We start from the raw sequence: 140595 nt of genomic DNA, 5'->3' as shown, positions 1-140595 counted from the left end.
CCTCACACGGGAGGGTAGTAATTCCCTCCTACATGATATGGTCAGTAGTCCGAGAAGAACATAGAAAAAGACACTGGGGGGAGGGGGGGGCAGAAGCCCTATATAAAGATCTCATCAGGAACATAATAGCGCGAAACTTAGACACTACCGTTAGACAAGTAACTCAACAATGTGATCTTTGTCTCCAGACTAATCCTAAAGTTGTAAAAGGGCCGAAACTTGAAAAAATCGGAAAGGGGAATGGTCCGGGACAACATTGGCAGATTGATTTCTCAGAACTCCCTAGAAAAGGGGGGTATCGATACTTACTAGTACTTACGGATACCTTTTCAGGCTGGCCAGAAGCTTTCCCGTGCGGAACTGCTAAAGCCTGGGAAGTAACCAAAATACTGCTCCAGGAAATAGTACCTAGGTTTGGAGTCGCAGCAGTAATGTCATCGGATAGAGGACCACATTTTGTGTCCAGAATAGTACAAGCAATTAGCCACCATCTAGGGATAGAGTGGCAATTACATACCTCTTACCGACCACAATCAAGTGGCCAGGTGGAGAAAATGAATCACCCAATCAAACAACAGATTGTCAAGTTGGGTCAGGAAACTAATCTAACTTTACCATTAGCTCTTATACGAATACGAACCAGACCAAGAGCAAGAGAAGGGCTTAGTCCATTCGAAATTCTATATGGACGACCCTATGGGGTACAAAAGGGAACGTCTTCACAAATTGGTGAAGAAATAATGACCTCCTATATGGTGGCACTAAACAAACAATTAAAAAGAATTGAAAAACATGCAATGGGAACACGTCGTAGGGGTCTGGATGGGCCTGTTCACGATATACAACCAGGGGACTATGTATATGTTAAGTCTCTTACAGAAAAAACTCTGGAACCACAGTGGGCCGGAGCTTTTCAAGTCCTCCTCTCCACCTACACGGCAATTAAGGTAAAGGGACAGAACTCCTGGATACACCATACTCGGATCAAGAGAGCCTCTGCAACCTTGTGGAAAGTAACTCCAGACAACAACGAAGACTTGAGACTTAAACTCGTTCGAACGGATAAGGGCGGGAACAATGTGGGTAACAAGTAAGTGAGCCAAAAGCAGTAGTGAACCGGAGGGACACCACAGCAAACGATACCGGACAAAGAAACCGGGACCGGCCAGTAACTAATCTCGCCCAAATCTGTCACCGGTGCAGTTTATATCTTATTTGTCATTTTATTATAGGAAATATAAAACCCATTTTAGCAGGTCACCGAAGGCAGTACATTATCTACAGAAGTAGCTGTACTAATCCACTAGACCAACTAAATCCTAAAATGACCAATTGTTTAATTGGAATTGTGATTGGGCTTACAATATTTTCCTGCATCTTACCACTAACTTGTAATCAAAAGGACACCAAATGGCCGTGGTCTCACGCCTCCCTTGGGTTTACAGGAAGCATGGGACCACCTTTTAAACGGTCGGGCTTAAACTTGGCCACTGTGGTTATGCACAAAATGGAAATGTACTCAGGGCATGAGTGGGGCTGGGACAGAGGCAACAGGGATCCTTAATACTATGGTGCGCCCCGTTGTGATCTTATTGATTAGCTTAGGAATTTTATTAATATTAACTATTGTGCTGTACCTATGGGTTTGGAGAATGTTTAAGAAAGTAACACTGTCATAGTTCAGGCCCGATCAGGACCAGACTACGCAGTCTCTCTCTCACTCCTCCCACCCTCCGAGAGAACAGGGGGAGATAATATAAGGAAAAACGGCTTGAGGTTTGAGATAAGGACAGGGAGAAATCCTTAAAGTTACCATCACGGGCAAAACAGACTCCTCTTGGGGAAAACTATTCATTTATTACTACAAACAGCAAGATAATGAGACAGAGAACAAGATAACCTCCCTCCACCCCTCCCTCTTCCCAAGCTTAACATTATCTCTACTACCTTCCCCCCCCCCGAGTGGCACAGGAGGGGGAAGAGGGAATGGGGATTGCGGTCAGTTCATCACGCGTTGTTTTACACCGCTGCTTCATGGTTGGGGGAAGAACTCGCATTCCTCCCCTGCTCTGTTGTGGGGTCCCACCCGTACGCCACAGTCCTTCCTGAAACTGCTCCGGCATGGGTCATCTCTTCCACGGGGTGCAGTCTCTCCAGAACAGCTGTCCCAGCGGGCCCTCCATGGGCCACAGCTGCCTTCAGGCATCCACCTCCCCCAGTACGGGATCCTTCACGGGCTCCAAGTGGATCTCTGCCCCTCCGTGGACCTCCATGGGCTGCAGGGGGACAACCTGCTCCACCATTGTCGTCACCACAGGCTGCAGGGGAATCTTGGCCAGGAGCCACATTACTCCTCCCACTCCTTCTGAACTGACCTTGGCATCTGCAGCCGTTCCTCACAACAGGCTGGCAGATGTCTCTCAGGATCCTTTTTACATCTTATTCACTTCTCCTTTCCTCTCCACTTCCTGCAGCCGGGCCGGACCAATTCGGGCCCAGTCAGCCGCTTGGCAAGAGGCCAGAGGGTGAGGCCTGCAAGGCCCATAAGGCCTGCGCCTCCCCCTCTGTGCCTCTGCCCCCCGCTCAGCTGCTTCACATCTCTCCCTTTTTTTTTTTCTTCTGTTTTCCCCTATTTAAATACGTTATCACAGAGGCGTTATCACGGGACATTCTGCTACCAATTGGCTCGGCCTTGGCCAGCAGTGGGTCCGCCCTAGGCCCAGCCAAGTCCACTGAACAAAGGGGAGCGACTTCTAGCACTTTCCTACAGAAGCTACCACCTTAGGCCCCCCCGTCACTAAACAAAACCATGTATGATGCTTCATATCATTCAGGGAAACTGTTTAAGTAAAAGAATTTACTTAGTGTGATAAAAAGGGGGGATTGATATAGGGGACAATAAGTTAATCACAACTATATATGTATGCTCTTAAAGAATTGTTGTAGTTCAGCCCCGATCGGGACCAGACTACGCAGTCTCTCTCTCACTCCCTCCCCCCCCCCCGCCCCAAGAGAACAGGGGGAGATTTGGTAAACAAAAGAAAACCAGGAAAAAAACCAAACACGTGGGTTGAGATTGAACAAAAAATTTAACAGTAATGACAGAAGAAAACAAAACAGTGATGGAATACAAATATAGTATAATGGCTTACAACAAATCTCCACACCTAGTTTCTTCCACGTAGCAGGAGGCTCCTTTCACCACCCTCCTCACTTACATACTGAGCCCCAGCAGTTAGCTAATTAGTTAACTATCCCAGCCATAGGGGCTACCAGCTTCAGTACTCCACCCAGCTCAGGTAAATATTAACTCTATCCTAGCCAGAACCAGACAAGAATACAGTTATAAAACATAGTCACGTACCCATATAGCTTAGAGAAACAATTAATGGAAGAGGAAGTCTGTTTTTTTTTCTTTTCCTGATGAAGGACTCATTTGTAAGGAGTGAGAAACAGTCCCTACTGCTCAGTGGGAAAAAATCTTTAAAATCCTGAACCTTTTGTTACATGGTGACCAGCTCTGAATACCCTTGCTGCTCCTCACCGGCTCTTGCTACCACACATACAGGTTCCAAACTCTGGGGCTCCGGGCTTTCCTAGACCACCAGGACAGGGTGGTAAAGATCTACAGGCGTAAAAAAAATCTACAGGCCAGGAAGCATTGGGGCTCCGGGATTTCCTAGACCACCAGGACTCCGACGTTTAACACCAGCTCGAGCTGTCCGCCTAGTGTTAAACCACAGCTTAAAAATGGTGAATGTCAGACAGCTGCTCCCACACCAGAAGTGTCAGCTCTGGAATGTCTTGCTGCTTCTCACCAGCTCTAGGCACCACATCTACAGGCTCACAAACATTGGGGATCCGGCATTTCCTGGGACACCAGGACTCCGACGTCTACCATCACCTCAACTCAGCAGTCCCTTTTGAAAAAAATCTTAAAAATCACAAACGTCAGAAGATTGCTCCCACACCAGAAGTGACATTTCTGAAAGCTCTTGCTTCTCCTGCCCGGCTCTTGCCACCGCATCTACAGGCTCACAAATATTGGGACTGCGAGATTTCCTAGAACACCAGCACTCCAACGTTTACCACGGTGTACTTATGGCCGCCCAGTGAAAACACTCTTATATATCATGAACGTTGGACGATAGATCCCACACCAGAAGTGCCAGCTCTGAAAACCCCTCAGTGGCTCTTGCCACCGCATCTACAAGCCCAGCAACACTGGGGCTCCGTTCTTTCCTAGACAATCAGGACTCTGACTTTTGCCACCATGTACACCAGTAAACTTTCAGAGGTGGCACTTTTGGTGTTAAAGCAATCGTCTGAGTTCGTGATTTTTAAGATTTATTTCTCACTGTGCAGCAGCTCTAGGTGATGGTAAGTGTCAGAGTCCTGGTGGTGGAGGAAAGCCCAGAGACTCAATGTTTCTGAGCCTGTGGATGTGGTGGGAAGAGTCGGTGAGGAGCAGCAAGAACTTTTAGAGCAGGCACTTCCGGTGTTGGAGTAATTGTCTGACTTCCTTCTGCGCGGCTGGTTCCAAGTTGACGGTAAGTGCCAGCGTGCTAGCTGTGTAGGACAGTGAAGAGGCTCGACGTGTGTATGTGTCCATAGATCTGCTAGAAAGCACACATGAAGAGCAGTAAGGGCTTTCAGAGCAGCCGGTTCTCGTCTTGGACAGTCGCCAGACATCCGCACTTTTAGTGCCTCAGAACCCCGGACAGCTTGCAAAACACGGCTGTAACTGTCCCAGCGCAAGCTGTTCAGGAAAGCACAGAAATGCGATGTTCGCGTGCTTTTAGCACTGCTCGCAAGAAGCCTCCGGAGCAGGCACTTCTCATGCGGCAACAACCGTGCCTTCTACGATCTTTCCTAGCCTCTTTTCCTCCGGGCAGCCGGCTTTAGCTGATGTGAAGTGTTGGTGGGCAAATCATCCAGAGAAGTGTCGCAATGCTTCTGGGCTGTTAGCAAGAGCGAGTGAAGAGCAGCAAGCGCTTTCCTTGCTGACCCTTTTCAAGTGGGAGATTAGCTGGACATTTGCTGGTTTAGTGCCTTGTTTCTTCTGCGCAGCTTGCACAAAGCTCATTGCGGCTTTCGCGGTTCGAGTTGTGCATCGCCGGAGCTCTGCGGGAAAGAGCGAGAGAAGAGCCGCGAAAGCTCCGAGTGCGGCCAGCTCGCGTGTGGCGGCGATGATCCGCTGTTCGTCGTTTGGAGGGCAACTTCCTTCTGTGTGGCTGCTTCCAAGTTGACGGTAACTGCCAGCGTGCTAGCTGTGTAGGATAGTGAAGAGGCTCGACGTGTGTGTCCGTAGATCTGCTAGAAAGCGCACGTGAAGAGCAGTAAGGGCTTTCAGAGCAGCCGGTTCTCGTGTTGGACAGTAGCCAGACATCCGCACTTTTAGTGCCTCACCACCCCGGACAGCTTGGAAAGCATGATGCTCATCTGTCTTTGACGTTTCATCAGACCAGAACTGGTTTCCAGCAGCAGGTCTGGGTGAGGCACAGGGGTTCAGGAGGGAGAGGACAGACACAAGGCAGAGCCTGGTACCGTGGGCTGGGTTTGGTGTCCCAGGGGTTGTGTGTGTGTTGGAGGGGGCACTTGATCCGGCCTCACAAAGAGCGGAACTCGCAGTTGCGTTGGTAGGTGCTTGGAGTGAGGGCTCTCATCCTAAACTGCTACATTGAGCCCTTCTCACGAGAAATACAAGGAAGGGAGATGGTGTCAGTACAGCAGCGTGTGCAACTGCAGTAATGACCTCCGAATCATGGTGCCTGGCCTCTCGAGAGGACCAATGTCTTCAAAGGGCATCTCTCCACCCAAGAGCTGTTGTAACGCGCTGGGGCTGATCCTGCTGCTTTGCACCTTGGGCACCACAGCAGCTTCTGGCCGCTCCAGAGAGGCTGAGCGGTGGCCCGGGTCCGGCCGGGAGACAATTAGGGGACTAACGCAAGGTGCGTTTGCTGCAGCCCGTGCCAACAGCGGTAACGCCCATACGGCGGCAGTGAGTCATCTCTGGAGCTCTGAGGGCTGTCAGAGAACCCGTAACCAAATACGTGGTGCCTTTTTAGCAGTGGCTGTTCCTGATGAAACAGATTTCGGATATGAAAGGCAAACTGTCACTGTCTCCAGCCTATTCAGAGCATCAGTTCTGCTCTAAAGAGCTCTTGTAAAACTTCTCTTATCAGCTTCTGTTTAAATATGTAAAAACCCTGCTAGAAAGCCCCAATGAACTACTTCATCGCTAAGACCTCTCTAGAGCTGCCAATTTTGTAGCAACTGTTTTAGCAACCAGAAATGCATTTTGCGTTTTACAGTATTCCTTATACAGGAGCCAGCCAGAAACCATCCAAACAATTCAGAGCTGGGTCTCTCTCTTCTAATTCTTGGTTCAGATTACATGTACCGATTTCAAGACAGGCTTCTGCGTCTGCATTTCATGTGGGAATGGCTCTGGAAGGTGCGTGCAAGCAATAAATATATTGCACATGCAGTGATTAACGAGCTTATGAAAGGAACATTTCCTCTGGAAGCAAACTTCCTAGTCCAGGGCAGCAAAAATTGTGAACAGTTGTCTATTTTACCATTTTTACGGTAGAAGAGCCATGTTCTTGAGAGTGACGGAGGTAAGACGATGGGTTGTGGTGTCTGGAGAGCGCCCTGATTTAAACATGCCGATCTCCTTTTTACCGAGTAACTCACGTGGCTGCATGCGAGGGAGATACAGAGCCGCTGGGAGAGGCAGCACTGTTCTGTTTGCGGCTGTAAAGCGCGTGCCCCGCTGGCTGCTGCACGCCCGGGGCTCCAACTCCACAGGGCTGTAACGTGCACGGATGGACTGTCCTGTCCCTCGAGCAGGATGCAGATTCCGTGCACTGTAATGGGGCTCTGAGGCAGCAGATAAACTCCCTGTTATTCATAAACCCTCCTGATTCCATTCTAGCACAAAAAAAAAAAAGTTAAGGAACTACTCTTTTTTTTAAGAGTACAGTGAAATTGTGTCTGATGCCTCAAACAACTGCCAACGCTGAGGCATAAGAAATAGTTTCATTCTTACAGCTCTGGACAGGAGCTCCAGGTTTGGCCGTTAGCAGTGGTGACCTCAGCTGCCTTTGAGACCTGATACCATCTTTTAGAATCACAGAATGGTTTGGGTCAGAACGGACCGTTAAAGCCCACCCAGTCCAACCCCCCTGCCAGGAGCAGGGACATCTCCAACCAGATCAGGTTGCTCAGAGCCCTGTCCAACCTGGCCTTGAACGTTTCCAGGGATGGTTTCTGTAAACACTGGGAGAGGACTTGCTATTTTCTGTATCTGCTCTGAGTTTTTTCCAGGCAGCATCTGCTGCTGCCAGTGTGTGATGTTAAATCCTGCAAAGGCCCTTTGCTAAAAGGAAACTTCAGCTTTTTTGGGGGGGCACCAGCCCCATCTGAACCTCAAGGGCTGCTTGGGAAGGGACCTTGGCAGCGTGCATGGTTGCTCACCGTCCCAGCCTCTTCCTCTCCCCGCGGCAAGAGGTTCCCCGGGGTGAGCGTGTGCACACGCTGCCCATGGGTCCCTCCCGTGAGCCGGCGAGGGGCTGACCGGCCGAGCGGCGGATGTGGGGTTTAGTGATTCAGATGATGACAGGAAACCAGAAACTGGCTAACGAGCCCCGGAGGAACTGGCTCCAGCGGCGGTGGCTGCAGCCGTGAGATGCAGGAGGAGATGGGACGGCGGGGGGAGAGCGGCTGAGGCTGCAGGTACGGTGGGAGAGGGAGGGACGGGGAGAGGAAGGTGCCTGGGGGTGCGTGAGGGTTGTGTGAAGGCTTTGGGGGCAGGCGGGGTGTCCCACGGGTTTTGGGGAGCCCCCAGATCCCAGGCCAGACCTTGGTGACCCTTTGGAAGGCGGTTCAAGGTCATCCCTGTAAACCCCCTCTGAAAAGCAATGCGCTGGATGTGCTGCCTCGCTGCTGCTCGTGGCCATTGCTGGACAAGCTCAGAGGTTTGGGAATTACCAAAAATCTCTTCTCAGCAGCATTTAGAACTTTCTGCACCCAAGATGAGTCTGTCCCATACGACCTGGACTGCCTGTTTTACGATACTGGTCTTCACATCTCCCCGCTCCATCTGCTGATGTCAGCATGGCTATTTTCTTAAATTCCGTTATTTCTGCTGAAATATTCTGAAAGGCTTGGGCTGAGCTGAGCTGCCCTTGTCCCAGATCTGTTCGGTCTGGCCTCTGGCTCCTGGGACCACTGGCACTTTCCCCTCCAAAGCCCAGTCCTACGAAATGGCTGGCTTGAACCACACTTTCTGGGTTTTCCGTCGGTTGTGGGGCTGATCGGTGCCCTGTACGTGGATGTGTGTATTTTACTGCATGTAAGTGCTGGAAATCGCGAATCCTGGATGGAAGGAGCTCTGTCTTTGCATCAGATCTCTCTTGTGATCAGTGTTCAGTGTAATGCGGGCCGTGAGGTAGACATGTTGGCAAAACAGGATAATTATGGGATAATCTGGTGTGATACCAGCTTATTTTCATTGCTCTGGACTACGTGGGAGTACTCGGTCACGTACTCCGCGGGTCCTAACGTGCATCCCCCGCACCCTGCAGCAGCGGCGAAGGATGCTGCCTGGCTTTGATGCCGCCTGAAACGGGGGAAGTTAAGGACAAATACAAAATATTTCTGTCCCTTACCTCGTTGTGCTGGCATGCGTGTTGTGATTAGGATTTTGCGCTGTATTTTCCACCTGAGGTTTTTTAAAAGCATTTTACAAAGTGGTAATCTGTTTGAAAGCTGATTTATCAATTCCAGTTTTCCCTCTTGTCCTATGTTCTCCCAAAATGCGTCTACCGCTCCCCTGGTCTAAAATAACGCGTGGTCTGCTTGAGTAGCTGTACAAAACCAGACTTTATCTCTATGGCAGCAGCTTTCTTGAGAAAACTTAAACTGGCATAAAATCTGGTGGGAAACGGGGCGTGCAGAGCTCTGGAAAGGAGCTGTTCTGGAGGCTCAATGCCCGTCATTGCAGTGGTTCCGACCACAGGAGCTTCCTGAGCTTCCTGAGACTTTTTAATTTCTAAATTGATGAGACTTTTGCAGCAATCGGTGCCGCATAGACGAACACGAAACACACGAAAGTGTTGTTTCTTGCCTTAGAAATGTTAGAGACACTGAGTCAAGCTGAACATTGCGTCTGTTCAACAAGCCTGTGTGCTGAATTTCGTATGGCGAGGTTTTATATAAAACTCTCCGCTTGATATTTCATGCCGGTGACTCATCCAATCAGTCTGAATTAGTGATTAGTCTTAATTTATTGCAAACTAGTGCAGACCACAAAACGTTCTGGAGGGGCAAATAGGTTGACTGTATGACCGAAACCTGCTATTTCGGTCTTTATCTTGCAGTGTCAACTTGGGGGGTGGGCTTGATGTCCCCAAAGGGCCAAAGTGACTTCATCTGAAATGACCGTACAGAAACCCAGCCATTTTGGCTGATGCCGCATCAACACATTCCTCACTCCCCTGGTTTTTTGGCAAAAAGTTTAAGTATGTTTTAAGTGCTCTTAAAGGGGTTTTAAGTGAGCTTTTTTTCCTCTCCTGCTGCTGTTGGAAAGCTCTTCCAGACTTCCCGTCCATTAGGAATTTTATTTCTAACCTGTGCGTGTCCACCCGCTCCTTTCAAAAGCCAGTGTTGTCTGATTTAAATTTAAACAGCTTTTCCCACCTGGCTGTTTCTCCCTCGGTCAGATTGACAGTGAATGTCCACGTACTCTCATTCTCCGCTTTGGTAGATGAAAAAGCGAGAGACCTTTCCGTCTTCCCCGACAAAACCACCTCTCCTTCCCTTGGCTGTTTACAGCGAGCCCTGGTTAGTGGGTTTAATCCTTAATTTAGGACTAGAAACCTGCACCAGCAGCTGGGAATAAAAGACCTGGCAACAGAGACTGGATGGTCTTTTGCAAGTTGGTTAATTCTTCCTATTTAAAAAAAAATAAAGGTTTGTTTCTTTGCTAAAAATATCAGAGGCCATGAAAAAAGCAGCTGCTGTGCGGGAAGGCGTGAGTCCCGCTCGCAGGAGAGGTGCTGCACTGCAGAGATCGCACCTTTCTCCAGCGTCCGAGCTGGAATCGCCCCGCAGTCGTTTATTGGAAGCGGCTGCTCCGAGGGCATCTGGTGGGGCCGCGGTGCTCGGGCGGCACTCGCTGCGGGAGGCACGCGCCATGGCCGCGCCGGCTTCCTCCTGCAAGGAGAAACTTCAGTCGGTGCGAAAAGGGGAAAAAAAAAGTATAAAAGGAGAACAGGGAAGTGTGTAATGAGAACGGGGTATTTCGGCACTCTCTGAATTTTACTCCTGAAGAGCTGAAACTGGGTGGGAGCCTGATTTCTCCCTGTGTTTGAATTCGGCATCTGGAAAGCAAGGTTGAGGGGCAGGTCATGTACTCTGCGGCCTTCTGGCGTGTCTGGTCCTCATCGCGGTGGCTTGATCCTGTTTGTTCCCCTTGCCATCTCCCCAGGGCGGAGAGCAGGGAAAGCACGCTCAGCCTTCCAAATACTTTATTTCTGTCCCGCCAGCCGTGCGTAACTGCCTCCAGCCTTCTGCTTGTCATGAATCTGCTCATCACCGCCTTCCGTCAGCCTCTTACGAGAGCAGGTTTTGTACCAAAAGAGAGGATTTCTGTGGAAATCCCTTGGTGAACGCAAGTAAGAACCTGCAGGCTGGTGTTGTGCTTGTGACTGGGTGGGGGCTCTCACTGGGGGATGCCGTGATGGGGATGGGGCGTGCGGTGCCCGGTTTGCTGCGCCACTGCAGGAACAGAGCTGACTCTAGGAGGGAGATGGTGGCCTGTCCTACAATGGTGCAAACTAGCTCAGTGTTGTCAGGCGCCTTCAGGTTTTTTTGGTTTTGTTTTTTTTTTAAATAAATAAAGAAGGGGAGGTGAACCAAAAACACCTCCACAGACCAGCAACATTACAGCCCTTTGTATAATGAATTTTCGTCACTGGCTTCCCTTAGCTGCTTCTTGCAGATGCTTTAGAGATCATCCGACACTCATGGTTTCCGTGGGGGATGTTAAGCCAAGGAAAAATGATGTGAGAAGCCGCGTGGTTCTGACCAGGCTCCATCCCCAGTGTCCCGGCTGCAGCTGGGGGTGCTGGTCCTGCACCTCCGGGGTGGGCCCCTGGGGGTCTGGGCACGCTGTTAACTTAAAACCACCCATCCCAGCTCCTTCAGAGAGTGCTGCAAGAAACTCTGCGGGGAAAAGCCCCCAAGGGGCCCATAAAGAGCAAAGCCATAGTGGGATGAGTGCCGAGAGTTGCCGTGACCTTGTGAGCCTGGGCGACCTCGAGGGGAGCAGAGATAAGCCCAGTTTGCTCACAAGCGGAGAGGAGGGTCTCCAAGTTGTCGTCCTGCTGGGTGTGGGGTCAATTTGGGCAGCCAGGCCATGTTGGGTGCCACCAAGCACTCCGATGGGACTCCAATTCCAAACCGAACTGCAAACCCTCCACCGGCATCCGCAGCCGCGGGGGTGGGAGGATGCTGCGAGGGGAGACCTTCGGGTTTTGTCCCGTGTGAACAGGGCACTGGGGTGCCTTGCCGTTTGGGCAGGGAAATGTTATTTATTCCACTTTACTCAAGTGGAGGTGGACGGTGCTGAGCAGGGCAGAACCAAGCTGCTGTTTTCTGTCTTCTGTTATTGATATTTGTTCAATTATTTTAAATAATTTAATTTATTTATTCTTTTTTTACGTGTGTGTGTGTGTGTGTGTGTGTGTATTCCCCAGACCATCCACATCAGTACAACGCAGGTTTGAGTCGTAGCAATGGAGATTCAGGTTGGGTGGTAAGAAAGCCTCCTCCCCGGCAAAGCAACCATGCTTTGCAAGTCGAAGCATCTCCATCGCTAGGAGCCAAAGCAGCAGCTTATTAAAAACAAAAATAAATTAAAATTAATCTGTAAGTAAAGAAAATCTGGCCCTGGGGAGTAGTGATGGGCTACACTGTCTGTCCCAGGCCCAGCAGGCTGTTTTCTGTGATATTTATAGGATGTTTTCTGTTTTAAAGGAAGAAATTGAAGCCAAATCATGCCGATTATTGCAAAATGTTAGCTGCTGTTTGCGGAGGAGCCTGTCACAGAAGGGAGGGGAAGAGCTGGTGTCTGAGCCAGCTCAATGCAGGAAAAAGTGTGGGGAATTTAAGTAATTCTGTGCTGCAGGGAAATAACTGGAGCAGCTCGTACAGAGGTCTTGGCGCCTCTGAATATTTCAAAGTGCCTCCTTCTCAGCCCTCTCTGCTGAATATTAAAAACAACAGTGTCTGATGATGATGGCAACGTGGGTTATGGGACTGGGAATGAGAAAATTCAAGTGGGTTTTTCCTCTTTGTGCTGGTGTCCTGAGGGAAATCACGTCAGCCTCATCTTCCCTGCGGTGAAACGGGGTTCGGCTCTGGGGTGGACGCCAGAGTGAGCTGGGCCGTCCCGAGCTGAACGTCTGTGTGCGGCCCCTCGGCCCGGAGCAGCTCGGAGAAGGGGCATTGCCTCCGCCACCCCACGGTAACGTAACCCTAATGTCTCTGCCACACCTTCAGCAAACGCCGGGCTCTTTGGGGATGTGAAGGAGGAGAGCACGTGGCTCTTTGGGGGGTGAAAGCTGTCCGAGCCATGGCCCCGCGTGCCCCCGGTGCTCAGGGGTTCCCCTCGCCGCTGTGTTTCAGGCTGGATGCAGCCGGGCCATGGCACAGCTGGAGCTGCTGTGGGCGGCCGCCGCGCTGATGCTGCTCGGGGCTGTCATCAGCCTCTGCGTCAAGTGCCAGCTCTCCGGTAAGGTCCTGCCCGCGTGCTTTGGGGTCCTGCCCACGGCCCAGGGATGGGCTGGAGGGTGTCATGCTGGGCAGACCCCATCCTCTTGGGATGTCCCCTGCGGGTGGGTTTGGTTCTGCTCGGCCACATGCCGGCTCAGGGAGCTTCGCCCTCGTGGGGACATTGCCAGCGGCTTGAGCTGGGGAAGGACCCCCCTGACCCTGGAGCACCTCTTCCCAGGGGTGGGTGCGATGCCGTGGGTGCAGACCCGTCTCTGTGGTCACTGTGGTGGGTGGCTCTGGGACCCCCCACCTGGCAGGACCATCTCGGGATGCAGGAACCCTGCAGAGGCGGGAGGAGCTGGGGGATCCATTCCTAAATACATCAAGCACACAGAGTGGGGTGAGCACCCACACCGGTGGGGTTTGAGCCCACCTCTGAGCACTGGGTGGGTTACCCTTGGGGAGAGAGGCTGGGGTTTGGGGACAGGAATGGCTGGCTTGCTTGCTTTGCAGTGTCTGAGACAAACACTACAAATTAAACGTGGTTTTAAAAAAATTAATCCAAATCCTGCCGCAACTGCTGCTTGCTGCCTCCGCTGTCCTCTCACGCTCCCAGCTGAAGAAGTTTTGTGAAAGTGTTTCATTGGTACTTCTGATCTTTAACTCCCAAATCACCCTTTTCTAAGAGCTTTTCCTCTTTCCTTGTCTTCCAGCTATCAAGCGAGCGAGGCAGCCAAGCGAGCGGGGGAGCCCGTAAGTTGCCTTTCACGATTGCGCTTCTCCCCGAAACAGCTCACCCGGGGGCGAGACCCGCTCCGTGCCTTGCAGCTGAGATCCAGATTTGTGTAAAATAAAATAATCCCAGAATGGGGCCTGTGGGGCAGCATGTCCCAGCCCGGGGTGCTGCCAAAGGGGTAATGCCTTTATAAAGAATAATCCAAAATTAAACTGAAGCTCTGTCTGTGAATCCCTGACTAGTTGGGAAGAGGTCTGGAAGAATAGGAAAGGAAAGTCTTTATCCTGGCCCGTCGGGCACCAAGATGAGGTAGAGAGGTTGGTGGCTTCATAAAGAAGACGTTGCCCTTGGCCGGGGCTGGTGGGACCCCCTGCCAGAGCAACCACCGACCTGCGGCATAAGCAGTGAAGGAAATGCATCGAACGCACACACACGCCCTCTTATTTCCTTCAGCAACAGACAAACCACAGCTAAATGATAGAAAGAAGAAAGAAAGAAAAATAAAAAGCTGGCTTGTAACCTCCGATATAGGAATACACGTGATGCAAAGGGGCTCTGGAGGCCTCCGCGGGGTTGGAGTGTTTGCGTTGGCCCCGCTTGCCCAGGACTGGGGAAAGGCTTTGGTCGGAGACTGATGGAAAAGCCAGCGCAGGCTCCGTCCTCTGTGGGCTCGTACTGAGTTGTCCGGACTTCTTGAAATTCCTACCTGGACTAGGTGGTCTGACCTCAGACGTGTGCTGCTGTGTGCTCTTCTTGGAGGTCTGGTTTGGGCCTGTTTGGGCTTTTTGCACGGCAAGTGGCTTAGCTCTGTATATTTGCAGACTTTGCAATGAGGTCCTTTGCCTGACGCCTCATCTCCCTGCCAGCCCTGTGCTGTGAATGCCGGCTTGGGACGGGGGGGCTGACCCCAATGAGTGGAGGTGGGGGGCAGGGAGAGGGACACTTCGGGGTCCCAAAATTCGAGTTAATAAGTGCTGTATGCATCTGGAGTTGGAGAGCTGTTAGATCCTCTTGTGCTCTGAAGAGCAGCTCTCCTGCTAACTGCAAGGTAAAGAGGTTATTGGGCACGGATGTTGTTCTTATCATGGATCACGTATGTTATTTTTTTCAGGGGGATGTTGGGAGGGGCAGGGACAGCAGCCGAGGTGAAGCAGTGGAGTTTGAAGCCATTTCATGGGTGAACAACCTGGTTTTTCTGGGTGAAAATGCTCTTCTGGCCTTATCTGCTGCATAAAGTGCCAGAATAGGAGTTACCCTAAATGAAGTCTTCCTCAGCCCTGGCTCCTTCCCTTAGCTGGCACTGGCTGCTCTGCTGATGCCCCGTAAGCCCCTCTTGACTTTAAGGGGACAAAGAAGAGCCTGAGAAGCTGCTCCCAGCTTCCGTGGGTCCCTCATGACATGCAGAGCAGTGCCCCTCGGCATTTCACCAAGCCCAGTGCGGGGACTGTGCTCTCCTCCCTCTGCTCACCAAACAGGGAGGCCTCTTGGCTCTGTTTTCCTTGTCATGGACCCCGAAATTCAGCTGAGGTTGTACCTCTCTTCTTTCCAGGCTCGAAAGCCAGCAGAGGTTTGAGGTGATTCGATCCCATTCCAGTGAGTACAAATGTTGCACGGAATCTTGCGTTGTGGGATGGGGGTCACATGTGCACGGAACGAGGGGAAAGTAAAAATAAAAGGGTCACCTCGAAGCCAGGCGGTGAAATCTTAGACTGAGATTGTCAAAGCCACCTTAGATGCTTCTAGCAATGCGAATTCTGAGCTCTAGGGAAAATCCCTTGGCGTTGAAAATAAATCACCAAAGCAATGCCATTGAAATGCAACTACGTGGGCTCTTCAAACCGCTCTGTTCGTCCTGAGAAAACGACAGTGTGGGTGAACCCAAATCGATGGGAGTGACTCACTTATCATCACCCTCTTACTGCTTCCTGCGGCACGTTGGGTTATGGGCTGACCTTTTGATTCTTATCCTGACACGAGGTGCTGACGAGCTCTGCGCTAAATGTCACCGGGCTCTGCGGGGTGGCTCCTTTCCCCGGGACCTTGCTGGCCCTGAGCCCCACAAACCCCCTACGAGCCTTTGCTTCAGCCCAGCCCTACCAGAGCTTATGACCCACGGGTGCTGAGCACGGGAAAGGCCCCCGCATCACGCAGGTTTCGGGGAGAATGGGCAATAAGGCGGTGGTTGGGATTGTAGCTTCCTCCCATGCAGTTTTACTGGCACTGCGGGCTGCACAGCCGCCAGCTTTTGCTGTATTTGTTTCCCATTCTGGCCACTGTCTACTTCCAAGGAAGGATTTGGAAGATGTTTCAGGATGCTTTAGTAAAGTGTTTGTCAGTACTGGGGAGTCCTCTCTGGGAATGCTCTGTGCTCACTGAAATACCTGCGGCTGCCGTAATCATTAACATCTCGTTTTCTTCTTGGTGCTAGCTACAACCCGAAGGCTGGAACAAAATCAGGAACGTGAAAAATTTTCAATAGCAAGGTAGGTTAAAAAAAACCCCAAAACCTAGCTGTAGAGTCAAAGTTGGATGACGCTCGCCCAAAATAGGTGCGTATCCAGGATCTGGGATTGGTTTCTGGACCTGTGGTCCAGATGTGGCTTGGGTTATACTTAATTTATTGATGGTCAGTAACGGGTTTAGGCTTTTTCTGGATTTTCTTCAGCCTGACTGCATTCTACTGGCAACCATTTAAATGTAACCCAAGGAAATGAGCTGTGGCTGTCCATAATGGGTACACCATGGAAAAGAAATGGCCATTCTTTGCTAATAAGCAGTGTGACACCAGAAATCCCCTTCTCCTGATCACCAAAACCCCCAAGAACTACATGGCTGCAGTATTCAGGTGTGGTTCTTCCCACCTTGAGATCTGACCCCAAACTCTTCATCTCCCCTTGCTCGACGTGCATCCTCTTCCAGCCCCACAGGGAGGTTTTGTGGCTGGTCCTTCTGGCCGAGTCGTGGCTGTGGTTTGTGACCCCTGCTACAGTTTGCTCAGGCCTGGGATTTTAGCTCCTTTTTCTCTCTTTCAGGAAAACCACCAAGGAGCTCGGTGCCTCCTACCATGCTGGATACGGTAAGCGTCTCCCTGGGACGGGCGCTGGTTCAATGCTCCCTCCGTCCACACGGCCACGGGGCAAGCACCTACCACAAAATTCATAAATTGGGACGTTGCGAATCTCTGCTCCTTTCTGTAGGTGCCTGCTGGGAGCTCCCACCAGTTTTGGGAGGTCAGAGCCTCCAAGAGGCTTGTTGCTCACTGCTGGGACCCTGGGCAGGGCATGCAGGGGTTTATCCTGGAAACCAGCTGGGCGATGATAAAATTCACTCCTGTTTATTAGCACAGACCCACATGAGTGGCTGGTCTGGATCTGAGTTTAAAATGCAGTGCACGTCCTGCTACAGCTGACAGATTATTTGAAATATCGCCCCGTCCATCCCACCACCCTGGGATGTCCCCCGGCCCCGAGCAGAGAGCTGAGCGGGGCAGAGCTGCTGATGCCGAGAGGCTCGGTGGCTCCATCACCCAACGGCTGCCATCGCTCAGCCCGCGCCCGAGCGTAACCTGCCCCTCTGCTCTTCCCCAGGGAGCAGGACCGAGCCCAGGTACCAGAACTTCCTGACAGGTAAAGGCTGCAGCCGCGCGCCCGGGGGTGCGGGGAAAGAAGGATGCCGAGGTGATGGGAGGCAGCGGGGAGCACGCAGGCAGCCGACACGGCAGCTGGCGGAGCTCCGGCTTGGTTAATTTAGTGATTGCTTTGTAAGACGTGCGCTGATCTGATTAACGGTCAGAGTGGAGGGGGCCAGATGCTTGCAAGCCCCTCGCTCTTTCCCGGGGCAGCGTGAGCTGGCGCTTGCCCCAAGAGGGCTGGTGGTGGTGGGGCTGTGCTCCCCTTCCCCAAACGCGGGAGGATGTTCCCCATCTCCCTGACAGCTGGCACAGTCTGTCCATGAGAAGCGGTGAGCCTTGGTTTTCTCAGGGCCTGGGGGGAGATCCAGCTGCCTCCCCTTGCTTCAGCCTCCCCGCTCTGCTCCTGTGCGGGCTCCGGGCCCATGCCAGGGCTTTCTGGCTGCTGGGGACATCTGCTACAGCCGTGCTGTGGGCCGGCAGTTTGGGTTTCTGGTGCGCTGACGGCAAACCCTTTGTGCTTGCAGAGGACTGCCTGCAAGGGGACGCTACCTACGTGTGAGTAGCTGGTGCTAGCGCGATCGAGCAGAGCTGTACTGGTCCCAGCACGGCCCTGGCTCTCTTGTAGCTCCGACCAGGAGCTAATGGTGGGTGCTGTTCTCACAGGGAGCCCGTATCTCTAGATTATTACAACTGCGCCCAGTTCTCCACACCACCCAACGGTAAGGTCTCCATGTGAGCGAGGTGGGCTTCTTCTCCGGCTGTCCTGTGGCTCCAGGGAGCCCATGAGACTTTTCTTACCTAGATCTGGGCGTTATTGCCCTATGCACATGTTGAAGCAAGCACGGGTCCAGGAGATATGTTCATTAAGGGGGGTAGCGGAGCCGTGGCGCTCGAGGGATGCCCAGGACCAGTCAGCCCATCCGTTGGCTGGACAGCCCAAAAGCCCATGGCTCCAGTCTGTTCTCACTCCGTTTCATCTCCGGGCAGCAGCAAATTATCCGTCACTGCAGGAGCGCTCCAGGTAGCGAGGCCATTTTCCTGTCTGTAGCCCAGTCTGGTTTGGGGGAGCGGGGGTGCAGCCCCTCAGGGTCCTGCCCAGACGCGTGGGAAAGGGCATGGCCCCCTCCAGAAGCCCTCTGCCAGAGGGACACCTTCAGATATTTTCTGTGCTTGGTTTATAGGCTGGTGAATGAAGGGGGATGAAATACACCACTCCATCCAAGCGCATCTGTTCAAGGGAAATAGCGCGTCTGTGAAACATTTTCGCCTCCCTGGGTACTTGGCGTTTCTCTGCGCTGACTCAGACATCCATCTATTTTTGTCTAAAATGGATTTCAAAACATACATCCCATTTTTTATGTAAAGAGCTTAGGGGGAGGGGGGAAAAAAAACAGAAAAATATCTTGTTTATTGAAAAAATTACATTTTTAAAAAAGGAATGAAAAAAAGGAAAAGAGAAACCTGAACATAGTACCATGAATGTTTTTGTATCCCTTCTTAGTTTTAATGCTTTTTCAGTGGGCAGCAGCGGTCCTCGCGCTGTCTGCAAACTTCTCCAGCTCAGGTGCTGCAACCACGCCAACTGTGGGTGTCCGTGGCGTTTTTGGCATCAGTGGATGCAGGCTTTGAGGTTAGCGATGTAGGCACTCAGGTGGTTCAGCTGCTCACAGTCCCATCCAGAGAGAAGTCACCAGCAACAGAACAAAGAGCTTGGGGTCATTTTCTTTTTTTTTTTTTTTTTTTTTTTTTTTAATTCTTTTAAGCAGATTTTGGTTGTAGGTGCTAACAGATTTGTGTACTGGGCTCAGACAGGTGTTGTGCTTGGAGTGGGGCTCAGTTCCTTCCTAGAAACCGAGAATAATCCCAAGAAGACACCCCAGTCACAAGCGTAATGCTCACTGGGAAGGAATACTGCTTCCCAACTACGACCCTGGGCTCGGTGCCTGCAGCTTCACCCCTCGTGGGCGCCAGCCCTCCTTCCCTTTGCCTTGGGGGCTGCGGTAGGGCTGGTAGCTATGATTATTGGCTTTTATTCCTGTCCATAACAAAAATCAGGGTGCCTCAAGACTGGCTTTGGCCACTCACCTTCGGGTGGCTCGGAGACAGTGCCGTGGCGGAGAAGCTCGGCCAGTGCTCTGCGGGGTCGGCGGTGACAGTGTTCCCGTGGGGCAACGGTCACCTGGTTCGACTGCGCTGGGGATGCCTGGGCCCTGGGTCAGCCCCCAGGCTGTCATTAGGAATAACCATTTTTTAGCTAAAGTGCATTTTGTTATGGGAAACAGCCCTCTCCTGCAGGTGCTGAGGGATCTTCCCAGGTCACCTATGCTTCCTTAAGCCCTTTGATGTCCTTTTTCTCCTCTCTGCCAGAGAAAGAGGAGGATTCCCACTCCTATCAAAATGTCATCATTGGAGTGTCTCACGGCTCCGACCCAGGTAGGTGTGTTGCTGTCGTGGTCTGTGTGTGTTGGACAAAGGTATCTGGAGGTGCGGAGAGGGATGGCAGCCTGCTCAGCCGAGGGAAACTCCCCTCATCCACAGGCTCAGCTCTTCCGATCAGCTCCGTGCTGGCAGGAAAACGCGTGTGGTGATAGCTCACTGGCCGAGAGTTCGCCTCCGAGCTGAGCCCTTTGATCACGAGATCTCTGTGGCAATTCAGGAGCCGCATTCCTTCTCTAGGTCATCCAGTGTTGTTGCAGCCAAGACTGACCGTGGTTTTAGCCCCCAGCTCAGGTTTCCCACCGCGCCCAGCCCCAGAAGGCTGCAGCCAGCGAGCTGCTGGAGGATGGCGCTGGACCGCAGCATCTGCTTGAGGTCTTCCAGCTCCTGTCCCGGGATGTTGCAATCGAAACAGGAAGTCAAGTTGGTTTCCTTCAGCGACTTAACACAATGCTTTCTGTGCTGCTAAAGCCTGCCCCGTTCCTGCCTGGCTTTCTACAGAGCCATCAGAGGAGGCAGGAGCAGCGGTGACCGGTCTGATCCCCAACCACGTTCACAGATTTCCAGGCACGTGGTCAGGGCTGGAAAAGCGATGAGGCAGCATCAGCAGACTGGCGGCAGGGTGGCAGCCAGCTGGCTGGAAACTCAGCCATGTGCACGGGGCAGTCGAGGTGCGGTGGCAGGAGGGGGGTTTCACAAAGGTCCATTTTTAGTCCACTTGCTGTTCAGCATCATCCTCTCCCAACTCTTCTTGGCCACAGATGATGCTGTAGACTATGAGAACAGCGCGGTGATACACGTATGGAAACGGCAGCAAGTGGAAGGTATGTTCTCACCAATTGTTTCCTATTTAGAGATGGGGCTTGTGGCCGTGGTGCCTGTCATGCTAGACCAGTATCAGCCATGCTTAACGCAATGCAGCCATCGCCCCTGTCCTCAGTTATTTTTTCCCCAGTCGTCCATGATAAACATCTAAGGCAATGTGCAAATTGCTACACGCACGTGTAATTCCGTGCTGCTGTGACGGGCTGTGGCGTTTCTTGTACTCAAAAGGCCACCAAGGAGGTGGCTGTGCCTAAACCTTGACCACAAGACATTACAGAAGAATGTCGCTCTTCGTGTCTTGTACCCTCTTACATTTTGAAGTTGCCCTGGTGCAAGCTCAGCCTTGTAATCCCCTCCGACAGAGAAACGCGGAGCACACGCGTCCAGTGTGTCGGCCTGCACCCCTCCCGCGGTCCCCGGGGTGCACATTTCCAAAGCTAACCTTTAAACAGTGGTTTGATCGAACGTGCGGCTTCCTGTGCAGCGCAGAGGGTGGTCTGGCCTGGGAGATAGTGGTGAAGGCACACACAGATCTCTGTGAGCTTTGTCTCTGGTGTGGCAGTTGCCTGAGCAGACCGGCTTTTGTTACCCTGTTTGCGTGCCCTCTAGATTAAAGCTGAGTCCATCTCTCTTGGCTCTGAAAAGCTGTCCGTGCTGGCCGCTCGCAGAGCGTTTGCCAATTTGCTGTGAGTATTTTTGAAGCCCCTTCAAGGAGACCTTGACGCTGTGATCTGCGGCTCCTTAGCCCAAGCGTGTAAAACGTGTCGGCGCTGAAGGCTCATACTGGCAGGACGCAGCGTGTCTATGGCGTGTAGGGGTTTTTAGATCAGGCCGCTCACTGATCAGTGCTCTCCATCCTCGCTCGCAGCTCTGCAGAGAGAAAGCCTGGATGACGAGCCAGACTATGTCAACGCAGACCCTGCGTCAGGCCCTGCGTCAGGCCTTCTGTCAAAGCTAAGGTAAAGAGAGCGCAAACGGCTGATGTATTTATTTAGGGGTGGGAGGATGGTGTTTATGCCAAGGAGAGCTCACCTGGAGCTTTGCACCTTGCTGGGGGGGCCAGCCGGTGCCCAGCAGCCCAGCCATGTGCCACGTCTCTGGTGCCAAGCTGACTGATGCTGACTGTGGAGACAAATTTGTCAAAGTCTCAGCCCCAGCGCCGCCCTCCTCCAACAGGAACTTAAAACCTCCTCAGAGCCATGTTGGGCGGCACTGCTACGTTCGGCGGCCAGAAACCCCAAAACCCCTCCGGTCCGTGCAGCTCGGAGGCTGAGCAGCGTAAGGGATTCCCTGCGCTCAGCTGAGCCCTGCCTGCTCCGCTGCGACCACATATCCTGCCCCGTTAGCAGCAGCAGCCTGATGCTGATGATAATTACTCAAGGCAGTTAAAGTGAAAAAAAAAGAAGAAAATCTGCGGAGAGCTGCAGGAAGGTTGCATGACGCTGAACGGGTGGGTGATATGATGGTGTCAGTAAATGTGTGGTCATGTATGGAAGAAAAGCAGCCCCAGAGAGACCAAAGGCAGCAACAGGTTCTGCGTTACCTGCATGGCTCAAAATGGGCTCCGGAGACCTTGCGGAGCCTCTTCTCAGCAGATTTGAGTGTACGTGCATCGGTGGGAAAGGGAAAGAGGAAAATAAACCACCGCTGTGCTGGTATATAGGTCTGTGGTGTCTCCACATGCTGGTTGGAGCGTGTAGAGCTGGTCACCCTGCTCCAGGCTGGTCTAGAACTCCAGCTGGGAGAGGGACTGGGACCAGTATCGCTCTCCTTGTCGGGTTTTGACTCTCTGAGCACCCGCAGAACCCAGCGGGATCGTCCTTATGCCGCGTGCTGGCAGCTCCAGTTACTGGGTTTTATATTCCCCAACCTGTGCATTGGTGGCGGGCAGACCCCCAAAATCCGATTTTTCTGAAGCTGTGCAAAGTATTTAAGGTTTGTCCCCGCTGTGCAAGGCAGAGTCACCCTATTCTCCACGTTACGGTATTTGTTTTGAATTTCAGCAGCCCATCCCAGACTGTGCTGGAGGGGAAGCTGCACCAAAGGCAGGTTGTGCTTTTTGGTGAAGGATTCGGTGTGTGTCACCCGTGGCGTGCAAGCTGCTTTGCAACAGCACATGCGTGTGGTCTGGCTGGTGGCAAATACAGCTCAGGCTGCCGGATGCCTCTTCCCCTGTCCAGGGATATCCGCTGCTCCCCACAGCCCCACGCCAGCCTCTGCTGGGGTGCAGCTGAACACGGGAGCCCCGGCCCGAGAAACCTGCCGCAGCTGTACCTCGCTGCCAGGTAGAAGCTGAAGCTGAAGCAAACCAAGCTAATATCATAAAAATGGACGGTTTCAGATGGGCTTGCAGAGAAACTTGCTTTTTTACAGAGAAACTTTTCAGCAGGCGTTCATTCTGTTAGCTAAGCATCTGGAGGAAAGGAAGCCAGATTATCCATGAAAAAATGAAAAGTGCTATAATGGTAACTTTTATAAGCAATTCTGCATTTACTCCTTTTCCAGAGAGAAATTTGGAGGAGGAGGGGATTCCATTTCTGTGTTGGTCGCAGCGTGGCCCTGCTTTTTGCTTTGATAGCGGCTCCGTGGCACTGGGCGCACCAGGCTGCTGTTTGCTGTTTGTAATGGGGAGGGTGCCCACAGCCTTCCGAGCTCTGAGAGCAGCAACCAGGGCTGAGAGATGCCCAAAACGTTTAGCAGAGCTGCTGTAATGAGTGCACCTGATTTGGTGCTGAGCAATGATCAAAGCAGCACACGGGCTACCATAAATCCACCCCCCAAAGTGATAAATGATGCTGCGAAGGTAGAAGAGGGGAGGAATCCTGTGAAGCACTGGTGGTACAGATTTTCTGGGAAAACCTCCACACGTAAGCCCTAGCAAAATGCTCTCACGGTGTGTGTAAATAGCTTCTGGCAGCTCTGTAAGTAAATTAAAATGGCCAATGAACTTTTTGCCATTATAATGGTCCCTCTGTTATACCTTTGCTAGCAGATTAACGCTATAAAATCCCTATGTCCAACGAAAGTCAGCAGAAATTCTCCACCAAGGGAGGATGAATTCAGAATCGGGCTCCTGGCATGGCTGTGCCCTCTGCTCTGCGCAGGGACCATCATCTGGGAGCGTGGCTGGGGCTTAGACGTGGACATTTTGTGGTGTACCTCACTGCTTGTCCCTGTAAAGAAAACGTAACAGGCAGCAGAGTAAAGAAGTTGAAAGCAGGGATTAGAAGTTAGTGGACTCACTATTTTTTTTTCCTCTTTTATTTCAAGTAGTCTGTATGAAGTCTGAAGAAGTCCTGTGCCGAGCTTAAGAGCACAACCAGCGAGCGTGCACAGAGGGAGAGGGGAGATTGCGATCCCTTGGTGAAACCTCTTCTCCAGATTGTGCCCAAGATCATGTGGAAGGGGTGCCGCTGAAAGGATTAAGTGCTCTGCTTCAAGTCCCACGGAAGTCCAACTGCAAACCTGCAACTGGAGAAACCACGGGCAAGCCGAGAGCTCGTTATCCCCTCTCATTTCCCTGCACGTCTGCGAGAGGGAGGATGGCCAGCCCGTGCAATGTTTTCTCCTGTCAAGCAGGAATCTTTAACATGCTGAGCAGTAATGCAGCCAGCTGCTTAATTTGTCAGGGTGACTCATGCACGATGGTATTAAGACACAGGGATTACGTTCTAATTTAGTTCCTATCCCCTCTTACAGAAGTGGTTTCCTACAGGAGAGGAACTGGCAAGGCAGTGGTTGCTGTTACAACAGCAGTGGTTCTCTGGAGCTAAATGAGATACCAACCCATTCACAAACGCTAAGGAGGATTAAATCCCTGCTTTATCCACAGCTTGTAATTCACAGTATCTGTCTGTGGCAGTTTTCCTTGGGTTTTGGTAATGATTAGTAGACCCTGCAACAACTGAGAAGGTCGGAGCCACAGCTGCCAGCCTCAGAAACCGCACCAGTCCTTCAGTATCGCCACAGGAACATCAGCCCTGAAACATAACCCGTGTCTCTTGAGCCCCGATGCACAGGTTTGGCACCATTGTAGCACTTATTTATTAAAACTGAAAAGCATCCAAGGAAAATGTGGTGTTTTATTATGGTTTGCTATGATGCAGACGTGGTCTGTGTGGCTGGGTGAGATGGGCTGAGATAGGAGCACCTGAGGTGACATGGGATGGTATGTGGGATCTGATGAGGAGAAAACGTAGCGCCTTAAAGCCTTCTGCCTCAAAATGGGTTCAGAAAACTGTGCTTCAAGGAGGGACGCAGCCCATGCTCACGTCTCCGGGACCGGTAAGAGTGAGCAGACTAGGAGCCTAGGGCAAGCAAGCCCGGGAGAAGGGGATGGCAGGTGCTTCCTCCCGCAAACACGTGACTGTGGGTGGCCACCGTTGGTGTAGCTGAAACAGTGGGTGGTTTGGTGTTTGGCTGATTTACTTTTAGCTCCTACAAATGCATTTTTTCCTGCTTCCGTAGGACTTTTACAACAGAGAAAATCTAGTGCCCTTCACGGATGTACATGTGCAGAGAGCCACATTTGCTTTCTGCTTGCCCCAGCTCCTCCCAGCCCAGCTCCTGCTCACACCCTCTGGTTTCCTGATGTGCAAGTGCTCTGCAAAAAGCTTGCACGCGCTGGGGACACCAGCGTCCCAGTGAGCTGGGAGCAGACAGGGTGACAGCCACAGCCTGTGCTGGCTCTGCACGGGCTCAGACAGGCAAGGAAAGGAGGAGGAGAGGCCTTTGTTAGTCAAACAGTGTGCCTAGCCCTTGCAGGGCCACAAAACTGTCACCCTTGGTTCATCCTTGGTAACTCAGCACCTGGAGGAGTTCCCGCTTTCCATGAAGTGCTGCAGACTGGATTTTTTTTTGCTGGAGGAGAAGGGTGAGCTCCCTTTTCAGTTACACCTACTGGTGATTCATCTCATCACCATTAAATGATTAGGAGATTAGCAGCAGTGAAAGATCCTTGGCACGCTGTAGTAGAGCCAGCTAGAGAGCTTCCAGAAAGTTCTAGCTGGTAGGTGAGTGTGCGGCCAAAACACGAACACACAGGATTTACTGCTCCCCTCGCTAAGTGGGGAGGCAAATTAGACCAATTACATTTTCCTGGTGTAAGGTTCCTCCACTGCCAAAACGTGAGTGTGAAAGCTGTGGAGCCGAAGCACGAGGCAGGATCTTCCCTCCTCTTGCTGGGTGTCTGAGCAAAGCCTCCCCTTGCAGCTCCGGAACAGCCAGCTGTAGAGAGGGCTAAATCCCTTCTCAGCCTTTAAAGCTTCAGAAGAACTTCCCAGCCAGCCATCTCATTATGCTGGAAGATATCCAGGGACTATTACGGGAACTTCCATCAATGTTATTAGTTTTGTTCTGAAACACCGTGTGTTTCTTCTTTGCAAAGAGTGTGTTCACTGACACACTGTCCTTCCAGGACTCGTTTTTAGGTGTGCAAGGATTTTTGATGCTCAGCCAAAATTGCCAGATCCTGTGTCGTCTGAGCTAATGCAAGGAGAAATGACATCTCCTCTGGGCCCATGTATCTCTTTCCTCGCATTAGGTAGGCAGCCAAGTGAGCAATTCACTTCCTGTTTTCAATTTAAGACGCATTAGAAAAGTAGTTTTGGCATGGCTGGTGCAGCTCTCAAATGGAGCTGGGGAGCCGTAGCTAGCTGCTGGAAAGCAGGAGCTCTGCACTCTGGGAGGGTGAGCAACCCTTTGGTAGAACAGGCTCCTTTGGCGGCCTCTGGGATCGGTACTATTCCTCCTCTCAGGAAAAGTACGATTATGTCTCCCCAGTGCTGTAGAGGATTAGCCCAGGAAAGAATCAGCTCCAAGAAAAGCAGCTACTGAATACATTCAAGAAGCAAAGCACTTCAAGCAGGTAGGAACAGAAACTGTCACCCTCCGTGTTCCTCACCCTTCCACTGCACCAACACAGCAAACCAGATGCCGCGCGGGTAGGTACGCCCAGTGGGGTAAGGACCAGCGTTATGAGGCCCCCTAATACAATACGTGCTATTTTATGAAACTTCCACAGTAACCCCTCTTCCTTCCCCGTTCAGCAATGAACATATTTCACTAGAAAGCAAAGACAGAGCAGGCTGGCTGTGATGTACAGCCAAAGAAAAATTAACCTACTCTAAATTAAAATGTGCCTCATTTAAGCTTTCAGGGACAACAGCTGTGATGCTGCATCTGTAGAGGACTCAGCAGCTTAAGCCCCTTAATCCTGAGTTGTTAGTTGTGTATTTAACAGTGTTTGTGCTAGTAGTGACAGTTCACTGGCTGGGAATCAAAAGGTGAGTTTGATTAAAATCTGTCGCAGGAAGAATGTACTTTGAGTATCCGTTATTCTATGAGCTGTGTGCTTTATTCCATTTGGGAGCAAGCTCAAATGTGCTTGCACTTTAGCTGTCGATTGACTTGCTCTCCTGCCCTTTGAATTCAAAAGGCTCATCTTCAGGCCCTGGCAGAGGAGCTGCAGCAAGCTTTGACGGGGCAATTTACGATGCTGCTAGCTCTTGCTGCTGAAACCCATCACCTCTGTGGCTGAGTCAGAGAAACAGCGGTGTAACCAGCCCCTGCTTCAGTGCAGGGGCCAGTCTTCAGACTGCAGCCAGCTTACGATGCCAGTGAAGATCAATTTGGCCCCGAAACAGCTGTGGTGTGGGCAACTGAAAACTTGAGGTGGAAAGTGTCAAGAGAAGGGGCAGGGTGAAGTGCAGGCACCAGTAACCTCTACCATGTTTTGCTTGCTATAACCAGAACACACTTCGTTATATTAAGACGGCTCTGCTTGGAGACACACGTCTCACATCTGATATGGAGGTGGGCAAATTCAATTTATATCTGCTTTCACTCTGCACTTCACACTTTATTGCTCATCCGCACTGGCAAGGTGGTTTCCAAAACTGAACAGACAGGAAAGCATGACGCTGTAGCTTTCGGGATGCTGAAACTGTAGTAAAATGACATTACCTCATCTGGACAAGCAAAACCAGAAAAGGCAACTCAAATGCAGAGCATCCCAGAACTTGGTAAATTTTTGAAAGAAATATCCAAAATAAATAGCTGGCACCATTAAGAAATGCATCTCGTTTCTCCTGTATATGTTTGGTGAAAATATCTTCTTTGCACATAAACAGCACCCAGGAGTGGCACCTGCTCAGCATGCCTCAATTATAACTTAATTAAATGCCTTATTTTGTGCAAAAGCTTTTCCTTCTTCATCTTTGTAAGATGACCACCAGGCTTGAAGTGTAAGCACTGACAATGGGATTCAACTTTTGCTTCTGCTGCCGTTAGGTCTCGGTAGCGTGGAGATAAGAGTTTTGCTGAGTGCCCTAGACAGACCCGATTGCTCTGTCACAGTCCTCTCTTCTGCCTCAGTTACACAGCAGGTAAGTTCTCGCGTTAAAGTACATTTTAAAGCTTTATTGGTCTAAATAAAAAAGTACAAAAGATTTTTACACTAGAACCTGGTTATTTTTCTGCAATTTTGCAAAACCAAGGGAACAGGCTCTTTGCATGCAGAACTTGGGACAGGCCAGGCCTTCACCTTCCAGAACGCAGGCTTCCGCTCAGTGAAGCATCTAACTCGCTGCAGGGGCTGCGGTCTTCTGACACAGCCTGGCCAGCAGTCCAGCCATTTGTAAAAGAGAGTTCACACCTTCTGCTATCTTCATATGAGTGTACCCGATTTCCTGGTGATAAAGACATTGTAAAATCTTCTGTTTTCTCTCCCAGTGTATGTGTAGTATAACTAATGATGAAATAGAACATCTTTACTGCTACGCGACCAACTTCAGAGTCACTCAAACTTAAGAGAAGCTTATCTTCTCTTCCTTTGTGTAAGAAGTAAGGCGCATATATTTGCGGCCAGGTTTTAAATCTGAAGAGCAATTCCATTACACCAGTTTACCGTCTGTCAGCAGGCTGTGAATATAACTTAATATTTTGCTACCTAATGGACTAGAATCAAGTGTGTGCTTGAAGAAAGTTCTCAAGGAGTTATTTTAGGCTTTGATGTAAATAATACATTCAGCCAGCATTATGTTTGTTACTAATGCTAGTTATCACTAAAGTGACTTCTGGCATTTCTATGGGTGGTTAGATTTAAATTGCAAGTGGCTGTTCTTACTGACAAACTGATGATGCAGAGTGGGAAAGAAAGCAGAATAAGGAGTTAAGAAAGACTTTTTCGCACTAATATATTGCAAGTCTCTAACAGCCCTGGGGCTGCCCCTGTATTGGGGATCACATCCTCTTCTTAAAAAAGCCCAAAAGACCCCACCAGGAGCTAGGTTAGTACTAACCTTGATAAATTCCAGTTTCAGATATTCTGGCATTTGAAAGGTTTTACACACACGGAAGATGTTGCCAATCACATCTTCTGGAGAGTATCCAAGTCGCCACAGGTGGGCAAGAATCTGTGCAGGCAAGAATAATCCCTCATTTATCTGCAAAACTTACCAGGTGAGTCAAGTACATTCACTTTTGGAACAGCTGTATATAACAACTGGAACTGCATGTACTGCTTCTAAAATGATTTAACCTCAGTTGTTTAGCAAGTAATTTCAATACAGCTTGCTTTTTTGCTTGTTGGCTTATTCATCTGAACAAACCCCTGCATATAAAGGATTTAATTCATCAATTCATCTACATGGTATTGGCCTTATCTTAAAAAAAAAAACCCACACTGTGAATTATTCAAAACAAACAAGAATTCTGTAGAGGAAAAGCATCTGTCTACTCAGACACAACACATGTAAACCAACCTTGTATGCTTCATCGATATTTGCATTTATGCAGTGCTGTATCATTTCTTTCACAAGCAGAGGATGAGGCTCGTCACATACCTGTATCAAAGAAATATTACACTTCAAAACACTAGAACAGTCTGCATTAAACCCCTGGTATTTTCACCAAGCTTCTATACAGCTGAAGCACTGATCAGACACATTCTCTAATACAGATTAAATATTAAGTAATAAGACTTTTCTGATAACATAGCCATCCTGCCATGGCAGACTCAATAGCATGAAATAAGAACACCCAAGTAATAGATTAAAAAGTTACCACTGTGAAATTTCCCAGCAATTATGCTTTGAGAGAGCTGGAAAGCAACATTCTCATATGTCCCATTAGGGACTGCAAGCCAGCTCTTCCTTTTCTAGAGGCACATGCACTTTTTTATGGCCTAATGCTGTGACTGCTACATACCCGTTGCTGTCTGCAAACCAGCAAAGCGCTTTCAAAGGCTTAGATATCCGACTGAAGGTCTCACACAGCTGTAGTGCTAAACTTCTAGCATCCCTGTTTTGCACTATTACTCACCTTAAAGACATTTTCACTGTTTATAAAGCCAAATCCAGAATATGTGGACTGTAAGTTGTTTAATGCCTGTGAAAGAAAAAATAAGACTTCATTTCTTTTCTGAAGTACTGTACTTCTCACCTCCTCCTCAGGACGAAATACACTTTTCAGAAAATTATGCCAAATAAGAAGTTTTCAATTAAGCAACAGAGTAAACTGCAAATGTACGCAGACTGTTTCCTCCCACAAGTCTGGTATCCAGTTCCCACCAATTCACTTTTAAGGAGCAGATCCCCATTAAAACCTCACAAAATCAAATACTTTAGTTACTCTTGTGCCATAGGTCACATCCCCTTTGTTTCACCTCTCCAAAGATAAATCCTGGAGAGCCACAATTCACAAGTTTTTTTGCTTTAAATGGAAGCCTTTGTTTCATTGCCTTTCTTCTTCTACCTGTCTCATATCTCCTTGGGCTGTGAAGATAATGGCTTCTAGTCCATCATCTGTATATGGCACATCCTCTTTCTCAACAATTTTCAGTAGTCTTGCAAGGATTTGTGAATCCGTCAGCTTGGTGTAACGTAGCACTGCACACCGGGATTGAACAGGTTCTAAGGACAGAGATGTGTGATTAGCATTTCCCTCTTTTCTCAAAAAAAAAAAAAAAAAATTGTTTTCATCTTGGAAGAAGCTACCTCAGTTTCCAACTCTTAATTTGTCTTCTTTTAAAGAAAAAGAACATGTCAGCTCCAGACAGTATATGGCATCTCCTTAAGCATATACAATTGTTACAGACCTTCACCTGAGCCCCAGGGTGCTACTTGAGTTTTCCCAGAGATGTGCAAATATCTATGAAGCTCAGCTTCTTCTGTTCTCCTGATTTTCTGAATGTATAGGTTTATCATGCTATTTTTAACGGCTAAACAAAAGTCTAAAGGTCTACAATGTGTTAGCCTGTAGGCAAACTTAAAGGTTATGTTTCAAAAAGGACAACAAAAGGGGTTCAATACCCAGTAAACAATACATCAAACGTCTCCAACTGTAGCAGAGTTGGATGGAGATTAAGCCCCAAGTATGAGAAATCTGCTTCTGCAGTCATGCATGGCACTAGCCATCAAAACCAGCTGTTCAGAGGGTTCAGCAGCTACACAAATGTATTCTTCTTTCATTAGCTGGATGTACAGGTGGTTTGATTTTTCAGAAGTACCGTGGTTTCTTGCAACAAGGGAGTCCAAGGTATTTCTGAAAATTGCCTGGAAAGTTAGCCAACAGTATGGAGAACATATGACAAAAATGCCCAGGGACTAGCAGCACTTCACCTATTATTTTGTCAGAGGCATTGCATGCAAGTGCGAAGCGCGTTGTTTTGGAATAAATTTCCATTGTTCTTCTCAATGCTTGCTGTGCTCCATCTGTCATGCTGAGGGAGAAAAGGAGTTAGGTCAGATTTTGCCCTTCACTCACTTATAGGTGCAGGCTAATAGCTATTTTTAGACAAGCTTCAGAGTTTACTGATATTAGACAGTGCTTTGTAAATTACTTGATATTCTGGCTTGATAAACTAAGCAGCTTTTTTCAGTCATGTGAATAAATCATCCCACAATGCAGGTAGTCACTGAGACCTCCATAAAACTAACATACAAAATTAAATCACTAATACTCTGAAGAATACTGCTAAGGATGCTACTCCTTATATAGAGATGGAGTACAACGTCCGGTTTTCCGTGAAATTGTCTACGTAAGCCAGACTCTTTTCAAAGAGAGAGAACAAGTAAAGTGGAAGATGCTATTTTACATCCAGCTAAATCCCAAAGTCTTTCACCCCAATGTTTAGCATCTTCTTTGAAGCAATGATCTCTGCTTGATATGAGTAATCTCATAAGAACAGTGTTCAATGTGTATTTATTTCCTACCAAATTACTTTTGATACCCTGACAGAAACAGCGAAGACCATCCAAGACAGCAGCTCTGCACACAGGACAGATACAATGCATTTCACATAGCAGTTGAGGTCAATTAAAAAACCACCTACCTGTCTGCTTCATCAAGGATGATTATTTTATGCCGGCCTTTTGGAAGCGTGACCTTTTGCTGGGCAAACATTTTGATTTTGTTTCTCACAACATCAATGCCTCTGGAACAATAATTTAAGTGATTCGTGATCAGTTGGGTGAAGTTACATAACAGATTTTATCCAGCAGCCACAGTGGCTGACGCTCTCCTGAGCTCCCTATTCTCCTGCTGTTTGTTCCTGCCCCTTCAGCTGTGCCCGTGTCACTGTTGTGAAGCCATGTTGTAAGCCAGGCTGCCTAACTGATTCAGATTTCAATACCAGTACTCCTCCTTTTTGAAAAAATAATTTATCAGTGTATATATATCAGTAACCTCACTTACAGTACCGCCATGAAAGGACTTATGTTTGGCAAAAGGTAGAGGTAATAAATGAACAAGGGCAGAAGCATTTAAGATCGCTTTGCTGTTTTGCCAGTGCTTCACACAGCTACGTCCACAGACCCAGCTTAACTCAGAGAGTTTAAGAAAAAACAGCGGAATAGCCTGCATTATTTTAGCACAACACGGACACTTGCCTAGACAGAGTTGTAATAAAGACTTACTTTTAAAAATAAAGGATTTTACTTTTTTTTTGTTCTATTTAGAAAATGAATGTTGTGATTCTATAGCTCTTCTATAACTGATCTTAACAAAGGCAGGTTATATTGTACTCATAAACAACCCTCCAGGAAATGTCCTCAGAATACTTCAGGATGGGTCTGCCACAGAACTTGGGAAATATAATTAGTCCTTAGTGCCTCATCCTTGGGGTAGAGTCAGCGTCCTCCACAGACCTAACACCCTTATCCTACATTTTAATCCCCAACTGCCCCTATAGCCCTAATTTCTACCACTTCACCTTTTTTTCCTAAGCACTGGAGTTTCACTGTAAACAACTTGTTCACTTTTCATTCTTAGGAGGATCTTAATGAATGCTGGAAGCTTAACTCTTTAAAGTAAATTAAAGTATCTATCAAGTTTGTAAAACATCAAGTAATAATATCTATGTTGATAGGTGGACACCAATGATTGTCTAATTGGAAAAAGCACACTGAAGTAAGTATTAGAGGCCTTACTATAGCATTAAGCCTATCGAGCTGGCCTGAGTTGAACAACAGTTAAAAGCAGGTACTTGCTTCTTCATTAAAAGTTTGATGAGGTTTATTCATTCTCACCTGTCATTTGAAGCATTCAGCTCCAAAACAGCATCCTTTAACGCAGGACCAAGCAGAGCACGAGCCAAGCAGAGGATACTGGTGGTTTTACCTGTTCCTGGGGGACCCTAGAAATGCAACAATGGAGCGATTGCTGCTAAGTTTAACGCCATTTTCTAAGCTGTGCTCTCTACAACGCTCCCCAGTCATGAAAAACAGCTGCAACAGAGGAGCTGCAGAGAGAAGATCAGACTAAAGGCTGCTGGTGTTCAGGGGGTTGGACTAGATGACCTTTGAAGGTCCCTTCCAACCCTAACCATTCTATGATTCTATCCTGCCTCCAAACAGAGGAGCGAAAGGCTGCAGGGAGAAGCACAAGACATGCCTCAGTAGGCACCTAAGGGCCAGGTCAGTTTTTACCAGAAAGCTGTTTATTTCTTGTCTATTCTCCCCAGAACACTGCTGTGTGACTATACAGTCAACATCTCTCTTACCAATACATTCAGGCACAATGCAAATCTATACTGGGAGGCTGTTGTAGCTGGATTTCAGAAGCCAGGACCGACGTGGTGATACAGTACAACACAGTAATACTTACAGCAATAATAATATTTGGTACATTCCCCTCTTTTGCAAAGACCTGAGAAAGAATAATAATTAAAAGTTATACGAGTAGGAACAAATAGTTTCCAATTCTACAGCTACCATTTCTTATTTTCCCTCCTGCTTTCATTTTTTGAACCTTGCTGCTTTCTCTTTTTTTTTAAATTGAATTGTTAGAAGTCAGTCCCTAGAATAATAAGGAAAAACTTAAAAAGCACTTGGTCCCACAGCTCTTTAGTATTCTTGCCTTCCTTTTGCATCTGTTTTAATTGTATGCTTGCTAGTATAAGCTTTCTGTTAACAAATACTGTGTTTACAAACTAATTTGTAAAGGAAAATATTTTTCTTCCAGAGGAGTGTTATGTTTCTTTCTGTTGTTATATGTATTATATTTATTCATTGAAACAGTATTATTGTAACAGCTACAAATTTTCTAAGTTGTATCAAAACACGGCCAATTTAAACAACAGCCCAATTTAAGAAGGCATATTTCCTTAGAACACGACTCAAACATGCCCTAAAACATGTAATTTCTTAAGTAAATCAGAAAGGTTTTTTCCAAGTACTTGAATATAGATGTAAAAATACAAAAGTGCTTTTATTGGTCTGTGGATCTATGTAGAATTCTGTTTTTTGACCTAACCCCTGAAAAAAACAGAGGGACAGCTACGCACCTCCAGCCTGCTCACTGTATCTTCATTTCCAACTATTTCACACAGTTTCACGGGTCTGTATTTTTCCACCCTGCAAAAGTAAAAACCCCACACACTTCAGCACGACCAATAACACTTTTAATAGTGCTTTTACACTGAGAGGAAAGGATGATTAGGACAACAAGGGACAAAGATGACCGGATGTGTCCTCCGTGCAGACGCTGCGGAGTCCCTCGACAGGGACATCTTGCTTTCTCCCCCCGGGCTGCCCCGTTCCCTCTCTCACCCCACAGGCCCCAGCCCGGCCTGGGCAGGTTACAGGGTGCTGACAGAGCCCTCTCCGCTGCCAGGACCCCCAACTTCCCAGTCACACCCAGCTCCCGCAGCCCGGGGGACGGGGCCGCACGACCTCCCCCACCCAGAGGCGCCGTGCGGATACAGGGCCCACAGAGTAGCGCGAGCCCCCGCCTTCCCGCCAACGGCGCGCCCCGCCCTCCCGCTCTTTCCATAGGCTATGCCACGGCAAGCCCCGCCTCCCGCCCCGCTCTGCACCAATGGCCGCGCGCCCTCGGCCCTTCCTCCCTCCCCCGGCTCCATCTCGCAGGCGCTCAATGGCCGCCCGGGCTGTCTCGCCCTCAGCCGCCGCTGACCCGCGCGGGCCGCGCCGCCTCCGTCGCTCACCAGGGCAGCTCGTAATGGCCGCCGCCGGCGGGAGCGGACCCCGAGGGGTCGGCGGATCCCCGCTTCTCGCCCCCGGCGGGCCCGGCCTTCTCGTCCTCCGCGACCTCCATTTCCATCCCGGCGGCGCTTGGCCTGGCCCGGCCCCTGCTCTCCCCGCCGCCTCCGTGAGGGGAGGGCCGCGCTGCCGGGCCCGCCTCGCGGGGCGGGACGGGACGGGACGGGACGGGCAAGGCCGGCGGGGTGGGTCCGCGGGGGTGGGCACCGCAGGTGTTCTCCGGCCTCGGTACCCCTGTGAGGCCGTTGGGAGGCGGGGGCTGGCGGTTACGCGTGGGGGCTGATCCCAGCACGGCTGGGCGGGCTTGTGCTGGGCTAGTTTGGAGGCTGGCTGCTCTTCCCGCCCTGCTGACTGGTTACATGCTAAGATAATTAATAAAAACAGTAGTATGTTTGCACTTCAGGCCTCTAAGCCTTTGTTTCTTCTTCCAGCTACCTTTATTTCCCCATATAAAATGAAAACAATGAAAGACACCTTGCAAAATACTGTAAGTAGTTATGTTATAACGGAGGGGTGTGGTTCTGCTGCTACCGTTAGAATTTGGGTATAGGTGCTAGTTTGAAACTTCAGTAGTTACTCGGGCCTTGGCGCATCTTTAAGTTCTGTTTATGCGCCACATAATCAACGATGTTTGTGTTAGGTCAGCGAGCAGAGGATGGCCTCTGATTCCTTGGGAAATGTTTCTCATTTGAGATTGGTGGGAGGCAGAAGCTTGGAACTGATCATATTTGAAGCCCTATCTGAGTGGTGATGCTCTTCTAAGGGAGCAACTTCCTGCCGCTTTTCATAACGTTTGCCTTCCAATGTTATTGTCAGCGCCTGTTACTTGGCATTTTGAAGTTGGCATGTGAATGCTGGCAGATGAGTGCGGTTCCTTCAGCCTGTGGAACTGGTTCAGCCTATGGCCTGGCAGTGATGGGGTTTGCCGAGTTTCTCGTAAGGCTCTAAAACACTGGAGGGTGAAGTTTCCATTACGCAAAGTGCAGTCTAAAATCTGAGTTTTCATGTGGGCGAGGTGGTCAGTGCTTTCATCTTGTTTTGCGTATTTTTTTATTAATAGCTGTACGTGGTTTCTAGTGGTTTTAGGATAAGTGTTATGTACGGGTGAAATTGTAAGTGGTCTGCAGGCTTTACATGGCTGGCTGAATTAACTGTGGATTAACTTTGTCTCCAATGTAGACAAAGTAGAAAATTAAATAATGACATAATTATGTGTCATATGAGGGTGAGACAGTTGGAATTTTTCTTCATTATTCAGACTGTTCATAGCACACATACTGGATTAACACATTGTTCCTGTAATACCTCAAACTCACTGTGTTACTCACTGTGTTGTCTTTGGATTTAATTTACTGCGGTACTCAGCAGAACCAAACATGAGACAGTGAAATACTACAGCTGCATACAGTGCTGCTGGTCATAACAGTCTGTCACTAAAGCACACTAAACATGCTTTGGTTTCTTGCCAAATTAAACAGTTATGCTCTTAGGAAGTACCAGCCTCTAGATAAGATAAAATTTTTCTGGCGAACATTAATTCTCCCACTATGTGCACAGGATTGCTGCTGATAAGCACCCAGAGGACAGTAAGGAAGGCTATTCACAAGAATTGTTGCAGAGAGCCTGATGACAGATTTTGTGATATGTTTCTGCGAACCAGTTGCAATGTGTGTTTCTCTGGAGCACGGCCTTCTAGAGCGCTGCAGCCCCTGTGTAGGTAGTAACTCCTCAGTGTTGCTTATCCACAGTGGTTCTGCAGTTTACCGAACACAGAGTAAGTATTTATTGAAAGCACAACAATATTTATAAGGATGTGTGGCAGGTGGATAGGCAGACCTGAGCCTAAACAAGTTTTAAAACACATCTGTCCCAAAATGAGAACTGTTTTTATTGTGTTCTGTGTATTGAGATCACAGGATGCATCCAGGGTAAAATGAATTCCAAATTCAGTGCTGAAATGGCAGAACTCCTCTGATGTGTTATCAACGGTGCCTGAATACACATGCGTGCAGTAGATGCACTGTATCATCCTGAAAGGAGAATAACCCTGAATTTAAGATTATTCTTTCTGACCCATCTCCCTCCCACCCCAAAAGATACATAGAGAAAGGTTACTAAGTATTTGTAATCAGTATGGAGTACAGATAAAGGCTTTTTGCTAATTATGTAGTTAGCAAGGGGAATGCTCCTCTTGGGTGTATTTATATGGGAACTACTACTCGTAATGGAGATCGCCATCAGAGAAATGGTGACCTTGTGGTCATCCCAGGAGCAAGGAAGTCCCAGCTGCAGGTGTTTGATGTAGGGAATGGTTCCTTTAAAGACCATATGGTGGCTCTTCTCAGTTTATTTCCAGTCAAGGGCTCGTGCTTTAGTTCCTGCAGGGAAACCAAAGCCCAGTGTAACAGATTTCGTCAGAGGGTTGGGTAAATGCAGAAGTTGTGGCAAAAGAATTACTGTTTTGCATGCTATGGTGGTGAAACTGGGGATAGCTTGTTTTGAATTTGAGCAAGAAGTTGAAATTAGTGAAGACATTAGAAGTGAGGCAGTAGTTGAAGACAGCAAAGAGCAACAGTGACAAAATGATGATGGGGGATGTGAGGTGTAAAATCCAGAAGGCAGTAGAAATAAAGGGTAAGAGAAGAAACAAACTTTAGGCAGTCATTAGTGAAAATAGGTATCTGTACTGCGTATTCAGTACAGATAAGTAATAAAAAAATTCTTGCATACAGTGGTTTTGGGAAGGAGGGCAGAACTGTTCAGTATTCACGGTCGTTTTGCTTTTGGGTTAAATCTGTGAGTTCTGCTTACTGCTATTGTAAGGGCTAACACTAATACCTGTTATCCAGCAGGTCTAAAAGGCCAGGGGCTGAGACCTTAAACTGCAGCATTAGGAAAAGTGCAAAGTTCCTTCGGCTGTCCATTCCCCGTCCCCACCTGCCCTGCAGTCTCAGTTAAAGCTGTCACCTCCTATTGCAGCGTGCTGTTGTTCAGCAGCCACAACTAGGTCACGTAGCACAGATGGTCTTGCTGCCAGGGAAATGCGGAGTCTGCAGTCCCCTCTGAGGCTCTTCCCTGTTCGCTCGCTCTCCATTTCACACAGTCAGGTTGGAGACAGAGGAATGAATTCTGATGCTACTGACCATTTTCTCCTGTGCTCAGTGAGGCTGAAAGCATAAAGCAAAGCTGGTACAAACACTAGGAGTGAAAGTCATGGTGGGATGGTTGGAAGGGAGGCTGGACTGGTGCTTTGCAAAATAGGGCATCACCGAATTAGAGGGTTTCACGGGCTTGGCGTGTCTGCACCCAGACTGACAGGGGCCCTGATTCCTGTAGAGCTGCTGCTCTGGAGCTCTAACAGCAAAACCAGGGGTGACATTGTCAGTATACATAGGGTGTTAATTTGTTCTTCCTCTTGTAGCATCAAAGCACCCTCCATTCTTCATGTGTTTATCCACAGCCTGTCCCTGGGAGGTACAGTTGTGCTGATCTGAGGTGATGTTACGTGTACCATTTAAAAGAGACTCTGATGTTGTAAATATTTAGAATTCTTTTCTATAAGCACCTGAAAATACTTTAAAAAGTGGATTTAGATCACCACAGTTTTAAACCAGCAAAGCTTTATTATTATTTTTGTGCATGTTGAGGAAGAAATTATAACTTGTTCAGCACTTTACAGTAGGTGATAAGATAGGTGATACAGGGATTCAGGAATAGTGACCTGCTAGTCCTGCTCTTTGGATGCTGAAGTCTATCGATGTAATGAAAATTTCCTTTCTTTCTTTTCTTTTCTTTTTTTTTTTTTTTTTTTTTTTTTTTAAAGCGCATAATAGAGAACGAGGGGTGTCTAGTACAAGCCCAGACGTGTGGTTACAGCTTTAGTCAGCAGAGGGAGCATGGACACCTGTATTAAAGCCACCTAGGGTCACCCGTGACAGCCGAGAGAATAGACTTTCTCCTAGAATTCTTCTTTTGTCTGAAAAAAAAAGGTAAATTCTTTAAGCATATATTTTCCTAGATGCCAAAATGCAGCTATTGGCTACTAGCACTGTTGATAGAGCTGAAAATGTAGGAGAGGGGAGTGGTCCTTTGTGCTTGCCATGCTTTTCTCCTTGCGGCAGTCATCCCGTGAGCACTCAGCTGCTGGCTCCTGCAGCTTGGGGCTGGCGTGGGGCAGTACCTTTTCTCTTCCATATCAGGATCTCGTGTCACCACTAGTGAACGTAGTGGGGTTCTGTTTGCACAAACGCCTGCCTCCGGGGAGGACACAGACTCCCCCTTTTCACTGAGGAAGCTGAGAAAGCGATTTTGTGCGTCACTTCTGTTGCCAAACGTAGATGTCGCAGAGCACCCTGCAGCAGCGAGTGCCTTGCTGAGACTCTTTGCATAAAAGGAAGGATCTTGATGATGAAGAAGAAAGAACCTGATGGCTCTTTGAGCCTTCTGCTTGAAGACCACCCCGAGCTAGTGCAAAACCAGAGGAATGATTTGAGGGCTGTGTCAGTTAAGCTCTGAATGGTAACATCCAATAGAAAAGGTGGACTGGCTTCATTGATGGTTGTCAGAAACTTGAAAAGAAATTTGCAATGAAGTTGATACAAAGTGGGGTCTATTCCTTTTTTTAATAGCTACGCTATTGCTTGACTTTTGGCTAGACACAATGCAGCTATGATAGAGCACGATACTTCTGTTTAGTGCATCTGACGTTTGTACTCTCTTGTGTTTGCTCCTTACGTCAGCAGTCTGGTAATATTCTCCACTGACTGTCCCTAATTGGTACTGCATGACATTATGCAATCCATTTCAGTTCTATGTGGTCTCCAATGCTGGGCAAAATTTCCTCAGTGTCCTTGCTTGGCTGAATGAAACAAAATAAATCTCAAAAAAAATTTAATTTCTGTGTGTAAAAGGTGAAAATGCAATAATATTGTTTGTCAGGAGCCTAGGAATTTTCAGGCTGTAGCGCTCTGGATTCCTCCAAGTCTGCAGAGCATGGATTTAAAAATACCAGAAGGAAGAGCTGCAGTATTCCAAACTGGGAAGTTACTACAGCATAAAGGAGGAATTTAGCAAAAGATTAAGGTAAGAATTGAGTCTGGCTTGCCTGTAGGATGCTAATGATAGAATATGTGAGAAAAATCTGACAAAAATTAGTGAGGTTGTTATCTTCAGACCTCTGTGTGCATGGGTGAATTTTACTCCAAGTATTTGGTGTGGTTTTGCCTAGATATGCAACGAAAAATGGGACTGTACTCTTAAGATTTTTTTTTTTTTTTAGTGGCTGTGTATAAATTTGGAATTTAAATGATGACTTGGTGTATTCTATTAAGGCTAGAGCATAATATCAATATATGCCCTCAGACTTTGATTGTCCCAAGAGAAAATGGCTTGTGAGCCTTTCCTTACTCTGAGAAAATGAAAGGGAACAGTCCTGAATTACTAGGTGATTCTGCTTTATGGGGTTAAAGTCTAGCGAAACCCAGGTGCTGCACTGGCTGTCACTGGCAGCAGTCCAGCGTGGTGCCAGGTCAGCCCTAGAGCTCCTGCAGCATCTTTCAAATGAGATGTGGCAGGACCCTGCTCTGGAGGTCAATCCTTGGATATTAACCCCACAATCCAGGCACCGTTCTGCCTGAGCTAGCTCCCTAAATTTAGGGCTGCCTCCCTAAATTTTCCTTGCCTTAAGTAGTTTCTGTATATCCTCTGGTTAAAGACGTTTGTTGTCCATTGTGCTAGTGTTACTGTATTGAAGTTATCACAGAAGTCTGAGAAATAGGGGTGAGGAGAGAAAAAGTTGGAGCATTGCCCAGTGTGTAGTCACTGCCCTGAAAATACCCATTTTCCTGGCAGCCAGGTTGCTGCTCTTCTCCTGAGCCATTGTAAGGTGGTGGTCCGCTGAAACGCAACCCCAACAGCAAAGGGCAGTGAGTTCCAACGTCGAGAGAGCTCCATTTAAGCAGCAGAGTGATTTGTCACTTCATTGATACTGCATTTAAGTGCTATGTAAGAATACAGAATATTTCAAACAAGATCAGTCTGTCTGTCTGGTATCCAGTAAACCTTGCTTTAATGGTGTGCCAAAATAACAGAGCTAATCTAATCAATTACAGTTGAACATTAGCTTATATACCCCTTCTTTTGTAGTTTTTTTACCTGCACTTCCTCAAAGCAGCTTTAACTACAGCAGAAAGGGAAAATTCTTGTACCAGTCTCCTTTGTTTCATGCATCCAAATGCTTAATCAGCTTCCTTGGTTGTTGGTGTAGCTTTCATACCACAAGTCTCAGGATAAAAAGTTTCCATCAAAATTGGCTTGGAGGGGCCTGAAACCCCTTCTGACATACGGATTGTGTATTATCTTTTTGTTTAGTAGATTGGTGGGCTGTCTTTAGGATATAGCCAGATACTTAGATATGCTTATGCAGGTTCTAGGTCCGATTTTGTAAAATGCTTTTGGGCTTTCCCTGGGTAAGTGTAAGGCCAGTATAATCGCTGTCATTCTTACAGAGGCCAGACAGATGCTGTGAAACAGCACACCTAGCATAAGTGTTTGTGCTGTGAGGATTTTGCTCACCTTTTATTTAAATGTTTCATTTCTTAAAAGCTTTATTTTTTTTTTTTTAGTAGAGCTTTTAAAGATATTTGAATTTTTAAGACGTCTGTTTAAATTGGCTTCTGGTTAGAGCACTTTAACTATTTTGCTATCCTGGGAGTTTTTAAACTGTTGTTTGTTGTTGGTGGTTTTTTTTTAATCTCTGTTGTAGATATTTGTAACTTAAGTTTTGTGGAGGGGGGAATTGAGGCGCATACGTTGGTAAGGGAGAAACTGTCAGTAACTGAGAAGCAGAGAAGTGTCCTGGCTCTGAAAGCTGAGGTTTCTGATACCAACTCAGAATTTGCCTGCCTGAATTTCTGTTTCCAGTGGGCTTTGCACATTTGCAAGCTGGATGCATTTGTGTGGGATTTTAAAAATCAGCTAGCTAATGAGAAATGAATGTGTTCCTAGTCTGATGGTAGTGCAGGAGAAAACTCCCACGGACTTGAGTAAAACCAGGATTTAATTTAGGGATGGTCTTTAGGGAGTTTTGTTGCTTTTAAAATTTATTTCTGCCACAGTAATCTTAGGTGATGCTTGCACTGATAGAGAATTATGTCTTCTTCCCCACACCCCCCATACCATAAAGAGCACCTTAAATATTAATTTATTTTTTTATCTAATCCCAACACATGCCATTATTAATCCGTATGTGTTACTGCCACCCAGAAAAGCTTTGCATATGAAATGTTGGCATTATTAAATGAATGTTGGCTGCTGCATCCCAAGGCGCATTCTTCTGCCTCTCCTAATGCGTGGGGTTTTTTTATTGTCTTGTTTTTCCCCTTCCTTTCATTCTGACTGCCCTGCTATGACTTGTTTCTCATTTGCTCAGCCTTGCAGGGGAGATATTCTGAGGGCTAATATTCATTAGACAGTAATTAAAACAATGAAGAATGGATGTTAATGTAAAATGCTGCATTTATTCTGTAATTTTCAAGAGATAAATCTTTTCCTGTATGTGTCCTCTTTTAGGAAGTCTGTCAGAAAGTAATAGGTAGCTTCTTTCTTTCCCTGCAGATTGCAGAAATCTGCTAGGAGGAGTTCAGGCTTCTCAGAAAGGCCTTTTCATAGTGTCCTGTGCAAAATAATTAGAGATCAGAAACAGTCAGCCATGATGGTAAGGCTTGTGAAATTAGGAACAGCCAGTGCTGTGCATTAGGTCTGAGTTGTCAGGGGACCGACGATTGCTCCTCTGCACACAATTAGAGCTTAGAGGACACTCCTCTCTCTCCAGTTAGTGGCTGACAAACGATGTCTGCAGCTTCAAGTTGGTCTTCTCAGGAAAGTGAAGGATTGCAGAGGATTGTTTTCTCTCCTGACATTAAGGGTGGTCTTTGTCACTGAGGGCACAAGGAAATGGAAGAGGGCTGCCTGACCATGTGGGAAGACAAGATCTCTTTTCCCAGGAAGATGCTTACTTTGAGCTTAGATGTACTCAGCCTTTAGGGTGATGCAGTTTTAGGACACGAGAGGAGTGCAACACAGTGGGGAGAGATTACCTGGAGAACTCAAAGCAACAGCTTGTGCAAATGGCTGGGGTAAAATCAGCCTCTCAGAACTGAACCTTGGAGCATCCCGTCCTAGTACGCATCCACGCCGACCCTGAGCACGCGTCCCCCCTGCGATGCAGTGACTCCCTGCAGGACCCCCACTGCAGGACAGCAGCTGAGTTTGTTCCCAGCTGCACTGGGTCACCACACAGGACATTCAGGGTGCAGTTTGGCCTTTGTGATCCTCCTTCCTACCATCACAGGATGGCTCTTAGGAAGGGAGGCTTCACGCTTCCACCCCTGCCTCTCCTTCTTCATGTCCTGGACGTTTGCCAGCTTGCCACTGAGTGCCCCCAAGAAATATTTACTTCCTGTTTTTTTGCTTAGACCTCCAGAGGCCTCATTTTTCATGAATAAAATATGAGCTGTGCTCCTGGAGCCATGAAGGGAGGAAACCACTGCCAGCTGGTGTGGCCGCTGCTTTTTATTGCTGTGGTTGCTGATGCCTCCGCCCTCGCAGGCGGGGAGACCAGGGAAGAGAGGAAACGGCTCCAAGGTTTAATCTAGTGACTGTTACCAGCGTGAACTGTGCTGCCTGGAGCCGATACTGAGGAACAGCTCACTTTGTAACAGCTTGTTTCAAGCAGTTTGTAACTTAGGAATTTAAATGTTTCTGTTTGGACTGAAATTATCTGTGATATGTCTTTTGCTCAGAGCACATCACTAGCTAGTGTTTGGTTTTCAGTCTGTTTAACCAGCAGATATTTCCCTGTTGTTCCCTTTTTTTTTTTTAATTAGTCCAGATGAATGTAGAGTTGTACAATCACTTGTTTTAGCTGATTCAGATCTTGCTTTTTCCATCTGTTTCCACAAGATTATTTTGCATTAGCTCTGTTTTTCGGCTTTTCTTGCAGCTCCTCTTGTCTTGGAGTCCTGTTCAGATTTCATAGTCGTGCCATGCAAATAGTAATGTTAAATAAAAGCATTTACCCTCTTGGTGACTGTACTTGTGCTCCCATACTTTGAAGACAGAACTGAAGGGATGTCAAGTGCCGCTTTCTTACCCATATGAGTAAATAGCAATGCATTGTCTTACCCACAGAAATATTTAGTATGTTCTTCCTGAGCTTTAGGAACTATTATCTCCCTGAACATCATTTGTCCTGGAGATTTCTAGACTGCTAAGCAAAACTTTTCATGCAAGTATTGCTTTTGGACTATCAGACTGGTACCAGAGCTGAGAACTGAGACTGATTGCTGCACCATTACTACTTCCCTCTCTTGATCATTCTCTTAATGTAGTTTCTGAATTCAGGACTCATATCAGCTGAGAAGAGGTCAGTTTGCTAGATATATTTTTATAATAATTTCCAAGTCTTCTCTGGGATTTAGCTTTCCAATTCTGCATGTATGCTTGCTAGCAATGTTTTGATAGAATCCTTAACTGAATGGCTAAAAACTTCATTCATCCAGGCAGCACACTTCCTGGAAGAGAGATACTGCCAATACACAGGTGGTGAAAGTGAAACAGGAAAGTGAAATGTCTTGCCCAGGAAGAGAGGGTTTTGACTTAGAATGTGGCCTTTGTCCACCATATTGAGCACAACTTAGTTCTTCCTTTAATTACTTATACAATTACATTTTTGCAGGCTTTATATCTATTAATAAACACGTCTCTCTGAAAGTATTTCCATGTTTGTACATGCAGGACATTTGTGTATGACACTATAAGTTTACTTGTGTAAATAAACTGACCGGTAGCTCAGAAAAAAAGGTCTCAGACATTGAAAACTACTACTTTTATCTCCTAAATGTGAAACACAGCTTCCCCTACCCCTACAACAGTTATTTGATGATTATTCAGTTATTCCGCTCATTTCTCTGGCTGCTAAAATAAAACTAGCGCAGTTGGTCAAGTGATTTGGACAGTGATTCAGTTGTCATTAATTTAAGGTACTGCTGCACTCCAGGAGAAATCTGTATCAGGAAAGTCGCTTCCCAAGCAGACAGGGCTGTATAAATTGTATCATAAGTCCTCTGTGACTATTCTGTTCTCCAATGACAACCCTTTTTGTCTGGTCAGTGAATTGCTAGTTAACAACCTCCTGAAATGCGTGCTGGCATCACATGATAAAGGTGCTGAAAGAAAATCTTACAGTCGTAAGGGTGAGTATGAGCTGGGCTTGAGCTGTTGGCTCTCGCTGCCTTTCGGGAGTTCATCTCCTGTAGATAGATGATAGAGTAATAGAAATGCAACCTGCACTGAATTACTTCAGCTTAAGAGATGTGTTGGAGTGGAATAGAGAAAGACAGAGCTGCAAACATAATCTTTGTTGGAAAATGGATATATAGCAGTTATATGAACATGTTTGATTGTACGGTTTATCAGTCACCCGCTTCATTGGGCTTAACTGTCAGTAGATGTGAAGAGTTGACACGGTACAACCAGAATGCAGCAAAATGCCCTTTATGAACATCCCTTGTTTCAGTGGTTTTGTAATATACGCAACTGTGCTTAGTAAATCTCATCTCTGCATGGAAATATTATTGTTACGTACTGAAAATAAACTCGTGATAAAGGTGCTGCAGAATGTCGTGTGCATACGCATGCAAGTCGAGGGAAAGCGGTACAGGTGAACTAGACACACCTCATCTGGCAGGACTGTAAGTTATAAATTGGTTTATTAGAACTGGAATTTTATGGAAATGAATAATTGAAAAGACATCTCAGCTGCCAGAAATAGTCTTTATTTGTGCAGTACATCAGTCAGTGTAACCTTGAGTAAGGCTTCCTTTTGCAGCTGGAGACCAGGGTAAAAGGCAGGAGTATAACTGGAAAATCAAATGCTACAGCAAAGTGGATCTTTCTTGAAGAAATAAAGGATTTGCAAATGAAAAGCTTATTGCTGTCTCTAATGGTGTCCCATTGCACCTCAATGAGTGTTCCGCTACCTCAAAACAATATAATGCAGAGAAAGGCCTGATCCTGACAGGGAGCTGTGCACCTGCAAGCCACATTACAACAGCACACACTTCGTATGGAGTTGACTTTCATGATGTGTCTAATCTAATTAATTTAATGGGAATTACTCCTACACATGAAGTTAAATGCACGTAGAACTTTTGGAAAATTGGGGCCTCAGTTCCCTATTGAAATCAGCAAACTGGGAGCATGACGTATTTCCCAGCACCAGGTGCTTGGATGCAATTTCATTGCAATGGGTGACAAAACCATCTTTCTCATCGATAGAATCATACAGCCTGCTGTAGGCCAGAGGGTTGTGGAGGTGGAAAATGATTGCAGATAACTTTCTGCGGCAGAAATCAGAGACTGGCTTCCAGCAGAGCTGGGTGGCAACACATCTTAACTAAGCCCATGGCTTTGGCAGTCCGCAGGCACGATTCCTGTGAAAACATGCCAAAATTGTTATGGGACAAAAAATTGTTTTGTGTTGGGAATGACACCCGCCTGCCTCAAGCCTACACTGGTATAGGAAGTATTTCACCCTTCTGTCTGCTTCTGCAGTACAGGTTTGCGATATTTTTTTAATGCATTCCGTATCTCAAAGCAATACAGTCTCAAGGCAGCAATGATGGAATGAGTCCAACAAAGTTTTTGTTTCTTTCCATCTGCTGCCCAGATTGGCCTGCTTAAATACTTCTAGATCTACCAGGTACAAACCTGATCTTTAAACATAGCAAGATATTTTTTTTCCAATGTGAGGATAGGGAGAGTGAAACTGCTCTGCAAGTCTGAAGTGCTGTTTACAGGGGTTGACATCTAATATCCTGTTTATTTTCTATAGAAATAATTGGAGGGTAGAGCCCTGCATTCCAAATTTCCTTGGCTATTCTTCCCCAGTTCAGTCATGTCAGCCCTGTGAAGGAGGATCTGCATGAGCTGGGTGTTGTGAGTGGGGGAATTGTCAGACTTCAGCTCCTTGACTGTTGGGACCTGAAGGTCACTGCAGTATGTCATTCTTAGGCAATTTTCTCTGGAATTGGAATATGGTAATGGCTTTGTTTTACAACCTTGATATCACAGAGTATTAATAATCTCTTAAAACAAGCCCACTTGCAAAAAAAAAACCCCGATGAGATTTGATCATTTGTTAGGTATTTTGGTTAGTATTTATAGTCTGCTTAAATATCACAGCATTTGGTGTGGTACATTGGCATGGATGTGAGTGGGTGGGTTTCTCTGCCATACTTGCCTGTTAGAACAAGGAAATGAATTTTCAGTCTGTTGGGAGGGCAGCTGTTTCCGTGACATTTTAAGGCCAGTTTGTAAATATCTTCATCTCTTTTCTTTAGCTATGTGTACAATTTGCATGCTAGATGTGTGTGACACAGCTTAATTCTTACTTTTAAGTGTTTTTCACAAGAAAAAGACTACTAATTTCTTATTTCCATTCTTCAATAAGTATCTCAGATAGTAATCCACTATTTCTGTTCTTTCACCACAAGCATTCTTAGATGCACGGCAAAGACTGTAAAATGAAAGGTACAGATGAATTACCTGCTGGAACAGACCAGAAGCCCGTTCAAGCGAACATCCCCTCTGAGAAAGCTGACTGTTACCACAGGCTCAAAGGGAAGGGGCAAACCTTAGGTGTGATATCGAACAATTACAGAGTCTGTTCAGTGAATTTTGTTTTTCATTGAGTTAAGGGTTGTCTCGTACTTTCCTATTCTAATTAGAATTAACATAGCTACAGCTGCAATATAATTATCTTAATTACCCTTAATATATTCTGACATTGAGTTCCACAGGTTAATTTACCTTAATTGCATTTTTCCACTTTTTCAACTTTATATTTCTTGCCACCCTCCTCAGGTTCTGTTTCTTCTAGAGAGGATAAAGGAACACACATTTACCCTCTTTCCTTACTTTCTTTTATATCTCCACAGCTAAGAAGTTGGTGTTTTCCACCAGCCAGATCCCCCACACGTACAGTGCATTTGCATTTTCTGAAGTCAGATTGCTGTGTGACTGAGCCCTGACATTTGCAGAGAGAGACATGTAGCGCAGTCTTGTCAGGAATATCGGACATAAATACTGCATCCTCTCTTTCTAAACATGGTTCTTGCGTGTCTGCATGCCTTTTGTTACGAAATGGAGTAAGCGTGTGCTTTACGGGCACTGGGAGGACTGTCTGGTCAGTGGCTGTAGTGCACACTGAAGATCAGGGCTGGCTGTCAGTTCTGACAGGACTGAGAAGGACTGAGCGTTTGCAGCATTCATTGAGCTTGTCTGTGAGTATTTAGTACTGAGACAAATATTAGAGTGGGCAGCATAAGCTATTTTAACGTGTACCTTCTACATTTAGTCTGGTAAACTCAAAGCATGTCACAGATCAGGTTGGTATCATTGTTCCTCTTTCACTGTTAGTGAAAACTGTTGTTGAGATGGAGGGAGTTTCCATTTTACACCAGCAGTAAAACCAGAAACTAGATTAGAGTCCAATTGTCATGCATCCCTGTACAGTGCTCTATAGAAAGCCACACTGGCAATGTTCTGGCAGTGATTCTTCCTTATTGGACATATAATACAATTTATGTACTGCAATTAATAAAACTAAATTGGCAGGAAACTGAAGAAGTGTGTGCAGGTTCCTGGATCTGGGTTATATCATGGCATTTGACAGACAAAATCCACATTATAAAGGATTATCTGTAATAAATATTCTAAAATTAAAATGAACACCTGGCAAAGGATCCGGCTTTCTCAAGCCTGTTCTATATCTGTTTCACCAGGACAGACTTTTGGGAGTCATGACTGTCCCTTTCCACCGGGCAATCTCTGCCACATACCACGGTGGCAAAACTGAAATTCTAACATATGGCAGATAGTTCCTCTGTACCAGAATAGCGTGCTTCTGTTGCACGGACATTTCTGTGGAAAGAGTATAAAAAGCAGTTTAATTACCATCTAGCGCTCTCCCAGAGGCATGATAGCAGCCCATTCCCCTGCATCAGCACTGAAACAAGACGTGCTGTGGGGTTTAAGCTGTGTATTTATGCCATGCTCATTACTGCAGTATTTAAGTTAGGCCAGTCAGGGTCTTGGTTGAAACCTCTCCTTAATTAAAAAAAATAGGTATGTTTGCAGGAAGGAGAGGGTGGCTAATTGTACCGTGGGTGCCCTCCTACCTTCTCCGTACTCCTGCCTTACACAAGAAAATTGCCAATATTCCACACCTCGGGATGGAACAAGCGCAGCTCTAGCAGAGCTCGTGAACGTCGGCTTACGTCTCACCCAGTAGGCAAAGCTGGCTGGGAGCGGCTAGCTTATCGGCTACTTTAATGACTGGAAATCAGTGGACTGTAGGCAATCCTGCATGGGACTGTAAGTCACGTAAATGTCGTTATGCTTCCATTTTCTCATCTGCAAATTCGTGGGAAGATTGTTTTGTGTGTGCTTTGGGATCTTCTGGGAAAGCGTGCCCTGTGATAAATTACAGTGGTAGTGCCTTTCTGGGGATAGCCTTGCTTTTCTGGAGAATTAAAGGCTAAGAACCCAAACTGGATGTTTCAGTGGTCAGTGCTCACAGTCAGGCCCGCTGTCCACACCAGCCCCGTGCATTGCCTGCTGGAGACATTTTAAGAGTCTGACTTTTCTCTAAGTGTCAAAATTTCCTTCCCCCTGCCCAATAAATACAGCTTCAGTTGTAGGTACTGAAATATTTTTTCAAGTTCCAGGCACAGATAGGAATTTTTTTCGTCCTGGCTCCCATCCCTCATCTTTTGATGTTCTAACACACTCCAGTTCATGCAAAGGAAACGGGACGCTCTTGCCTCTCATGGGCGCTGCACATTCTGTAGCTCTGGGAGAAAACATCTGCTGCTTCCATTTGGTCTGAAATAATATTTGTGTCAGTGCCCAAACAACAGGGAAATAGATTGCTTTCTTCATAAAGTACAGGATGGCTCCAATTTGTTACAGACCCTGTTCAACCAGGTCAGAGAAAACAAATCCTCACATCCCTGGCAACAATGAGAAAGGTCTGGTGGCATGTACTGGGAGCAGCAGCAGAAGAGGGGAAGAATTGTTTGACATACGATGAAAAACAGTAAGCAAGCCAGAAGTACTTTTGATTTGCAATGCGCAGAGACAGAGCTTGGATGGTTTGCAAACAACTGGTGCTGGTACACACGGTGCTTTGACAACTGGAAAAATGCGGAGTTGCCCTGTGAAGAGTGATCTTTGTCTACTCGTATTTTCCTGAGGATACACTGAGCTGCATGGGGGTATTCAGGGAGTTACCAGAGGCTTTATAAATAGGCTGCAGCTTCACCTGATGAATAGGGTATAGGGCACCGTGCTGGGAGCTCTGAGGCTGGCTTTCTTCTCTGACTTGAATGTGTACAAAAAGAAATGCATGAACTGAGCGAAGTACATGGTAGTGCCCACTCTGACCACCTAGGTTCTGCACCCAGCTGGGCTGCTGCGTTGGAGTGGGCCTTGGGAGATAAAGTGATCCCTCCCAATTTCCATTCCTGAGTCTACAAAATATAGGTGATGTTTACTCACCTTTGAGGTCAGTAGGCATGAAAGTCCTTTTATTAGTGCAAGCCTGGCTACGTGCAACTGCCAATTGTCCTGATCTTTGAAAAACAGACTAAGCGAAGGACAGCCTGATCTTTAATTTTGATTCAGACAAGCAACAAGCTTTAGGGCGATAACGAATAAATATGTGGTACCTTGCTGGGAGGGGAGGGTTGCTTAGAATGGCTTATCCACTACTTAACCTCTGGTTTTTTGCTGTGTTTTTCCTGACACACCAACCCCCCACCCCTCAGGAATAAGGTGTTGTACTCATTAGTGCCAAATCTCCATGCTCTTATCCTCCTGTATTACTCTCTTTTGGTCACGCTTAGTTGTAGATGTTTGACACTGAAATGTAGATGTCGACCAACATATTTCTGTTTCAGCTGGATGATCACAGATAGGTTGTTTTTTCTCTCCATGACTCATTTACTTCATCTGTAAAGAGGAGTCTCATCTTCGCATGAAAGATCGGTGATAATTTACTGACTTCAAAAGAAGAGCTATCCCAAGTTGTCCACTGCCAGTGTGATCTTGTGTAGGTCATTTGGACAAACATAGTATCAGAGGACAGGATTTCAGAAGGCTTCCGCTTAATGGATGCTGAATTTCTCTGAAAATCCTCTTGCCTCTGGGCTCATGGATAGGGAACGGTCTTTGTGATGAAAATTATGCTATTTCTTTGATCGTGCAGTGTGGTCCATTTTACTGCGTTGTATTTGTGTGCAGTGCTGTCCCACATTCCTGCGAGTCATTGCTACTGCAGCAAAGAGGTTTACTTTAAAAATGTAAAACAACAGGACTATGCTAATGGTTAAATTATACTGATGGCTGAAGTTTAAATAACAGTTAATGCACTAATTTCAGTATAGGAAATACACTAAAAAAGCAGTAAGAGCTGCTCTTGATCTTCATAATTAATGAGAACTGCCACGATCCTTCAACATATTTCCACCCACACTTTCTTTTATGTTAACAAGTGTGTAGGAACGCGCAGCAGTCAGCCTAGTAAAAGCCTTCTTTCAGAGCACTTTCCATCAAGCCACGTGCACTCCCCTGAAGGGTCCCGGAGCCAGATCTTGCCCCTGTTGAATCCTGGCCAACAGTTTAATTTCTTTCAGTGAAATAGAACAAAATCAGGCCTTCAGATAACAACACACCTAACACGCGTCTCATTTACAGGCACCCAAATAAGCACCGTCAGCTGTGCTGAGCATTTCTGGAAGGAAGATGAGTGGAATTCATATCACTTAACTTTAAACATCTCATTTGGCCTAATTCTGTACTACCCCTGTAATTCCTGGATGGAAGCGGGCATTGTTAGAGAGCAATTAATCCATTTTAGATGTCTGCAATATGATGAGGGGAATTGCACCCCGGTGCCTGTTTCTCTGCGCTCATTATATAGGAAGTCTAGACAGTTGGCTCGGATAGAGATGTCTGAAGATGGATGAGAGGTTTCTTTCACCTAAGGAGATACAACAGCATCTGCTGGATATTGGAGACTTTGCAGTGGCTCTCGGTTGGGTAAGAAACACTGGAAAACAAGGCGCCACTTGGCTGAATTGTTGCAGCTCTGCAAGAACTTAACAGTTTAAAAGCTGTTTACAGGAACTTTCTGAACTTTAGTCTTGGCCTAGAATGGGTAAGGCCTAAAGCAGTCACTGATCCTCAAGATAAGTTCTTTCAGCAGCTCTGTAATCAAAGGAAAAAAAACAGCTTTTCTTTAAATCACTGCTTTAATCTTGTTTCTCCCACCAATGCTGCAATTTTGTGCTCTGCCACCAAATGCAGCAGTCTATTTATAGTGTCAGTCTGAATGAACAGTAAGAACTTCACGCTCTTGTTGTGGCTGCATCTTTGAGATGATGGAAATCACACAACTGCAAGTTGACAGTAATGAAGTTGCATATTGTTTTTGAATGTAGTTGTTTCTGCCACCACTCAGTTCCCACAGTACGTCGGCAGGGCAAAGGGATATATTTGGCAGGGATTTCTAGGCATGTGGTAGGGAAAAGGCTGAAAGGATTCAACTCTGAAGTTTTTGTTGACTTCTGGGGTCCTGACGTCACCACTTCATGTGGCTTGTACATGCTCTTTGTAGTCTCCAAATGTTGCTGCCTTTGGGGAACAATTGCAGGATCGGGGCTTTGGGAGCCGTAACCTATTGGTACGTGACAAATCGAGTGTCTCATCAGCTCTTTGCAGAGAGGTGCTTCATCTCCTGCTGCTGGGTAATAAAATGGAAAGGTACTTGAATGCTTTCACCATTTCTTATCTGCTGTCCTTATTCAAACAACAGTAATAACAGCAAAACACAAAATGTTTCCTCTTTCTGTTTCCCTAGATGCACGCATGAGTATTCCCTTGGTTTTTACGTTGCTTTGTCTGTGTGATGCTTCAGTTTGTCAGGATAATTTAAAAGAAAACAGCTGTGAAGCTTTTTAGTGATCCTAACAGCTCATGCAAATACTCACCAAATCAAAACAGTGGATCAGTCAGGGGGAGACAGTTTTGACTATCTGTGAGAAGGCACTTTTCAAAACAATATATATATCTTATCCATGAAACAGGAGGGCAGTATATAGCAAGAGGTTTATCAGGCAAATGTGATAGCCCAGAAATGTCAGAGATTGCATGCCAGCTTTCTACACGTAATGGTTTAATTGACAGTCATGGCTCTGCTCGCCTGTGTGAAATTTAAAAGCGCTCATATATTCACAGGCTGAAAGTTAAGTATCTCCTGTGCTTCTCTGTGTCTGGGATCTTCAGTGCAGGGCTGTTTGCTGCACACAGCCTCTGTGAATAAATAAATGGTTTTTGGGAAATAGTAGTGCTCCTGCAGAATGATGGGATTTCAACATTTATTTTCATCCTGAAGCTTTGTTTGAGAAAAGCAGGTACAACAAAAGCTGAGGGATAGCTCTGTGGGAGAGCACTTGATGGCAAAGACACAAATTCAAGTCTATGGGTACTTCAGCCACATCACTGCAAGAGCTCTGGCCCCAGATGATCTTTCCTTCTCTCCCTGGAAATTCCCCTGAGAAAGTTTAGTCACAGAGGCAGATTTGTCAAAATGATTCAAGGAAATGACTTAAGAGCTGTGAAATTTTTCTAGCTTCATCTTATTGAAGCCAGTGGGCTCGATTCTCCTCTCAGTTTTGCATCAGCGTTGCAGAACGTGCAAGTGCGAGGGAAAAATAACTCCGTGCTGCAGGTCTGCCTGTTTTTCGGGGAGCGCACAGCGCCTGGCACAACGGCCTCGGATCGCAGGGCGCCTCAAGTCACCGCTACATAAAATACAGTAGTCATTATGTTACACGACTATTTGCACACAGGGCCCTTGTGATGGCTGAGTTCTGAAGAAAACAAAAGTACTTGTAAAATTCAAGGCTTCTGCTGCTGAAATGGAGAAGCAATGAGAAACGTGCCAGCTTGCAACGTAGCGTGTCAGTCCTGGGCCCCAGTCCTGCAACAATCTGAGACTGGAGACGGGAAATGGGATTGAGCCGCTGCGCGTACCACAGACTATTGGCAGGCGAAATATAACCCCAGACTTGCTGACCTTCTTTGTCGGAATGTAGACATAGGGCTGCAAATTAAATATTTATATGGAAGTTTTTGTAATAAGAACAAATTAGCATATATAAAATACAGCATAAAATTGTGCAATTGATCAAAAATGAGAAGGTTTAACTTCTGAGCAATACCTGATTTGAAATCCTATCCTGAAGCACCTGAAAACATTAAAGAGGATTTTTTTTTTTAAACTGCTTTAAATTTACACTCCTCTTTCTTACAAAATGCATGGCTGCTTGTAACGCGTCTCATTAGTCTCTCCGGAACTCGCAAAGGGAGGTCACCATCATTGCTCCATCACCATTTTGGTAAAGAAAGAAACTCAGACCTAAGGATACAAGCTGGCAAACCAAGGGTGAAGCTGGGTGGAGAAGCGGGACCTTGCGTTGGAGTCCAGAGCCTGATTCACTAGGCACCTTCTCATCTAACTCTTCTCCTGGTGACATACTTCTCCCTAGAAACTGCAGATTAGAGAGGAGACAAAAATCTTGTATCCAGAACCGCAAAGCAATGACTTGAGCTTGGATGTGGGGAAAATATCAGGGAAAGACAGTGAACTAACAGTTGAAGCAGAGGCGTCAGAGTCAGGTGCTTGAGGTTCTATTTTTGACTTGGACCAGCCATTTCACTTTGCTTTGGCTTCCCCTCCGCAAGATGGAAAGCGAGGATGCTTGTGGCTGCCTCACGGGGCTGGATTGTCTTGCTGAGGCCAGGGCTGTCAAATCTCTCATCCTGGATGATGCTCAGCTGACCTCAGCTTCGTTCTTCTCTGCTTTGCTGCCTGTATCTCCTTCATCTTGCATCTCTGTTGTGCTTTCCTGGGCCCACACAAGGGGTACAGAGCAGAGTCACAGCATCAAATTTTGGGACTGTTGCCAGGCGGGACCCGCCTCTGTTACTGCATGGCCTGTGGCCTTCTGCCATGGCGCTGGATGTGCAAAACCACTGCCCGTTACGCCACGTGGGGTGTCTGTAGGGCTAGTAAGGTACACTCAACGGAGCTGTGGCCCTTCTACAAAGCAGTTTCGCTCCTGTCGGAATTAAAGATGCGATCTTGAGGGAGAGGCGCTAGGTATGACCCTGCACCGTTACTATCTCGCGTCAGCCCAGGTGCGGCCCTGGGAGCTGTCGGCAGAGACTGTGAGGGACCAGTGATGGTTATCAGCTCAGCCCACCCTTCCTGGCTTCGAACGAATGAGTTCCCAACCCTGCAGGTGCTTTCACTTTGCTGCATTCCACAGAAAATCCCCGTAATTAAGGCCCTCTTTTTTTTTGTTTGTTTGTTTTTTTTCCCCAGGAAGCACCTCCACCTCCTCCTGCCCTTCTCGTATCAATCAAATTCGCTACCACGTACGTTCGGGAGACCTCTTCCTCTCCAGAGACCAGACCCATACCCGTGAGGAAGGGAGGCTCCACCTCAGCCGAGCAAAAGGTGAGCTTTACTATTATTTCTTTTTTTTAAAGGCTGCAGGTAGCCAGGAGGAGCCCCCACGCTGTCTTTCCACCCTCCCACCCGGCTTCCGGCGGCGCTGGGGCCCGGCAACCAAGAGGATTTCGGCGCGGGGCGGCTCCGGGCCGGCCCCTTTGTTCGCGCGGGCCGCGGGGCCCGGCCGTGCCCCCGCAGGCGGCGGCCGGGAGCGGGGAGGGGAGGGGAGGGCGGGAGCCGCGTCGCCGGCCCCAGCATCTCCCTCCGCCCGGGCCGCCCGCCCAGCTCCCTCCTTCCCGGCCGCGCAGGGAGTGACACGGCGGCCGCCTCCGCCAGGGGCTGCAGCCCGCGGCAGCACGGAGGCTCCCGCTCCGCTGCGAGAGGGTAAGGGGGACCGGGGGCGGGGGGAGCGCCTCTGGGAGCCCTCGCCGCGCCCGCGACAAAGGAGGGAGCGGCTGAAGGGGTGCGGGAGAAGCCCGGTCTGTCAGCCCCGCTCGGTCTCCTTGCAGGAGGCTCGGCCGCAGGCATTGTCCTTGGTCGGGGGAGGGACGGCACCGTCCTGGTTACCGGCTGCGTTTTGTGCGAGGAGCGATGGAGCCGCCGCCCTGCCGCTCCCCGCAGGGTGGGCAGGACCGCGACACCCACGGGTGGCAGCGTGCGGCGGCGGGGTCCGCTCGGCCTGCCTGGTGACACCCACCCGCGGACGGGCACGGGGCTCCGGCACCCGGCGTTGTCACTGCGGGGCGGCCCTGGCTGGGAGCAGCTGGAGGAGCAGGGGCTGGATGCTGGGAAGATGGAGGTGAGGGTAGGTGTCAGCATCCACTGATCAGCGCCGGGCGAGTTTCGGATTTGAAACGGGAGGAGCATTTTCTTTTGTCTCTGGGAAGCTGGACCGCTTGCTGAGCTTGGTCTCCAACCTGGATTTTTGTTCTTTATTGATCTAGATATTGCCATTAACGACATACTGCAGGATTTGATGGGTTTTTTTTTTTGTTTGTAGCAAGGAGATGTGCTGCTGAGGAAGGCCCAGCTGGGTCGGGGGCTGCTGGCATTCACCCGCTGCTGGGGTTGTGAATGGCAGCGCAGAGCCAGCGGCTCTCTGCCCCCTGCATCTCCTGACACAAACCAGCAAATGGTCTGTTTGGGGAAGCATCCAGGGATGGAGGCAGAGGCACGCATTGTTACCTCCGGGGTATCTAGACAGGCTCCAACAGCGTTTGGGAAGTGCTGGGAGACAAAGCAACGTGTCAGCACCCACTGTTATTTGCTGCTCTGTTGAGCATCAGTCTTGTGGGCCTACAAGCCTTGTCTCAGAAACTCATCCTGCTCGAATGGATGTCAAGCTTCACCAACACACTCGTTACTGTTGGCTAGGAGGGTTTCCTTGAGGATGACTTGCAGTTTGAGAAGAATTGGTCTGTGTGTGGACAATATATTCAGGGTGCCTGGCGAGGCTTGTTGGTCTTAGCCTCTGCCCTGCTGCTTGCCGGGCAGCGTTCCCCTACTCAGCAATGCTCCGAGAGAGCCCCTTTCATCAGCATGGGTCAGTCCTGCCCCATCGTTGCTGGGGAGGTGATGCTTTAAATGCGGTGCAGCTGCTGGTTCTTAAATGTAGGTCTGGGATTTGGCATTTTAAGAAGCTACCTACCTGCTGTTGGAGCCTGCCAGGGCTAGGAAGGAGAGAGTCTGCATCAAACAGCTGTGTTCTCATGAAAACATGTCACTGTGCCTGCCAGAAATCACTGAGGGCGCAGGATTTCAAAGGCTCAGCTCTGAGAAAAGCCACGAGTTAAAAGGTTAGCACCAGCCATTGCAGGCATGTTGGAGAGGAGCAGTGCTGGAACCAGGCTATCGTCTCGGGAGCACTCGTGTGTGGGACCTGCCTTCCATTAAGGGAAAACCTGTGTGTTTCAGGAGATACTACTCTGAAGATAAGCATGGACTGGATTATCTACTGAGGCTGAGAGTTGGTATGTGCTCCTCTTCTGCTTGGCTTCCTGCTGCCTGTAGCCTTGGAGGCTGTCATAATTTACTCCAGCAATTAGCAGTTCCGAGTGTGCTTCCTCTTTCTTTCAGCTCTGGCTGAAGAAATGATAAAGAACCCAAAGGGGGATTTTCCAATGTCAAGGGATTCAGCTGTGTAAGGGTATCATGCCAGTTCTTCTTCTGTTGTGTTACACGGTGGTTAAAATTGGTAAGGACATGGATTCCACCTCCTGATTGAGGTTGCTGGTTTTAAGTATCAAAATGCCTCCTCTATCCATGAAACTCAGAATTTTTTTTTTTTTTAAGTGGGATGGATGGTGTCGTAATTCTGGTAAGGACAAGACAATATATAAAGCAAGTTCCATCCCCCAGATACATGGTGTTGGTACCACTTTTCAGAGTGTATACAATGCATGGTGAGACTTATATACTTTTAAAGCTCTGGAAAAGCCCAGGTATTGGTAGCTGGACCTGTACATGACTTGTTGCTAACCTATGTTAGACACTGGTATGCACTTATTTATAGAAGTATCTATAGCAATTTATAGATTTAGAGTGATATCTATTTTTTAAATAAATATCTGTTATAAATACCTTGTAATGTGTTTCCCACTCCATCTCCCAAGGGGTCTGAGCACAAGAACGACCAAGGAAGTTGCTGACATGAGGCAAGAAAGCATGTCTGCTGCTGCTCTGTTACTGAGTTAGACAGCCAACAGCTGGTTTTCTTTTATCGCTGTTCTTGTGATATTTACAGTAGATTCAGGTCTTGTTTGCCTAGGAGAGCACCTTGGCTGATAGTACTGGTGATGTCAGACCCCAGGAAAACTAGTTTTACTGGTCAGTTTTCTGAAACAATCAAATTAGGTAAGTTATTGAATAAAGAAGGCAAACTGTCCAAGGTCACTCCAGAAGCTCAGGTTAGAAAAAGGAGTTGGACTTGGTCTTCCTGAGTCCTACTCTAATGCTGCCTTCTCCATGCGGCCTTTCTTCCCATCCTGTGTGAAAGCTCTCATCTCTGTGGCTGATGCTGGCAGAGAAACACAGAACTCTGTCAGTGCATTGATATACTAAGTCTCTTTTTGCAGTACCACCATGCTCCTGGAGCGTTTCCCCCTGCTCTGCTGAGAAGACCCTATGTGCTGTGTTTGCCTTTTGTACTTTGAACTGCAATGCTAAAGAGGACAAAGCAAATTCACTTTCCTCATAGCTGGATTTCATTTCTCTCTCCTACATGATTGTGCAGTAGCTCTTGCTGTAGCTACCAGTGGAAAAATGACTTCATTGCATGTGACTCTGAGTCTGGCACCTTAAACTGATACTTACTGCTATTTCTTAAAAAAAAAAAAAAAATCCAAAAGAAACATCATTTTAAAATACCAAAACAAAAAACCCAAAACCCACAGTATTTCTGCATCAGACTTCTTGGAAATCATTCCCATGCAGTGGCACGTTTTTTGTTATCTCCTTCTAAAGGAGTGAAACTGTGTCTATAAAATAGCTGTGGTTGTTTCAGACTCAGCGTAAGCAAAGAAGGATGTGTGAAGAAATAAAACCAAGCACTGTCATACTTTGTTGTCACAGTTTAAATTTTTTTACTTCAGTATGATGGAATAAAATGTGATGCTGACTTGAACTGACACTGAATTTAGACGGTACTTTCCCTTCAGTGATTTGGTTTTGTTCTAGTGTTTACCCAGCTGGGCAGTTGTAGAGAAATGTGGTACAGACTAGCGAAGCGGATTCTGAGCCAGCAATGAAGTCCCTGTCTCCCCATTCCTGTCTGTGCTGAAGCACAAAGGAAATCTGAAGTTTGTTTTATTTGGAGAGTTCATGTTCTGGACTCTGATGTTGACTCCCTTGATAACTCCATTTGTGCCTGGGAAAGCCAAATGATTATTTTTGAAAAGTATTTGTACTCTGTGTCTATAAAGTAAACACTTCAGAAAGGCTTCCCGAGCACTTTGATGGGTGGGATATTCAGAGAGATAGTGGTGCCTAATAAGATTGGGCAGCTCTTCATCTCTGACACTGTTTTTTGATTAATCTTGGGGAAAAATCTTTCTCCTCTGTGTCTGTTTCTCCCAGGTACAAAATGGGTACAAGATGCAGTTCTGACCTCCTTTTGAGGTCTGTGAATGAAATGCTCTGAGGATGTTGGATACGTAGAACTTTTAAATTGCTTTTTCTGCTTTTTAATCCCTTTCCTGTACTCCTACACACAGTTCACTTAAAAGATAACATAAATAAAATGGTATTGCTCGTACCAGAGCTCTTGGTCAGAATGAATCCTATTTTATTTTGGTGAATAACTTGGGTAGTAAAGGCTACGTGGATATCAGTTACACTGAAAGGGCTTCACAAAAATTTGGGCTGTAGAAACTTCAAGAGATCATCCAATCTCTGTTCCAGGCCAGGTCTGTCTTCATCTCTGTCATTCAAGACAGAGGTGTAAAGTTGAGTTTTTTGTTTGTTTTTTTGTTTTTGTTTTTCCTAAGAATAGGCAATGAGAGCATTTCTACAGCCTCTCTGGACAGTTGAGCTCAGTTTGAGCTAATGTTGTAGTTAGAACTGCAGAGTGCCTCTCTTCCCCTTTGTTTTATTTGTTGTCGTTGTCACTTCACGTTTGCCTGTCCTTGGACAAAGGACAAGCATAAAGATGTTTCATTGACAAAACCAGCACAATTTATTTTGCAGCACATCCTCTGGAGGAGCAGAGGAAGGCGTCCAAACCAAGGGACCAGTTTGTGACATAGTCACTAACAAAGGCTGTCTCTGGTCTGTTCTTTTTCTTCCTTTGACGTATTCCTCCCCCCTTTATCTGTTGCATCATGCTCTGAAAACTTCTGTGTCCACCAATTAGTGCTGGAAACTTTTCAGTAATCCTGACAGGCTCAACAAGCAGCTGGCTGTTGAAACAAGCAGTGCTTTCCCATCCCTTGCAAATACTCCCATTCCTGACCTGCCAGTGCATCCCCTGGGTGCAGAGGCTGTCCTGACTGGGGAACAAACCTCCCTAGAAAAAGAGGCCTCTCCTGGAAGATGTGGAGAAGGCACTTATGTCATGAGATGTGTTTAATGGGCTTTTTAGCCTTGTGTTTGGCTGTCATCTATTGTGTGCTACGCTGCCTCAGTGGCTCCTGTCAGCTCTCCGCGTGAAGCCTGTCCTGGTGATTCAGGTCTGCTCCTTGGCTATATTGAGTGTATAGCCATTTGATTTATAACTGAGATCCTTACTATGCAAACTGGAGTAGGTCAATCTGCAACCTTGAACAAGAGCTTTTTTTATTCTGGACTTCTGTTTCCCAGCTGGCAAGTCTGGGACATTCTAGCTGATGACCAATCCACCAGCCATTCCCAATGGAGGTTTAATGATGGGCAATATGGCACAAAAGGGCAGGCTTGTATGGAATATGCTGCTGAGGCAGAGGAAGCTGATGATTTTTGCCTTACATTGTTCATCTTTTACATGTCTGTTTATGTGGGCTTTTATTGGGAGCTGTGAAGTAGCTTTTTGAACTTGCTAAATCTCTTCCATAAGAAAAAAAAAGATATTTGTATATATTTCTACTAAATTATACTGGCAATAGCAATGGCTCCTGTGAGCTTAATCTTGATGCCTCTGAAGCATCTGCAAGTACTTGTTCCCTTTTTATCTCTGAATCCCCCCAAAACACGTTGGCTAGATGGTAGGAAGGTGTGGAAGCACTTCCAGCACGCTGACATGGAAATGTCAGTCAAATGGCTTTTTTGGGTGATCATATGGTTCAGGTTTATGGAGTGCTATGATATATTCTACGTTAGGGTGCTGGCAACATTGATTGCCATTGTTAGAAGAAGTGATAACTTGGCTTTTGCTCTTCCTTTTTCATTGAAACAGGGCCAGTCTGTATTAGAGACATCCTACCAGCGCTCTACACTGTAATGTACTCAGGCTGCTGCCTGTAGCTGCTCTGTACTTGCATGGCTAGATGAGATTATATCTTGATCTCTGTACAAAACCATGATTGTGGTCTTGCCTGCATTAGAGGAGAGATTAATGACACTTGCAGTATAGAAACAACCCATTCCTGTAAGAAGCGAAGGCTAGGAATGCGTGGTGGCTCTGTAAAGCTCCAGCTAGAACACGTAGTGCTGCGGTACTCCAGGAGTGTGGTGGGTTGATCCATCTGTCCTGCCTACCTGCGTGCAGGCGGGATTCACCCCGTCAGCGTCGCTCTTATCTCCAGAGATACGAAACGTTAAATCCCATTTTTTAGCATGGATCCATCTAGCCAGACCTGTTCCTTTTGGCTGCTTGCATCTATACATCAAGCACTGCTGTATGGGTGCTTCCCAGTGGCACGGTAGCTTATAGATGGAAATGCTGACTAAAACCAGGCTGTGAAGCAGCACAGCTCTTGCAAGGTCCGTGTTGCTGCTGGCAGAGGCTGGGGTTGTCAGCCTTTCCCAGATGTGCGTGTTGTGACAGCCTCTCTTACCCTAGCCAGCCCAGCAAGTCCCGCTGGAGCACGGGCAGCACGCCGAGCGTGTTTAATCTCCACACCCGCTTTGCGATCTGGCTGTAGGGTGGTGGTTTCTTTTTTCACCCCCTAGAAGCTGTAATCTCTGCCCTCCTCTGGTATAACCTACTAGGTAGGCATCCTGTGGTGCTCGGGTGACTTAGTGTGTGGCGGGAGGGGATAACGTAACCATGTTGATAGATAAGATCCAATTTGATGTAACTTGCCAAAATGATGATGGTTTTGGTAATTGATAGGGATGTAACTTGAATAAGAGGCATGTTCCTTCTTGTACCGTAAGGTTTGTGAGCTGTCTAAACTCCTAGCTTTTCTAAGTGCCTTTGTACTGAGGTTGCAGATGGTAAAGTAGGAAACTCCATGATTAACGCATCCTGGCCAAAAGCAGACTTTCTAGATTACTGGGCTCCCTGTCTCCACCACTGGTTATGGTGGGAGTTGTGTAGATATGTCGGTGTCAGCTGATTTCCAGGGAAATCGCAGTATTTGTAGAGAGGCTCAGGAGAAAGCAGCAATTAGTGCACAGTGCACGTAGCCCAGGGGTCAGCTTCTTAAGTGGGAGGCTGAGCGCAGGCTGGTGAATCGGCAGGGAGGAGGAGGAAGGTGCTCCAGGGAACAACTGCCTCCAGCATTGCTCTGCCGCCAGCGCAGCGATGGGAAGCAGAGCGCTTGAGTGCAGGCAGAGGGGATGGGGCTCACACAGTGCCTTGGTGCTCTGGAGAGGGTGAGTGGGTTTACTCCTCTGTAGCATCTTCGGGTTGGTGATCTCAGATCTTTCAAGAGGTGCCAGTGGTGTAACTCTCCTGGCCTACCACCTTTCTATTCACAAGCTTGGTGCCATTATCATCTCTTTAAGTGGCGAGGCGATTACTGACCACTGTGGAAGAAGGAAGCAGGAGTCCTGCCTGTTAGTGCTGCATTTCAACTGGGAGATGATGGTCTGTATTCATTTCTAGCCCGCCTCCTGCCGTGTCTCTGCTTGTTCTTCAGTTAGAGTGTGAAGATGGGTTAGTTATTCTTTGAGCTTTTGTGAACAGTTGCTTTGTTTAAAGGAATGAGCTGATGTTAGCTCATAGTATTTGGCATGGAGTTTGTGCAAGGGCTGGTGAGACATTGCCTGGGATGCAGGGTGCGTTTCGGGTTGCCCATGTCCAAAACAGACTGAGTTAGTGATGCAGGTTTAGAGGATGTCTCCTAAGATGAACCAGGCAATAGTGAGTCTCTTATCTTGGCACCTCTGACAGGAGAGCTCTGCATGTCCAAAATGACATAGTGAAGGTGGAGAAAGGGCAGAGCTGTTTAAGGGGGCTGGACACAATGGGAGAGTGTCAGAGTTGTGCAAAGGGCAGGGTAAGTAGGTGGGCAGAAGGTTGGCTTGAATAGCTCTGGACTGGCAACTGGTGGGGGAGGTCCCAGCTGGTAGAGGCTGAAACTAACGCTGCAGAACTGCAGGAATGAAAAACCTTGTAAGGTGGTTTTGTCACTAAATGAAAAATGTTGCATCAGGTGCAGGTGGAGGGTGTGTGTAGATTTTGGGAGGCATTAGTGGGGCACGGTGGGGGCTTCAGTGGCAACCCCAGTGTGTCCCAAGGTATTTCCTGTTACACCAGAAACGTGTTGCATTCTGCTCCTATTTTCTTTGCTTTTAACCGAGTCATCTGCAAGTTTAAACTGGTACAACTGCACTACCATCAGACAGGCTGTCATAACACTGTACTGAAAATGAAAACAGAATTCCTTGTTTCCAAAAAACTTAAATGTGCAAAGAGAAAGCGAAGACCCTTGCAAGACCAGTTGTTTCCTATTTTCAGCTCTTTGTTGCTCCAGCCTTTCAGTTAGTCTACAAACCAAGGCTGGCCTGCAAAGAACTGTTCATTGCAGGGAGGGAAAAATCAGGGCAGGAGGGACCCGAGTCCTGTTTTTGTTTCATAATCAAAGCCCAGGGTAGAGGCTAGATTACAGAAGTGCGCAAATCAAAATCGATATGTTAAGTGTATCTCCAGTGAATAAAAGATTGAGCGCCAGGGTGAACTTTAATGCTACACTAAATCAAGCAGTCAAAAGCCAGGAAATTCCAAAAGTTCAGATATTTCTGCAGCTCTGCACAGGGTGCATAGCATGGCTGAGTTACTGTATCGCTCATTTAATTAAAGAAACTGTTTCTCCAGCAATAAAATACCAAGCCATTATAATGGAATCTATTTGTCATGTATCATTGCCTTCCCCGCACTCTGCCTGCTCTCCTCATCTTTCTTTTCCAGATTCTCCTTATGACAAACAACACTTTCTGTGAATAGGAAATTTGGATTTTGTCAAAGCCCCTTGAATTGCAGAGAAGCCTTTCGCAGAATTGAGTAGCCATTGGATCAAGTCTGAGTTGTCCTGGAGGACAGCCATTCTGAAATCTGTGTGTATTCTGCTCTCTTCCCCTGGAACCTGTGCAATTTTAGTGTTATGCCCCTGTGTATTTCTGTAGGGTCCCTGTCCTCTGCTCCCAGGGCTTAACTCCAGGGAGCAGAAACTCATGTAGAGTTCCATCTCATGTAGAGGGACCATCCCCAGCATTTTTTCCCACAAATGAGAGGTAGTTTTGCTCTGCAGTTAGTGCAGAGTTGTTGCTGTCTACCGTGTCAGCCTTCAGCAGGCATTTTGCCAGCGTGGGGAGCGTGAGCTCATCAGCAAGCCCATAATTACTCCTCAGTTTGTATATGATGACTTCCTTGAATGTTCTTTTTTTTTTTTTTTTTTTTCCCCTGACTTTGTCTCAGGTTTTGCATTGTGGTTTTTAAGTTACAGTGCAGTGGGATGTTTTTGCACATTCTTCCTTTACTAGCCGTTGTTTTATAACTAAATCACAGAGTGATTGGTCTATCAGAGCGGTTAGAACTAGCTTAAAAAACATCTAAGTTTTAAACTAAAAAGCCTCAAGGCTTTCCCTCTGCATTCTGTGCTAATTACTGCAACATTTCAGTGAGAAAGAAGACAAAACCCAGGCGTTTTTGGAGGTTAACAACCTTTCAGACATGTAAGGGACATTGCATAGTAACAACTTCAGCGTTAGGGCTGAAGAACCTGTGTGAATTCTTTGGCTGCAAGGAACAAAAACCTAATGGCTGACATAGGATACAGGGATCCCCAGGTTTTCCCTGTGTGTAACTGAAGGCAATATGCTCATTTCTTTCATTCCTGAAGGAGTCTACCTCCACTTCCTCTATGGGAGAAGGAAGGGTTTTCCTGGGAGACTAGTCTGACCTTAATTGAGAACGAGCATCTCTTATTTCCTCTATACTTCAATTAAGTGAAAGGATTTAATCTTCATCTGCTTTGTGCTTCAGAAATGGGTTTCTGATTGCTTGTCGGAAGGAGTAACTAATCGGAGAAGTGAGAAGGCGATGGTATGATTACCTTGGATCGGATGGAACATCTTAAGGAATTAAAGGATAAAGTTGCCCTTTCTTCTCAGCGTAATCTCTGTCTCTATTAGCAAAGCTGCGGTTTGGCTTTATCGGATCCTGTATCTATGTTGATGGGATTCATTTCCTGTCCCTTTCGCAGAAGACTGAGTGGTTTGTGTCTGGCCTTTGGATTTTGATTTCGAAGCAAAATTCTGTCCTTAAAATCCTTAGCCCATCTTTGCAGCGTGACCAGTGTTGTGGGGTTGTGAGCCTGGGGCACCAGATCTTTACCCGCCTTTGCCTCTGGCATGGGGTCAGTTGGACATATATTGTATATCCTAGGGTAACGACTCTGGGAGATCATAGAATCACAGAAGGATTTGGGTTGGAAGGGACCTTCAAAGCCCACCCAGTCCAACCCCCCTGCAAGGAGCAGGGACATCTCCAACCAGATCAGGTTGCTCAGAGCCCCGTCCAACCTGGCCTGGAATGTATCTGGGGATGGGGCATCAACTTTGAGGCTTTATTATCTGAAAATCTCATTTTCCTGGGGGTGAGGAAGGTGCAGAAAAGCTTTGAAATATGGAGTGGATGCAACCAAATGCTCAGAAACAAGAAATGAAATAACTTTACGTAACTGAAAAAAAAAAAAATCAGTATCTTTAGGCCAGTAAAGGTTTGTTTGTTTGTTTGTTTTTTTTTATAAGTGAATACCAGAGCTGGCACTGAAAGCTTTTTGCCTTTATTCTGTCTCTATGCTTATGTTGACATGAGTGAAGAGCTCCTCCAGCAATTAGTGGACCAGGTTCTTCTCAAGCAGTTTGTTTTCAGGGAGATGTTGGCCTTCAGGTATTGTTTTCAACATTTATAGTGCACAACGCTGAAGGCTTCTGTGAGGAGTAATGCTGTTTTGGGAGATTCTGCATGCAGAGTGCGATGCATGCCAGAATGAATTGCTGCAACGGGCAGTCATGGGTCTTGTGGGGAGCAGGGCTTGTTCTTGGGCTGTGCTAAGGTAGGTTCACTCTTGTCCAGAGTCCCAGAGGCTAGGGGACCAAACCCAGAGACCTCTTCAAGGCTCTGTATTCCTTCTGAAATACAAAGCCAGAACATGGGTAGGACGCTAAGTTTTTGCTTTTCTGTTTAACTCTCCTGAACATGGATGCAAAGGATGTGTTGAAACTGAAGTGCTGTTGGACCTTCCCCAGCTATGCGTTGTGTGGCAGCGTGTGGGATTGTTTCCCCTTCCTGTAGAGGATGGGGATTTACCTTGCAGACGTAAAATGCGCTTTCCACTGCTCCATACGGAGTCACTGTTATTACATTGTCAGAGCAGCTGCAGACCGAATTCCTGGTCTTTCCAAGCTGTGTCTTTATTACTAATGCAAGAGTCTGTGCAGATTCAGCCTCGCCACCGCATTTTATGATAGCTCTGAAAATGGCTGAAACTCTCCTTGCAGATGCGCTGCCGTAGGGCTGCGTCCCAAGCCCTGGTGTTCCTCATCCTTAGTGTGAACATGAGGAAAGCTGGCGTAGCATTTCAGATAATCGCACAAACAATTGCTTCTCAAAAGATTGTATTAGATGGGAGTGGGTAAAACAGAGACTGCATTGTGCAAACCTTTCCCTATCCAAATAGTAGTCTGAAGTCACTGATTATTTCATGAGTCAAGATTGTTTAAAAAAGTATTTTACTGCTTCTCTGCCTTGTCTTTGTTTATCATTAACCTTCCATGCAACATGATAACCTTGATTTCCTCAGTCGGATAACTAGATACTGTTCTTTACCTTTTTTTTTTTTTTTATGGGTGTGTGGATGACTGACTGCAAACTTCAAATTTAATCTCTTACATGTGGATTTCCAAATTTAGAAAATTAGAAACCTAAACTTTGGTACTTGCTTTTTTGCCTCTATGTTTAAGACATAAGGAGTTATTTCCCTGCAAAATATTGTATATACGCAACTGTTACAGCGATGTTCAGATATAGCTGGTCTAAATTCCACTCGAGTCTGCATTCAGAACAAAATCCCTGTGTCTTGCCTAAGGTTTTCTGTTGGGTAAACATCTCTTACATGGGTAGAGAATGGATTGACAGCAGCCCTGAGGACAAGGACTTGGGTGTGCTGGTGGCTGAGAAGCTCAACACAAGCCAGCAATGCACACTTGCAGCCCAGAAAGCTAACAGCGCCCTGGGCTGCATCGAGTGTGGCCAGCAGGTCAAGGGAGGGGATTCTCCCCCTCTACTCCACTCTCCTGAGAACTCGCGTGCAGAGTGCCCTCACGTGCCCTCCCAGAAGAGGGCATGAAGATGATCAGAGGGCTGGAGCACCTCTCTTATGAGGCCAGGCTGAGAGAGCTGGGGCTGTTCAGTCTGGAGAAGAGGAGGCTCCGGGGAGACCTGATAGCGGTCTTCCAGTGCCTCAAGGGGGCTACAGGAAGGATGGGGAGAGACTGTTCAGCAGGGCCTGTTGTGGCAGAACAAGGGGTAATGGTTTTAAAACAGAGGGAGGTAGATTTAGATTAGATAGTAGGAAAAATGGAACACTGGCCCAGGTTGCCCAGAGAGGTGGTGGAAGCACCACCCCTGGAAACATTCCAGGCCAGGTTGGCCGGGGCTGTGAGCAACCTGATCTGGTTGGAGATGTCCCTGCTTCCGGCAGGGGGGTTGGACTGGATGGGCTTTAACGGTCCCTTCCAACCCAAACCATTCTGTGATTCTACATCTAGATCCGTCCAGAAGGAAGCACTAGGCACAGAGGCATTCAGGCCAGCTCAGTCTGCTATCTGGAAGCCTGTTCTGGTGTCTGGAAACGCACTCCTGTGTCTTGCAGTTGTTTCACTCAGCATGTCGAGGTGAAGAGATCCTTAGACTGGCATACCCCCATGAGGGCTGCCTTCAGAGGAGTGTGCTGAATTTGAGTCTGCTTTATTGCTTATGTCCATCTTGAATGGGATGAGATTCCACATGACAAGCAGGTACTCGTGTGCCTTCTGGAGGGTGGGGGAGAGGGATGGATGAAGCAGAGAAACTTGCAGATAAGGTGTGTTGCCAAGACTGACAAAGGCTTTTGCTTCCAGCCCTTGGTTTTGGTATTCCTCTACCACATTCAAGAAATAATTGAAGTCTAAGCATCTCCAGTTGTTTCTCTGTTTTTAATAGTGCTGTTCTGATGCCTGGCCCGTGTTGTAGAAACTTGTGTATCCAGATATGTTGCTCCTGGTGGAAGGTATTTTTTGGATGTACCTCTGTTCTTAGTTGAGAACTGTTCCCTTTTTGAATCTGAGCCAGGGTGACTCACCAGCTGTCCCCTTTTCTGATGGAAAGATGGAGAACAGAATGTTTTGGTCATTTGAAGCAGGCTTTCATATTGTGCATTCCTGGGATTCTTTTCTTTATTTTGGGAACAGACAGAACCATTCATCCCAGTATGAAAAAAATGCAGGAAGAATCTAGTGGAGATCTAGAAAATCCTTGTAATCTGCATCATCTTGGAAAAAGAAAAACAAGGAAAAAAGCAGAGCCGGTGGCCCCAGAGTATCCACAGGGGCAGATGGGTTTTTTTAGTGTCTGGAGAAAGTCATAGTTCCATGAAGTTATGTGAGAAGGCAAAGATTACAGCTTGTGCAGGTAATATAGGGAGCAGGAAAGATAAAATGGCTCGTGTTTCTTACACCACATGCAGTACCATATTTTTTCCTGTGCTTAGCATCTACTGCTGGAAACAGATTTTTCAGAAGAGCTCTGTTAGAGCCTGAGATGCTGAGGGTACAATACGGGCACTTGGAGCAAGTTATTATCTCTAATGGAGTAGGGGAGTGCCCTGTGGAGGTACTGGCCCATGTCCCGGGCTGAGGATCGCTCTGCAGCACAAAGGCTGCATCACTCAGTTGGATGGTCGTGTGGGACTTGGAAGGCTCAGGGCAGCGTTGCTCTGCGTGGTGAAGATGACCTAATGGTGTAACTCGGAAGAGCTCCATGCTCAGAGCTTCCTGAAAATCTGCTCACGTATTTTTATGTTGAAGTGGGGGAGAAACTAGTGACAGAGAAGGAATATCTGTCCCTAGCAGCAGGCATAGACTTCTTTAAAAGTGTCCCAGACATTTATTTTTATCTATGTATTTCTAACAAGCTGCATTTCCAGTAAAATTTTCTCAAATTCATCCTCATTTCCCTGTCTGATAAAGAGCGTGCAGATATACACGAGGGCAGTTGTCCCTGTTCCCTGGTTTTGGCCAGTCTGTAGCCCGTGGAGATGAGAATGACGCTTTAGAGATGACTCTCCTATGAACGGAGCGTGGCTGGGCACGCAGCGGGTGTCTGGGTGTGATGCAGGGTGGCACTTCAGAAGTTTTTGAATCTGGTGTGGAGCCCGCAGTGAGTATGACTGTGAACTGGTCTTGGTGACTGTATTTCTGGATAAAAGAAGCTATCTGTTCAGAGGGCAGCTTAATTAGCGGCCTGTGGAGTTCATTTGTTTTTCAGCATTAGCATGGCGAAAGCAAATGTGCCTGCAGAAAGGATTCTGGCAGAAGTCTTTATGCAGTGGGAATGCACTTCCTCTTCTCTCCCTCTGCGTAAAACTAAAATCCAGTCATCCTGAGAAGAAGCAGAGTATCACAATATCCTGTGACTTGTGTGGCCAGCTGATCTTCAGGGATAATGAGTAGTGGAGGGAGAAAGAACTGAAGTTCCCTGTCTCTTCATAGATGAGCAAAATAGAGGAACAGGCTGCATTCACTGTCTCCCTAAAGTTTATGTGGTTCTGGCTGTGAAGCAAGGGATGCAGAGACTCTCTTTAAAAAGTTTTTACAGTTTTTTTCAGGTCTCTTGTTATTCTTCTGGTACCCTTTCCTGCTTAAATTCTTCTCTGCTGCTGTTCTGTCCTTCCCCTGTGTCCTTTTATCCTCCCCCCATCCACATTCTTTGTTGTGTTTTAGCTGAAAGAACCAGCATCCCCAGCTTGTTTAATTGCAAGTACAGCATCAAACCCTGTAGCCATAAGGTGGGATCGAGTGATGAGTGTTTAGATGTAGGAGTAAGGGCGTATTGTGGAGAGAGCTAACTTTCAGGTTGAAGGTGATGGATATGGGATAAGATCGCTTGGTAAAGCGCAGAAGTGCTAGAAATCGAGTTGCTCTGTAAAATCAAAACTAGCCCTGGGCAAAACGTGTCATATGAGATGGAGTGGGTGGGAGAGAGATGTCTGATGACTTGGCAGATAGGAGGAACCAGGCTGATCAAAGTTTCTCACCTCCAGGTTCTGTTACTTGTCTCTGTATTTTATGCTAAATAGAGCTGGAAACCGCAGCCTCCTGTCCAGCTCTGTGACAGCACCTGGTTCTCGCTGGCTCTGTCACAGGAACGCTGCTTTCTCTCTTCCTTAACAAGAACTGCTTGCTCTTGTCCATTGTTCCTGCTGCTGGTGATGTGGTCTGAGCAACCTGCTTCTCTTAAACAGCCCTGACTTCTGTGTAAGCTAAATACGTCCCAGTTGGTGCTGTCTGCAGGCGCCTGAAGCCACCCTGTGTCTTGAACATCCTTTGTGGAGAGCATGGGGAAGAGAAGGGGTTTGATCCCTTGGGTTTTCAGTCAGGCTGTCTCTCCTGATCCCTCCTTTCTTTGTCTCTCTAAGCCAGTGTGGAATGACCGACTCCTATTGCTGAAACACTCCTTCATGTCTCAGATATCTGTGAGCCCTCAGGAATACAGTTTTTGGAATTGTCCTTGTGGTTTTTCTCCTCTGTGTCTGCTTGCAGCTTTCACTCGAGCCCTGCCAGCCCTCCCCTCACTGACCCAGCCTGTGTTGAAATCCTTACTCATGCCTTAATCACTTCCTGTCCCTGCTATTGCAGTTCCCCCCCCCCCCCCCCCCCGCCGCAGCATCTGTAAATCTTTGCTACATTAATTTTCCAGAGTGCCACTTGCAGCAGGCTGCCTCCTTCCTTGGCCCAGGAAGCCGGTCTGGGTGTCCCTGGCTGCGGGCTGGTCCTTGGTTTGCTCTCCCTGGCTCACTCTGCTGCCAGCTTCTTCCCTCTGCATCCCCACCTGCTCAGTCAGCCAGCCTTAGCTTCCTTTTGACTGATAGTCTCAATTTTTGGTTGTTTTTCTTTATCCATTAGGAATGTTTTTGTTTGTTTTTTTTTTTTAAAGCAACTTAGTAATTTCCTTTATTTTTCTTTTCTTCTCATAAGACTTTTTGCTTGAGGAGTTACGTGCTTGTTAATGCAACATGCTTGCAAGGAATTTGGAGGTTTTATTCCGTTTGCCTGCCAGGAAGGGAATGGCATGGAGAAGAGTTATGTGACCTCACTAATGAGTAGTTAGTAGAGTCATGCTTAGATTTTTTGGAAAGTTTTTTTCAGTGTTAGTGCAGATCCATGGAGTCGGATGCCCTTTTTCTGTAATGAGGTTTTGTATTTGTTCTTAACGAAGGGAGCTGAAAAGCCCCATCTTGGACTACTCCTCCTGCAAATTGGGAGAGGCTGCCCTGAAGTCTGGTGGAAACGGGGACCACGCACCAAAGCTGTCATACTGAGAGTTGTTAGTGTGCCTTTGGTAAGTGCTTTCACAGAGCAGCAGAACTGGGTCTTGGCTGATGCACGAGCTGAGGCTTTAGAATTTAAAGCCAGTCCATGATTCTAGTCACTTAAATCCCAAATAGAATTAAAATTTTCATTTGGTGGTTCTGGTAGACTTCAGCTTTGGTACAGAACTCCAGGGTTAAAGTGAGACTGCAAGATTGGGGGAAAGAATGTAACGTTAAGATAGGAGATGAAGGCAATGAGCACCCTTGTTTTACAGGAGAAGAAATGAAAGATCCTGACCCTCTTAGGGAAGCAAGGAGGGAACTGGGCACTGCTTTCTGGGAGCCTATTTGGTGCTCTCCCACTTTTTCTCCGTCTGATTTCTTTGTGCTCTTCCCTCCCAGGTCTGTGACAATGGAAGAAGAGGTCTGTCATGGAGAAGCCTGAACGGTGATACCAGGACAGCTCTTTGAGGCACTGGCAATACGAGCCTGAGGTACAGGAGACAGCAAACATGCTGAAGCCAAGCGGACTTAAAATCCCCGGCAGGGCTGGAAAGCACTCCAGCCCGGTGGGACGGGCATCAGGGACCGCTGCAGCTGCTGTCACCACTGGTTCGAAAGAAGGTAAGGACGTGATTCAGCAGGGGCATGAGCTGACCCAGGTGATCTCCTGGCTTGAAGGTGAATGCCTAGGGGTGCCAGTGTTCATTAGGACGTGAAATTCCCAGTCTGTACGTGGGTTGATCATGAACATGGATCAAAACAAGTGTAGTGGGATGAGTAAATGGCCTCCCTCTCCCAAGTAATGCACAAAGCAGGCAGGTTGTGGAGTGAGTGGGAGCCAGATGGATCCCCTGTTGTTTAGGGCTGACAGAGAGAGGTGCTGCCTACTGTCCTGCTTGTTTGCGTATGCGTACCTGTACAGGCACTAACACTTGAAGAGCTGGTAATAATTAGGCAGATGGAAACCTCGCCCATGACCACCTCGAATGCTGTCCTATAGCCTTTGTTTCTGGCCTGTGATAATGCAAGAGTAAGAACTCTATGCTTATGGTGGTTTGTCCTGTGCTTATTACCTCAAATTAGTGCCTTTGAATAGAATAATCTGAAGCACTGCAATTTGAATAATACCTTACCTAGACACACATACACACACTTTACTGGCTGATCTATATCCAGTGTATATGTAAGCTATACAGACTGCCATTATGCAGTGTAATTAACACTTCAAAAGCACTTGAGGTGTATTTTGCTTGAGACTCATTTTTCTGGCTGCTTTGACTGCTGGGTTGTTTTTCTATTTGATATAATCTAGCAAATATTCAAGGTGCAAGTTTTCTATGTAAAGTTTTTTGTTTCATTTGGGTAAAAAAGGCTTTCCTCTTGGTTCTGGAGAAAGCATCAGAATGAGGTTTATCCTGTCAATCACTTGCACGTTCAGTATATTACACTTCCCTTTTGAGAACGTCACTGGCTGCTTCTTCAGATCTGCCAACATCTTGTCCTGTAATAATTCAGGCCACTGCCCACGTGCCTGGTGACTTTGCTGTACGTTTCAGTCCCAAAAGTACCTAGCGTTTGGCAGAAGCAGGAAAGCCTTGCACCTGTTGGGCAATGTTTCTAATCTAGGGGAGAATATTGGACAAACTTGCTTTAGCACACTGTGACAAATTAGTCTGTGATAATGATACTGCAAAAATGAGGGTCACCAGACTGCTGTCTCTTGTGAGAGTAATGCAGAAGTGTTATTTAAACAAAACAAGCAAAAAAAAACCAACCCATCTCTGAAGTTTCTGTTGTACTGGGGCACATGTCCTTGTCCCATTAACATCCTCCTATAAGAGGGTGGTTCAGGCACGACCTCTGTGCAGGACTTCCATGCAAAGACCACGCTTGCTGCTGGGTGACCCTGGCTCTGCTCTGTTATTCCGTGTCAGGGCTCTGCTTTTCTCACAGGTTTCTTCAGCTGAGCTTTCTCTTCTTTCAGTGGCTGGTAGTGTATATACCATCTCTCCCACCCTGTAAGTTCTTTCCTTGAACAGTATTGTAAAAGCCATAATTTTCACTTGCTTTTTTGCACATGTGAAAGGTCTTGTTTAAGAGGCCAGTCACTGCGTGAGATCATGGGCTGAATTCCAGATTTTTTGGTGTGATACGGCATTTTAGGGAGTGGAGAGGCACTGCTCTTCCTCGGCTGAGGACTTGACCCTAGATGTAGAGAATAACTTTTGGATCGAACCCTTCTGTATTTCAGTGCTTTTTAATATCAGAGTAGTTTCTTAATTCAGTATACGAATCAAAGATAATAAAAGCCTCTATGTATCTGTTTGCTAGAGGGAAGTGCAAGTTGACAAAGGAAATTCTTATGATAAGGTTTATAGGTTTGGCTGTTTGTTTTGAAGTTATCCCCCGGACTCATTTCTCTTTCCCTCTTGTTTCTTCTAGCACCTAGCTGTGATTCAGAAATGAACTTGAAGGATGCCAGTGAAGTGATTATTTAGCTACCAATTGTGAATCTCTCAAGGTGCTTTGTGCTGAATTTATAATTGCAGCGTGGCCTGGAGTTATTTTCAGTTGATTTTTTTATTGCTTAAAAAAAACAAACCCAAAATGAGGGAAAAGATCCTACGCCTGTCTTCCCCTCAGAAGCTTTGCAGTGAGGTGTCTCAGCAAACACAGCGCATGCATTGCGGTGAAAGAGTTGATGGTCAGCACCGGGGTCCCATGCAGCCTTTCAGCTGAATGCAGGGCTTGTTTGCTGGAGCTGCTTTGTGCCTCGTTCAGCTACAGCCATCCATCACTGTGACAGATGTGCAGCAGAGCTGGCTGAGCACGGGCAGACTCTGCGCCAACCTGAGTTTGCCTGAAAGGCTCTAAAAGGAGTGTTGTTCCTGGAAAAATGTGTGTATGGAGAAGGGGAGAAGTCTCGGGATGGTGGGTTGGTACTGTGCAATCACTGTGCTGTGAGCTGTGCTGCTGCTCCTCTTCCTCTCAGGGTGGTGCAGGGGGCTTAGCAGGAGTTGTGGAGCTGTCAGAGCAGAGCTCGAAGCCGTTCCTACCTGGAAGGTGAGCACAGTGCACAAGGGGGCTGCTTACCCACCGTGTGCTCAGTGAATGGCTGCGATAGTGCTTGTAGTGTCAGCTTTGGTGTCATTTCGACCATCATCTTCTTGCTCTGTCCCCTGCACAAGAGCTACTGCTGTGTCTGTGCATGGCCTGTACCTCCTTTTCTTCCAAGTATCTCCAAATGCCTGGCCAGCCCTTCGCTATCTCCTGCTCATCTCCTTTTCGATGACGATCTGAAGTGGTGAGCGAAGTGTGCATCCCAAAATCTGTCAGCTTGCCTGTGTGCCTCTCTGAGAGTGGGGCCCAGCTGCAGCACAGGCAGGCAGGAGATTCAGCCTCTGGTGCAGAGACTCCAAGAGAAAATGTTCTTTTTTTTTTTTTTTTTTTTTCCTATCGAAGTGGTTTCTATTTCAGAGCCAAGTGTCCACATCACTAAAATCCTAACCACAGCAGACACTGACCGTAAACTTTGAGGATACCTGCAGCCAAAGGATGTGGGGGTAGATGGTGCTGGAGACTGGATTTCGTCACCTTTCTGGGGACTAATCAGACCTGGGACACAGGAGGATGATGGAGCTTTGCCCCATTCTCACTCTTCTCTCTTGCTGACCTGCATCACTCAGCCTCTGCCCTCTGAGTGCGTCACTGCTGGTACTTCATGGCAGTACTAATACCCAGCTTTCTCAAGAGAAATAACTGTGTGCCAGCCTGAGGGCTGTTAGACCCGGTACTGCTTCCCTCAGTGTCGCAGCACTGGAGCCTTTCTAATGTACAGAGGGACAATGGCAGAGATGGAGAGGCTGAAAAGAATTTTCTTTTGTGCATTTGATGTGAATGCTGCAAAGGGCTTCTGGGAGACTGGCGGGGTTTGCCTGACTCCAGGGGGATCTGAGAGTCCTGGATTTTTCTGAGCTCATGCATTGCCTCCCCGCTTACCTGCCTCTTGCCAGAAACACCAAAAGGGACTTTTCCTGTTCCTTAGGCATTTAGTGAACCACCTGAGCCCTGCAGTGTGATGGAAGAAAACCAGTGTGGTTTGGATTACAAAATACAGAGCTGCAACATTGCTCTCTTTGAATTTGCTATCTTGGGGGCAGACAGAAATCTCAAAACCTTGAAATATAGTTGCAAATGAAAACCATAAATCTATTAAACAGCAGAATTAAATTGTAACAATGTACAGTCTGTGGGATCTGAGCTGTCTCTTGGCTGCGGTAGCCTGGGCCTGGCTCAGAAAGACAGCACGTTTGGGTTATATCTTCCGGATCGGATGTCAAAAGAAGGTGCTTCTTCTCCAGTTGCGTCTGAGTTGTTGGAAAGCCATTAGATACAAATAAATTTTGGAAAGCTCCACACTTTGTTCCTCCGGTCTTCCCATAAACTGATCAGTCTTGCCCGCAAAAGTGCAAGGAGATGTGCTTTCCTTAATTCTTAGGCTGGAATACACAAAGGTGTTTTGATTTCTTCCTTCTTTTTTTCCCCGCACACTCTGTTCATATTCTTTTGTAGCAAGTCAAATGTTTCTTACCCTTCTCTCATCTCTCTTCCTTTCCCAGGCAGTGGGAATGAACCTTGTTAAACATTTCCATGTGTTCTTGACAGCTCACATCTCGCGTAACAAAGCAGAGGACTGATTCAGGTTTAAGGTGCTGGGTGTGCACGTATTTCACAACTCATGGCTGTACGTTTCCATAGAGACCATATGTGATATCGTGTCCTGGACAAACTGGCTCGGTGCATCCAAGTTATTGTTCCATAAAACTTACTCAGAGCCCCTGTTTTCCTACCAGCTCATGGAGTAACCTCTTTGAACTTCCCTGGAGTGGAGGCTTATTTTGTCTCCTACTGGAGCTGGCACTTCCAAAGACCCATGGGGTGTAAGGGCTTTTTGTGCTGGTATTTTGCGTTAGGTGCATTGGCTTCTCGTGTGTGTGTGATTTTTTTTTTTTTTTTTTTTTTTGTGGAAGAGAGCTGAAATGGTCACTTCCACTGAAAGTCAGTGGGGGACTGGCACCTGACATGGATTCTTGGAAAACACTAGCCTTGATGAGTGGTGTCCACACTGATTATCCCCATCCCTTCTCTCCCATAAAACTGGAACAATGGAAAAAGTAAGTTCTGCTGCTTTGTGGTAACTATTTTTGCTAAAAACAGACTGAAAATTCATCTCTTGCTGTCTCGGGAGAGGATTTCCCACAAATGCGTTGGCTTATTTCCCATGCTTCAAGTGAAGAAAGTTACTGCTCTCAACCCCGCGTGCAAGAGGGGTTTCTGTGCAAAAGACTGGTCATTGGTAAAGGGGTCAATATAACGTTTGGATTTCTCTTTACTCAGAAAGCTCATATGTCTCGGGTTTTTTTTTTCCACTCCCTCCCTCCTGGAAAAGCCTGCTTCTGCCTGGAGTTGCAGGATGGTGAGAGAATGGAAGCTGTGATGAATGGGTCCACACAGCCCTCCCAGCTGGCAGAACAGGTGAAAGCCGATGGGAAGGGGAGGCGTTCACATTTCAGTGTGGTTTTTGTCTGCTCAGAGCAGCATTGGAGTAATTTGGTTAGAGGAGAAAGTCTTGCCTTTCATACTGCATTTTGCTGTCAGCTGGCTCTGCGTTCGTTTACAGTGCTTTTTATGGCTCTTAAATCTCTTATTCAATTAAAGAATTCTAGCAAAAGGGGGAGGAAAAAAAAGAAAACTAGTATTTACAGGTAGAGCTGGGCAACACTGGGACTTCAGCACTGGGACTTGGCACTGAAGGCAGAAAAGCCCAAACCTATTACATATTTTTGTGAGATTTAAATGCATCCAGTCTGCACCCAGCCTAGATGTTGAATTTTACAGATGGATCCTGCCTTTCTGAATGGGCAGGTGCAAGTATCTGTGACCTGAATATTATATTTAGGGATGGCTATGATCATTAGAACTGTTTTTCAGAGAGTGCCCAGTTTTATTGCCAAAACCTATTCTTTGATAGCTGAACTATACAGCATCCCAGGAGCCTGGGAATGCCTTCTCATTTTTGTATAGGTGTACAGACGCTATTTTTGATGAAAAATAAATGCTCAGAACTATTAATATTTGCTGGCATAGTGTCTGCCTTTGTAAACACTGTATGATGCTTTTGTTCACCAAAAATAAAAGTGAAGTGGACTGAAGCATTCACAGGGCTGTTAAATGACTGGCTTTATAGAGTAATTAAACAGTGTGTTGTAATGAGGGTTTTATAAGCGTGAGCTTTGCTAGTTCCTGGGGTAGTTAGTTGTGCTGGGTTTCTGGCTGCTAACCAGCTGAGGCTGGTTACATCTCCAGGGATAGTCACTGCTGTGCTGAGGGATGAGCCTTGCGTTGTTCGGGCAGCAGCTGGGATGAGTTTGCTGGGTGCAATCTGAGTTTGCGTTAGGTGGGATGTGTGGTCAGAGCTGTGGGGTCTTCAGAGCTGTCACTCCAACCTGAATGTGATCAATCACTCCTAGCATTGGAAAATGAGTAGAGGCAGCAGTGGGTCAAACAGACTGGACTCTGTGGGTTATATCCCAGGTCACCTTTTGCAATTGAAGGAGGCTTCCTGTAGAAGTTGTGGCATCATCTTTTTATGAGGGTCGAATCTGCTTTTGAGTCTCCAAGACGTGTGTGGGGAGTTAGCTTTGTTTTCTGATTGGTTTTCTAGAAATGCCGTTGTCTTCTGGCACTGCTTCTGGTTTCAGAGACTCCGCGATTCCTTATGGAAAAGTCTCTTCACATACATCTCGGCCTCATCGTTAATGAGCTAAACCTGCATTAATTCTGCTGCAAGAGTCTAAATCTCACTGCCGCCTTAGCTCCTCTATAGGATTAGTGCCTTGCTCTTACCTTTCTCGGAGGTAATGAGAAATCTTCATTCCTTTTTATTTATCTGCAGCAGGATTAACAGCAGCATCTTGGTTAATTAGCTTGGGAGTCAGCTGCTCACCCCTCAACTTTCTCAGGATTTTGTTGCAGTAAACTGGCTGCATGCATAGCAATAAGAAGTGATTTCTGTTGCCTCTAGGATTATTTTGCAGTAAAAGAGGGAGAGAAGGTGTCCTTTGTGCCTTGGTAATGAGAGGCAGGTTATTCTCAGGTAGTTGCTGGTGGTTTGGCATTGTCTTAACACAGGTTTTTTTTCATTAAGCTGCAAGAAAGAGTGTTGAGTCTGCCCAGTTTTGTATCAATCTGTTAATTCTCATTCCTGAATAAATACGCAAGATGCTAAACTATGGTTTTGTCTGAAAGAAGAGAAATGGGGTTGTAGTGTCCGGAGCAGCTAATTGACTGGCACAGACGTAGGGGGCTAATTCTTGTCTATTCAAAGGCTTTGTGGCTCTTGATTAATATTAACTTGGGATGTTGTGCACTGGCAAATGGAGAGAAAAGACCCCACATTGTGAGGCCAGAGGCTGCTGTTATTTCTAGCAAACACTTGGTTTTGCTGTGTTGCTTCAGGACTTACGGAGTGATCGGTATTGTCAGCTCTCCTCTGAGTGCTGTCCTCAGTTAAATCCCTGCTGCAAGCTCAAATCATTGCTGGAAATGAGTCACTGGTGTCTGTGAAGTTTGATTAGATCTTGCTTTATCTTAACAGGTCTGTGTACACAGCATCTGCAGGTCCTAGGGGAACTGGGAGATGCCAAGGAGCGTGTTTTAAGATCAAATGCCTTTGACTACTACAGTATCAGCAGATTATCTATCAATTAGTAATAACAACCAGAGTATCCACGTACACACAGGCAGTCATCTGTTCTAGAAGTTATCAGATATCTGAAAGAAAACAAAAGAGTGCATTTTCAAGGGTTGCACAGGAAAATCTGCAAATGAGAGTCTGAGAGTTGCTGGTTTGCTGCTTTAGGATTGATGCGCAGCTCAAATGGAGAAGCGAGGCTGGCAGAGGAATGCTGGTGGCTGATGGTCAGCGCAGCTGAGATGTAGGAGCCACGACAGCCACCAGAGAAGCTTTGAGTGATCGTTAGAGCCTGAGTGTGTTTGTTCACCACTACTGAGGGGTGACTGAAGTGCCCTTCGCATAGGTCACGTGGCACTGTATAAATCCACTCGCTCACGGACGTTGACGCTCTCGTGAGACCCTGCATATTTCCTTCTAATCCCCGCTGCCTATCCAGAAGCCAAATGTTTTCTGGCGCGCCTGTGGACCAATTGTTTGACTATTAGCATGGGACTTGTATGCAGCTCACATGTCCCTTTCATGAGCCACTCTGAAATAGGTTTTGTACTGAGTTTTCTTGGGGGAATTTGGTGGTGGTGCCCCTCCCCCATTCTGCTCTCTCTCTTGAATTGGGAAAGGACCTTTGGCAGCATTCCTCTCCAAAGGAGAAGTGGTTTGACGCATTGCAAGCAACATAAAAACCAACATTGAATCAATCTTGATTTAATCAGCTTTACAGGTGACATCTAGAGACAACTGGGAGTCTGATTTTAATTGTCTTAATCATTAGATGTAGTTAATCCTTAGTATTCAGCGCACTCGTAGAATGAGATGCGAGCGCACAGTGCAGGCATATGGAGGGCAGACGCCCTCCTGCTCGCTCTCTCTGTAACTCCTCACAGAACAGCAGGGAAAGAAAATCTGCTTCCCACAGATGTTCAGCTCATGGTGGTTTGAATATAATGAACCAAATCCTATTCAGCTAGGCTGGTGTAAGTCTGCAGTAACATCACTACGCTTGTAGCTTGTGGTTACACCGATCGGAGTAAGGGTGCAGCTTTGGGGCAGAATCTGCTCCTGTATGTTCTGCCTCAAACAATTGAACTAATCCTGCAGAGCAGATTAATTATTAGAGGCCTGAGCCAATATTCATTGAAATCAAAGGAGAGATTCCCTTTGGCATAGATGGATTTGGGATGAGAATCCGTAGGATTACAGTGGTGTCAGACTGTTGCTATTGGCTATTGACCAGATTTAACCATCGCACGCTGACCCTGCATGTCAGCATCCTCCTTGCAAGTTAAATTGGATGAATTGATCTCCACAGAAGTGTTAAAATATTTAGAATACAGATATTTTTCTGGTTTTTTTTGGGTCCAGTAGGATATTTACTTAGTTTTTTGTAAAGATCCCCTTGAAAGAAATAAATTGTTTTCTATGCAGTAGTGAGATCTGTAAGAAAACTCCATGTCGTGCAATATTCACTATAAAAAAAACATTAAGAATTGTCAAAATTGGACTGTCTGTGACTTCAGCAACTCCATTCAGAACACAGTTGGGGTCTCTCCACTACAAAATGTGACTGTTTCAGCAATGCTGTCTTCCAGCACAACAAATGTGTCCTGTGTGCCACACCTGGGCTGTGGATTGCCCGGAGGATGCGGCAGAGTGCTTTGCTCACGTGGACTCACTTACAGAATTCTTTCAGAAAGGAAATACCTGTGCGTGGGGATTTTAAATGGTGGCAGAGGACGGCAGTGATTAACTTTGCCATGTGTAGCTCTTCAAAACCAGACCTACACTGAGAATTGAGGGATGAATTTGCGTGATCTAGCGCACTGCCAGTGCTGTGATTTGCAGGGCAGCGTTACACAGAAGTGAACCGCTGGTGCGGGAGTGTTCCCAAGCTGCTTTGTGAATTCCTACCGAGCACGAGCTGCAAGTCATTCTCACTTTCTGTAATTATAAGCCAGCTACATGTGTATGAAATGTTTCTGTTTAGACACTCCAAGTGCTTCACCACCACCACCTCTGAAACCTGGGGCTGTCAGGTAGGTCAGTATTATCTGTATTTTATGCACAAGACAGGAGAGCTAGGTCTTGCCTGTGTCATCCTGTGAGTCAGAGGTGAAAGTGAAATAGTTATCCTGGCCAGCAGGTTTTCCTGGCCTTTTGCCCTCCCAGTCCTGACACCAGCAACAGCAGCTTCCTTCTATGGTGCTGCTTCCCGTAGACCTTTTCATTGACTGAAGTACTGCCTCTAAGCATTTAGTGCATTTGTAATTTGGCTGGGGATACGCACGTTGATGCTGTGCTTATCTTGTTTCACGCATAAACACGTACAGAGTTCAGGATTCACATTCCCTGAAGATGACAGGAGCCTTATATATTGCGATATAATTTATTTCACAGAATTGCTTATTGCAAAATATTCTATTTGGAGGTATTTGCTCAAAAAAAAAACCAACCCAAACTTCCAGGAATTAAAAGCGTTTGAAGACTTTGAACACAACCTTTCAGATAAAGGTGGTATGATGTTGAGAAAATCCTGACACCAAAAAAAAGGATTTGGGTACTTCATCCTCACTGACTGCTGCCCTGGCCAGGTGTGTTCAGAGGATAAATGCACAAAACCGATCATCTAACGAGGTTCTGAAGAAGCAGCGTAAGAGAGGGGGTCAGTTCACGTGTGGATGTTTATAACCAGTGAAATGTACTGGAATTGGGAGCATACTGTGCGCTCGAGGGTAGTCAGGGTGCTTAGTAGGGCTGTGCACTGAGATTTTGTACAGCTCAGCTGGTCAACTCCCCCGGCTTTGCCCATGATCTCTCACTTCTCATTATGGATTTTTGCTTTTCCCCTGCCCACTGCTTCTCACTTTACCCACCGTCACCTCTGGAAGGGTATAAATCATCATTTCTCGGGATCCCTGAGACATACAGCTGTTGGGTTTGAGGTACCTGCTGTGGATTTGTACGTTCATATCACAGCTCAGAGTTTTTAGGGTCAGATCCAGATCATGGTCATGATTTTATTTATTTTTTTTTTTTCTCAGAAAAAAAAAAGTCTGCTGCAAATAGTGCCTGTTCGTGTACAGATCATTGCCTTTTGAATTGGATATTTAGCTTTTTAAGGCAGATCTTTGGAATGAAGTAGATGATTCAGGGTTAATCTGCTCTCAAATATCCTCTTTATTGGATTAGGCAAAACAAAACCAGCCCAACAAACTACATTCTGCATAGCATGGATCTGTGTACAATCAGTCTATTGTGTGACCTTCGCGGGAGATGTACAGTCTGCGCGATCTGTGCATGGATCTATGGCTGCAAAAATAAATGGCTGGTGAAGTAATGAATCAAAGCTGTGTTTCAGCACAGTGCAGCCCTGGGTTGTGCACAAGTTTGCTTGGCAATTGAGAGATGTTGGTTTTTACCTCTCCTACAGTTCCCCTGGGATCCTGGGGATGCTGCAGATGGCTCCTAAAGCGTCCCTCTTTCCAGCAAGTCGGATGGCTGATTCAGAGGGATGGTACAATTGTATTGCTGCCGTGTTTCTATTGAGAAGGAAAAAAAACCTACATACAAGGCAGAAAGCATGGTGCTTGCCTTTCTGCTGGTACCACCCCAGAACAAGCCTCTCTCAGCATGCTGATAACAAGCTAACCATGCATCCTCCTACCTCCGTTATTACGTGTCAGGTGTTAAATTTTTGTACTTTTTCCCTCCAGAAGAGCTGCAGACAGAGCATGAGAAAGTACCTTTCACGGCTGCAGGCTGTGAGCTCTTGCAAAGAGCAATCACTGTGAATATTAGCCCAACTTCTGCCAGAGGGAAGCAGAGAAAAATATTATTGGAAACTCAGAGAAAAGCTTGTGCTTGTACCTAGGAAATGTTTCTGAGGTTGAGCAGGTAGAAAGGAGAAGTTGTCACAAGTTGAGAGAAAGAGTAGGGAAGATCTTACTCATGGGGTCTATTGCTCCATCTCTAGCCCTTCACATGGGAAGACCTTCCAGGTGCCAGCAGAGCCCTCACTGCCTGAGCTTGCAACTTCCAGCCGTGCAAATGCTCCCCTGGCTTGAATTAAAGGATGCTTTAAGCTTGAGCTGGGAGCATGAGGCCTCTGAAGTGCTGCTGGTCCAGAGGTGCCAGCGCAGCAGGAGCAGGGTATGAAGGGCATGGCTCATCAGCTGTCATACCAGGCAAAACCCTGCATTACGGTAGGGATATCTGACTTGAATGGGGCAACCGGATCATCTGAGGAGGTAAGAGAGGGTTGTAATGCTTGTTATGTGGCTGGAGTAAGTACTATGGCCAAAGGCAGTCTGTGCCACAGTCAGAGTCAAACTAGGCTCTCTCGTGGTCGTTCAACCTTCCTTTCCCTTGGGTTGTTAGAGGTACGGCCACTCTGCTTGCACGTGGCTGCTCAGGTTATGTCCAGTGAGTCAATATCATGAGTTACACACCCAGAGCAACTTCTCCTGCATCACATTCCCTGTACAGGCTCTTGTTCTTGGAGCTGCTGATCCCCTGGTCTGGCTCCAGTCTGATCATAAAGTAATAATTACTCTCTCCTGATGGACCAAGCCAGGCTTTTTTTTTGGTACCTTCTCTTCTACATTTTACTGGTAGTGAGCTAATTTCATCGTTTCCGAGTGAATAAGTCAGTGGCCTTCCTGCGTGCACCTGCTTGAGCAATGCGCTGCTGGGCTGCTCATCTCTTTCAGTTAGTGCCCAGCTTGTTAGGAACGGCATCAGAGTCCATCCGAGTGGGTTTTATGTGGGAGTGATGCCTGAGCAAAAATCCTACACTTAAAAAGGCTGTGAAATTCCAAAACCCTGCTGCTTGATTGCTTTTCTGGTGGACAGAAAGCACTATGCTTTGCGTGGCTGCCCTTTACAAATGTTTGGTACTCAAGAAAAATTTCTGCAGTTCAGAAGGTGTCCTGAGCCTGCTCTTCTCTCTGTGCCAGTGCTCTGCCTGGGAAATCGTTTATAAATGTCTCATTAAAGACCTGTGTCTGCCTCCTTTTTCTTTCTTTTTGTCATCGGATCAGCTCACTGGGAGCAGCTGTCTTCACTTCCGTAATAGCAGCCCTGAAACCACGCTTGTGCCTGCACATTCCCACGGCCTAAGAAACCGTGGACAACTGTGCACCCGGACTTGCAGACATGGCGGGCTTAGACCGAGCTGGTTCCCAAGATTTTCTGTGCTTCTTTGAAAAGAAAATGCTCTAAGTTAGCTTTGTGCTACATTTAAAAAGAAGCTGGAGACGCATGCGGGCACATGCTGGTGATTGGAGGGGAGGCTGCGTTACGCAGCGCGGCGCTTGGGCTGCTGGAAGGAGGCTCGCCGTCCGGGGTAGGAGACATCCCTGTGAGTGTATCTCCCCCAGTTGGTGTTCTTGCTCTTGAGACTGTCTCACAGCTTACCACTGTGCTGGGCCACCCCAGGCTGTTTTCTAACCTCCTTTCTGTCCTCTGGTCTGGGCAAGGTAAACCAGTTTGGATATGGGGCTGGGGGGACGTAATTTCTGAATATTGACAGCTAAGAGCTTGTTTAAATGGAAAAATATATCCACTAGCTAGAATAAACTATGGTGAGTAAAATAAATAATGCTTCCAAGTGGAGTATTCTCTAGCTGAAGTGATTTTATTTATTTACGGAAGAATGAAGCCTGTGTGATTCCATAATACACCAGAGGTTACTTGAGCGTAGTCCTAGTTTTCTGAACGTATCTGTGACTTATTTATAGAGACTGGGGGTGGTACAAGCTGGGGAGAAAGGCATGAGTGGTCCATTCTTTTTGTCAAACCTGAAACGCGCTTAAAATGGTGGGATTTTTTTTTTCATTATTTTCTGGGAAAATGAGGTGCTGCTCCAGAGATGTGATAGATGGGCCCTGTTTTCAGGCTAGAAAATGTTGAATCGCCTATTGAAACATGATTGTTGAAAGAATATACTTATGGTTTTAAAAATAATAATAATGTAAAAATTAAGACTGTAATCTTGAGATGAATAGATCCATCCATATGCTGCAAGTTAATACCTCAGTGAAAGAAATCTTGCTCATTTTCTCTAGTCACTCGCCTCTCCAGTGCCCTGTGCTGCCAAAACCCGCTTTGCGTATTTTGTTGAATAACATTGTTTATTTGAAAAACTTAAAATGCTCACACATAACACATCTTTGCTGTTTGTTTCTTTTAAGAATTCTATTGGATCTGATCTAGCATAGCTGGTAAACTCCAGGGTCCTCCATCCTTCCCGTCTCCAGCGGGCACCAAGAATGCACGTCTCGCCTGTGGCAGAGCAGATTTCGTACCAGCCAGCCTCTTGAAAGAGACCTTTATAAGGAAGCCTTTGTTTGGTACATCTGTCTGGGGTTCAGTGCCCTTCCCAGCTGCTCTTGTGAAGACAAATATCTGCCTCAATGGGCATCTCCTTGCATTCAGCGCAAAGCAACTTTGCAGTGGTTCTCACTTGCTTTTGTTCACTCATTCATAATTCTTCAGTTTCTTATTGTCCTCTTTTCCTTCTTACCTAGAAAGAAATTTGTGATGAGCATTTCTCCTCTCTTCAAAGGAGCCAGAGCCAGTGATGCCGAGGTTGTATCGGATCTTAGGATCCACGCCGTGGGAGTTATTCCAGGGAACAGCAGGGGCAATAGGTTTCCAGGGAGCCAGATGCAGAGCTGGTCTCCGTGCCAGTCATTGCGTTTAAGTCCTATGGTACAGGCGATTACAGCCCCAGCTTTTCAGCTTTGAACTTGCAGAGCTTTCAGCAGTTGTTTCCAAGTCAGCCGTAAATCTTTCGGGCTGCTTCCTCCCACAATGTGCTGCCAGGCATTTGACTATCGCCGGCAAAGCATTGCTTTATCCCTTGGTCATTTCTTCCCTCTCTCTTTCTGCCTTATCCTGCAGCTTGAAAGGGCTGTGATAAATCTTGCAGAAAACAGCTGCTTCATTGTTATGCTCGATAATTTGAATTTGAGTATGGCAGAATGGGCTGGCTTTCACTTAGTTGCCAACAGCGTCATGTTTATGTACTCCAAGCTGCTCTGAGGAGCTCCAGTCGCTGTGTTGGGCACCTAGAAATTACACGTGGTGAGGCCTCACCGTCCCCAAGCGCTGTGAAGGCAGCAGGCAGCCAGCCCTTCTCCCGCAGGAGACCCCGTCAGCCTGGGTGGCTGCTGCTGACACTGCCAGGTGAAGCCCTGTCTTCCTGCCAGCGTGGGTGGCAGCTCCTGGGGCTGCAGCAGGTTTTTTCTTCCTTGTCTTTTGCCTGGTAAACCAGCTACTGTAGTCACCAGGGACAGAGGCTTTGACCATGGATACTCTGGACTGTCCTTTCCCCTCTCTGTAGGGGAAGCTCTAACCAGCTCTGCTGCCCATCAGTTAGTGAATTTCTGTAGTGTTATGCTTGGAGATGAAATGATGTTGCAGACCCAGAGAGGCTTACAGTAATTGTAATATAAAAGCAGTGGGGAAAAAAAAAAAATAAAAAACCAGCGCCAGAGCCAGGAGCTGATAGGTACTTTGCTGTATAGAATCACAGAATGGTTTGGGTGGGAAGGGACCTGCAAAGCCCATCCAGTCCAACCCCCCTGCAAGGAGCAGGGACATCTCCAACCAGATCAGGTTGCTCAGAGCCCCGTCCAACCTGGCCTGGAATGTATCTGGGGATGGGGCATCCACCACCTCTCTGGGCAACCTGGGCCAGTGCTCTACCACCCTCAGTGTAAAAAAAGTCTTCCTTCTATCTAGTCTAAATCTGCTTCCTTTTAGTTTCAAACCATTACCCCTTGGCACAGTTGAAAAGTTTCTCCCCATCTTTCCTGTAGCCCCCCTTTAGGCACTGGGAGGCCGCTATCAGGTCTCCCTGGAGCCTCCTCTTCTCCAGGCTGCACAGCCCCAGCTCTCTCAGCCTGTCCTCACAGGAGAGGTGCTCCAGCCCTTTTATCATCTTCGTGGCCTCCTCTGGACTCTCTCCAGCTGGTCCATGTTCTTATGTTTAGGATTCCAGACACACTGCTGTTCTACACCTCCAGCTCGTAGTGGAGGGTGGTGGTCTGTTGAGTGGGAAAATACCATCCATCACAAGTGTTTGGTGCTCGGAGTGCAGGCTGCAGCTTGAACAGGGGCAGTGCCTGACATCCCAGCTGAGACCAGATCCCATCATCACCTGAGCATTGAACCAAGCAGTGAGCCAGGCTACTCTAATGCCTCTCAGGCTCCTACCTAATCCTTGTGGCAGTAAAAACATACAGTATTCCTTTTAGCTGGCACCTCTGTGACCAGCAGTGGGGTTTTCCAGCTGGCAAAATCTGTCTTGGCTTCAAATGGGCATCCCCTGGTCACGGGACTGTCCTGAAGCACTGCCCAGGCTGGGAGGGAGCAGAGCCTGTACTGAAGTTTTTTTGGCTAGCTTGGTGGCAGGGCTGTGCGTTGAGAGATGCTCACGAGCTGCAAGGCATGCTGCCCTGTCACAGGTTAGTGGCATCTGTAGTGTAAGCCAGTGAAGTGAACGCATGGGGTCTTCGGGTCTTGTGACAGTGACGCTTCTGCCAGGCTTGAACAGCTTTTCTTGCTGGCTGGTGGATGAGAAACTTACTCATTGCCGTGGAGAGGGAACGCAGCCTGGGAGCGGACAGACAACTCTGCGCTGTGTGTCAGCCTCTCTCTCATGATGTGATAGAAGTTGAGGGTAAAAACCTCTGAGAATTAAAATGGAGAAGGAAAAAGATCTCTCCTAGGGGCATTGTAAAGCTCTTCTGTAAATATCGCGTGCTTTCTCATTTCTGCCTGCCTTCCTGGCATGAGAGCTACTATGGTATATCTTTTTTTTTTCTTTTTTTTTCCTTGTCTTTTTCTATTTTAAATCTAATGTGCCTCCATTTTACCAATTAACTGCCTGTCTCCTGATTCCCATGGCAACACACCAGGCTCTTGCATTTCTGGTTCCTTTGGTGGTTGGCGTGCCTGGCATGTGTCTCGGGAGCAGTAACATTACAAAAGAGTTCTGCAGGGAGTAGGAAATACATGGGCACCGCTCACTGTGCACCACTTCTCATGCTAGACTCTTTTCCTCTTCCTCTCCCTCCTCCCCTTTAGAAATAAGTTTCCTTTCCCTTTTGTTTCAGTTGCCTGTTGATAAGAAATGAGCAGCTGAAGTGCAGTGGGAGGTGGAAAGATGTGGAGGGAGCGAGGGGATGCATGGTTTCGCTGGATGTCGATGGCACTTAAACGTGATACGAGGCTGAGCACTGGGGATCCTGCAAAGAAAGTTCTTCCTGCTGATGTTGCAGAGCAAGTGCTCTGTTCCTCCTGCTTCAATTTTCAGTGCTCATTTGAAGGGAGGTTTCTTGCTTCTTTACCGTACACAGCTCTCTTCACTCCTTCATATAGCAGGCGTTTCCAAGAGCTAGAAAAGTCTGTCTCCTGTTTGCAGAAGTCCTTGCGCTTCCAGGGATTTTGGACACCTGGCTTTCATTGACACAGTAACGAGAGCCATGTGAACAGGCTGAAGCTCCAGTTAAAACCTTTCACCTCTCCAGCTCAGGAGTTTGTTCAGCTCCTGGAGTATTGGTGCCCTGTCAGTGGGGGCCCCCAAAACTGGCAGGAGGAGTTTACAAAAAGGGCCCTGAGCACCAGGTCTGCCGTAGTCATTGTTAATGCGTCGTGCGTGGGCTTTACGAAAGCTGAAGGGAAAATAGAGATTTAGAGTTGGATAAGATGTGCGTTTAGCGGATGCTGCGTATGACTTTGATTTATAAATTGTTGTTCAGCCGTGAAAGCTGTGACCTACAGGAAGACCATTTAAACCGAAAAGAATGAGCCAGCTAATGAACACAATAGGGTTGTGAAGTTGGAAAGCCTGAGTGGAAGGGATCCTGCTTACTGCTTGTTGTGTTGTGGAGCCTGGTCCCAGCGAGAAGGAGGGGAGGAGCTGCTGTCGCAGTCCTGTCCAGCAAGCAAGGTTTACGTTGGACGGAGCAGCAGAGGGAGATCCTCCTGGACTGAGGAGGAAAGAGCTTTCCCCACCAGTGGCTTCCAGGTGAGCTGCTGAGTTACATGCCTAATAGCGACAGTCAGAGAGTGGCTTCTTGATTGGCATTACCAGGTAATTGGCAGGGTTGGAGTAGAAAATATTCAGTCTGTGGTTTTTTTGGCTTTGTTTCTCTTATGTAACTCTGTTCTCAACTTCGTACCTGAGATCTGAACCCTTGCTTTGCTGTTAGTGAGTTTCTTGGAACTTGTTGGTGGAAGTCTGGCTAAAATAAGAAGACTTTTTCTTCTCCAGAAACAGCCAATCCAAGTGACACAGGCACAGGCATAGACCAGCTGTCTAGGTGCCTGTAGGCTGGAGAAAGCCCAGGAATCCTGGGCTCTTGGGTGGCTTCCCCATAAGCTGTAAGAGCTGCTTGGAGAGCAGATAGCTCTAGATGTCAGGTCTTGGAGAGCGGTTCTGTCAACTGATGTCTGGTTTGGGCTATCCTGAGGTGCTTGTGGATCGAAGACAAGTTGCTCATCACCTTTTGCCTTCTGAAGGGCTGGTGACTAGATACCAACCTGGGAGGATCAGAGCTTGGTCTGCTCAGACTGCTCTGGATGTTGTCTGGCCGGTCTACTTAATGGGTCCATCAGACCTGAAGCCAAGAAGAATGGAATTAGTTCGATCATAGTTACTGTTGGCTTCTCTGAAAACCTAGTGCCCAAAAAGACTGTTAGCTGCACTGTAAGAGAATTCATGGCTTAGTTGTTATTTTATATATGGGTAATGAAGGTGGTGTAAAATACCAAGTTTCTGCAACGTGGCCATCATGAAGAAGGTGAACCTATTGGCCGTTCCTCCCTTAAATCCTATCTTTTTTGAATAATTCATCTCATGCTCAAGAATAGTAATGCTTCTGATTGCACTGTTGTGTTTGGGAGCCTGTAATTAGGTTATTTCCCTGTGATGTTATAATTACTGTAGTTTGGCAGCTCTGCTTGTCAGACGGGCACCTAAAATGAACAGAGTGTTGTAAAGTCCCGCTAAAAATTTGGCTTTTTGGGGAACATGATGTTGCACCAGGAGTCCATGAACTGTTTTTTTTGTTTGTTTGTTTTTTTTTCCTGATCCAAGTCAGCTTTTGAAGGTGTTTGCCCTTTCAGTGAAATAGGGTGAGCCTAGACCTGGGTTCAAATCTCAGTGTTGTTTGTTCAGCCCTGGGCAGCCTTCCTGCCTTTCTTTGCTCAAGCTGCACTGCTGGAGGGTTTGCTTACCCCAGCCACGTTGCAGAGGTGTTTGCGAGAGCTAATGTAACCTGTATCTTGATCATTAATTAATAGCTGTAATAGAGACTGCTAGTGTGCTGAAACTTGGGCTCCAGCAGGACTGGAAAAGCAGCTTTGGTCTCTTGTGAGTACAGATGCAGAGTGCCCCCCACCAAATTTCTTTGCTTATAGCTCCCTGCGCAGCAGAGCTGAATTTGGCTATTCTGCTTGGCACATTGCATGTGTCTGCTGCAAACGTGTCAGCAGCACAGGATCTGTGTAAGTTGTGTTTCTAATTTAATTTTTTCTCATACTCATGAAAGGAGATATACATATCACAGATGTTGTTGGAGATAAACCCCTGTAGCCATCTCTGGTTATTAAATTGAAATATTCTGGTTTTAAAACGCAACTTGTTGGTTCCTAATCTAACTGCTTTGCTGTCTTGTGCTATTAAGCATTGAAATGAAAATGCTGACCTTATTTTCTGCTTGTGGTTTGTCTTTATGGTTCACATGGATGGACCCCTGTTTCCTCTCCTCCCTCCTTTTTTTATTTAAAGTTTTTTATAAAGATCAAAAGCTCTGAGCATCCTTGTGCTCTTATTTTTCAGTTTTTAAGGTGAAACTGGTTCTTGGATGTAATGCCATACCCCTATTGGAGCTCCTCTGGAGGTACTGGCTTTTAGAAGATTGAGAGTAACACAAGCTTGAAAGTTGAGCATTTACCAAAAAAAAAAGTTAATGAAGAATGTAGAAGGCTGAGGAAGCTTTCAGAGCAGGGCCCAAATGCCAAGAGAAGGTGGCTCAGGGACTGCAGCGCATCTTTCTCCCAGGCAGCTGGCTGAGCTTTGCCAGGAGCACTGCGGACTCTGTTGCTGGCCTTTTCAGTTGGGAACTGTTTGTTACTGCCCTTCCCGTGCCCGTCACAGGACGGTCCTCTTGAACATGCCCCGCGTGGTGCTGTGCGTGCCCCGTTTGGCTAACTTAAGAGTTGGGAGACGATTCTGTTCATGAGAGTTTGATCGTGCCTTAACTGCTGCTCTGTCCCAGTTCAGAGTAGGCAGAGGTACTGGTGTCTCTCTCAGGAGCCACAAACAAACTGGTGCAATTGTGCCACAGATCTGTCCAAGAGTGTTGACTCTGGAGTCTACTGAGAACCAACGTGTCCATCTTAATCCCTCTTAACGCTGCTGGTTTTGCAGAAACAAGGTTCTTCAGCACTGAAGCACTGGTGCTCTTTTTCCTCTGGTATTAGACCTTTAGCAAAGCTTTGAAGTAGCTTGGATGGAGCGCTTTTATGTTCTTCAGGCTTTCTAGGAGCCGAGCCTGATCTGTCAGGCCCATTACTTCTGAAAGAGCTGCAGAAATGGTGCAGGCTGAGCCGTAGTGATGGCTGAGGCTGAACAAGTTTCACAGTTCATTTCATCTCTGCAGCTGCTTGGACTTTCTCTGTCAGCCTTGTCTGGTAGCAAATAAAAACTTCATCCTGGGTGTGCTATAAGCGTTTCTGGTTGGTGGTGTGCTGAAAGTTTGGCTGAAGAGTCCAGGTGGCTTTCATTGAGAGCAGGATATGTGGGACCAGGTCTCATGCACACACCCCGTACAGCAGCTGTGGGGAGAAGCACACGTGGGACCTCAGTGCTACCAAGAGCTGAGGATGACTGAAGGTCCATGGTGCACGACTTGCTGGATCTTACTTTGCAAGCTTATTTCCTTGGTCTCTTGTGATTTCTTTTAGGGCTTTACTTAACCTCCCCCTTTGACCTTCGGAGAGTTTTAATGCAGTCCATATGTCCTTGTCTTTTGTTTCTCTGGGGCCTAGGCTGAAACCCAGAGTCTGTGGTCGAGTTTGACACTGGGGCCAGCAAGAGAGGAGTCACTGCTAACTCACTTGCTCAGGCTGTCTTTGTTTCCCTTCAGACACCAGTCACATATTTAAGGGCCTCCTTGTGTATTACAGAGAGTTTGGCTGATCCAGGATGTGCTGGAGAGCACAAGAGAGATGGTGAATTTCCAGCATCACCTGCAGTTCCTTCTCCCAGCGCAGCGACGCGTTGCTGGAGGTCGGGCTTTGGTTTGCTGTGCTGACGCCAGGAGAAGAGCGTTCTGTATTGCAGATTTTTTTTGGGCTCAGCGCGTGGCGTGTCAGCCCGGGAAGGCCATGCACACAGGGGTTTGTGGATGCTTCCTGTTTATAGAGAAGGGTTTGTATTGAACATACCCCAGGTGTCTGCTTGCTGCTGGACTCTGCAGCAAAGGGCACAGCAGCAGCTGGGGACGCTGCGTAATTTGCAGAGGCAGCTGCATGGTCCCACAGGAGCTGTTAGTGCCCTTGGTGGAACTGCGTGCTTGGACTGTTTGCCTGTATCCAAACACGTGGAGTTCTCATAGCACCAGGTACTGAAACATCAGAACATCAGTGCCTCACTTTTTTTTTTTTTAATTTATTTCTGGATGAAAGGATGACTTTGGCATCTTTCTTCAAAGCAGCAGTTCACTGGTTTCCTTTTGACCACTAAGCACTTACACCGCTCCTGTCCTTTTGGGCTTGTTCATGCTAGTGCAGCCACAGAAAATACCCTTTGGTGCTGTGAAGGGACTGGGGGTAAGCAGGCGCTGCAAAGGGGGATGGAGAGATGGGGTCGGTGCTTTGTGTGCTGCAGAAACCGGGCAGCAGACAGATTTCTGTGCGGGTGCTTTCCTGCCGAGGAAGATGTGTAAGTAATGGGATCACTCAGGTTTTAACCTTCACCTGGTGTTTCCGCTTTGTCAATGCCCTTTCCTGGTGTTTTGGCTGCCTTTTAAGATTTCTCCTCATACCAAAACCTATTTTCCCTTGCTTCACAGGCTCACCTTTACACAAGCAGGGTACCACCTCCACCGCCAGCTCTGAGAAGTCGGGTTCAAAGGTTGCCGAGGTGGGCGATGATTTCCTGGGAGACTTTGTGGTGGGCGAACGCGTCTGGGTAAATGGAGTGAAGCCAGGTGTGATCCAGTATCTTGGAGAGACACAATTTGCTCCAGGCCAGTGGGCAGGGGTCGTTCTGGATGACCCAGTGGGTAAGAATGACGGCTCTGTCGGTGGAGTACGTTACTTTGAATGCCAGCCGCTGCAGGGGATTTTTACACGACCGTCCAAGTTGACGCGGCAGCCGGTGGCCGAGGGCTCGGGGAGTGACGCCCCCTCCGTGGACTCTCTGACGGCTCAGAACTTGTCGCTGCACTCGGGGACAGCCACGCCACCTCTCTCCACTCGCGTCATCCCCCTGCGGGAGAGCGTCCTGAACAGCGCCATGAAGACAGGCAACGAGTCTGGATCTAACCTCTCGGACAGTGGGTCTGTGAAAAAAGGGGAGAAGGACTTACGGCTTGGAGATCGCGTGCTGGTGAGTTCATTGCGGCGTTTCCCCCTATAAAGGCAAAATTCAAGAATTTGTCCCCTCCTTAAGTGTTCCTGGTCAGGCTCAGGACAAGACAAAAGGGGAACAGAGTTGGTGGTGAGGTGTGGGACAGGGCATGATCTTGGAAGGAGATGCCTGGACCAAGCGGGCATCGAAATTCTGAATTTACTGTTATTTGGGATACTGTGTCTTCTGGACGTGTTGCTTTCATGTTGATAGAAGACAACATAATCCAGAGCGTTTCTTGTGTTGGACAGGTCCTGAGCAGGAGAATGAGGTCAGAGAGAGCAACTCAAACCTGAGAGGGAAATAGAGAAATCATTAATTATTATTTTCTAATCCAGTGATACTCAATGTGTATCAGGGCTTTTGAGGATTTTGCAACAGTGTGTCTTATGTGGTCCTACACACCGTACGAGTAGCTACAAGAATCTTCCCCTGGCTGGTCCCTCCCCCTTTGGTGCTTCGGTTTCTGTATGTTAGATGTGAGACTAACGCCTTTCCTGTGCAGAAAGGAACTTGCAATTGTTTTTATAAAAGGGCAGAACTTCGGGAGAGATCACTGTTCTGATGGATGTGTTCTCCACATCTGATTTCTGTTGCTGTTATCATTATGTAGAACAGAGTACCTGATGACTTTAAGGCAAAATGCCACGCTTGCTCTAAAAATGGCTTACTGGGAATTGGACATCAAGCTTGTCACAACTTGTGTCCTAGCAAAGGAGTAGTGCTTTCAGTGGAGGTTTAGAAGGAAAAGAAATATATAAAAACATGGAAAAACTGAGTTTAATTTTGCAGTTCTATAAAAAGAGAGTTTAGTTTTGTTCAGTGTGTATGATCCATGCTGTGATACCAAATATTGGAAGGGCTAAGCATTTGAGCACAGGTCTTTGCCCCTGTGTCCCCAGAAATATCCCTGGATCTAAAGATGAAGGTGACTCTGACAGCAATTACAGGTTGCAGAGGGTTAGTCTTTGTGCATCCTGGGCAATCTGGCTCCCATTTAAAGTTAGCTGTGGAGTGGTTCCTTTTTGAGGCACCTGGTGCCAATACCCATAGCGGTAGTAGGGGAGCGCAGACAGACTTGCCGTCTGGTTAATAACAGCAGTTTGGTAGAACTTGACTCCACAGCAGATGCACGTCAGGAGGAGTGTGTGCAGAGGTGTAAGAGCCAGCCTCAAATGTCCTTTGTGGTCTCAGAGGGAGTTTTTGTGCTGATGATAGCAGCAAACCTGGGCAGGCTGCGGCTCAAGCTGATGGAGTTGATGCCTTTGCTCCCTGCAGCCCCGTGGGGACCGTGGGCAGCTGGGCCAGGTTAGAGCAGCTCTGGGTGGCTGGTGAGCGCTGAGCTGCTGCGACAGACCACACGCGTCTTCCGAGTCAGAACTTCACGTGGCACAACCTGCTCCGAGGATGTTGGGGTCTGCTGTGTCCAGATGTCGGGCATCTCTGGCATTACAAATGTGCTTCCAAAGTTAACAATGCTCTAGCACACTAAAACAATGTTGGGTTGTCCAATAGTTTTTATTTAAATAAAATTTAAAACAATTGTTTGAGGGGGAAAAAAATGGAAATGAGTTTTGTTTGTCCCCACTGGATATGACATTTAATAATTCTAGTGTGAACACGTGGGCTCGTGGACCTAGCTGTAGAGGTGAGACACTTCTGTACTCACAATTTTTTCCCCAAAATGTGCATTGCATTCTGTATCACAGCAGGAGCTGACAGCTGCTCAAGGGCTTGTCGCTCGTCTGGCTTTTTCCTGACTTCACCAGAGTCTGCCTCTCTTCCCTCCCTGTCCATACTGTCAGCAAAGCTGCTGCTGGTCCCGGGGGCAGGGGTGGGCAGGGAAAAGTGGCAAAGGCATTCTCTCTTTACACCTGCACTGATGCTTCACCTTAAAGCAGCCACACGTGGGGAGGAATGAACCTGGGGAATCCGTCCTCCTTTGATCTGTTTATTTGTTTGCTCCCATTTTCTCCTTTAACTGTTGCAAGGAGTAGGGAGAGTGCTGAGGTGAGAACTTCCCATGTTATGAGCAGTAGTCATTAGAAGGTAAACTGCAAAATATAAAACCTACAATAAACTTGGCTCTGTTCTTTCTGAACCAGCTGGTCAATGGAGTAATGTTCTTTAAACTGAATTGTTTAACCCCTCTCTTCTCCTGACTGTAAGCTCACCGAGGCAGGATCCCTCTGCGTAATACTCTGCTTACCTCAGTGGGGCCCGCGCAGATTGAGATTTCAGCGTAGCCATGCACTACAAGCCATTAGCATCTCTCCCCTTGGCTTCTGCTGAGCTGTTTATGGGGATTTGGGGAGTGGTTTTGGCTGTTTTTTTGTTTTCTCGTTTTTAATGAAGGCGCATCTTTAAAAGCCCACCCTCTCTGCCTGCTAATTTACCCGCTCCAGATGTTATAAGATAAAAATCTGTGCTATGATTGTTAGTGTGATAAATAGCTCCAAGAGAGCAAAGCTGGAAGGAGCTCAGCAGCTCGCTGGCTCTAGTGGGAATGCTCAGCTTACAGAAACATCAGGGGTTGTTTGAACGCAGTAGTAGAGGTCCAGGAAAAGAGCAGTTAATGACAACAAGAATAAATAATTTGCTGTTATGGTTCAGTAACAGGCTTGGCTTGGCAGATGGCTTTTTTTTTAGTAATGGAGATGTCAGCTAATCATGTTTTACTGTGTGAATGCATAAACAATAATTCTACATTAACCTGGCTTGCCTCAAATTCCCTGAGTAAATCTTTGCTCTTGTTCTCTATGGATTGGTACAATGCTTTTCTGAAAGATTCTTTTTATTTGAGAACGGCTTTTAGGCAGATGGGATCCAAGAAAGGCTTTTCAAGTGAGTAATGTGTGTTTTCTGTAAGTGCTCAGTGGATGGAGCACAAGGATTCAGGGATCCCTTCCAGGGCTGCAAGGCCGACACCTGGCTGCTCTGCATCCCAGTTATTTCCTGCTTTCTTTAACTTCATTAGGGTCCATCAGAGCTTGAAGACATTTTTGCTTTTCAGTGACTTTATTCCGAGGCTCTTTCTGACTCTAGCAGTTGCCAAAAGTGACTTTTAGCTTTCCATTAGAAGAATTAGATAATATTTGCCTTTTGGCGCTTTTGAACTCAAACTTTTTGCCAGAGATGCAGAAATTGCATTAAAGAGATGAAAAAGCCACTCTAATATTGAAGAACTCGTCTCTTGAAGTCTGGCAAATGAATGTGGAACAATTAACCTTTGCTGTGGTGAGAAAGGAGCATCCCAAAGTATGGTCGTCGCTGGAGTGCTGCTGTTAATGTGAGGCTGGCTTGTTGCCTTTCTCTGGGGAAAGAAGGGATGGAAACAGAGCAGCGGAGGAGTTGAGCATTTTCTGCTTGGGAGGAGTCTCTGCTGTGTGTGACGCCTAAGAAAATGTATTTTACATGCTTTGGGGGAAGGCTTTCTCAGCAGCTGAACTCATTCCACCTGAGATGTGATTGCTTTCTTAAGAAGAGTGGAAAGGAGGTGCCTGTTCTCTACATGCCAGTCTAAATCACAAATAATTTTTTAAAAATAATTCCTTGTAATAGAGCTATTCAGCCCTTCAGCCTTCCTCCTGTCTCCTAGCTGGGCTTGCACTCCTCGGTACTGAAATGCAGTAATAAACGAGGCTGTTGAAGGGCCAGGTTAAATCCCAGGGGCTGGCTGACTCTGTTGCTGTGAGGTGTTGCCCCGGATATCCTTCAGATGGGTTCTAGGTCTGCAATTTTGCTAGAACCTTGTAACAGGAGGCCAAAACCAGAATAGATGCTGGATAGCAGAAGCACCGCTAGCAGGGAGATCCCGACGGAGCACATGTCAGCTGACGGATGGGCAGGACTGCCGTGGCGGGCTGGCTGTACTGGTGGAAATAGATTCTGGGCTCCACCCTGAGCAAATGTGGAATTTCTAATAATTTTCTTCTCTGTGTGCTACAAAGTGTTTTTGCCTGTGGTGTGTTGCAACCTCTGGCTCCTGGCAAATGACAGAAAATTCTGATAAATAAACTAATTGTGTCCTTTTCTTCAGCATCCCCCCTGCACGCCCCCACCCCAACCCTGCTCTGCCAGCCTGATGCTGCAGAAAGCCTTTAACCACCTGAGTGAAAAATCGTTTCCATTAGAAGCTCCCCGATGAGAAGAACTGCAGCCGAAGCCCTTCTCCTCAGGCAGAGGCAACTACTTGCTCTGCTGCCAGCTCGCTTTGAGCTATTTCAGCGCCCAAGACTGAAGCCTTGCTGCTGCGAATGCACATGAGGTGTTGGGAAGGAAGGATTCGTGCTCTGTATTTCTCTGGTTGACTGTCAGCTCTCCCAGCTTGCCGGGGTCTGGGAGGTGCCGCAATGCTCCTGTGTGGGCTTTGCAGACAATTGCAAGACTTTTCCTTACTGCAAACCAAGCAGTAAGGAAAGAAGGATCCTATCCTGTAGTTCTACCCAGGCAGCGTTTTCAGGGAAGGTGGTTTTAGTATTTCATTGCCTGCTTTTGGCTCGTTCTGTAAGGAGGCCAGCAACTGCTGTGTCGTGACTGGAGAGCCGTATGGCAGAGCCCAGGACCTTGCACAGGAGCATGGGAATGATGGATCTCCATCCCTGTGGAGGTTTGTGACAAGGACTGGGAAGTGCAGTCTTCCAGGTGTTTGCAGGATTCAAGAGGCAGGGAGACATCTACGTCTCCTAGTCCAAGCTGTTGTCCTCACCGTAGAAGATTGTTGCTGTTGTGTGGTGTTGCAGGAGCAAACATTCCCTGTCACTGCAGTGAAACCAAGAGGAAATAAATAGCCCAAAGCAACCATCCTGCCCTGCTACCACATTAACCCATTTGAGACTTTCTGTGCATGCACACGCCCCCCTAACCACTCGTTTGGGCTGATGAGTTGGCCAGTCCTTGTCTTCTGTGTGCAATATCTGTCATTAAACAGGAGTTGTATGCAGCCTGTGGTGGAGCAAACTATTATTAACGTGGGCAGGCTTTGTATCAGAGACAGCCTCGGGAGGAGATGCTGTAATTCTAGGCTTCCCTCTTCCACTGCATCCCTAGGACATTATTTTCTCAGTGATGCCTGGAAGATAAATGTGCACAAATGTCTTGTGTCAGCAGGGCTGTCAGACACATCCCTGTGCAGTGCTGAGCTGGGCTGTGGGGATGGGAAGGCACAAAGATAAGTGGTTGGATTGAAAGAAACTAAAAATTCCTGTAATTTCACGTAGTGAGGACTGTCCTGCAATTCCTGGCTGCCTCTTCCCCCCCCCCCCCAACCCTGAAAGCCAGTTCTTCCATTCGCAGATGACATAGTGGGTATCCAGTGAGATAAAACTGCCGATGCTTGGATGCCACCTGAAGTAAGTTGTACTTACAGACACACCTGACCACAAGCCAGATCACCAGCTTGCCGAATGCTGTGCCCGGCTGTCAGCTGGGACGTAGCCCCAGTAAGCGACGGCACGCGTTTCCCGTAGGTTTGTGCGTTCACCCCCTTGTACTTACAGATCCCTGTTCCATGGGATCTGTGATGGCTGGACCCACACCATGCTGCTGCAAAATCACCCTCTGTAAATCAAGCATTGTACAGTAATCTTCTGCCGTCAGTGCTTGGAAGAGCTAAATTGTGTGTGGTGGGAAAACACAGCTTCTGCCTCTCTCAGCTTGGGTGGAAGCAGGCTCCTTCTGGGTGGGTGGATGAGTGCAGGAGGAGAAAACTTTTTCTTTTTTTTTTTTTTTTTTTTTTTTTCCTCCCCCCCTCCCCCAAAGGGAAAGGATGGCTGCTTCAGTTTACATGCTGGATGCAGCCTGCAGCTACAGCTCAAACTGGAGCAAGCAGCACTTTTCCAGTGAAGGTAAGCTCCGATTTCCTGTTAGTATCATCCCATAACGGCGTAGAATGAGCTTATGTGCTGCACATTAAAAGTAGTTGAAGGTCCTCGGAGTAAAGAGTGCTGTGTCTGCCCTTTCCCACTGTCCCCTTCCTCTCTCTTCCCACATGCGAGCAGGAGAGTTTCATGGCTCCGTCAGGACCCAGCTTGAGGCATGGGAACCCTGCAGAGGAGGCATGTCAGTGTGCTGCACTTGGGCTCTTATTGTTCCCACCCTGACCCTCAGCAGCGCTGTATTGTGGAAGTGCTTTGGAAAGCAGCTGGGAAAATAAATTTAGATGGGTAAACTGGAATTTTAAGCAGACAGCACAGCATCAGCTCTGTGCTTTCTGCCTGGGGATATGCTCAAGCAGGAGTCTACAGCCACTGCTGACCCCTCAACTGTGCATGGCATGGTGGGGAACAGTCCCTGTTGGCCTGAATGGCACTTAGGGTTTATTTTTCTTCCCTGAGCAACACTGGAGTGTATTGCAAGCAGTGCATTGCCCGCAGGCCCCGGATTGAGAACAGGTGTTAAGAGGTTCTTGCTGGGAGCAAGAAACTGCTGCAGGGTGAGCAGGGAGGACATGAGGGGAAAAGAGCAAATGGGGGCTGGAGGGAGTCTGACTTGCAGCAGCCAGACTGAGATACGGCCTGGTGCTAATTTAGTAAATTGTTTAAATGATATATTGGCAGCTCTGATGAGACAGTGTCCGGAAGGATTAGCATCATTGTCTTTTCAGCCCTGGGATACTGGTCTGGATCCAGTTTTGTCATTTTAATGAGAAAACCGTAGTAAAACATGTCAGTGATACTCCAGTGAGCAGAGGAGGCGCGTGGATGGCCTGTGAGTGCATTGTTTCTCTAACTCACCAGTTACAACGCAGACCTGTTGAATATTCCTGCCTTTGTTTTGTTGTGATGGTCAAGTCCAAGACTCTCTCTTGAGACTCCTGGAGATTTCTTGCTGAGGAAAGGCCAGGTCAGGAAGATGGTCTTTAGTCAAAGGTATGAAAAAGGCATCGGAGCACATGCAGAGAACTTCAGTCTGGAGCTGAACTTTCCGAGAGATCAGAGGCATGTGGCTCAGGCTGCTTGAATCCAGCTGGAGGCAGTGGACCACCATGAGCTTGTTTAAAGTTAATCATAAGTATTTTTACTTGAAGCAGAGAAACTTGGAACATTGCTGATAAAATACCCTCCAAAACAAAAAATCCTATACTACTATGTCAGTATTGTTTCTGTTTTTTGGAGCTTCAAGAAAGAGATATTTTTAGCTGCTTTTTTTTTCAAAAACTACTATAACTAAAACCAGCGACACTTACATTTGGTAAAATCCCATTCTCTTGGATATGAATACTCTCAGTAAGTTTTGATGAAGTAACTGTTAACGGCTTCTCAGAAAAGCTGTGAGAGTTTTGTTCACTTCTGACTGAAGCTTGTCAGCTGTAAAAGCTGCGGCATGTCTGAACTGCCGGGGTGCAGCTGAGCTTGCTGGCGGCCTCGGTAGCTCTGTGCTGCCCTGTGCCTTAGCAAAGAGAGAGGTTGCCCTGTCCAGTTTGGTTTTGCCTAACTCCAGACACTCGGCAAGTTGACGGTGCGACCATGGCTCTGGTTACTGTGCCAGGCTGAGAGATGCAGACAAGTTTTCCGTAGAGAAACTCGTGGCTCAGGGCGGCGCCGATGCTAATGGCAGGCTGAGATCCCCACAGGATGGGATTCCTCTGGTCTCCAGCGTGATGATGGCAGTGGTACCTCTGATTTATTGAGAGGTCTGATAGAAAAACGCTTCTGTTTCGATGAGACTGTTTTGTGCGCTGACAGGACCTGCCAGCCAGCTTTTTCCACAACGCATTATTCATTTTAGCAGCATCAGCAGATTATCAGGGCTGAATAAATCTGCGTGTCTGAGTCGGGTGAATTTTCTAGGCTCTCCAGCCATAAGAGTTTCTGCGCCTGCCAAAAGATGGGAAGTTCAACACACAGTTTGAGCGCTGGCGTGTGAGTGTGACAGCCTGATATTGGCTTCTGGCTGTGCTGCCAGCCCCATCAGGGTGCGGGGAGCCCAGGCTGTCGGGGCGCAGATGTGTCCGTCCTGGCTTGGCAAGAAGATGTGGCAAGGGTGTACTTCGTGGAAAAGATGGCAAAATAATTAACACTTGAAAGAGAAAATAAAATACATTGCTTTGGAAGCAGAGAACCACGTTGCCGTTTGGGCGAGTGCTAAATCTGATCCCACTGAGTGTCTTCACGGATGTACGGCTCTCTTACTGAGCAGTTTAGGGATTGGCATAACTAGGTATGCGTGTATCAAGTCAACAATGCTGGTTATTTCTCACCTGTTTGGAAACAGCTTTCCAAAATAAGTAATGTCTACGGGGACGCAACTGAGCAGTCGTAGTGTTGGTGTGGATGGAGGAGTGTGGTCCTCTAGTAGAGGCCCCAGCACAGCCTGGTAAGAGCCATGCTGACAGAGGGAGCTTGTTGGGCTTTTAAGGTGGTTTACGTGAGGCTCTGTGGGGTCAGGACCATCTGGCTTGGTAAAAAGGTGACTCTATATCTGTAAGTAAATGTGACTCTATATCTGTAAGTAAAATTCAATAAAAATAAAACTGAGGGAGGTTACCAGCAATGGTAAGGTCCTGGAAATGACACTAAGATTAGCTGCAAGTTGAACTCCATGTAGATGTAATTAAAGAAATGTATTAAGACGGCATTAAATCACTGCATTAATACTAAGAGGCTTTGTCTGTATAAGCTCAAATAAATCAAACTGCTGTTTGACTGGGAGTGATAGGTAAAGAATTTGACTGCAACTGTTCAAATCTGTAACTTGCCAAGTTCCTGATACTGAAACTGAACCATCTTTTTACTCCTGGGTGCAGTGTAGCACCAGGAAGTTTTCTTGTGGTGATACTTGTACTAGCAATTTTTTTTTTTCTCCTTCCTATAGCAAAGAGAACAACATCAACAAAGGTTTTTCCATAAGCAGCACTTTGAATCCCTAGGGAGAGAAATTACAGAATGACTCAAGCTGCATGCTGCAGCTCCCAGGGCTTGAGGCAGGACCAGACTTCAGGGCTGTGCTCTCCAAGTCTGTTCAGGTGCCGTTATTTTTAGGCTGGGAAAACTTTCTCCTTTGCATAAGCGATTTTCAGGGTTTTTAGGGATTCAGAATTGGTAAATCTGTAACATACCTACCCTGGAACAAACAAAACTAGATTTCTGTGTTTGTCTATTGCAGTTTTCTGTAGGAGAATATTACTTTGCTACACATTTATGTAAAATTGAATATTAAGAAAATTAATAACTGCAATTCATTGAAGATAAAGCTGCAAATTTAATTTTAAACTTATATTTTAAGCTTTCTTCCTTGAACTCGGGCTTTAGCAGAGATACACTAAAAAAGGTTTAAATCGCATGCAGATTTACTTGAAGTATGACGCTTTAGAACCACCCTCCTACTTTTCCATATTTTTTTGCAGCACAAGTATCGAAGTAGGAGTTGTAGTGCAGAGGCAGCTGCTGCTTGGTGAAATGTCCTCTCCTAGCAGTGATCAAAACACAGCTTCTTACATGTCTTACTTATGCTCTCCTAGAGTCTACTCAGCAAGCTGAAAGCTTTAAGTGTAAATACGGGAGCGAAAGGTGTGATTTATTCTTATTTCTCCATGGGAAGGGGGGGGAAATCTGTGCTGGCAGAAGCCTAGCAGTGAGAAGTGACCCTTTCCCATGCAGCACGCCAGTGCTGTGAATTGATGCAGAATGTGTAGAGAACAGTGGATTTTTTAATTTTTTTTTTTTTTTTTTTACTGTACAAAACACCTCTATTTTGAGAGGTTTGCTGCGATGGCTGTTCGCTATGTCCTAGCAAACCCTGCGTGGAGACAAGGGGAAGAGCTGTCTGACCTTTGTCCTGTCACAGTATTGCTAAGAACTGCCAGCTGAACGAGCACAGAACTGAAACCCTGTTAGTGCAGATCCTGGTTCTTCATGGAAGGCAGGTATAAGCTGTGCTTGGAGGGCTTAAACTCCTTCATGGCCTCACAAGTCGCTTTGTGCAATTAATTGATGCCTTGAAATATATTTTCGTTATATTTGTCCTGACGTCTTCCATGCAGGCAGGTCCAAAAGTGGGAGCTTGTCAACTCAGTTGTAGTTATTGGAGAGACATCTTCAGTGCTAGGAGAACTTGATAGGAAAACTATCTGTTCTGGTTTCATTAGATCTGAAACAGAAAATACTAATTTTTTTTGTTTGTTTGTGTTTTCCTTGCCTCCCCTCCCCTCCTCTCTCCATAACTGCCCCAGCATCAATCCCCTTGCATCAGTGCCAGTGCTGCCATCTCTAACCCGTGGCATCTTATCTCCAACAGGTTGGTGGGACAAAGACAGGAGTTGTGCGCTATGTGGGAGAGACGGATTTTGCCAAAGGAGAGTGGTGTGGCGTGGAGCTGGATGAACCCCTGGGGAAGAATGACGGGGCAGTTGCTGGTACAAGGTACTGTGCGCTCTCGAACCCAGCCTGGCACACATAGGGTCCTACACCCCTCCTAGGGTGGCTGGGGGCCACATGGACCTGGGAAGAGGACGCTGAGTGCGGCTGTGTGTGGTGGTTTGATTTGTGGGTTGAGAGGAAGAGTCTAGTTTTGAGTCTTTTAAGCTTTGGGGTATCTTTGCAGGGAGATCAATAGGAGTCTCATCACTGGAGCATTTCAAAGCCGGATCAGATAAGGTCTGTAAAGTACAGCAACCTGAGTGGCTTCAGGAAATTAAAAGAGAGTAGAGAGAGAAGATAACTTACGCTGGGATTTAATTTTTGCTAGAAATTGATTCTGTGATTGTTTTAGCTCTGCTTTCTACCACACATTCCCTTCATAAACTTGTTTCTTGCACTGTAATTCACCCTGAAAATTTTCATTACAGAAAATAAAGATTTTCATTCCCCTCCCCCCCCCCCCCCCAACTTAATGTTACTTGATCTGTTCTTTCTGTGGACAAATTTCCAGAGATCTGAAAGAAATTGGTGGTGGTTGTCTGTCCTTGTACTAATTCTGTAGTGTAACAACTATCTGCTGATTGATCTCACCACCTCTGACTCCATAGGCACCGCTGCTATTTTATTTTCAAAAAAAGCCCTTGCTAGTATCTGTAAAACTAGGCAAGGGCATCTCGCAGGCTTGCTGGGAAGATGTTTCTGTTCACATGGAAGTTAGGAGGTAATGACCTCCAGCCTCAGATCTTGAGCTTGGGGACGTTCAAATCCGAGTTATACAGCAGCACTTTGACCCTGCTTCAAATACAGGTGGAGCTGATTCCTTGTCCTTCACAATTTTCTTTCCTGAGAAATACTGTTGATTTCTTGGAGCTTCGTAAGGGAGCCTGGCATTAGAGGTGAGATTTAGCTTTGACACTCAGGAGCTGAGAGTTCCTCCCTTGTTACATCTCAGGTTCTACACTAAAGGTTTCTTGTGTTGGGTCAGCCTTGCTTTGTCCAGCAAGCCATGTGTTTGCATTTCAGATAAGAGAAATGCTGCCTTGTGCAATGTCAGGACAAGAAAGCAGAAGATGATTGTCAGCATATGGCTGAGTTCCAGCCTTTTCTCAAAAAAAGAAAAAAAAAATTCAAACCAGGATGGTAGAGAATAAGTCATGGAGTGAATCCAAGTCCCTATTTTCTTTATCATACACTACAAATTAGCTCTAAGCTTAATCTTCAGGGTGCTCAGAAATGATTTATTGTGCATGTGGAAGGCAGATGTGAGTGTAAGTGTGCTCTCTTTGCCTCTCATTCTTACACGTCTGATGCTGTGTTTTGAAAAATCCAGCTTTTGGAAGTCATCTGTCTTCTGAGACTGCTCCATCTTGGCTGAGGTTGTTATGGTATGTGCCCTGTCTGCATGGCTTCTCTTTTGTTTCGCACTTTATCAAGAGCAGGAAAAATTGAGTTCCACAGCAGGGACTGGGTAGCAGGAGTGAATTAAGATTTGGATTAAACAGGGGAGATTGAGGGAAGTCTGTAGGGCATCCCTGCCTCTAGCATCCAGGCTGATTTTGCAGATCATCTAGCAATAATGGATACTAGCCGATACAGCAGTGGTACATGTGGACTCCCCAGCTGAAGGGCTCTCTGTCCCCCAAGGATCTGGTTGCAGGTTTGCAGCATTGTCCCCGTTCACTCTTTTGAACATTTATCCAACCTTCTGATTTTCTTAGAGCGTGTGCTGATTTCAACAGCAAGGTTTTGGAGGAGAAGCCAACGTAGTAAAGCTGACTCCCTCAGTGCATGCAGGCACCCCTCAGACACTCTTCCCCGAGTTTGCCGCTGCCACATGAGGTTCCTGAGCTTGTCCTGCCGGAATCAGTCTGGGCAGAGACCAGACTCTCTGGAGTGTCTCTGCTTTGGTGGTGGTTGCCATCTAGTGAGCATCCTTGGCCTGGCTGCCCGCGACCAGCGCTCTGTGCCGCGGTAACCTCTGCTGCAGCAGGAGAGTCTGGTCCACAGAAGCAGCTTGAGGCAGCGGAGGCTGGTGGAAGTGGAGAACAAACGTGGGCAAATGAGCAAGCAAAGGACTCTGTCACCATCTTTGCTGTCATGGATTGTCCAGCTGCATCACCTGAAATTTGAGGGCTGCTCTGATTCTCCTGCAGGTTTGGAAAGGGCATCTGGGTCTGGATGTGCGTGCAGGGAAGGATGAAGGGCCAGGGTTTCATGAGCAGCTTGTTCCCTGGCAGGGGCTGCCTGCAGGCCCAAGAGAAGGGTATCACTGTGGTGAGCCCCTCTCTGTACATCAAGTGGATGCTGCTGAGGCACTGTGGGGTTTGCTGCTTCTGCTTTCCTGTCTGCGTAGGAGACTAGACGGGTGCTGATGTGGTTTTCTTGGTTTCTTATCCACAAAGCTAAGCAAGTTCCACTTACTCATCTCTAGTATATTAACCTTTACTTGCTTATTTTACTGTTCTTCCTTCTCTACCTCTGTTCCCCTGGGAGTCTTTCCCCACTAAACTGCACATGCCTTTGCTTTTGTGTAGTCTGAAACATGTCAGCTACAGGCCTTGGGCACTGAAGAGTCTTTTTTTTTTTTATCTATTCCAGAATTTCCTGTGCCATTTCCCACTTGCAGTTTGCATTGCCGTCACAATGCCACTCTTCCCGTTTCTTTTTTGTAACGTGGGCATATCGCTCCTTAGCACTCAGTCAGAGCAGCTCTTGGTTTTCAAGCAGACTTTTTTTTCCTGCCAAGTATTCTGGACCCAATTCCTGCTTCTGAACTGTAAAAGTTAACTGCAGCCACTGCCAGTTTGGACTAAAAGAGAATGAGCAAGCAGAGTGATTCAAGTTTGGACTTGCTAAGAGCTGTCAGGGGCTTTTGAGGGGCTTAGCACTTGGCATTGTTGAGCAGCCCCAAGTACCAGTCTGTGCTTAGACCTGTGGAAGGGGCTGTGCCGTGCTGTTGGTCCACCTGTGCCTATTTCACTTTGAGAATATGATGCTGAGCAGGGTTTTTACTGGTTTGCAAGAGGTCAGACTGCTTCCTTGGGTCTCTGTTCTGCAGCAGGGTCAGTCCGCGGTATGGCTGGTTTTCCAAACCCAGGAGCCTGTTTTGGCAGCAAGCAGAGTGGGCTAAGTGATTTCTGGGTTGCAGAGGGTTGGTTTTGGTTCTGTTGGGTTTTTGAAATGTTGTTATAGAAAAAATCAGACCTGAGCAGATGTTTGAAAATGAATCACTTTCTCCTCTGGCTGGAGACCAGGCTGTTCTCTGGGCTCCCGGCCCTGCGGAGAGCTGCCTGTGACACAGCCATGTGGCTGCCAGCACTTAAAAGGGAATTGGGGAAGCAGCTGCACACATCTGGAGAGAGAACTTGTACTAGCAAAGCTGGATTTGTCACTTACTCGTTAGGACCTGTTTTTTATGTTAACCTAAGACAGGTTATTATATGGCCCTGAGTTTTTCCGTAACCTTGCTACGAAGCCTTTGAGAGAGCGCTCTTAACAGGGACGGCTTCCCGTGTTGGCTGCTCCCTCGAAACAAGGGGATGCGATGCCTGGGAATGATCTGGTTTTACTTGCTGCAGTGCAGCTGGCCAGCAGCAGATAAACCCTGCCTGGAGCCTGTCAGCCCAAGTCCCGGAGGGGTTTCCAAGGTTTGACACTGTGGGTTTTGCCTCATTTGTATTCTGAGAGAGGGCTCCAGAGACGTGTAATCAAGCTCACTGCAATTGCGGAAAAGAGCTTGCACTGCAATTATCTGGTCCTCTTTTTTTATGCTTGCTTCTTTCTAAGTTTGCTTGCGTGGGAACCAGTTTCTCTTCCTATGCTGCACAGAGGAGATGGCACACACTGGAGTTTGCTGTAATGGTATTTTTAGCTTCAAAGTTAGGAGCTGCCGTTTTCCCCTTCTGTTTTGGGAGGAAAGATTTTTACCCTACGGAACATTTATGCAGAGCTATGTGATTCACGCTTTACTACGTGACTTTGTTGTAAAGCAGGGTAGAGAACACAGGCAGGTTTTGGGAAGGATGATTTGTTGAGGAGGTTGGTTTGGAAGGAAGGCATGCGTGTGCTCTTGCTGTGTTTTTGGTACTGGGATCTTTGTGCTATCCAGGCTACCAAATGGGTCTTTCCTGGCATCTCAAAGTGTGCAGCAGCTAGTTACGTGGTAATTATCTCAAGTTTCCCTGCTTAAGTGTGATAAATGAAAACATGGAGATTGCCACTACTCTTAAGTGGCAGGAAAGGAGACTAATCCAACCACTTGCATGCAGGAAACAGTGTCACAGCAAAGCACCAAGAGAAGAGCTGAGGGCTGGGGTTGCGTATTGTTTAGCAGTGCCATTCTGCAAGGCTTGGGTGAGATGGATGCTCTCACGCTTCTGACTTGGTACATCTCCTGTATTCCAGGTATTTCCAGTGCCCTCCCAAGTTTGGCCTCTTTGCTCCCATCCACAAGGTGATCCGGATCGGGTTTCCGTCAACCAGCCCTGCCAAGGCAAAGAAGAGCAAACGAATGGCCATGGGAGTGTCCGCCTTAACCCACAGCCCCAGCAGCTCCTCCATCAGCTCCGTCAGCTCTGTGGCGTCGTCTGTTGGGGGCAGGCCCAGCCGCAGCGGGTTGGTAAGTGGCTCTTTGTGGAGACTGTGCAGCCTTGCTCTGCTTCTGTGACGTGGCTCTACAAAGTGAGAGGGCTGGGGTTTTGTTTTCTTCACTGTCAGTGAGATGAAGGGAGTGGAATATGGGATACTGTTACCCACCTTCCAAATGGGACTGCCTCCGTGGATGTGAGGCATAAAAAATGCTGAGCAGTTGTGACCACTGAAGAGCCTGAACTGCTCTTTGCAATGGGACGAGGCTCAGCTCCACTGTCATGAGCAGGTTTTATAAGATCCCTGCAGAAAAATGCTGTTGCCGCTTGTCCTGCGTGGCTGTGTAGCAGTGTGCTCCTGCATTGAGCAGCTACGCAAAAGCTCCTGTGGTGACTGTGTTTTACTGCGGAGGGGTGACGCTGTCCTGGATCACATGCCACGTGCTTTGGGAGGTTCTTAAGAAGGCAGCCACCAGAGCAGGCAGCAGAAGTGTTAAAAGCTCCGACTCTGCTGTGGTGTGTGCTGCATAGCACCTGCAGTCATCTTGGCTGGGGACGAGGGTGTGGTATCCATTACTGGGAGTGGATCCAAGGAGCCCATACCAGTCTCCAGCTGAGATCTGTCCTCCCAGCTGAGCTCACTGCGACTGCCCCAGTGCAGGTCATCAATAAAATACATTTAAGAAGGCAGATGATGCAATACATGACAATCTTTCCTGACCCGATTCCCACCCCATGTCCTGTGCTTTGGGAAATGGTCCTTTCATTGCAGCTCAGCAGAGCTGTTGAGCTTGCAAGCAGTGTCCAGACGTTTAGCAGGCTTGTTAACCCCACCTGTAGGATCTCGAGCTGGATCTGCAGCTCTGTACAGCCTCATAAATGATCAGTAGGTGAGCTGCATTCCAGCTTTAACAGGGGATTTCAAATTATTCTAGACTGGGAAGCATATAGCTTTACCCCTGTCTCTCTTGAACTCTCTTTCTAGCTGACAGAGACCTCTTCTCGATACGCACGAAAAATCTCTGGCACCACAGCTCTCCAGGAGGCACTGAAGGAGAAGCAGCAGCACATTGAACAGCTACTGGCAGAGCGCGATCTGGAGCGGGCTGAGGTTGCCAAAGCCACCAGCCACATCTGTGAGGTGGAGAAAGAGATTGCCATCATGAAGGCCCAGCACGAGCAGGTAGGAGGTGACGTGGCGTTATTGCTAACACACAAATATCTGACATCCTCTGAAAGTTTCAGCTCATGGGGTTGGACTAGATGACCTTTGAAGGTCCCTTCCAACCCTAACCATTCTGTGACTCTATGATAACATCACATGTGTGAAGTTTTCTGATGTGAAACCTGGGGTCTGAATTTGTGTTTTGTGTGGAGGCAGCTTCCTATGTGATGGGTGAAGCTGAGACTCTTTCTCCACTCCTGCTGGGGAACATGTGGTCTCTCTGCCCCAAGCCAGGAGCAGGAAAAGGGCTGTGCCAGAAAGGACAGTAGATGGTTTGTGTCTGGTGGATCAATTTGAATGCTGAAATGCAAGTGAAGGGCAAACTTGTTCCCCTTAGCCACCCAACGTGGCCTTGGCTGTGACTGCACCGCAGTGATGTTTGGATGCTGTTGGACCCTGCTGAGAACATTGACTTGGTTTGTGTCATGGCTTTCCTGCCAGAGGGGATGTTTTGTTCACATTAATGGAGTCGAGAGGTCTGTAAGGACAAAGGCTGATCATATTAGCTTTTTTTTTTTTTTTTTTTGCATAAGCATTTACACAAATTATATTTCATGCACTTGAATGTTTAAAGAAAGGAGTTGTGTTTGCTGTTCATCAGTGGCTCTTCAATGACCGCTGTTGCTCATGTTTATAAAACCCAGTTACCTTCTAGGGAGCAGGGATGGCACTGTGTATCTTTCTGTGGTGGGCCATACCTGCCTGTCAGAAATGCAGGAGAAATTGGCAAATCAACTGCAAGCTGACATCTTCCTTGTGTACGGTATTTTCCAGTAACTACCAGTAACAAATGAATTAATGCAAGTCTGAAGTGTCTGTCTTGCTTCATGACCAGGGCTGAATTGCATCTGGTAACTGCAAATCAGATTTTCAAAACTTTTCAGGCTTCAAGTTCTTAACTCTTAATGAGAGCTAGATTCTCCAAAGGGTTCAAGTCAGCGAGGCACTGAAGCATGGATCAAACTTAGAGCTGCTGGAGAGTGAGCAGTTTTTTTTCTTTTTAATACCCACACACTGGCCTTTTTGGAAAATATACTTTCTTACCATAGCATCCTCTGACACAGATCATAAAAAATTTCTGGTCCTTTTTTCTGATCCTTCTTTAAACAATTCTGTACAACAATTCTATACTTCAAACATTTTTAACTTTAACTGTGGTTTGGGCTCTTCTTTTGCTGCAGTACGTCACAGAGGCAGAAGGAAACCTCCAGCGAGCACGAGCCTTGGTAGATGGGATGCAGAAGGAGAAGATTGAGCTGTTGAACCAACTGGAAGAGGAGAAGAGGTAAAGCAGGAGTGGATGGGTGGGGAGGAGGTTAAGTCGTGGAGAAGCTGAGACTTTTACCAGAGAATATTATTCATGGATCTAAGGAGATGGAAGTGACCGGGAGAGTCATCTCTGGATATCTTCCAGTACTTCAGATATGCTGTGTTCCCTGCTCCTGGCCATGGTGGCCTGCCTGCATGTAGGGAGAGAGTGTGCTGCTTCAGGTAATGAGAAGTTTAGAACAATTTTGCTGCAGTTGCACATCTGATGTGACTCTTGTCTAGGGCTGGGCATCCAGTACTGTGACTGCCCCCGTTTGCTGACAAACTGCTGCTAATTGCAACTGAACAGTGAAGCATTTTCCACCAGCCTTGTACTGACTCACAGCAAGGGAGTGGGCAGTGGCAAAGCCTTGCCTTCAGATACTCTGGGCTAAGGATACAATTTAAAATAATAATAGTGGGTAGTAACCAGAACTGCACAGGTTGGGCCATCCCAAACCCCTAACTTTTCTGTACAACTTGGCTTTGCTAGAGACCCGTTTCTTTCCCCTCTGTTTGTGATGTGATGACCCCTAAGGATGTTGTTTCTGAGGAAGGGAAGTTAAACTGGAGTATAGCCTTACTATAGTGTGATTCGTCATCTCCGCGCATCCCAGAGGCCCCATCCATGTATATGTGATGAGGCCTACATTTCCTTTCTGGATAAGAGCGAAGATCTGCTTGTCATTCTTGGAGTCCAATTGCTCCATATGTATAATTAAGCTCTTCAGTGGGAATAGAAAGACGTTTCTGTGTATTAAGTAACTGAAAACAGTTTTGATTTAAACTGAATGATGCCCCTCCTGAGGAGGAATTGTTCTTTTTCACACAAGTCTCCCTATTCTCCTGGTAGGCAGCTCACTTTCCCAGCTCCAGGAGGCCCTTTAACCTAGGACAGCTGAGTTTGTTCCTAAATATCAACAGATGCCTCCTCTAATTAGAGGAGGTTTAGACAAGGAAGCTTGTTTATGAAGTTAGATATGTACACTCATAGCTATTTTTATCTGTAACGGAATCAGAGTCCTTACATCTGGCTGCCAGCTCAACATCCGCATTATTGCCTTTTTTTAAATCAGTAAAGAGAACAAAGAGAACTGAGTTTAGCAGAAAATTGAATTATTTTGTATCTTTACTGAATTTCTCTTCAGACTTTGCAGAAGAGTCCTAGGCATGTCTGTGTTTATGCATGGCATTTTTATGTGCATTTATGCAGGACTGGCCTATAGAATACCTGGTGAAGGCTTTTCTGCCGGGGTAGCTCACCATTTCCCTGCTGTGGAAACGTTGAGCATTGCCCACCCTCAGCCAAGAAGGCAGAGGTTCTGATTCCCATGGGATATTTTGTGTGAACTCTGTGCCGTTGGCCCAGGAATTGCCCAGTGCTCGGTTGCAGCATAGCAGAGTGTAAAAATCAGTGCAGCTTGGTCGTGGCTTTCATGTTTTCAGGATCCCTGTGTCGGTGACAGCAGTTGTGCTTGCTGAGAGGTGGTGCAGCAGAAACAGCATGTCTGTGAGCATGTACCTTGCATGAAGGTAAATGTTTGTTACGTGGAAGGCTTGTTTTTTAACTATTTTGCTCTGTGTCTTGCTGTTTATCTTCTGCTGAGCTGTTTGTGTACCAAGTTTGTCTGGATCCATCTCCTCTCAGACACTGGTTGTGCAGGGGAGGCCCGTGTGTGATGGCTGCTTAGAAATGGGATGCTGATCTGGGTGTTACTGATTGCTCTTTGTGTCTTTTTCCCTCCCCAGGAAAGTGGAGGACTTACAGTTCCGTGTGGAGGAAGAATCCATCACGAAGGGGGATCTGGAGGTAATTCCTTACACCCGTACCAGAATGTGGCGTCAAAACCCTGAAATTGCGTGTGGGGCCTCACTTGAGTAACTTCTGCCACCTTTTGCTCAACTCTAAACAATATTTTCTTGATGGCTTTACACCTGCTGCAAACAGTGGTATTGGAAGATTGTTCTTTGGTGTGTTGCCCAATGACTAACAACGTTAGGAGCTGCCTAGAATTAATCATGTGCGGCCAGACTGGCTTTACATGTTGCCATGAGTTGCCAAGCCATGTTACCATCTGCATCCGAATGCAGCTGAACAGATGTTTTTCCACTGTAGAAATGAATTGACTGCTCAGCCGCTGTCCCTGCAGCGTCCTGTCATTGGCAGCTAATGGGCATGCGTGATCTCCCAGTCAGATACTGTTCTGTTCCAGCCAAAATGCCCCTTTTGACCTGCAGTATCCTCGTGTGGGTCCAAGCGTGGGTGTGACGCTGGGCTGCCCTCTCGTTTGGAAGGGCTGTTGCTTAGAGCAATGCCCTTGCAGTGAATATTGCATAAACTGGAAGTGGTGTTGGGAGCTTGCTATTGAATTGGGAGGCTTTTCTGTGGGGAAAAAAAGAAGGAAAAAAATATTTTTGTGAAAGCAAAACTCTGCTCTGTGTGCATAAATGAAGGGATTTTCCCTTATCGTTAGCTAGAGTGCTAGGTTAGTAACAGCCAGAGATGTTGAGGGACCTGCTCCTATACTTCATTGTTGGTCATAGCAGTAAGTCCAGGAAAATAGGGAGACCAGGTGACGGATTCTATCGCTATGGCTTTGACCCTCTTGGCATAAACCTCTCCTCGTTATCCAGAAGCTGAAGCAGTGTGATGTGTTTGACAGGGAATGAATCAACAGTACACCAAGAGTAGACGTTTGCTAAAGGAGAGCAAGTGCGGTTCTCCGGAATGTGTGGGTGTAAAATCAGGTTTCTGATTCCTGAGCTCAGATGATAGGTTTCCCCAGTGCTTTAGAGAAGGGTGATTCACCCACCACTCCCTTTGAGAGCAGGCAGTTGTCCCTGCGTAAGCTTTAAGTGTTTTAAGCCTGGCTGTGGAATAATAACTGCAGGTCTCAAACTGAGAGTGGATCTGATGTTCGTTTGGGCTGGAAAGGAGTTGCCTTGCAATGGAGATGTGGCTAAGCTTCTCGCAGGCTGCCAGGGTCCTGCCCCCACTTCTGTATTCATCTGTACAGAAGAACAAATAAATGCTTAGGAAAGAGTCGTGGAGCAGCTTGGCTTCTTGTGATCCAGAGAACTGGGATGTTCCCCTGTGGGTTGGGCACCAGTGATGGCACAGGTGGTGTTGGAGGGCTTGGCTGTGCTCAGTCTTTACGTTCTGTCCCCTCCAATTTGGATGCTCAGACTGAATGATTCACTCCCTGGAGTTAATTCTCACTTTTGTGCTTTGTTGTGGAGACAGTTAGGATTTCCAGAAGCACGTAATTCACTTAGAGATAATGTTTGTCTTGCACTTAACAGCCAGTAACAGACATGATGGTAAGAAAGGATTATCTCCTCCATGGTCCCTGGATCTAGGGTTTCTGCTGAAGACTAGCCTAAATCCCGTGGTACTTCTCATAATATCATGTAGTCTTTTAAAAAAGCAGCGACTCTCAGGTGTTGAGCATGGCGGGAAGCATCCCTAGAAGCTCTTTGACCAAAGAAATCAATGTGTCTGAAGCCTGGAGAAAAGGATCCAGTTTTTGGGCCTCTGATAGGTGTAGTTGTGAATTCAACCCGTTTTTGATCCTGGTTGGCAAAGCTGATGCTATAGTGATTTGATGGAAGGTGAGAAACAATTGCAGAAAAACAAAACCTTTTAAGAAAGGCTTTTTGTGGTGCAAGACTGTATTGTTACAGGAAATATTAACCTCTTCAAGGAACTCTCATGCTTATCTCCTGGAACCTACCCCATACCTTGAACACTAGTGGGAAGTCAGTTTGTAATTTGTGAATAGTAATTTAAGGCTAATAGTGAGAAGTAAGTCTGAAATTCAGATCTGAACTTCTTCAAAGTGCAGGAAAACTCTGGATTTGAGACTGAGTTATACTGGGGAGGCAAATCAGTTTGCATAAAATAAGAAATAACACAGAACGTGATGCCAATCTAAAATGAAGCTGTATTTAAGGACTGTAAAACAGTTGACTTAACTTTCTTCCCTGATTATTTTTGTCCTCTATTTTCATGTGTATTTCTAGACTTGGAAAATAGCAAGACTGGTAGATGCTGAGCAAGAATATCAGGTGGAACTGAGAGAGCTTGGCAAGGAACTTGAGTGTTAACCTCAGGAATCCTCAGAGAGTCTCTTTGGGAGATTAAAATCAGTTTTGTAATAGCTCAGCTTCTTCAGGTAGCAATATCTGATGTGCTGCCACCAGGTAAGGTGGCAAAAGTTTGTTTTATGTTGCTGAAGTTTCACTTGGGGATTCTGAGCTAGTGTAAATTGAGGAAGATTCATTAGTGTCAATAAAATAATTATCCCTGTAAATAAAATCAAGCCTGGAGCTCCATCTTGAGATGTGAATCTGAGCTTTGCAGAGAATGGGACAAGCCACTCAGTACCAAATTAAATTCCTTTCTTATTAGAATGCATTCAGCCAACTTTTGCACTTCAGTGATATTATTTGGAGGTTTTGACAATATTTGGGTTCTTGAGACCACATCTTTTTTTTTCATCCTTCAGGGATCTAATAGACCACACAAAATATGGAGTAATCTGAACATATCTGACAGTTGAGATCTTGACCGTCCATAAATATGTGTACGATACCTTTCAAGCTATAAGAGAAAAGATGCATTTTTACCAACTTCAGTTTGTAGACAACTAACCAAAACTTGCTTTACTGTAGGGAAGGGCAGAAAAAAACCCCAAAAGTGGTTCCAATAGAAAGAGGGGGAAGCAAATAACTATACAGAAAATGAAGGTCAGAAAATGGGAAGGAAACCCCCAGTTCTCATCAGGCTTGTTTGCTTTTTGGTAGGTCTAGTTTAATTCAAAGGAAAATGTTGGTTTTGTAAGCTAAAAAATGTGAAGGCCAGAGCTTGCGTGCTTTTTCCCATGTCTCCTCTCCTCTTTTATGGAAAATTTTACATGATATTACAGTGATCACTGTGGAGTCCTGAGGTTTGCCACCAAGTGCAGCTGTGTGGTACTTTGGCTTAAAATGTGAAGGGCACTGTGCCCTGAGTCAGTGCTCCTGGGTTTGGGTAGGTTACGTAAACTTCTACTTGATTTACTCATCTGTTTAAAAACCAAACCAAAACAAATAGTTTTGTTTTGTATATAAGGCTGTTAGAGTTTTAGTGTGCAAGTCACTTTGAAATTCTAACTGTCCTTTCCAAACCTAAAGCACTGATTGTTATAGCAGCTCAGTATCTAAATTTCTCAGGCTTCCTTTCAGTGCAGTGTATTTTTTTGTTTTAGCAACATGTTGTGTACAGTACAACCTATTTTTTTTTCCCCTACGTAGTGCAGGGTTCAGGCTATCTCCGGAGCAAAAAGAGGATGGGAGCTTCCACCTCTTTTCGATCTACCTTGTGATTCTTCTAGAGGAGAGGTGCGGAGAATCACTGCAAGGTCTTTGCATTCTCTTACGTGGTGCAAGGGTCTTGTACTGGTAGTCTGCAGCGGTGGGAGCTTTGCTTTTTAGGAAGTGTCTTCAGTATAGTCTTGATGCAGGAAAACACTGAAGCAGCTTTCTATTGCAGAGGGATATTTTCCTATCATAGATTCCCATTTTCTTGTGAATAGCCACTACGAGTACAATGTGAAATCCCGTAGTGACCCATTTTCTGCTTGGTTGGATTTTTCCTGCTTGTTTGGATCTTTATTCTCCTCCTGCTGTGAATTGCCTTTCCTTGTCTTGTACACTGGAGATGATGTTGCAGCCTTCTCTTTCCCTCTCTCTCTCCCTCTTCCCTCCCCTTTTCCCATCTCCACTGTTCTTTTTTCCCTATGTGTGACCAGACTCAGACGCAGTTGGAGCATGCCCGAATACGGGAGCTCGAGCAGAGCCTGCTGTTTGAGAAGGCACAGGCTGAAAAACTCCTCAGAGAATTAGAGGACACCAGGGTAATCGACCCCCACTTGCCCTGCCTGCAGAACAGCGTGCTTGCCCTCTGCGTTGATGCTCATGACACCTTGCTTTGGGTTTCTTTCTTTTGGTTTTTGTGTGGTTGATTGATTTTGGCTTGAATTTAGGCTTCCCTGATTTTATTGTTTTGGTTTTTGTTTGCTCTCTCTCCTGGAAATGGTAGTACAACATAATTTCTAGCTTTGCTTCTTGTGTGGGGACTTGTTTCTCAGATTGAGTTTGCTTTTCTGCCCCATGCCGTCATTTGACACATGAGCTCTTCACAATTCATCTTTCAATTAACATGCCCAATTAATACTTGCACCCTGCACAGTTCATTCTGCCTCCAGGCTCCCCTAGGCTGTAATAGAAGAGAACATTGCAATCAGCATTCCCTTTGTCCTCCCTCCAGCCGTGGGAGCTGCCATGTGAAATGGAAGATACTGGTGAGTGCAGGTGGGCCAGCTCTGATCCTTGGCCGTGCCTGCAGCAGCGCAGGCTGCCCAGATGAACAACGCACCCAAACCTGAAATGAGCCAGATGTGAAAAGGGCTTTTTCGTGCTGGTGTGGTGTGGGATGCAGCGAACTTGCCTACAGTGAGCTTGCTCCTCACCAAGGGATTTGTCAGTGTCATAGAAAACACAAATGTGAGGTTCTCCAAAAGGGCTGGATGGTTTGAACGCCTCTGTGCCCATCCAAAATAAAAAATACCCAGCCTCCTGGGCTGATGGTTGGTGGGGAAAATGGCAATTGAAATGAAATGGAATTGATTGCTTGTGTTTTGGCTTGGTTTCTTTGTTTCTTCTGCCTTTTTCTAATGTTTCATCTAGTCAAATCTCTTCTCCATCCATCGCTGCAGCACCCCAAACTCCTGTGGCAGGCGGTTCAGCCCTGTCAGGTTACGTTCAGATCGTAAGGCATTGACCCATAGCCCTTATGCTCCAGATTTATTGTCTGGCATCCTCTAGCCTTCTACGTTACTTTTCCTTTGCTAATAAAGTCTGACAAGCACTTGTGTAAAAAAAATCCCTTTTTACACCAGGGTAAATGAATTACAATGCAGAAGAGTTCTGTAGGCTGAGGATTGCTGAGCAATAAAGGAAACATGATCTGCTTAACGCTGGTTTTGGTGCTTGTGATGTTCCTGCATGTGCAGTCACATTTCCTCGGTGCATCATCTGGCAAGATGCCTGGTCTGGAAATATAATGCCCTTCTCAGGACATTATTTTTCAGAAACCACTGTTGCTCTCTAGCGAATTTCAAGGGTTGTTTCAAAGATGTGTGTTTCTCTGTGGAAAATGAGAGGTTCATATTAGAAAAAAATCAAATTGCAATTGGCACAAAGACGTAACTGTTAGAGTTATCGGTTATAGTTACCCTGCTGGAAAACTGTGCTCAGGCTGGAGGGTGCTGGGTGTTGTTTTCCTGTTTATTTGAACCTTGACTAATGTACTTTGAATTTACTTCCACTGGAGCACACTCACTAAAAGGAAGGATGCAGCCATGAGAGGTGGGGACTAACTTTATCTTCTCTGTCATGTTGCAGTTAACTACGGTAGCAGAAAAGTCCAGAATCCTGCAGCTGGAGGAGGAGCTGAGCCTCAGACGCAGCGAAGTGGATGAGCTTCGGCAGTGCCTCAGGAGCTCTCACCAGGCAGAGACTCCTGAGCCGAACCTTGGCTTGCAGTCGGAGGCTCTTCGTCTACGAGATCAGCTGCTGTCTGCCAACAAGGAGCATCAGAAGGAGAGTAGCCAGCTGAAGGAGAAGTATGAGAAGACGTTAAAGAAGTACCAGCAGGAGATGGAGAAGCTGAAAGCTGTCAATGAGAAGTATTCACAGGAAATCATTGACCTAAAGCATAAAGTTCAGCAAGCCACTAATGAGAACATGGGGCTCATGGACAACTGGAAGTCCAAGTTGGACACGTTAGCTTCTGACCACCAGAAGTCTCTGGAGGACCTGAAAGCCACATTGAACACAGGCCCTGACACCCAGCACAAGGAGATCGTGGAACTGAAGGCAGTGGTGGAGAGTATAAAGATGGAGCACCAGCTTGAGTTGGAGAACCTGAAAGCGAAGCATGACATTGAGTCAGCTGTTCATATAAAGGAGAAGGAGAGTCTCAAACTGAAGTTGCAGGAGGCTGTGGATGAAGTGGAAAAAAGCAACAGCAACTGGAAAATGCAATTGGAAACCAAAACCAATCAGCACCTTCTTGAACTCCAAGATGTGAAGGACAAGTGTCGAGATGCTGAGCTGAGGGTGCATGAACTGGAGAAACTTCACGGTGAATATAAAGATCAGACAGAAGCAATAGCTTTCTTGAAAGAGCAGATATCTTTGGCTGAGAAGAAGATGCTGGACTATGAAACGTTACAGAAAACAGAAGCCCAGAGCAAACAGGAGATCCACAGATTGCGGGAGAAAGTGCTTGTCTTAGAGAACAAGCTGCAGTCCATGGAGGCCCTGCATCCTTCTCAGCATGCAAATGTATGACTTGTGGGTTGTTCTGCGTGTTTGTTGTCACCGTTAGTAAGCCTTGCTAGGGGTCCCCCTTGGCTGCTGCCTTGTGCAATTTTTTGAGGCTTCTATGCGTCAAAGTATCTGGATGTTTTTACCTTCCTTTGATAATGCTTTTTCTGCACTGCTTCTCCGTGCTGAGGGTGTCTTCCCGTTCTTGAAAGCCAGTGCGCTGGCACAATTAGAAGAAATAAGAGTCAGCAGAAGCAAGTGGGCCACTTTGAGGGTTATAGTGGAGAAGCTGCTAGAAGGAGTCGGATGGCACCAGCCTGGGCAAATAAAATGCCTGATTGAATGTGAGTCCTAGCCTCCCAGGGGAGGCTGGAATATAAGCAGTAGTAATATGAAGAGGTCCATTTTCTGTGGCCTTTGTCTTTTTACATCATCCTTATATTTTTGACTGTTTGCCACAGGATGCCATCCTGCCTTCATGGCACGGCATGGGGACACATGGCTTTGTGTAGAGTGAGGGAGGAGGTTGCTACTCGTGGCTCTAGGCTGGACCCCATTTGTGTTTTAGTTTTGCCTGTGAAATGAGCAAAAAGCCAACTTGAACTTGTCCCTTTGGGGATGCAGAAAATGAAAGGTAGAGGGAATGATGCCAGCAAGCAAGAGAGAGATGGAAGAAGATGCCTCTCCCACCCCTGCCCCGTAGGCAACCCCCACTTATATACTGAGCATGACTTTTATGGCATGGAGTACTCTCTTTGGCCAGTTTGGGTCAATTATTCTGTTTGTCTTTCTCCCAGCTTCCCACATCTGCACATTAGCAAGACTTGGAAAGCCAGACAGTGTCCTTGGTCCATTAACAACAGCTCATACCATCAGGGTGTTTTATCAACGCTCTTCACATGTGAAATCCAAAACACACCAGCTACTGAGAGGAAAATTAACTCCATCCCTGCCAAAACCAGGACAGTATCCACCCCTTATTCCATGCCATTTACGTCATGCGTGTATGCATGACACACACAGATATTCCCTCAGTCTATGAGCTATCCTTCCAAAGTCTACTGAGTTCATTTAGTCCATGACTTTGGGCTCTATCTGTCATAAGTGTTCAGGGCAGGAGAGATGGTATGTAGTGTGGGGTTGTTGCATGCTGCTTCTGGAGCTGGTACCTCTGGCGTGGCTGGTGTATCATGTCCGTGGTCTGTGAGTTGAAGATGTTGATGTCGAGGAAGTTGGTGGGCGCCAGTTCTGGTTCTGTCACTGCTGCATCTCACTCAGTTTCATTGAAGTTTGTTCTTCACTGATCAGGGTGATTCTTGCTGCAATGCCTTTGATATGACATACAATAACTACAGAAATAATGACATACGGTTCAAATTATTGGCTATTTTCAGCTAAAATCAAACCTCCTTGAGGTACACATTGGACTTCCCCATCCTCATGCATCACCTACCAAGTACCCAGGTCCTTGAGCAAAAGCAGTCCCACGGGTGGGTTTGCCTTTGCCCAGGGGAGGAATATCCCAGACTGTCCTTCCCAGCGTATTCCTTACATGTACCACAGGGACTTTGTCACCTTCTACAGTACGTAGAAGTTCGGATTGGGCAGGGCCAGCTCGATTGATGTATCCTCGAGTGTTGACTAACCAGGTGACTTTTGTTAAATGTTTATCCCAATTTTTGAAGGTTCCACCACCCATTGCTTTCTGCATAGTTTTCAGCAGCCCATTGTACCGTTCAATCTTTCCGGAGGCTGGTGTGTGATAGGGGATGTGGTACACCCACTCGATGCCGTGCTCTTTGGCGCAGGGGTCTATGAGGTTGTTTTGGAAATGAGTCCTGTTCTCTGACTCAATTCTTTCTGGAGTGCCATGTCACCAGAGAACTTGCTTCTCAAGGCCCAGGATGGTGTTCCGGGCAGTTGCTTCCGAAATACCTGGGTGGAGCTGCCACTGCCTTGCTCTGCGCACTGCCCGCTGCTGTTGAGTACAAATACGAAACCGGTTCCCGTGATCTCACCGAACCATCTCTGCCAAAACCAGGCCAATGCCTGCACAAAGGCATGCTGGACTGGGCAGGAGAGGCAAAAGCCTGGGGAGGAACCTACAGCATTAATGGACTCCCAGGGAGTCTTGAAATAGTTATTTTAACTGTGTGGCGAATAAAATTAGGAAAACATGGGAAGAAATGCATGAGTGAAAGCCTTTGAGTGTCATAGGGCAAATTCTATTTTTCAATGTCTTCGCTAATTTAATGTGACTCCAGTGTTAGCTCTCCAAATATTTTAAACAAACAAATATATGTTGTGACTGTGAATGCGCTGTCTTTCCTAGGCCTTCAAGTGAGAACCACAACTGCGCTTCCAAGGAGCAGTTAGATAGTTTTTCCGTACCGAAAGGACATCAGGCTGCATGTTTCCCCTTTGGGTTGCAGTATAGACAAAAGAGGTTGGGGAAAAGGCAGCATCTTTTATTGGACCAGCATTTACTTTTTCTTAATGCATTCATTCTCTAATAATTATTATTTTGTTGATGTTTTATTACGTTTTTTATAACTTTGGGCATAGTTAAACTCTTCAGAAGTTGAGGAACTTGCCTGATAGGTCTCAGGTGTGAAAGGTGGAACCCCGGAGCTTATGGAGAAAGCCTGATGTCTTTTCCCTCCTGGGTAGCTCATGCTGTTGTGGTCAGCTGGCTGTTGTGTGTGGGCACTCTCAGATGGTACCAGTTAACCTTCAGTAGTACCCAGCTGTAGAAGTGACCCCTCAAAAGCCTTTCTTTCCCTCAGGAAAGGGATGAAACATCATAAACTGGGTACCGGATGTGCTTTACTTTGGTTGGGGCTTTGTGGTTGTTAACTTTCCTTTGGATCTTTGGTTAAAGGGCTGTTTTACATCTCATATTTTACATTTATTTCAGATGATTGAAACTAATGATATTTCAGAAGAAAAGATAAAGATGAAGCAGACTATGGAAGGTATGAAATGTTATTGTTTTTTCTTGGAACACCCTATTCTAGTGACTCATGTGCCTTCCCTTCCTCTGGCTTTCTGCTCTTGCCTGGACAGCCACATGGAAGGGGCTTAGGTAGCCATTTCATCTCTCAGATTTTGCTTGATGGCGTTTGTTGTCTGGCTCCTTTTTTCCTTCTAATCTGACTGAGCATATGCAGGGGTGGATGTTTCTACTTGTGTTACACGCTCACCATGCAGATGGTGCAGGTTGGAGACAGATCTGGGGAAATGGGCACACTTCCATCCCTGAGTTTTACAGCAGGTAAAATCCAGACATTCAATGTAATTTGTTCACAGGAGAGGACTGCTAATGGTAGATGGTAATGTGACTGGCTTAAAATAATGGGGTTTACTTTTGTTTCTTAAGCTTACTATAAATCAAATCCATCCTTTTAACAAAACATGGAATTCATGCACTCGGAAAATTTGTATAAAGTAGCTTTGAAACTGAACTGCACTCAGTCTCCCTTACAGAGAGGGTAAGCTGTAACCCCTGGTCTGAGCAACAGCAGGCCTGGTAAGGTTAGATCTGGCTGACCCAGCTGGTCTCTGTTGGGAGCGATGTCCTACCGCACCGCTGTGCCTGGCATACACTTCTGGGTGGCTGTGAGGGATTCAGGGCTGTTCCAAGACATGTGAGGTGCTGACGGATCATATTTTCCCTTGCTCGTTCCCGGGAGACTCTTTATTTCATCGTTCTTCGTTAGAGTCGGTTTTTTAGCAGAAAACATTATCGGTGTAGGTCACAAAGATGATCTCTAAAGAACTAACTTGTCACTTCTCTTTTCAAATGGCATTTGGCTTATGGTGGTGTAGCTTCTTCTCAACAGCTAGTGGTTGTGTAGCTTTTTTTCTCACCTCTAAGGAGTCTGTTCTCTGCAAAGCCCTTGCTGAAGTCCTGCTGAGGAGGTAGCAACCTAAACGGAGGTTACTGGGAACTTTTACTGGCTTAAACTTCTCTTAATAGGAACTTGGTTTAGAGCATCCCTCCAGCTGTTTGTGGATTCAGAGAGTGTTTTGTCCTATTTCCCTCTGCCCGCAGTGCTAGGTGGGCATTGTCTAGTTGGCCTCATCGCTGTCTCTGCAGGTGCAGGATTGTGTGTGCTGTACCAAGTTGTGTGCTGGTTGGCAGGTAATTCCTGCCTCGCGAGGGCAGAGCGTAACTAGGTCCAGCAGCCGCTCCTTTTCAAATGGTCCCTCAGTCCGTGTGTGTGTTGTTCCACACTGAATAAGACGTATGTTGATGGACTAACACCAGCCAGTTCAGGTGAGCCACAAAAGCATCATACTTCAAATCTACAGCTCTGTTTGAGTGTGGAAATGCGTCAGTTCCAGAAAACATGTAATTTAAAAACTGTCTCTGCCTTCCAGTGTAGGAGGTAACACAAAGAAATGTGTTGAAATTTTATTGCAGTTTGTTTGTTTGGTTGGTTTTTTTACCTCCCCTCCCTTGTGGTTGCTTTTTAAGCCTGTCCAATATGTCTGTGTATCCTGCCTTCTAACGCCTGGATGGCGGTGAGACGCAGCGCGAAACACACGTTAGCTGTCTCCTGCCGCATCTCTGCTGATGGGAGCGTACCACCACCTTGGTTCTCTGACCCGTGCCGTCCTCGTGATACCACCCTGATGTGCACAAAGCATTTTCCAAGCTTCTAATCTTTGTGTTTTCGTTTCATTCTCCCACAGACCTCCAAGACAAGCTGAGTAAAAGAGACAAAGAGGTGTCATCTCTGGTGTCCCAGACCGAAACTCTAAGGGCCCAAGTAAGTGGTAAGTTTCCCTAATCCAGTGCTGGTGGGAGATAGGTGTTTCCCTGCTCTTCCTCTGCAAGCAGAAAAAAATGGAGCTGGATGTGGTGTTTCTGAGATCTCCCCTTAAATAGGGCCAGATCCAGAGCTAACCAGGTCTACGCTGTTAGGAGCGGGAATTGGGAAAAGGCAAAAAGCAGGATGTAAGTAAAGGACTAAGTGACCTTTTTTTCCCCTTGTGTCCTCTGCTTCTTGTAGCTTTGGAAAATAAATGCAAAATGGCAGAAAAGAAGGCAGATTCAGTATTAAAAGAAAAGAAGAGACTGGAAAGTGAACTGGAAGCCTTGACCAGGAAAACACACGATGCTTCAGGGCAACTGGTCTTGATTAGCCAGGAGCTGCTCAAGAAGGAAAGGTCAGTCTGAAGGACGGAGCTGGAGACAGGAGGCTCTGTGTGTGTTTGTGTTCGTTCAGGGTGCTGTAATTAACCAACAAAACAAACCTAGAGGTTGAATTGAAGTCCAGCACTTAGCTTTCCTGTTTAGAGATACTCACACGGGAGCTTGGTTAATATCAGGTGCTATGGATTATAAAAATGCCTGTCCTTTCACCGTTCACCAGGAGCTTCAAGAGACAGCTCAGTGCCCACGTAGATGCGGAGTGAAGTAATCTACAGGCCAGCAAAGCTGGCTGCTGCCCTGCTCTGGTGCACGATGCCCAGTGCATGTCCCAGTCTCTTTAAAGCCAGTGCGGTGGGGAGGACAGGAGATCTGAAGCCCTGAAGCAGCGGGAGTTGGGTCAGGTTTGCTCACTGGGCTTCTGTGGATCTGTAGCAAAGGTGGGAGAGAGGGCAGCAGGACTCCAGTGCCAGTGGTGTCTGGCATATGGAAATGTCTTCACCTTCTTGTGCTGCTTCTTCCAGGAGCCTGAACGAGCTGAGAGCATTGTTACTGGAGGCAAACCGGCACTCGCCTGGGCCAGAGCGGGATCTGAGCCGGGAGGTGCACAAAGCCGAGTGGCGGCTGAAGGAACAGAAGCTCAAAGATGACATCAAGGGGCTGCGAGAGAAACTGGTTGTGCTGGTGAGGGCACTAAAACCTCTCCTGGCCTTGGCCTAGGGGCTGGAGGGTTTCTATCCCTTCACCTTTTCTCCAAGTCTCCATGCTTGCTTTTGTGCCACTGGGGACTTCCCTGACAGCGCCTGTGAGCTGTGGCACCTGATTAAGCACCAAAATTGTCCATCTGTCCTTCTCCAGTGTTTTCCTGTTCCCGCAGGTTTTTAGATCCATGGCTAAATAGGGCTCAAATCTGTGGGAGAAACGCAAGGTCAGTCCGCTACCCCACATTGTTTTACACATTCTCTGACCTAGGAATAAGCGATGTCCTCTAATTCCTGTGTACTTCAGTGTCCTCCAGTGGTTGAAATGTGAATAATTTATTTGAACTCTGCTGGGAATAAATAGGAGCTGCTGCTGGTTGCACTCGATATGATTACCTTTAGAGTTGTGCTCTGACCCCATCTACTGTTGAAATCAAAACGTGGTTGTGTTGAGTTACTGTGGATTTCTGCTTTGCTTAGTTTCTGTAGTTACTGGTTTTAATCTGACATGCTTCTATTTTCCCTTTGCTACATAAGGACAAGGAAAAATCAGTAACGGATCAGAGGCGATACTCCCTGATAGACCCCTCGTCAGAGTCGGAAGTGATCCGGCTGCAGCACCGGCTTGTCAGCACAGAGGATGTGCTGCGCAACGCGCTGGAGCAGGGCCACCAGATGGAGAAGCTCATGGAAGCGATGAGACTTTCCTCCGAGAAATCACAGGTAGAGCATTGACAATCGTTTCCCGGGTCACTCGGCAATCGGCAGTCGTTTCTCTTGGGAAACCTCCTGGGATCTTGCCCTGTGCTGTGGGGGTGATACAGTCCCTCTACTGGAAGCAGCCTGGCAAAACCAGCCAGGGTTCCCATCCCTGGAAACGTTCAAGGCCAGGCTGGATGAGGCTCTGAGCAACCTGATCTGGTTGGGGATGTCCCTGCTCCTTGCAGGGGGGTTGGACTAGATGACTTTTGAAGGTCCCTTCCAACCCTGACCGTTCTATGATTCTATGAAACTTTGTTCTGTCAGATGTAGTTTAAAACTAAGAAAAGCCTTGCTAATGGGTAATTACTGATTATTTTGTGTTCTGCCAGAATGGTTGCTGAATGTGGTTGTTTTGGGGAGAGTTACAGTGTGAGTAACTCTACAATGGTATAAGACTGCATATCCTTGCAGTACAGGCACTTTAGACAGTTGAGGGTTTCTCCCATCTCTGTTCTTTGAGAGGATTGTTTCCTTGCAGTCTGTAAGCAAAAACTTTGGAGGTGGCTGGGAAAATGTTTTCCATTTCTCTAACCAGTTCCTGGAGGCACCTCTGTGTCTGGTCTGGTTTTGCTAATGGACTACGGATTTTCCCATTCCAGTTGCTGTCTTCTCTTCCTGATTTCCTCTGGTCTCCCCTTGTTTCTTCTGACAAAAGAAAAACTGTTTCTAATGTTTGTCTTGCATCCTTCTTCGTGAAATTGAAGGCCGCAAATAACTTGACTCTCCACATTTGCCTTTTCCTGTCTCGTACCTGTGGTGTCTAAGCCTTCACGGCTTCCTCCTGTGAAGTGACCTGTCCCTTGTGCCAAGCTTTGTGCTTCGTGTCCTTTTTCACTCTTCCAGCTCTATTGTCTGCAACCGGGCCATGGCTTTCAGAGCCCAGATGCATCAGTGCTCCTCTTGTAATTGCTCATTTAAATTCTTAGCTGAAAAATATCTTACTCTTGCAGTAATGAGCTACAATTCACATTCAAGCAGACACCTTAGGATAGTACAGAGCAAGCCAGCAGATGCAGAGAATGGGTGGAAAGCTTGTTTTACCTTGTGCAGGTGCAGATATGTTGTGGTAGGTAATCTGGGGGGTGTCAGCTTTTCTCCTTCTCCCACGACACCATCTTCTGTACAGTTTGCAGACACACCAAATGGCTGTTTGTGTTGCAGTAGTACTTGCAGGGAGGCAGTCAGGAGGAAGGTGCGTGGTAAAAATTGCAGCCCTGAAAGCTGTGCTGGCTCAGCTGAGCATCTGCGTGTCACAGACAGTCTCTTTGTATCCTGCAGTGCAGCGGCAGCAGCCGTCTGCCAGCACCAGACAGGACAGCTGTAGTGGTGATGAGAAGTTTGTGGCAGTCCAAGACTTACTGTGATCCTGTCAGTACCTCCAGAGCGACTGCAGCTTCTGCTGAAATTGCTGGGTGTCAAATGAAGATGCATCATGACAACCTCATCTGCTGGAAGCTGTGGGAGGGGTGGGGGAAGCTACTCTGTTTGCTCTAATGCTATGTCCCTTGGGAAAAGGAAATCTTCCCTTTCACATTCCTGTCTCCAGAGGTGGTACAGGTGGTAATTATTCTTCCTCAGCTGTAGAAAATAACTAATCTTACATGAAGTAAGTTGGAATGGGCCTTATGAGGTCAGCTAATCTAAGATGACCTGACCATGCCTAAGAAATCTTGGCGACACAACAAGATAGTATTATGCCTTCAACTACAAACCATGGTACTAAGAGACAGATGGAGAATTAATGCAGGAAGCTAGGCTTCAAACTTCTATTAATGTCAGATTTTCAAAGTGCCTAGTTATAAGGAACTCTGGATCAAAGCTGCCAGTTTTGGTATAGTATCTACTCATCCTTCCCCCTTATTAAGGGGAGTTGTTAACCAGGGACTTTCAGGCTGAGTCTGAGGATGTTGTTGGCCTAAAGAGATTCTGGTGCAATAGTTGGGGAATTGATGGTTCTTCCCTAGAATCACATTTCTGCTGTAACCTGTTCTGCACTACCTTCTGACCTCCCATCTCCTCTCTGACAGCAGCAGCTGTTGCCCAGGGATCTGCCTTGGCATTGCTCTCCCTTTGTCTGCAAAGCCTTGGCTTCACAGCATGCTCAAGAAGGAAATCTCTAATTACCGCAAGCTGCTGCTGCTCTCCCTTCGCAGGCTTGGTCAGCCGCCGTGCCCGGCAGTCCTTGATGTGCGTGGTTGGCCTTGCTGTTGGATGAGGAGGTGCAGGAGCTGGGGGAGCATAGTGGCACTTTACTCCTTGTTGAGTAATTGCTGCCTCGCTGTTTCCATGCCTGCAGCTGCAACGTATTTGTCCTATAACAGAGGAAGAGGATCTTTGCCTTCTCTGTCTCTTGGGAGACTCTCATCTTGCAGCTTTGCAGAAAGTGACAAGGATTTGGCGCTGGGGCCTTTTCTTGGAGAATTTGCAGTTATTGCTCTGGGAGCTTTTGAAATTTAATTTCAAGCGAATTGCACCACTTCGTTCGTTATCGTGACCATGTACCGCGACCAAATTTCAAACCTAATTCCTGGTATCTGAGAGCTGCTCAGTGCACAGCTCGGGTGGGCTGCAGGTGGGATATGTTGCCTTGTGCAAGGGCCGTGAGTGCAGACCCCGAGGCTGAATCACTACGCTGGCACTGTTCCTGCCATCCATCCAGGTAGGATGCACTGCCTGGCAAACAGGTTAGGCTCTCACAGCAGAGCTTGATTTCAATCTCTGCCTGGTTTTTCCTGCCCAAACGAAACCTCTGTCCTGTAGGGTTGATAATGCACCTTCACGATCACGGTAAGAGTTGGACGCTGGGGAGCTGGGACTCCTGTAATGATGGGTTTTAAAGTTTGCAGTCTTGTCTCCCCGTAATGTCTGGTTTTGCTGCCGTAAGCAATTCACCAACAACTGTGAATCTGATTACCAAGAGCCAAGCAACTGACATCCGGCACGCTGTGACTTCAGGCTGCAGCTTTCTGCTCTTGTTTGTGCCGGTTGTGCTGTCATTTTGAAGCTGAAGGGCTCCATGTTATCCCTGCTAAAGAAACGTTATAAATGTTTAAAAGTTCTTGTGCTTTCTAAAGATAGAACAGCCTGTCCTGGCTGCCAGTCTCATCCCCAGAGACGGGAAATGGGGAATGGCAAATGTTCTTTTCACTGCGGGGATGTTCGCTGTGCCATGCTCTGCAGCTAACGCAGCCCTTGACTTGAGGGTTTGTTTGTCAGGATTTAAGAGTCAGAAGAAGTGAAGAGCGGGTCTGTGTCTGTCAGGTACTTGGGGGATGTTCTGTAGCTGGGAAGGTTGCAGTCCGACACGAGAATTGGGCTAGGGTGCAGACGGCAGGAAGCTCCTTGCCAAAGTTGGGGTGGGATTTTTGCATTCTCCTTTCCTTCTGTGGAGCGGGCTGCTAAGGAAGGAGCTGGCAGTCCTGCCAGATCTCAGCACTGGCAGGCAAACCGCTGGGCTCTGCGTCCCTCTTCAGTAAGCGTTGTCTGTTCTCTGTTGCAGAGTGTTGGAAATTCAGGGTCTGCTAACGGGATTCACCAGCAGGACAAATCCCACAAGCAAGAGGTAAGTTAGAGGCAGAATGTTGTGACTGCTTCGCGTGGTGTCTCACCTGCTGTGCTGGGGACAGCTCTTGGGTGGAGGCGGTTCAGCCAGCAAAGCTTGACCCTGTCATTTTCACAGGGAAAGCAAGGGGCTTTGCGCAACTCCAGTTCCCAAGCACAATGGGAACGTCACCTTAGCATCAAAACCATGTGAAGCCATCAGGAAGGTGCTGGTGGGATCCACACTGAGGTGCAATGGGCACTTGCTCTGGGAGAAGCAGCGGGGAGGGAGTTTCCGTTCAGAGTCCTGTGTTGATGCCTGTACAGCTCCTCTCCTGACAGCACCAGCTAGAGTCTGCTTGGTCTCACATCTCTGCCATCCTCTTTACCTGGGTGGCATTCATGGGACGTGCTGTCCTGGTCTCCCATGTTTTTCATGATCTGTAGCCTCAGATCTCATCTCCGCACGGCCAGGCTGGCCAGCCCCAGGAAGAGGCAACGTGACCTACTGGGCAGAGCAGTGGGTCAGGGCATGTCAGGCTGGAGTTCTCTACTCCTGGCATCTGACACTGTGCCTCAGTTTCCCCTCCTGTAAAAAGACCTCTCTGCTTGCTCTTGTTTTGCCTAACAAGGTGTTTTTTGGTTTTTGTTTGTTTTGTTTTGTTTTTTTCTTCAGGAGAAGCTCTGATAGAGAAGAGGTGAAGAGGATCATTTCATGCCAGTATCAGCTCCTGTGCACAGTCAGGAAAAACATTACCCCATCCGGCTTTAGCACTTCCAAAAGACTCAGACACAGTATTTTCACTCTAAATCAGGACAATGTTTATAATGTACTAACTGATGTAATCAGGACAATCCTGGAGTCCAGTTTTCCAAGACAGCCATTGTTCCAGGAGGGAGCAGAAAGATCTCTCTGGGTTTGTTTTTTTAACCTGTATTGGTTTTGACTGTGGAATTTGTATTGCTTGAGCTGCCCTTGTCCCACCAGCTGACATGGTCTGGATGACAGCTGCCCCGAACGGTGACTGAAATGTCAGCGAGTCCCAGTGACCCCAAAGGAGCTGCCAAGGGATTTGCTTGTGGTGTTGAACTCCAAAGCGCGTGCCCAGAGGCTGCACTCTTCCCACGTGGTCTGTCCCTTCCCTTCCACCCACCCCAGTGTTTTGAAGGACCTGCACAAGCAAGTGGAACCTGCTGGGCTGACTGGTCACGCTGGCAGACGTAGGCTGAGGAAGACAGGGTGTGGGGACATGTTTCCCTCTTCGCCTTGGAGAAGACGTTGCTGTTCTAGAGCATGGAGGCTGCACTCAGTACTTGTATCATAGCATGTCATGGGAAATAGTCTGGTTTCAGAGGGGTATTTATTTTGTTTCTTGCCCACTGCTGTTTGGGAAGGAGCTTGGGGACAGGCACATGTCGCTCAGGTTGTCCTTCCTTCCTGCAGAGTGATGGCTGAGCAGCTCTGCCGCTGCCCTGGGCCATGGCCAGGCTGCCCAGCATGGTGGTCCTCGCTCCAGTGCGTTTTGTTGGGTTTGTTTTGGGCACAGGACTCCACAGACAGCTGGATCTCGGCGTCACTGGTTCAAGAACTCCACGCTGGCTGCAGTCAGTGTGGGACAGATGCCTTGAGGAGACGGTTCCCTCCTTGCCTGTTTAATTTGACAGCTAATCGGGGAGTGCCTGGCCATTCTCCAGAGCTGTCCTTGGCTCTTCAGTATGATGCCTATCCCCTGCTACTGGGAATGGAGGAGGCTAAGGTGCCGCTGTGTCATGCAGTGGTGGCTGGCTGTGTTCAGTGGGCACAGCAATCCTCTGTGCACGACCTGAGTATGAGCGTTGGGAGCAGAAGAAATCCAAGACTGGAGCCCACAGGGCTGTTGTGTCTGTACGCAGCAGCACAGGCCCAGACAAGGGTCATGTTCCTTCTTCTGAAGGCTTTACTCTTCTCTCTAACTTTACACCGCAGCTCCCACGGGACATTAGGGTGGAGGAAAGGGACAATATGCTCTTAAAGGTGAGAGGGTGTCCAGTTTGGATTCACTGTTCAACACCACAGGGATGAGCCACAGCAATATTTTACCAGGCTTCCCCTGGTGCCTGACCCCTCAGGTCTCCAGAAGCTCCTGTGGTACGATGGGGCATTTGTGAAAGAAGGCCAGACAGAAGAGACCACTGAGAGAGGAGATCTGAGCCAGACCACAGGCAGGTGAACATCACGGCATGGCAGCTTCATGGCTTTTTGCCCTGCTTTCTTAATGAAGTTGTACTACTTTTTTCTTAGTGGGTTATCAAGCTCTTAAATTCCTTGAATGATGGGCAACTTGGGGAAAGGCTTGGGCTTCCTGGCTGCAGTTCTGCCACGAGGAGGACATTGCTGAATCTGGACTGCAACACAATACTGGGCCCTGCTCACTTGGTGCAGGATTAGTGATCTCTCCATCTGTTCCAGGAGAAGACGACAGAAAAAGGTCACTTCAGCAGAGTAAAGCAGGTCAGAAGACACAACTTAGATCTGGTGTGCAGCAGAGCTTGTGATCTAATTGGCTGAAAATAATTCAAGTGGGATCCCATCCTGCCTTGTAGAAGTGCTTAGCACCAGGACTTTCCAAGGGATCATAGCTCTGGTCTCCAAAATCCTTCTGATTGGTGTATTCACCTCCAAAGTGATTTAGGAAAATCCCAGAGGGAGTGTTCATTCTTGCAGCCCACAACAGTGAATGCCCCACTGGGAGCTGCTGTTCTTGAGAACTTAGGGCTGGTGTTTCCCCAAGTGCTTCTGTTGGCTGGATGGTCTCTGAAGTCACCACTGCAGCTCCTGCTGGCTTGAGTGGAGCCAACACCGAGTGCTTCTTGCTGTGCCGCCTGTCTCCAGCTTCCTGGCTGCTTGCAGATGGGAGAGCCCATTCTGGTTTGTACCTGATTTTCCCTGATAGGTCTTCTAGTGACTTGTGACCCACCTGCCTTCATCTGCAGAGGAAAGACACCTGCGTTTTCCACCTCCCTTGATGAACCTTTGGCTCTGCACAGGGCGACATCCCCCAGAAGTGGTTATGGGGACCATGTATTTGGCTCTGTTAAACAGATCCAAAGTTGTCAAGGTGGCAGTGGACCAGGCTGGAGGAGCCTCTGACTCCTCCTTCCTCCCAGGGACCTTCCCCTGTGAGTGGCTCAGACCTGTGGCTCTTCCTGGTCAGCTCAGGTGAGAAGGCAGATGGGTGAGAGTAGGTTAAAGGTGGTGGTGGTGGTGGTGTTCTCTGGCTGTTAATAGCTGTGCTGGTCCCTAAGGATCACCTGGGAGCTGATGGCACTTCTTGGCTTTCTGCAGAGGCTGCGTGGTCTTTGTGTTACAGCAGGGTGAAGCCAGGTCCCCTGTGTCCCCACCATTCTTGGGGTGCAGGTCCATGGGAGCTGCTGCCCAGACAGGACGGATGACACTGTCAACAGGATGTGCTGTCACACGCATCTGGATTTCAGCTCAGCTCTGTATGAAGAGGCCAGGAGAGCATTTGGACACCAAATGGTGTCCAAATTGGGCTTCCTGAGGGCACCTGCCTCTGGCTGGGCCTCTGAGGTTGTACAAGGCCAAACTAGGGACAGACTTGGAAAGGACAAGGAGGAGATTCCCCAGCCCCTCTATTTATTTGTAAGTTTAAGTGCGATTTTTGCCTGTGTGGTGGTGTATAAAGTACTTCACGGTATTTGGTTGTACTGGCTTGGTTCTTCAGGGGAGATTTTCAAGGGCACTGGAGCAGTGAGACACCCACCTCCTGTTGTTGGGCAGGGACTGGTTCCTGTTTGTGCCTTCGCTCCCACTTTGGTTTCAGCCTTCCTCATACCTTCATCCCCAGGAGCTGGTACAGGGGCTGCGTTCTCCCCAGCCCCTCTCCTGGCTTGCGCGTGCCACGCTGGTTTTGCATCCGGACCTGTGACCTTCGTGTCCCTGAGCACCGCTGCAGGGTGGGAGTGGGAGGATCTGCTCAGCATCCCGCTGGAGCCCTCAGCACCAGGGGAAGGACCTCCCCCTGACTGTGAGAGCATCTCTCGGCGACAGCTGCGTTACCCAAGGGTCAGCGATGCTTCGCTGCTGAAGGCTGAGACGCTACCTACTGAAAAAAAGTCTTTGAAGTGGAGACTGCTCCATGTTTAGTGATTTCTTCTGTAACCTTCTAGGCCAAAAGGAAAAGAATCCGTCTTGGTTGGTGATTCCAGCTTTATCCTTCCTACAGCACCCGGAGAGCTGGAGCCAGGGGCAGCACCGCGCCGGTGCTGTGCTGAACCGTGGGTGCCAAGCTGTTGGCCAAAGCTTCACAGCTCTTGCTTGCTGCCGGCGGTTCCTCTGGCTCGCGGTAGAGATGCATGAGGGTTTGACTAAAACAAAAGGATGCAAAGGACACTGTAAAACTTAACAAAAATTCCAGTACTCCATTGTTCAGCAGCTTTAGCAGCTCAGCACTATCTTGTGGGGAATTATTAATACACTAAGCTCCCGTAGGCCTCCTGTAAGCGACCAGAATAAAGATGACACTAGGTGTGTAAATGGCTGATACCTTGTACCCTTACACCATGTATTACACTTTTGTAGCTTAGTCATCTTTTGGCTATTGGATTTTGTTAGTATGATAAAGAAAAAAAAAAACAAAAAAGAAAAGGTTTGACTGCTAATGTCTATTTTGTTATTTGATTAATTTTATTTCTTCCTCTGTACAAAAGCTGTACAAATCTGTCTGTGTAACTCCTGCAGCTCTGTATCCCTGTACCCTGCGCCCTTGTCCTGGCTTGCTGCTGTGGTGAGCTCCTTACTAAACAATAAAATCTGTGGCTGAAGTCGGGTGCCCCGGGGCTCCTGGCTGTGTGTTCCGGGTGGTGAGGGGGGAAGGGGCTGGGGGCGAGGGGCGGCTTTGGCCATTCCTCTTGCCCTGAGCCTGAACAGGGACCTGGTACCCTCAGCAGTTGGGCTCCACTTGTGAACAGCGGAGAGGCTGCAGGCCTGCACTGGCTGCTCTGACGCATTGGGAGCTGGCACTGGCGTTTTCTGCAGCCTATGCTGGAGGTGAGGGTAACCAGACCAAACATCTCCTTCCCAGAGCTCTCCCTGCCTGCTGCTTCAGCTCTCTCCCAAGCCCTGGGGTGATGGTGCTGTTTATTAATCCATGATTATTTTCCCTCCCTGATGCATCCACAACACCCCAGGCGAGGAGTTGCAGGGCTCAGCTCCCTTCACCTCCAGCCTGGCACCTACCCCTCTGAGCGGTGCCGCCTTGATTTTACAGGGGCAGAGACAGTGGCTGGGGCGGCCTCATCCCTTCCAGCTCATTGAAGCCCTGTAGGGAAAAGGAGATTGCCGTGGATTGGTCCTGGGGGGCTGTGGTGGCTGCCAGGGTCGCTGCCAGCCCCATGTGGGGGTCAGGGTTAAGCCACGCTGCTCCCCAGCCCAGCCTCCTGCCCCTCTTCCCCTGTGTTCCCACTGCACACCCATACATATGCTGCTTTTTTTTTTTCTTTTCTTTCTTTTTTTCCCTTGGTACAGCATCTCTTAGTTGGGAATTCCCTTGACTGCCCGTGCCCTGGCTCCCCAGGACCCCGTACACAAAACATCCATCCATCCTCCTGTCTTTTCCTGTGCCCACGGGCTGGAGATCCTTCACAGAAGGGCAGGAGTTTCCTGGTATTGCCAGCCGGTTCAGGCTGTAGGAAAAAAAAACTGGGATGCTTTTTTTCCTTGTTTCCTGGTTGCTTCTTTTCCTGGACTTCTTCAAATTTTCCCATGACCAGGATTACCTGAAAGTTTTAAACTCTTTCTGAATAGCTGGTGAGGTTTGCAGGTGCTCGGTTGATGCCAGAGTAGGTCACGGATGATAAACCCTGGAAACTGCCCCTGCAGCCCTATTCCAGAGCCCTAATGTGGTCTGGACGGTGCTATTTTATTTTTCCGAAGTGTAAGAGTTGTCAAAAACAAAGAACTTGGGCCTTTTTGTTTCCTCACCAGCTCCCTGGCCCTGTGCAGTGCCAAGTCTCAGATCTCCAAAAACAGCTGGGCGCGAGCAGCTGCTCCCGGGTCACTGCGTCCGTGTTTCTGGAGCGGGTGCTGATGGCATCCAGTGCTGCCCTGTGCTTCGCCGTCCTCCAGCGGCTGGAAGGAGAATCGGTGATTTGAACTTTGCTCGGGAGAAATCTCTGGGCACTGGAAGGTCCATCCGGGCTGACCTCTGCGTTGGTGGTGGGCAAGAGGGCGATAAAGTCGTTATTTTCCCTCCCCTTTGTTTTACGAGGATTTGATGTGAGTGAGCGGCAGCATCCTAAGATGCCAAGTGGCTCCAGTGTGGGGTGGTGACTCCTGTCCCGGCTCAGCCCTGGCCCTGTGCTGTTTCAAAGTTGGTGACCCCCTGCCCCGTCGTCCCCTCTTCGCCACCGGGGCTGCCGGCGCGGGGGAGGACGGCTCCAGCGGTGGCTGCAAGATCACCAAACAAGTCCCCTTCACCATCCGATGCTCCTGGAGAGAGGTGCACCCGGGACAGACAGGTTTTTGGGGACAGGAGGCTCTTCCCCAGGAGAGCTGGCAGAAAATAGTGCATTTTCCATCACGCCAGCCCTTCCCTGGGCAAAGGCCGGGAGCACCACATCCCTGCCCAGGGTGGGTGACCCCAGCTCCATCTTTTATGTGGTTCTGCTATAAAATTCATTAATGTGCACGTTTACAAGGAGTGCCCGAGCCCCACTAGTTCCTAGAGATAATGTTGTAGCGCATGCCTTTGTTTGCAGACTACGCATTTCAGTGCGGTGAGGATTCATCATACGGTGAGGATTAATAAAACATGAATTTAAAGATGCCTAAATCGCAGCGGGGAGCGGGTAAGCTCTGCCAACAATAATATTTGCACTGTGTTTCCATCCTAGCATCCAGGAGTGTGGGCCAGAGAGCGGCACTGCTGCACGCGAAGGGATGGGAAGGGGACCTCAACCTGCTCCTTGGGCACGGTGGGTGGTTCGGGAGAGGCCATGGGTGGGATGCCCACCCTCATCCACGTCAGGGCCATCATCCCACCAGGATGCTGTGCTCGTGCCCACGGCTGGGTCTAATCCAGGGGGGGTGAGGTAGGGGTGAGACGTGAGGTGGCCTCTCTGTGCGGGGATGCGTGCAGAGGGGACATCTCTGTGTGGATGTGGCCACCCTGCTCTAACCGCGCATCCTGCGGCCACCCGTGGTCCTGGCCCCAGAGGGTGCGTCCCTTTGGGGTGTCCCCTTGGGAGGGGACGGGTGTACCCGGTCTCTGTGTGGTGCTGGGAGATCTGTGAGCCCCCAAAAGTGCGATTCTGCTTTTGCAGGGGCTGCCCGCGTCCCCTCCCCGCCACGGCTCCAATGCCAGCGCGGCCGGCAGCCCCAGCGCCGAAATCGGGGCCGGGAACGCGCTGCTTCCCTGGCAAGGGTGTTTCCTCCCCGTTTCTTTGCTGCCTAACAAGCATCCTTGTCAAAATAGCTAATTTCCTTCCAGAACAAAAAGTCACCTGAATACATTTGGAAGCCGTATCGCGCTATCAGGGTAATCAGAATTTAATTTGATGCAGTCAAGGCTCTAAAAAGATGTTATCAAGGAGAACATCAAAGCTGGATTCCTGCGCTTGGAAATGCAACTGGAATGCTTAGTCTGGATTTCTATTTTATTGGAGACTTTCAAAATATCAGCCTAAATAACAGAAAATGAATATTAAGAATATTTGCAAATTAATGTCTTTTGTAGCTGAACAAAGGCCACTGTCTAACCTACTTCTTTGCATGTCTGGGACGGCCGCTTATTAAATCCTAATTATACAATTTTGTTGTGTCTAATCACTTCTGCGCTTGCAGGAATTAAACCTGAAGCTCATTTCCCCCGCTTGTCGCACCGCGCTGCTCTTCGGGGGCCCGATCCTGTGGAGGGAGGCTGCTCTGCTCACGCCAGGGGGGCCCCGGGGGTACGGGGACGCGGGGAAGGTGGGGTGAGGGCCTGGGCTCGTCCTTCCTCTCCTCTGCCGGGCGTGTTGTTCCCGGCTCTCGGGACAGCTGAGGAAAAGCTCCAGCTCTCGCTTGTATTCACGTGCAGCGATGTCAGTTTTTTTAAGTACGCCGTCAGAAGGCAGGAAAGCATCGCTGGGCCTTTTGGGTGCCAAAAAGGTTGAAAATGTGACCAAAACGCAGTCTGGAGAGGGGGTGCTCCTTCCCGGGGGGTTTTGTTCCACCTGGGGGGCACGGCTGTGTGACAGCAGCGGTCGGCGCTGGTGGCGGAGCAGCGGCCTCGGCCGCGTTCGCTTCAAACACCGCGATTTCTGCGCCAGGCTCAGGCCCCGTGCTGGCCGGGGTGGCGAGCGGGGGCTGCAGCCCTCGTCCCCCTCTCTTCCTCAGCTCCCCTTTCTGCAGAGCCCCATCCCAAACCCCGACAGCCCCTCCGTGCAGGGGACACGGGGGACAGACCTGTCTCCAGCTTTGGCCCGCGGAAACGTGGCGGGGGGAGGCTTTGGGGGAAAGGAGATTCAGTCAACTTCGTTAGGGAAATAGCACGGATCTTGTGTTCAAACCTTTGAAGTGTTAATTAAAAAGAATTATGCAAAGGAGCGAGGATTTGAAACGTTCATTTGAATCTCAATAAGGCATCCGTATTAAAAATAGCAGCGGAATCGGCTGCAGATATAGCAATTTTGGAGCAAAACGATCCCGGCGTCCCCGGCGCTGTGGGGCGGTGGGTTTGTGCCCCCTCCCCACCCCGAACGGGCGCTGCGGATCGTGGCACAGCCACAGCCTGGGAAACGCTTCTTGCCTGCTACTTAAAGATCTTAAAAGCATTTTCTTTAAAAAAGGACCCAGCGCGGTGCCCAGCTGCAGTGCGTGGGGAGGGAGAGCGGGGTGCAGGGGCTGGTGGGGGGGGTGCAGGGCTGGGGGCACCCGGCATGGGGCACGACCCAGCCCGCAGCCCCCCCCCAGACCCCAAAATGCCCCCCAGTCTCCCCCCAGCCCCAGCACAGCCCCTTCTAGGGGGAACTGGGGGGACGTGGCACGGCCCTTCATTAAAACCCCCGGCATGTCCCGGCCCTCGCTCATTCCAATAAAAAGCATCCAGGGTATTAATTACCAGGCCGGCGGATAACATCGTTAAGTTTGCTTTTGCACCGCATGGACCCAACGGGAATGTCAATGCCTCCTGCCCTTGGCAGCGGCGCTGCAAGGGCGCGAGCGGGTGGGCGCCGGGAGGGCTGCACCCAGCCGGCAGTGCCACAGGGGCGCCGGCACAGACACCCCACGCCTGCAGAGAACCGACGCTCTCGGTTCACACCTGGGGCGGGAGCGGGTGGGCTGTGAGGGTGTGGGTTCTCCGGTGGGGACGGCTTTGCTGCGCCCCAGTGCCTCCCTTCCCAGGCCTGGTAGTGGGATTTCCCACTCCTGGTCCCCTTTGGATGCCTGCAGTCTGCAGAGGGGACCCCGGGACCGAGGACTGGGCTGTCGGATCCCCCCCCAGGGATGCAGCCGGTACCCGTGGCCGCCCTCCGTGCGAAGGATTCCCCGGCCCTTGCACTCATGAGCCAAAACCAACCCCAGTGACAGGGCCAGGCGAGGAGAAGCCCTTTCCTCCCGCCAGGTGATGCGGAGCTGGGAAGGACGGTGGGGTCGAAAAATGGAAATCTCCCCGGGATGCCACCGGGAGGCTGCGGTTTGGGATCTCATTAGGCTGGAAATAATTCAAGGGACGCGCTCGAGACAACTGGAAGAGCGTTTTCTCTGTTGCACCGCAGCGAACTCTCGTTGCGGCGCAGCGTTGGAAGGACAGTGCAACTCTGGGCGCTGGCTCCGCAGATGGATCCACCTGACGCAGACAGGCAGAGCAAATACGCACCGCGCGCCATCGCTGCGCCCTGGCAGGCAGCGAACGGAGAGGGTTTTTTTTTTTTTTTTATTTGATCTTTTGACAAATATGTTTGGGAGCAACAGATCCCAGCTCGGGTTTTGCGCGGAAGCCTTGCCGGTTTTACTCAACGGCGTAGATCATGCAGAACGAATAACGCTCCCAGGTGCCCCGTGCGCCGCTCCCACGTCGCAGCTGTTCGCGGCGCAGGATGCGCTCCCTGCATGCACAGCCCCGCAACCAGTGGTTCATTCACCGCATGCAAAATCTGCTTCCTCCAAGCGCAAGCGACGGCTTGAGAAAGTCTTTTCCCCCCAAACCCTCAAACTTCCCCC

General features: G+C 47.5%; 3 protein-coding genes across 5 annotated transcripts; 2 read left to right on the top strand and 1 right to left on the bottom strand.

Annotated features, from left to right (window-relative positions):
• Positions 1-7694: 7694 nt before the first annotated feature.
• On the top strand, positions 7695-24473 carry LAT2 (linker for activation of T cells family member 2). Of its 2 annotated transcripts, none has more exons than XM_086763068.1 (13): positions 7695-7740; positions 12697-12802; positions 13497-13536; positions 15069-15112; positions 15948-16002; positions 16552-16595; positions 17107-17145; positions 17675-17705; positions 17814-17869; positions 19518-19583; positions 20348-20410; positions 21280-21370; positions 23685-24473. In XM_086763068.1, exons 2-13 carry the CDS (start codon positions 12715-12717, stop codon positions 23698-23700), a joined length of 633 nt encoding a protein of 210 aa, XP_086619194.1. In that variant the 5' UTR covers positions 7695-7740; positions 12697-12714; the 3' UTR covers positions 23701-24473. The 2 variants fall into 2 exon arrangements, with proteins under 2 accessions (XP_086619194.1, XP_086619193.1); XM_086763067.1 differs by having other exon boundaries at positions 23682-24473.
• A 3342-nt stretch (positions 24474-27815) lies between these two features.
• Positions 27816-35013, bottom strand: RFC2 (replication factor C subunit 2). Its single transcript, XM_086763040.1, has 11 exons — positions 34855-35013; positions 34195-34264; positions 33516-33557; positions 32939-33045; positions 31744-31845; positions 31031-31131; positions 30165-30322; positions 29733-29798; positions 29174-29254; positions 28712-28825; positions 27816-28099 (listed from the first exon to the last, which is right to left on the bottom strand). The coding sequence occupies exons 1-11, from the start codon at positions 34968-34970 to the stop codon at positions 27989-27991; spliced, it is 1068 nt and encodes a 355-aa protein (XP_086619166.1). The 5' UTR covers positions 34971-35013; the 3' UTR covers positions 27816-27988.
• Positions 35014-55781: 20768 nt separating this feature from the next.
• On the top strand, positions 55782-135215 carry CLIP2 (CAP-Gly domain containing linker protein 2). Of its 2 annotated transcripts, XM_086763038.1 has the most exons (17): positions 55782-55934; positions 72383-72604; positions 93821-94359; positions 104617-104741; positions 109143-109356; positions 110310-110507; positions 111731-111834; positions 113607-113667; positions 117650-117754; positions 119304-120248; positions 123148-123205; positions 124929-125012; positions 125249-125405; positions 125913-126072; positions 126627-126812; positions 130351-130413; positions 131068-135215. In XM_086763038.1, exons 2-17 carry the CDS (start codon positions 72493-72495, stop codon positions 131077-131079), a joined length of 3123 nt encoding a protein of 1040 aa, XP_086619164.1. In that variant the 5' UTR covers positions 55782-55934; positions 72383-72492; the 3' UTR covers positions 131080-135215. The 2 variants fall into 2 exon arrangements, with proteins under 2 accessions (XP_086619164.1, XP_086619165.1); XM_086763039.1 differs by lacking the exon at positions 117650-117754.
• The last annotated feature ends 5380 nt before the right edge of the window (positions 135216-140595 follow it).

The sequence above is a fragment of the Chlamydotis macqueenii genome, chromosome 19, assembly GCF_036417535.1.
Source record: "Chlamydotis macqueenii isolate bChlMac1 chromosome 19, bChlMac1.mat, whole genome shotgun sequence".
NCBI classification, from domain to species: Eukaryota; Metazoa; Chordata; class Aves; order Otidiformes; family Otididae; genus Chlamydotis; species Chlamydotis macqueenii.
This window is presented reverse-complemented; position numbering and strand designations above follow the sequence as displayed.

Excerpts from the sequence above, each read along its gene's own strand:
- LAT2 (XM_086763067.1), top strand. The coding sequence starts at position 12,715 with ATGGCACAGCTGGAGCTGCTGTGGGCGGCCGCCGCGCTGATGCTGCTC. Across the intron at positions 15,113-15,947 it reads GGTGATTCGATCCCATTCCA|CTACAACCCGAAGGCTGGAA; the intron begins GTGAGTACAAAT and ends TCTTGGTGCTAG. Across the intron at positions 17,146-17,674 it reads GTACCAGAACTTCCTGACAG|AGGACTGCCTGCAAGGGGAC; the intron begins GTAAAGGCTGCA and ends TTGTGCTTGCAG.
- RFC2 (XM_086763040.1), bottom strand. The coding sequence starts at position 34,970 with ATGGAAATGGAGGTCGCGGAGGACGAGAAGGCCGGGCCCGCCGGGGGC. Across the intron at positions 30,323-31,030 it reads TGCCTCTGACAAAATAATAG|AACCTGTTCAATCCCGGTGT; the intron begins GTGAAGTGCTGC and ends CTCTGTCCTTAG. Across the intron at positions 28,826-29,173 it reads ATATCGATGAAGCATACAAG|ATTCTTGCCCACCTGTGGCG; the intron begins GTTGGTTTACAT and ends TTGCCTGCACAG.
- CLIP2 (XM_086763038.1), top strand. The coding sequence starts at position 72,493 with ATGCTGAAGCCAAGCGGACTTAAAATCCCCGGCAGGGCTGGAAAGCAC. Across the intron at positions 120,249-123,147 it reads ATCCTTCTCAGCATGCAAAT|ATGATTGAAACTAATGATAT; the intron begins GTATGACTTGTG and ends CATTTATTTCAG. Across the intron at positions 126,813-130,350 it reads TTTCCTCCGAGAAATCACAG|AGTGTTGGAAATTCAGGGTC; the intron begins GTAGAGCATTGA and ends TCTCTGTTGCAG.